This window comes from Filicampus tigris, chromosome 15 (genome assembly GCF_054856515.1).
Source record: "Filicampus tigris isolate MCC_2025a chromosome 15, RoL_Ftig_1.0, whole genome shotgun sequence".
Lineage (NCBI taxonomy): Eukaryota > Metazoa > Chordata > Actinopteri > Syngnathiformes > Syngnathidae > Filicampus > Filicampus tigris.
Window position 1 is genome coordinate 1,646,844 of NC_141231.1, and position 144,179 is coordinate 1,791,022.

General features: G+C 40.0%; 4 protein-coding genes across 6 annotated transcripts in view; 3 read left to right on the forward strand and 1 right to left on the reverse strand.

The window, feature by feature from the left end:
- The first annotated feature begins 12,723 nt into the window (after positions 1–12,723).
- ror2 (receptor tyrosine kinase-like orphan receptor 2) lies at positions 12,724–93,180 on the forward strand. The gene is made up of 9 exons (XM_086053377.1): positions 12,724–13,217; positions 75,015–75,086; positions 82,677–82,964; positions 83,090–83,120; positions 86,269–86,390; positions 86,496–86,810; positions 86,896–87,150; positions 88,323–88,528; positions 90,759–93,180. Exons 1-9 carry the CDS (start codon positions 13,154–13,156, stop codon positions 92,211–92,213), a joined length of 2,808 nt encoding a protein of 935 aa, XP_085909503.1. The 5' UTR covers positions 12,724–13,153; the 3' UTR covers positions 92,214–93,180.
- Positions 93,181–98,366: 5,186 nt separating this feature from the next.
- Positions 98,367–111,664, forward strand: nfil3 (nuclear factor, interleukin 3 regulated). Its single transcript, XM_086053867.1, has 3 exons — positions 98,367–98,560; positions 106,456–106,581; positions 108,264–111,664. The coding sequence occupies exon 3, from the start codon at positions 108,369–108,371 to the stop codon at positions 109,632–109,634; it is 1,266 nt and encodes a 421-aa protein (XP_085909993.1). The 5' UTR covers positions 98,367–98,560; positions 106,456–106,581; positions 108,264–108,368; the 3' UTR covers positions 109,635–111,664.
- Positions 111,665–115,472: 3,808 nt separating this feature from the next.
- auh (AU RNA binding protein/enoyl-CoA hydratase) lies at positions 115,473–133,632 on the forward strand. Its single transcript, XM_086054126.1, has 10 exons — positions 115,473–115,750; positions 121,206–121,273; positions 123,285–123,372; positions 124,377–124,463; positions 125,720–125,812; positions 127,191–127,247; positions 127,869–128,056; positions 128,175–128,225; positions 129,300–129,347; positions 132,554–133,632. The coding sequence occupies exons 1-10, from the start codon at positions 115,525–115,527 to the stop codon at positions 132,629–132,631; spliced, it is 984 nt and encodes a 327-aa protein (XP_085910252.1). The 5' UTR covers positions 115,473–115,524; the 3' UTR covers positions 132,632–133,632.
- A 5,310-nt stretch (positions 133,633–138,942) lies between these two features.
- The window catches only part of syk (spleen tyrosine kinase), a 32,911-nt gene continuing 27,674 nt past the window's right edge, over positions 138,943–144,179 (reverse strand). For all 3 annotated transcript variants that reach the window (XM_086053901.1, XM_086053899.1, XM_086053900.1), the window contains 5 exons: positions 143,522–143,731; positions 142,684–142,873; positions 139,710–139,850; positions 139,366–139,478; positions 138,943–139,165 (listed from right to left, as the gene is read on the reverse strand). In XM_086053901.1, the coding sequence (XP_085910027.1) occupies positions 139,093–139,165; positions 139,366–139,478; positions 139,710–139,850; positions 142,684–142,873; positions 143,522–143,731 (727 nt within the window). In that variant the 3' untranslated portion in view covers positions 138,943–139,092. The remainder of the gene's footprint in view (positions 139,166–139,365; positions 139,479–139,709; positions 139,851–142,683; positions 142,874–143,521; positions 143,732–144,179) is intronic.

Here is a 144,179-nt window from a genome sequence, read left to right on the forward strand (position 1 = left end):
CTTCTACGCAGCCACTTGGCTTACTGACGTTGCTTGACTTTGTGATACTACAGGCTGAATTCTTTGGACTGCATTGCTCATCAATGGGGTGGAAATGAGTGCAAAACTCCTCAACAGCTCCTCAGCCTCTTGGCCGAAAATGTTTTGATGAAGACTGCATCAGAGGTGACGAACAGGTGTGGAGTTTGCATGTTCCCCCCGTGCCTGCGTAGGTTTTTTCCGGGTACTCCGGTTTCCTCCCACATTCCAAAAACATGCATGGTAAGTTGATGGGACTCTCTAAATTGCCCCTAGGTATGATTGTGAGTGCGGATGTTTGTCTCTGTGTGCCCTGCGATTGGCTGGCAACCAATTCAGGGTGTCCCCCGTCTACTGCCCGAAGACAGCTGGGATAGGCTCCAGCACGTCCGCGACCCCTGTGAGGATAAGCGGCATGGATAATGAATGAATGTATATATATATGTATGTATATGTGTGTGTGTGTGTGTGTGTGTGTGTGTATATATATATATATATATATATATATATATATATAGTGTTGGGGGTACTGCATTACAAAAGTTACAAAAGTAACGCAGTACAGTAATATATTACATTTAGGGAGTAACGACGTAATATAACTTGCTACGACGATTTTTTTGTAATATTATTATGTTGACATCTGTGTTTTACATTTAACAAGTAGACCTGTTTTTAACGTCACTTGATCATGAGCTGTGACTTCCAGTAATACTTAAATAAAAAGTTCCTGTCGCACACTACGGCACCACCAATCGGACGAACTACAATAGACGCCATTATTAGAGTCTGATGCGCTCGTTTCTTATTCACCTTTTTTTTTCAAATCACCTCGAAACTTTGTCTCCATGTAGTAAAAGAAAATTAGAACTAACTGAACAATTATCATAAATAGAAAAAATAATAATGAAAAAGGAAAAAACATTTAGTCAGGTCAGTTTTGACAATACATATTTTTGCTTCTATTACACATGCCCTGTCTGTGTGTTTCTATCTATCTATCTATCTATCTATCTATCTATCTTGTTAGACCAATTATCGATTATATGTTATGTATCACTATTATTTGTGTGAAAATGTCAAACTGTCAATTGTATAGCGCTTTTCTACCTTTGGTACTCAAAGCGCTTCACACTGTACCTCATCTACCTCCTGATGACGCAATATCGGGAGCAACTGGGGGTTCAGTATCTTGCTCAAGGATACTTCAACATGGTCACAATGGCCGGGGAATGAACCCACAACCTGCCGTTGGGAAAGGACCACTCTACCACTGAGCCATGCCGCCCCCAGTGTGTAAATTAATTTGAGAATAATGATAATTTCATTTGTGGTTGACAGTCTGTGATTATTTATTTACTGGACAAAATATCAGTTCCAATATTTATATTTAAAAAAATTAATTTATTGATACAAATATTGATCAAAGGTAGTGATAGTCCCACCACACCATAGAGTCGAAACGTTTAATATCATAGACCATACTATATAGTTAAATATGCTCATAAATTAACTTTACCAGCTAGAGTATGGCAGCAAATTTTGCATTTTCCTTTTAAGGTCTTGAAATCATTATTAAACAAATGAATCCCCGATTTTTAAAAAAATAACTTAAAAGTAACTTAAAACGCATTACTCTACAAATAGAGTAATATTGTAAAGAAACGTATTACTTTCACGTGCAAGTAACTAGTAATATGTAATATATTACATTTTGGAAGTATCTTGCCCAACACTGTATATATATGTATACGTATGTATATGTATACAGGTGTGACTTCACACAGGGGTGGCACGGTGATTGACTGGTTAGCACGTCCGCCTCACAGTTCAGAGGTCGTGGGTTCGATCCCGGCTCCGGCCTCCCTGTGTGGAGTTTGCATGTTCTCCCCGTGCCTGCGTGGGTTTTCTCCGGGCACTCCGGTTTCCTCCCACATTCCAAAAACATGCATGGTAAGTTGATTGGATACTCTAAATTGCCCCTAGGTGTGATTGTGAGTGCGGATGTTTGTTTCTGTGTGCCCTGCGATTGGCTGGCAACCAGTTCAGGGTGTCCCCCGCCTACTGCCCAAAGACAGCTGGGATAGGCTCCAGCACGCCCCGCGACCCTTGTGAGGAGAAGCGGTACAGATAATGGATGGATAGATGGACTTCACACAGGAAGTCCCGCCTTAACCACTCCCATTTTATGATGTCATATCCGGGCAAATCCCTCCCGTCTGATGACGTCATTTTGTAGTCCGGAAGTAGAGCCCATCCCCTGGCCACACCCCATTCGGTGACGTCATCGTGTAGTCCATACGCCCCACCCCCTAGCCGCGCGCTTTGATGACGTCATGTTGTAGTACGGACCCACCCCTAAACACGTCCAATACCTCATCTAACCACAACCCTTTGTAGTTCGGAAACGCAATTTTACCCCTCCCTAGCCCCGATACCTCCGTTTCCTGTCCGCCATTTTGGCACTTCCTAGTCCACGCCCTTTTAGCAGTCATTTATGATTAACGCCCCCTTCCAGTATGACCAAATATGGACATTATGCTTCCGCCTCGTTCAAGACATGCCTGGGCATGTTTTGAACAGCAATGTCACTCCGGGCAAGTCCAGGCCTGTCCTGGCTGCTGCCATCTTTTCCGGCATGCCCAAATATGGGCATTTGATGACCTCATACTTCCGCCTCGTTCAAGGCATATACAGACATGTTTTAGGCTGCCGCCATCTTTTCCGGCATGCCCAAATTTGGGCATTTGATGACTTCATACTTCCGCCTCGTTCAAGGCATGTACAGACATGTTTTTAGGCTGCCGCCATCTTTTCCGGCATGCCCAAATATGGACATTTGATGACCTCATACTTCCGCCTCGTTCAAGGCATGTACGGACATGTTTTGAACAGTGACGTCACCCCGGGCAAGTCCAGGTCTGTCCTGGCTGCCGCCATCTTTTCCGGCATGCCCAAATATGGGTTTGGATGAGATCATACTTCCGCCTCGTTCAAAGTAGCAGAGGAACATGCACAGACTTGTTTTTAGACCCTCCCCTCATCTATGGGGCGCTACCATAGACTTGGGTCTAAACAGAAAGTTAAGCAGATCTTCATGAAGGCATCATCGTGTATTTCTATTCAAAAATAGGATCAAACGCTCATCAAAAATCAAGGATTTATTTAGAAAGAAGACAACACCCCGCCCACTGAATCATTGACTCAAACCTGGTCTTTGTCCGCCCCTGCCGCTGGAATATGGGGTTACACATGTGCCTATGAAACAGCAGAACTACACCTGTCAAGTCAAGTCAAGTCAAATTTATTCATTTTGCATGCTTGGTTATGTTTTTTTTCAATTGACTGAGAATTGCAACCTTTATTGTTCTAATGCAACATGTTAGGACGTTTCCCATACAATCGTGAAGTGCCCACCTGATTGAATTCATTTTAGCACAATACCACGTCATCTACACATGTACCTGTGAAACACCTGAACTACACCTGTACACCATTGTGAATGCTTGGTTATGTTTTTTAATGAGAATAGTAACCCTTATTGATCTAATACAGCTTATTAGGACGTTTCCCATACAACCAACAGGTTGGTGTACAATTAAGGCAACATAATTGTGAAAAGTCTAAGCGCAGGCCTCTTCTCATTATCTGGTGTCAGCACAAAATTGTTGCCCCCCACCTGTGCTCGGAGCCTGCATGCCTTCTTAAAATACAGACAGATAGGCCTCACTCAGGTGTCTATGGGCTCCCCAGAAATGTGTGTGCGTATGATAAGTCTTACAATGAGGTGCTTTGTTCATCAGTGGTTATACTTTCGCTTTCACGATGTTAATTAGGAAGTTAGCCTTGGAAAAATGTGGGGGGTGTAGGCCTATACAAATTTTTGTCTCGTCAGGATGGGTGAGAAAACCCAATATTCCAAATAACCCATGACCTTTCAAATCGTAAATTAAGAGTCAAATGCAGAGAGGTATGAACGATATGAACGGAGTGGCACGAGAAGAAGAAAAATCTCAGTGGAGCACCAGCTCAAAGAAACTCAGAGACAAACAGACCATAAAACATGGACAGTAAGTACATACTTTAAAATACTTCTCCTAGTTTCATGACTAACACGAGTTTTTGTAATCTAAATGTGATCTTGTTTTACGTTTAACTGAACGCGCATGAATAACATGTCATTAGCTATTGTTTCAGGATTTTAGCTATCCATGCATTCATGAATAAGACTAGTTTATGTTATTATCTATTTGTTTTAGGGTTTTAGCCGTCCATGCATTCCTGAATAACAATCTGTGAAGTCATTATACCTGTTTCAGATGTAACTATGTCTTTGTGCATATTCATGAAAATGCCAAATAGAACATTAAGTTATGCCATCTATATATCTCTATATTTTTTATATACCATACTTTGATATGATGTATTTGTAAACATGTCCACTGATAGTGTAGTGGTACACAGCTCGAGTTGTGTGCGGGCAGCGTGGGATCGATTCCCGCTCAGTGACAGTGTCTGTGTGTGCCCTGCGACTGGCGGGCGACCAGTTCGGGGTGTAGTCTGCCTTCGCCCGTTGACGGCTGGGATAGGCTCCAGCAACTCCCCGCGACCCTGTATAGGATAAGCGGTTTGGAAGATGACATGACATGACATTTGTAAACATCCAAGTTCTCCAAGTTAGATCATATGTACATAGCACGTATTGTAACTAGATGACGCGTAAATGTTTGACCTGTGTTCTTCAATGGGAGTGATTTGCATCCATGTAGAGTTAGCAAATCCATCCATCCATCCATTATCGATACCGCTTATCCTCACAAGGGTCGCGGGGCGTGCTGGAGCCTATCCCAGCTGTCTTCGGGCAGTAGGCGGGACTGGTCCGGTCTGGTCAGCGACTGGTCCGGGACAGAGCGCACAATCTCCGGATGTGAAGGTGTTGGGGAGGCATGGAGCTCTACAGGAGATGCGGGTGCACACGGGCGAACAAAGCCGCGTTGCGGGCTGCGGCGGCTGTCCCACGGCTGCTTGAGTGGGCTCCACGCGCTGAAACTCTGCAACAGGGATGCGCGCGTTCTTGAAAGCAACGTGCGTGTGCGCGTGTGTGTGGAAGACGGCGAGGGGATGGGGCTTGGGGGGCAGTGAATGTTGCAGCCTATTCACAGCAGGAGGGCTGCAAAAGAAACGGAGTTGTGCAACGCAAACTAATGTCTGTGAAAATGTGTTAAAAGTCAGTCAGTGCTGATAAAACATTTAAAGGAGAAGTCAACCCCCAATAATTATTGACAAAAATATGTTATATGAGCCTCCACCAGTCAAAACGTAGCATTCTGATTAATATTGTGTTTGTGGAATATGACTTGAATGGCAAAATACAACCCTTTTTAGCCATCACAGGGGGCTGCCATTTGTCACTTTGCTGTCGACTGAAAAAACGACATCACAGTTGCTCAGGTGAGTAGCTGTGATGTCATTTTCAGTCGACAGAAAGTGGCAAAATGGCCAAGCCCTGAGATGGAAAAAATGGTGGATTTTACTGCCTAACTCATATTTCACAAAACCAGTATTAGTCAGAATGCCGTGTTGTGACTAGTTGAGGCGCACAGAAAATATTATTGCAAAGAAATGTTTGGGTTGGCTTTCCCTTTAAGACACGCCAGTGGACAACTGACTTCAAAATTACAAGGGCGCACTTGGTCCACACTACAAGTAAAAATTACACGATGTGAATAAAGTCGTTATATTCATAATTAAATCCTAATCTTACAAGAATTAAAGCAGATTTTTAGTAAAACGTCTTATTATTAACTTACTTGGTGCTTCCTTTTAACAAAAACCTGTGGATTTAAATCGACTACTGCCATCTTCTGGGCAAAAATGCTATGGCCGCTGTGCAAATAGTGAAAAATACAAATGCATCAGTTTTATAGAGTCTTGGACAATACAAAATTGGGAGACTACTTAGACGTTTTCTACACGATACAATAGTGTACATACATACATACATACATACACACATATACAAACATATATATATATCCACTGTCTATACCGCTTATCGTCACAGGGGTCGCGGGGGCGGGGGACACCCTGAATTGGTTGCCAGACAATCGCAGGGCACACAGAGACAAACAAACATCTGCACTCACAATCACACCAAGGGGCAATTAAGAGTGTCCAATCAACTTACCATGCATGTTTATGGAATGTGGGAGGAAACCGGAGTACCGGGAGAAAACCCACGCAGGCACGGGGAGAACATGCAAACTCCACACAGGGAGGCCGGAGCTGGGATTGAACCCACGACCTCTGAGGCGGACCATTCGACCATCGTGCCGCCATATATATATATATATATATATATATATATATATATATATATATATATATATATATATATATATATATATATATATATATATATATATATATATATATATATATATATATATATATATATATATATATATATATATATATATATATATATATATATATATATATATATATATATATATATATATATATATATATATATATATATATATATATATATATATATATATATATATATATATATATATATATATATATATATATATATATATATATATATATATATATATATATATATATATATATATACATCATCATCATCATCATCATCATCATCTTCCAAACCGCTTATCCTACACAGGGTCGCGGGGAGGTGCTGGAGCCTATCCCAGCCATCAACGGGCGAAGGCAGACTACACCCCGAACTGGTCGCCAGCCAGTCGCAGGGCACACACAGACACCACCACCGAGCGGGAATCGATCCCACGCTGCCCGCACACAACTCGGGCGTGTGTACCACTACACTATCAGTGACCCATATATATACATATACATATATAAAAAAAGTATAAGATCCCCTTTGCGTCAAACTTTTGACAGATGTGACGTCACACACGAAGTCCCGCCTTAACCACGCCCCTTTTAAGACGTCATATCAGGTTTAAATCCCGCCCATTTGATGACGTCTTTTTGTAGTCCGAAAGTAGAGCCTTTCCCCCTAGCCACACCCCTTTGTAGTCCATAAGCCCCACCTCTAACCCCGCCCCTTTGTAGTCCATAAGCCCCAAACCCTAACCGCGCGCTTCAATTACATCATGTTGTAGTCCATAAACCCTATCCCTAGCCCAGCTTCGTTTCTTGTCCGCCATTTTGGTACTTCTCCGCCTCGTTCAAGGCATGTACAGACATGTTTTTAGGCTGCCGCCATCTTTTCCGGTATGCCCAAATATGGACATACCGTTTCCGCCTCGTCCAAGACATGTACAGACATGTTTTTAGACCCGCCCCTCATTTGCAAAGCGCTACCACACACTAAAACAGAAAGTAAAACAACTTCCTGAAGGCATCATAATTGAGGGCACATGTATTTCTATTCATAAAGGCTGTGGATCAAATGCTCATCAAAAATTAAGGATTTATTTGGAAAGAAGACAACAACCACCCACCGAAACATTGACTCAAACCTGGTCTGAAATAAACCCTAAAAGTTACATTAATATCTTAAAATCAGGTAAAGGTAATCCCAATAATCCCAGATGTAACCAAAATGTGGTCCTAATTAGGTCTGTGCAATGTGAATTTAACATACCTAGATGTAACTAAAATATTTCTTAAAATTATGTAACTATTCTTAAACCTATTGACGTAATTCTTGAAAGTTCCCTTAATATCTTTAAATCCATTAACGGTATAAAGGTAACCCCCAAAACCTAGATACAAACAAAATATGGTGCAATTAGAGTTATGCAATTAATCAAAATTCAATTACAATGACCATGACTACAATCATGATTACAAAAATTAACATAATCGTAATAAATGATTATTAATATTCATTTGTATACAAGGCACTGTGTTTACACATAAGAAAAACAAACTTGAATTTATACATTTGCACCTTTAAAAAAATATATATAATTGCTAATTTTGTACATTTTCATAATCGAGTAGCCCTAGTCCAAGTGTTGAAGGACAATTTATTTAACACTTCTGGATGTACTCAAATAATTCTTGTGAACTCAATGTGAATTTAACATTTCTAGATGTAGCCACCTATTTTCTTAAAAGTTATCTAACTACGCTTATATGTACCGAGATACTTCATGAAAATTTGTAATATGTTTCATCGTTATACTGTAGATTACTACTTAGTGATTGTATAATTGTGTAAAGTATACATTTATGAACACTTTCTTTTTTTAAGTGCAGAATCAATAAATCTTTCTTAAGAATATGAGTTGTTGTTTGTAATCGTTTGACTAAAACTCTGGTTGTTTAGGTTATAAACAATGTCCCAAGTATTTACATGTACAATAATCAACCAAAATCTGTTTATTTCAAACTGATGCTCCTCCTTCTTAATTTATAACCTCCTCTCTTATCTTGAATTCAATTTTTAAAAAAAACACGTTAGCTGAACCGTGTTATTTGACGAGTGGGGTTCCTGATGTCCACCTCCTGTATGTCTCACCAAACGAAAGGTTTGTGGTTGTTCCTAAAGCCAGGATTACAGGAATTTTCAAAAAGTATTTATTGATAGAAATAAAAACATCTAAAAAATGACAAATCAAGGCACTTTGGACAAATGCAAAACACCAGTCTACGGACCCGCCTGGTAATAAAGTCACCCTACTTGGAAATCAAACAATTCTCTGGGAAACCTGACTGATGATGTCGAGAACACTAACGATGCTTATGGAAAACCCAGCAACTCTATACAAGTAGACTGTCAAATGGTTGAGAAGGTGTTACTGTTTGACCTAAGGGACAGGATTGATGAGAACAACATCTGACGAGCGAAACAAGGTAAGCGTTTATTCCAAACATTAAAAAAAAACATAAATTGCGACATTTTCTCTCAACAAAATCACTTTCTCTCATCAGGTTCATCAGTGTTGAAGTCTATGGCTTGTCACTTCTCATTGTAATGGTAATCCTCCAACAACTTTCTAGCCTTGTCAGAGATGTTGACTATCTGGGCCGTGTCTTTAACTTGTTGATACTCGGTGGGCACTTGATACAGGTTCAACATGTAATCAAGGCTAGGGAGAAATTTCTTGTTACAGAGTAACCTTGCCGATTACCTGTGTCAGAGGTTTGCAGGTGGTGGGCGTTTGTTTCGACCTTTTAATCCCAGGACCACTCTCCATCGGCTGACCACTTTGGGGTCCCAATGGCGCCCATACCGTTTCTATGCGTCTGGATGTCGGGTTACTGGCATTATGGATGTTGGGTTTTTTTTTCTCGAGCCACAGGTTGTTATGGGTTGGTTTGGAGATCTGCTGTCTTATGCCTACCGAAAGGGGTTGTGGATGACACGCCTCCTCGCCATAGGCGTGGCTTTCTCGAGAGAGAGAGGGAGAGAGAGAGAGAGAGAGAGAGAGAGAGAGAGAGAATGTTTGAGAGAATGTGAGTGAGAATGTGAGAGATGGATGGGGCGTGGTTAATTGAAGGACATTGACATACCCACCGTTGTTCAGAAATAACCCAATATGACAGAACTGTGGCCCCTTTCACTGAAACAATATATTGTGTAGGTTTTACTTCCTGCTCTGATGAATTAGATGAACTCTCATAACGATTTTTAAAATATCAGGATTCTGTATTCAAACATTTGTGCTGGTAAAAGTATGCGTTTGTCTGCTTAAAATTGTGATAGTCATAAAAAGCATGTAATACCTGAGAGTCACAATTCTACACTCTCAAACGTAACTCTAAAAATACTTTCTTTAATACATCAATGCATGTTAAACATGTGAATCATTGAGATCAGCTTTCAACTTTTATGATTTGAGTTCAAATAACAACATTGATAATGACATTCACTTCATTCCAAACTTTTAACTTTTATGGATTGACTTCAAATAATGTTGATCATGACATTCACTTCATTTAGTCTGCGTCATTCAAGTTCAAGTTGACATGACTTCATAAACCTAGCTTGATACCTTCATTTTTCTCAACATGTGGTTTTCCTTTTTAAGGGCCCAGCTTCATCCTTCCTGCTAAGGTGGATGTGAGGAGGTCATAAAAAAGATAAGCCAGCTTGAACACTACAGTATGTGGGGTCTACTCATACACGTACTGATTCACTGGCGAGGAACTTGTATTTCATGATGTCTGTACATGAATGTACAAATACGACGAGTTTTACGCTGAAACAAGAAACATTATATTGTATAGGTTTTACTTCCTGCTTTGATTAATGAGTTTACATAAATCTCTCACAATGATTTTAAAACCAGGATTCTAAACAAACATTTATGCTAGTAAAAGTATCCATTAAAGTAACAGGTCGATGTTTAAACACTGGAGATGTAAGAAAACATGAAGTTCAACAATAGCAGATGATCAAATACGCATTATAATTAGTCTATACATTAATTGCATTATTAATAAATATAGGGAGTCATCAGGTAAATGTGGATGACTTTAAAGGTTGAAACTGACTCATTTGGGAAAAAAAAACGTGATTAAATATGAGTCTACACAATACTTGCATTATTAATGAAGAAAAGATCAACATTAATAAATGTTAAAGTTTTTAAATGTTGAGACTGACCAATTTGAAAAAAAAAACGTTATGTGATTAAATATTAATCTACACAATAATTGCATTATTGATAAAGATAGGTATTCATCAAGTAAATGTTGATGATTTTAAATGTTGAGACTGACTAATTTGTAAAAACGGTATGTAGGTGTTTGAATATAAGACCACACAATACTTGCATTATTAATAAAGAAAAGGTCAACAATAGCAGATAATGACCAAATACAGAGTCTATATAATTGGTCTACACATTCATTTGCATTAATAATAAAGAAGGTCAACATTAGTCAATGTTAAAGTTTTTAAACATTGAAGCTGACCAACTTGTAAAAAAACTTAAATATGATTAATATGTGATTATATATATAATATATGTGATTAAATATGATTTTAAATAAATGAATGAATTTTTAAATGAAATATTATTTCCACAATAATGGTTTAAACTCTCCCTGACACGTCTGCATTTATGGTTGCTGACGGTTGGAGGTACATAAGCAGACCATTTGGGTATGTTCTTCTTAGGCGCGCAACAGAGGAAGGGGACTTTTTTTAGTTACAAAAAAAACACACCAAGTTACATTGTACGCTCTGTTTACAGACAAGCTAGTGATTAGAGTCCCTTTGTCACTTACCTAATATGTAGGGAACTTGTTGCACCTCAGTACTGTTCTGAAAAGAAAAAGAATACATATTAATCATTCAGATTTTTTTCAAAAGTGAGTTTATTATTATTCTAGACTAGTTGCCCCTCACCCATCCTAAATGGACACGTATTTTGATACACAAAGCCTCTCAAGAAATCGCCGGTAAGCAACCGTTTATCTACATTCCTCTGATTGACTCCCCCCTGCCTTGCTCACACGTGCTCACACAAACGCACGCGCAAACACACCCATACACATGCATATACGACTACGTTCACATGCACACTGCCACACAATCGCACACGCATCCCCTCAAGGCATCCCCTCAAGGGAGGGCTGCATACACACACACACACACACAAGGTCGTGGGTTCGCTCCCGGCTCCAGCCTCCCTGTGTGGAGTTTGCATGTTCTCCCCGTGCTTGCGTGGGTTTTCTCCGGGTACTCCAGTTTCCTCCCACGTTTCAAAAACATGCATGGTAAGTTGATTGGACAATCTAAATTGCCCCTAGGTGTGATTGTGAGTGCGGATGTTTGTCTTTGTGTGCCCTGCGATAGGCTGGCGACCAATTCAGGGTGTCCCCCGCCCCCGCGACCCCTGTGACGATAAGCGGTATAGACAGTGGATATATATATATGTTTGTATATGTGTGTATGTATGTATGTATGTATGTACACTATTGTATCGTGTAGAAAACGTCTAAGTAGTCTCCCAATTTTGTATTGTCCAAGACTCTATAAAACTGATGCATTTGTATTTTTCACTATTTGCACAGCGGCCATAGCATTTTTGCCCAGAAGATGGCAGTAGTCGATTTAAATCCACAGGTTTTTGTTAAAAGGAAGCACTAAGTAAGTTAATAATAAGACGTTTTACTAAAAATCTGCTTTAATTCTTGTAAGATTAGGATTTAATTATTAATATAACGACTTTATTCACATCGTGTAATTTTTACTTGTAGTGTGGACCAAGTGCGCCCTTGTAATTTTGAAGTCAGTTGTCCACTGGCGTGTCTTAAAGGGAAAGCCAACACAAACATTTCTTTGCAATAATATTTTCTGTGCGCCTCAACTAGTCACAACACGGCATTCTGACTAATACTGGTTTTGTGAAATATGAGTTAGGCAGTAAAATCCACCATTTTTTCCATCTCAGGGCTTGGCCATTTTGCCACTTTCTGTCGACTGAAAATGACATCACAGCTACTCACCTGAGCAACTGTGATGCCGTTTTTTTCAGTCGACAGCAAAGTGACAAATGGCAGCCCCGTGTGATGGCTAAAAAGGGTTTTTTGCCGTTCAAGTCATATTCCACAAACACAATATTAATCAGAATGCTACGTTTTGACTGGTGGAGGCTCATATAACATATTTTTGTCAATAAGTATTGGGGGTTGACTTCTCCTTTAAATGTTTTATCAGCACTGACTGACTTTTAACACATTTTCACAGACATTAGTTTGCGTTGCACAACTCCGTTTCTTTTGCAGCCCTCCTGCTGTGAATAGGCTGCAACATTCACTGCCCCCCAAGCCCCATCCCCTCGCCGTCTTCCACACACACGCGCACACGCACGTTGCTTTCAAGAACGCGCGCATCCCTGTTGCAGAGTTTCAGCGCGTGGAGCCCACTCAAGCAGCCGTGGGACAGCCGCCGCAGCCCGCAACGCGGCTTTGTTCGCCCGTGTGCACCCGCATCTCCTGTAGAGCTCCATGCCTCCCCAACACCTTCACATCCGGAGATTGTGCGCTCTGTCCCGGACCAGTCGCTGATTCGAAACGGCAAAAGCGAGGATTGGAGAAGAGGAACACAAGGCTTTTAAAAACGGATAATTGTTCACTCACTTTTTCAAATACATTTTCCTGAGGAACGTCTGACGCTATGACTGACTTCATGAGGAATTTGCTCTGGATGTTGTTTTGGGGTCCAAACCTGAGATGCTACGGTAAGCCCCATTCACAGTTAATTTGAAGGAAAACTGATGCTTTCTGCATCTAGAAACAGAAGAAGAATAAGTCCATCCTGCGAGAGAGTCATGACAATGATAGCCAAAAGTTTCTTAAATGTTATTTCTCCTTACTTGGGTAAGATTAAGAACAGTTCAATATGTTTCGCCTACCATCACATACATTTTAAAATCCAAATCCGGGTGGGGTTTGTTCCCCACAGGGTTCCTTTACCGAGTAAACGCTTATTGTTGACATGTGTTTCTAGCTCTTTTTTAGGAGGTGCTAGTGTCGGCCTGAAAGGGCGACTGTGTCGTTGTCATGTTAATTACACGCATAGCTCCAGGTGATTTCTACTCTTTGTCCTCCCATGTTAATTAATTTATCCTCTGGGGGTGGGGTGGGGGGCCCTGCAGAGATTTCCTGTTTTCAGATCTGGCTTTGAGGACTCCCCATTTGGTATGAAGTGAAAGAAGCATGGGAGCAGGGTTTGGAGGTCTAAACCAATAGCACCCCTCCCCCTTCATCCCTTTTAGTTGTGCAAGTAGCACTTCTTTCAATTACTGTGTATCTCAATGATCTGAGGTTTACTTACTACAAGGTTAGAGGATCAAGTTAAGATCACTTATTGTTGACTTGGTGTTTGTTCACACAGTTGACCATATACTCATCGCTTGTCTTGGAACGTTCAAATCACAACTTTGTAGAATTACAGTGATAGTGTCTTTATTTGGAATTACAGTGGAAAGCAATCTATTCTCTGATGCTGGTTGACCTTTGATTTGTTTGAATTTTGGATTTGCATCAAATCAATCATGGCAACTGAATTAAATCCTACGATAACAGGCTAGCGAGCCCTCTACTGCAGCTAGTGAATAGAAAATATTTTGATATTCAGATATATCTTGAATTTCGAATCGAATAATTGGGCATTCAGATTAAAAGTATTCAGACCCCTTGAAATATATCACTTTCTGTGTCATTGCAGCCATTTGCCAAAATATTAATGTACACTCAGCACCCCATCTTGACAGAAAAAAAACAGAAATCTAGGATATATTATCTATAGCCCTGAGCAATTGTGATGTCATTTTCAGTGAACAGAAGTGACAAAATGGCTGCCCCCAGAGATGGCTAAAAACGGGTGGATTTTGCTGCTAAACTCATATCCCACAAACACAATATTAATCAGAATGCATTGTTTCACGAGCTGCTGATTCGTTTAGGCTGCCTTTGGAAATGAAATGAGAGGAGAGCATGCTCTGCCTCTCCGAACACAAACACTCTCGGAGTGGTGCGAGGGCATCAGAGTAAATGTCTGAACGCAGCCCATTGAACCGTTGAGTTCTGGTTGCAATCAAAACATCTGCTCAGAGCGCTGAGCGCTGTTTGATGCTGTAAATAGTCAGTCCTTAATGTGGCCGCATGCTAGCAGCGGTGGCTAACTTAAATCACACGTTAGTTGCCATGGTGACTACTTCACCTTCACCTTCTATTTCTTTGTCTTCTTCTTCTTCCTCCTCTTCTTCTTCCATTTGTTGTTCTACTTTTCTTTTGGCAGTTAGCATGTACTTTTTGTGCATTACCGCCACCTTCTTCAGCAGAGGTAAGGCATGTTGACTATCTCTTGTTTTTCTTCCTCCATTTCTTCTTCTGCTGTCTGGCAATTGGCAAATGCTTTTGGTACAGGTATGCTCGTGGAAAGAAGGTGGCATATATAATGCATATAAAGTCAACACGATTAGGAAATGTTGATTTTGGGTGCCAGTCCAAGCTCTAATTTTAATATTTCACTGGCGTCAGGCCGAAACCTCCTATTTCACAATTTGGTAAATATAATTTTTTTCCCCACACATCTACTGTATTAGTCACTTCACATGTGTGAGTGTTATTTCTACACAAATTGTTGACCAGTTCAAGTGTTGAAAATGGCTAGGTCTCTTTGATGATGCAATGTCAGTGGTTGAACAAACATACTGTTTTTGGAGTCTCTGGAGGTACGAGGATTCCGCTCGATGCCAGCGATATACTGTACAAGTCGTACCTGAGTATTAGTTACAGGTCAAACTATGAAGAAAAAGTGTGACTTATAGTCCGAAAAATACGGTAATGATGCGCTAGTTTTTAGCACTAGTCGTTTGATGGCTAGCAAGGCTTGTGCTATTAGCCTTAAGTTAGCAGTCATCTCCAGAATCCAGATCCTTGCTTCATCTATTTCACAATGCTCAGTAATCCAAATGGCATCTGTTTTAACATTGCATCATCGCTGTTGCTCATTTCATGTAATTTGTGTTGTCTTTTCCACTTGTTCATCTCTTAACAACAAACAAAAAGCAAACCATGCAAAGTTACCCTGTTGTTGGCAGAACTAACCTCTCCTGAGCTAAATTGAGGCACTGTGATATTTGCTGATATGTTTCATAATCTGAGATCTACATTTTAAGTGTATTTACATTTAGTTGTGCCCGAAATCTAAATCTGTTAGAATGATTTGAATGTCAAGTTCATAAACTGAAAATTAGAGCAGTTGAAATGAGTTCATAGCACACGCTTCAGCTGTGTAAAAAAAGAAAAAGAAGAAGAAGTGGAAGGTAATTGATAAGTAGTCACTACAATATGACTCACCCAGTCGGGTTTCTGAGTCGGGGAGAGCTGCTGGTGGTGGTTTGAAATGAGGCTGGAGGCCCTTCCTTTACTGTGGGGGGTGGTTAAGGAGAGCACTACTATCCCTGTAATCATATGGAACCAAAGCCTTCAGGGAATACTTTAAACCAGCCCCCGGGCACAGTAGTATACATATTAAGAAAAAGCTGCATATTCATTGCTAATTTAACAAAGGGCACATGTCTAGCATGTTACCATACACACATTCTGGCTGTAAAAGAAACAAAAAAAAAATCACAGTCACCTTGTTTAACTGTCTGTGTCTTGTAAAACTGAGTGACGTAACATGCATTCTTTCAAGGAGGGTTGCCTCTCTTTTAACAATTATCATGTCTATAAACACCTGCTCTCTAGTTGCATGCTAAAACTAGTTGGCAAATCCTGATATTAAATGTGTTCTCACAACTGGGCAGGGGAATAGTTTCCTGCAAGGGTCTGAAAGAAGCATAAAACTGATGTTTGAGCAGACTATTCACCTTTTGCACAGAGTTTTTTAAAATGAACATTACATCCAAAGGTATTGTAGAAGTTAAGCCAATTCATTTAGTTTTGTAGACTGTGGACTAAAAATTTGGTTCGAGATCGAAGGATAAATATGAGACAAGAGATCCAAATGTCACCTTTTATTTCCAGTTATTTAAATCTGAATCGGGCACACAACTTTAAAACATCACGTTGTGAGTGTAGACATTCAGTCCTATTCTTGTTTGAAAAGTATCTGCAGTTGGACATCTGGGAAATCAAACATACCAGCCAGTCACATGTTAGAATGCTTTGCAGGCGTGAAAAGTGGGCGAGTCCAAACAAAAGGTGCTATCTTCTAAGTTGTGTGTCGGATCCAGATGTAAATACTGTATCTGGAAATAAAAGCTCATGTTCACCTTTACATGTACAACCCAAATGTCTTCAGTCTCCAGCACGAATAAAGACATCTGCCTCACTGTTAACTTTTGGAGGGGAGTGTATACAGCCAGTCTTGTAGGAACCTTCCTGTTCCCTATGGGGAAAAAAATCCTGAAATTTTGTACAAGATTGTCGAGAAAAATACCTGTCAACATGGGACTTTAAAGGAACAATAGAATCAATTAAAAGCCCGTACCTGGATTCTCTTGGATAATTTTGAGGGTATCTGGAAAAATAAATGCAATTTGGCTTAATAATTTTGAAAACCTTTCATTGTAGTTATGGTCTTGGTCTATCTGAAAGCATTTTTTAAAATTGTGTGAAGGCGAAGGCCTTCACACATATGTTATTCCTACAATTTAAACTTATTCTACTTTATTCCGACCACTTTTTCGGTGTGCGACTCCTTCCACATTTTTCATCCGATAGACTTCATTCAAGTTTCAAAACATTCAGAAAATTCATGCCTTCCGGGGTAGGATTTTTTTTCGTTTCCACAATATTTCCCATTTTTCACCCCAAAAACAACATTCATTTCCAATAGCACTTTAAACATTTTCCATTTCCACCATTCCAATTTCAAATTCACAAGATTCAACTCATTCAACTCACATTGGTAAAGCTTTTCAACACACCCACAATTCCTACTTCCCAAAAATTCAACTTATTCACCCGTAACAAACCCACAAAATTCCACCATTCATTCCCATTGTCATATTCAACAATTCACATTTACATCGTTCCTATTTGAAATTCACAACATTCATCTCATTCAATTCATATTGGTCAAGATTTTGAACACACCCCAAATTCCTATTTCCCACATATTCAACTCATTCACCCTTAAAAAACCCACAAAAATTCAACTATTCTCCATTCATTTACATCGGCATATTGAACTTTTCACATTTACACCATTCCAATTTCCACAAATTCAAGTCATTCAATTCATTCAGCTCACATTCAGCTTTTCATCACCCCCAAAATTCCTCCTTTCCACACGTTCAACCCATTCACCCTTAAAAAACCCACACAAATTCAACTATTAACCCTTCATTTCTATTGGAACATTCAACTTTTTCACCATTCATTTCCAGGGGACCAGTGTTATTGCCCCTTGGTCTCCGCAGTGCGGCCGCCATCTTGGACAGTGATATTAGCTAGATTGGGGATACTCACCCCGAGGTCTCCCCAGTGCGGCGGCCATCTTGGGCAGGGACATTAACTAGACTGAGGATACTCACCGCGAGGTCTCCCCAGTGCGGTGGCCATCTTGGGCAGGGACAATAGCTAGACTCGGGATACTCACCCCGAGGTCTCCCCAGTGCGGCGACCATCTTGGGCAGGGACATTAGCTAGACTTGGGATACTCACCCCAAGGTCTCCCCAGTGCGGCGGCCATCTTGGACACAGACATTAGCTAGACTGGAGATACTAACCCTGATGTCTCCCCAGTGCCATCTTGGGCAGTGACCCCAGTGACCCAGAAGTGACCCAAATGACCCGGAAATGGACCAGTAGGGCTGTGCAATTAATCAAAATGTAATTACGATTTCGATTATTACACTCCACGATTAGAAAATTGGCATAATCGTAAAAACCAACGATTATTAATACTAATTTTGAGTTGTTTTGAGGCATGCGCACACGAGTTACTCCGCCGCGCCGCCCTCTCCAAGCTAGCTAGCTAGCTAGCCAGCCAGCCAGCCAGCCAGCCAGCACCCCGCAAGTCACACTGCACATGCTCCTACTCAACGTTTTAACAGAGTAACAGACCTAAAAATGGGACAAGACCCACCACAGGAACGACTTGTAAACAAACAAGGCAAGTCGAAATCGCTTATTTGGTTACATTTTAGGTTTGCCGTGGAAGATGGCGAGTAAAGACGTATAAAGTGCAACTTGTCTCTGCATCCATCGGCAACACAACGAATCTATTCAACCATCGTTTGGTTTACGATGATGTTATGATACACCAAATCAAGAAAACACAGAGTTAGATTTGGCGTCGTCCGCAACGCAAATCTCAGTCGATGAATCACTGTACGCAGCAAACCCCACCCAACATCAACATCGGAGAGACACAAAAAGATAACAGAATCTATTGCCCAAACAAGGCTTCCAAATGTTTAGGGCACAGACTCCACTTCGCAATCGACACGAGGGATTTATTTTAAATAACACTTCTTATGCAAATATACACTACTTTTACTAGCACAAAAATAGAAACCATGCTAAACATTATTACTGTGATTTAAGTTAAATTTCTTGTGTAGTCTATAATATGAAGTCAAATTTTTTGTGTTCATTTTTGTTTCAAATTGCTTCAAATTCAATTTGCAAACATATTATTGGTCATTATATTGTAATACAGTTTATATATGGCCTACTGTGATTTAGAAGTGTTGTATAGATTACGTACTAGTATGTAACAGTCAACATTTAAATTAGACCCAATCAGCATATTAAATTTATATTTTATCAGAAGCAAATTATTTTAACTTTGTTTACTATGTGTAAATATTACTTTAAAAACAAAACAAAAAAGGCTCCAGACAAAGGTCTAAATGTATAGATGAATAGCGTGTCTGTTATTTTTTCAAAATTGGCATTTTACTCCAAGCAGTTTGCTACTTTGGCAATTTATAAGTGCATAGCAAGTTAACTCGTTTGTTTATACAAGGAAACCATACTTTAATTTATACATCTGCACTTAAATTCATTTTTTAAATAATTTATTTAATAAATGTTATTGGGTCCAAAACGAACTTAGATTTTTATTGCGTTTCAAAGAATTTTGTCTTAATATTTTGACTCAAATTACCCAGAAATGAACTGGAAGTGACGAAAATGACCCGAAAATAAACCGGCAGTGACCCACATGACCTAGAAATGGACCGGAAGTGGCCCAAATGACCCGGAATTGACCCGGAAGTGACCCAAATGACCCGGAAATGAAACGGAAGTGACCCATATGAGCTGGAAGTTACCCACATGACCCGGATGTTACCCCAAATGACCTGGAAGTGACCCCCAAGTACCCGTCACATTCAGTAATGGCGCATTCAACATTTACACCATTCCAATTTCAAATTGACAACATTCAGCTCATTCTACTCACATTCACACATGGGGTGGCATGGCTCAGTGGTAGAGTGGTCGTTTCTCAACCAGAGGTTGTGGGTTCGACCCCCAGCCATTCTATCCTTGTTTGCCTTCTTTTTCTCCTGACTTCCTTCTTTTATTTTTTCCTTACTTCCTCTTTCCTTTCTTCCTCTCTGACTTTTTATGTCCTCCTCATTCCAGGCTATTCTATATCATTTGAGGTCATTCAACTTCATTCAACTACATTCAGTATCATTTCAACGCATTCCAAAGTTTTTCATCGAGGTCATTCAACTTCATTCAGTATCATTCAACTTAATTCAGTATCATTCAACTTAATTCAGTATCATTCAACTTCATTCAACTACATTCAACTTCATTCAACTTCATTCCAACGCATTCCGCAGTTTTCATTCAGCTTCCGTCGCCTTCACACGCAATTTCTCCAGAAATTGCATTCTCTAGTTGATGTATATTTTATGTCTTATTTTGTACTGCAATGATGTGGAAGAGCCCAACTGGGGACCGCAGTTGAGAATTAGCATTAGCCAGAACTGGGCATCGTCCATCCGTCACTAAGTACCCGTCAGTTCTTGTATTGTTCTTATTCAATTTAGTCCGGCCACTTGGTGTATAAATTAAAAAAATTAACCACAGCTTTATACACAAAAAAGATATTGCCTGCCTGTTTCATTTACTTGAATTTCTGCAAATGATTTGTAATCAATAATTTCATGTCTGTAAGATGAACATGATGAAATCAAGTAGGATTTACATAAAATGTGGTTGTGATTCATTCACATTGAAATAACACCAGGCAATCATGTTCCTATGCTAAGACACTTTCATTATGAAAAATCTTTCAATGGGTAATGCATTTCTATCATCATACACATTTGAAAAGCATGCATGGTAGGTTAATTGAATACTATACATTTTCTGTACACTGATAAAAGGGTCTGTTTTTATTTTGTGCAGTATTCATGTTTGATGATTTTAATGCATGCAACCAATGTCCATGCTTTTTTTATGTAAATCCAACATACTTTTTTCAGAGTATGTCTGAATTTTACCTGAGATTGGTTTAATACATAAATAAACTGCTACTCTGAATAAATTAAGTTTAATCCACCCAAGTAAGTTATTAAATTGGACCCAATCCTAGGAATTTAGTTAAATTAACCATAAATATAATATAATAAATGACCCAGCCAAAGTACATTAATATAGACCAATATGTAAATTGTTTCAGGTTTTTTTTATTTCACTGAAAGAGCTTTTTTTTCAGTGTTATGCTTTCGGAGGAGAGTTGAGCTAAATAAGTTACAACTGTCATTGCTTAAGCATCAATGAGTTTATCATTAGTATTAGCAGCTAAAACTCACAGGTTGTAAGTTTAAGTCATGAAAATTATGCTTTCGTCACTGATTAAAACAACTTCAAACAAAAAATAACCCACATTGCGTTATGAAATAACCCATATTGTGTTTTTTGTTGTTGTCCTCATTTGCAGGTTCACATAAGAGGTAGCTAACAAGAAAAAGTTTTTTTTTTAAACTTATTTGCTTGACTCTCCTTGCTTTTAGCTCGGCTCATTTTTACTTCAATTGATTTATATTGAGCATCTCACTGAACATGTGTTAAGAGTTCATTTACAAACCATTTAACTGAAAACCGAGGGGGAAGAAAACCTCATTTAGCATTACGCTTACGGGATAAAGGCGTTTTGGATGACAATAAATGGGGAAGTGACTCATGCTGTTATAATCACCAGCCCGTTTGATGTAGACTAGACTTCTTTTAAGAAATACATCCCCAGTTCTGCGTGTTTCGGCAGTTCAATCCATGGTATGAGCTGACCACATTGTTCAGAGACAGGACAAGATAATTAGACATAATGACTGAAGATGATGATGATGTTTTGCCATCATTTGGCCAAATGGCAGTAAGCTTTCAATGTTATAAAGCAGAGAAACAAATGTAAGTGATTCCATAGTTCTAGTAGAAATAGTCAAGCCTTCAGGTATTTTCTCGTTTTTCATGTGTTGTTTTTTTAACACACATGATGAGTGTGTCCGCTTCACTCTGCAAGTTGGAGCAGCAACTATGTCTCGGGTATTTCCACTTAATGTTCAACATTTTTCAATGTGATGCATGGATGGGTTGTTCAACTGAGTTCCAGACAAAGAAACAAGTCATGGGTGAAAATATAACCTCTTTGGACAGGGCAATAAAATAGATTGATTCTGAACGCAATATAACAAAGAAGCTGTGCTGCTATAATATAGCTGGCATTTGCTGCAGTGTGACACTGACTCAACGTGACTCTACTTGCCTTCTCACTTTTTTAACTGGATCAAATGATGGATGGAATCTAGTACCAGGGCCTCTTTTATGACATTGGTTCCACCATGGTTTCAACTTCGACATGAGCTGAGTTTGTAGGAGGAAAAGAGAGGCAAACCCAACCCTCATCATTTATTTTTCTTTCTTTCTGACTTTGGGGTACTTCTGATATGACCGTTTGCGGCTCCTTTTCAGCTGCAGGCAGGCTGTCTTGCTCACAAGGTTTCATTATCATTAGTGCCAGAGCCGCGTAATTTTGGCTGCAACAGCAAAGGCTTTGTTCTTTGTTGCTCTGATTGCTTGCTGATGACAATCCTGCGAAGGAGTGTGAAAATAGTTGAGGAAGGCCTTGGGGTGCTTTTGTCTTGACATACCCATGGTGCTTGGAGCTTGTGATTGAGAGCAACCCCCCCCCCAAAAAAAAATCCACATTACTGCTATTTAATCCAAATGTGTTTGAAGGCAGGATCCCATCAATTCAAACACACTATCAAGTTTCCATACAGTTCTGGCTTAGGACGACCTAATTTTGGTTATTAAAAAACATACTTGGTGAAAGCCTAGTTGCAGAAGAACTCTACATTCTATTCAATGTTTGTCTCTAATTAAGAAGAAATTGCTTTGTCCAGGTTGCACATTCGTAGCATGGATATTATAATCTTATATAAACATGTAGTGGAAATTTCCAAGAGCACACTGTTGTATGTGTTTAGATTAGAATGTGTTTGTCTTTCGACTTGGCGAAGTGGCATGTGGCCTATCACCCAAGGCCATTCCTGTATACAAAGTTCCCTGTAAATGTAAACAAATGATAAATCATGCTCACGAGTCTTCCTTAAGTGCCCCCGCACTGCTGCTCTGCTCATCAGACGATCCGATGTAGCGCATATTCTCTTTCCAACCCCTCCTCATTCATGTGTAGCATGTTTATAAGTGTTTGTTACCATATATTGTCACAACTGACCATATATCCATTAAGTAATAGCTCTTGTGTGTTCTGGAAAAATGTAGCGGCATGGTGTGATATTGCCGTATGTCTTCTGTTGTAGATCGGGTCATGCTACAGTGCCATGAAAAAGTATTTGCCCTTTTCTCTTTTACATTGTTTGACCACCTAAATATTTATGATCATCAAGCAAATATTAGACAAAGATAACCGAATTGAGCATAAAATGCCAATTTTCAATGTGGGTCTTAGTTATTAAACAGGAAGTCAACCAAAACATTTTTTTCAAGAATATGTTCTATGCAGTTAGCACTAGTCTAAACAAGGAATTCTGATCAATATTGTCTTTGTGGAATATGAGTTAAGCAGTAAAATCCAGCCCACCCAGAGGGCGGCCATTTTGTCACTTTTATCGACTGGAAATGACATCACAGTTGCTCAGGGCTCAGGTAACAACCAATCAAGGCTCAGCTTGAGAAAACAGGTGAGCTGTGATTTGTTACTACTTGAGCCCTGGGCAACTGTAATGTCATTTTCATTTGGCAGAATTGACAAGATGGCCGCCCCTTGACATGGCTAAAAACGGGTGCATTTTGCTTCTCAATTAACTCATATTCCACAAACACAACATTCATCTGAATGCCTTGGTTCAACTAGTGGGCCTGCATAGAACATATTCTTGAAAAAATTGTTTAGATGACTTCCACTTCAAGGGATAAAAAAACCTTTCTAAGATACCTGCCACCTCAACAGCAGAAACCTCAATGAAACGTTTTCTATAACTGGCAATGCATCTTTCACATCTCTTTGGAGGTATTTTGGCCCAGCCTTCCTTCCTGGATGGCTTTAATTCAGCAACGCTGGAAGTTTCAAGCATGAATAACCTTTTTAAGGTCATGCCACTGTGTTTCAATCTGACCTATAGGCCACCCCAAATCCTGCAAAAAATGTTTTTAAGCCATTCAGAAGTTGACTTGCTGGTGTGTTTTGGATTGTTGTCCTGCTGCAGAATCCAAATGCGTTTTGGCTTGAGGTCAGAAACTGATGGCCGAAAATTCTCCCCCTGTGGTAAAGAACAGAATTCATGTTTCCATCAGCAGTCCAGGTCCTCCTGAAGTAGCAAATTGCCTCAGACCATTACACCACCACCACCATGTTTGACTGTTGGTATAATGTTCTTTTTTCTGAATTGCTGTGTTGCGCCAGATGATACAAGACACACCTTACAAAAAGTTCGTCTTTTGGCTCATCAGTCCATAGTTTTGGGTATTATTCCGATGTTGTTTGCTTGTTTTTTTTTTTTTTTGCAAAATTAAGACAAGTGTTCTTTTTGGTCAGCAGTGGTGTTCACCTTGAAACTTTTCCATTGGTGTCATTTACACCCAGTTTCATCCTTAGGAGGTAGAGACGGGTGATTTAAAAACTTGCTTTCGACTTCCCGCGGTCGACTGTTAGGATGAATGCCCCCCCTCAGGTGGATGCATTCCAGAATTTGCATTCCACATGCTAACAATCAAAATGTATGTACATCACGCTATTCAATCTCTTTTTACTGTCTTCTTCTTTTTTTTTCCCGACTCAGAAACCCAACTGGGTCTGTTCGCTCTCATGCAAATGAACCACCACACCCTCAATCTGAATTTTACTTTGGAAGAAAGACCAGGTCCAATTATATAAGCACTAATTGTAATTTCATTAATGAATATGTATATGTAGGAACAGTGTGTGAATGTACATACAATTAGATTTTAGGGATGTCACAATATCCAAATGTCGCAATACGATAATATCACGATGTGAACCTCACGGTATGATAATTATCACGATGTTGTGGGGAGGTTGGTGATATATTAAAAGCTCAGGATACTGTATAAAAGCTCATGATATTGTAAAATAAAAAAGAGATATTAAAAAAAATCACAATATTCAGTTTTTTTACATAATAACAGCATTCACAAAGAAATCGATGACCTACAATGACCGAACACCTAATATTGAGGCACTTACTTGCTAACACATTGTGAATTGGGTCAATTTGTGGAGGAACTTAAATGTGTTTTGTTCCCCCTTCATGTGGCGATTAGCGTGGGTCATAAACATTGATCCATCCATTATAGGTGGCAACAAATTGCATCAAATCAAACTGCACTAATAAACTAACCACAAGAGCGTGCTGCAACTGCACAAGTGGAAAACAACTTGGGCTTTTAAACAGATTTGCTGCTATCAATATTGTGACATGACAACGACGATATATTGTAGCAATTTTAATATCGCAATGTCGCGATATTGCCAATATTGTGACATCCCTGTTAGATTTTGATCAGGCCAAAACCTGAACAGCTTGCATACAAATACTTAAAATAAAGAACACTTTGGAAATGGGTAAAAATATTTACTTGGTTGTATAATTTCACATTTAATTCACGGGCAGCAACCCCCAAACTTTCTCAGTTTTAAAGAACAGAAATATGTTGATGAAATCTAAAATGTGAACATGTCCAAGAAAAACAGGACGCCTGGTCCCAGTATTTTTGCCCTAGTATTTTGATGGACACATATCCTCGCAACATAAACCCCTTGCTGTAACTAAAGCTCCTGGTCATATAAGTACAGGAGTGGAATGAGAACTGTACCACTTTCTTATAGCCTTGACAGACTAGAAAGACCAATGTCTGTATTACCAGAGTACTCCTACAACCAAACCGCAATATAAACAACAATTTTCTCGTGAACTAAGAAATGGGTTCTTGCAGCAGTGTGCAATGAATGAGTCAAAGACAGGTTGAACATGGGCTTTTTGACGGGCCAAACACAGGCATCTTCTCAGAAAAGTAATTTGAGTGGCCCATTTTAAGTAAGGGGGTGCTAACTGTTAAAGTGGTCCGAGAGGTATGAATGAATGAATGAATATAGGCCATTTTCTCCCAAATGACCAGGAACTGCATGATGCTTAAAATGTAGGTAGTGATAGAAAAATACCCAAACTATCCAGAACCAATAATGTCATTAAAGCAACAAGGCAAATAATATGTTAGACTATGAGGGATATAATTTAAGATTTACCTCTCACATTCATTTTGAAGAGTCATTACAACGATACTACTACTACTACTACTACTAAACTACTGCTGCTACTACTACAAAACTCCTTTTTTTCTAGTAACTATAAGATGGAGTGGGGAACCAATGAACGGAATTTGTTTCCGTACAAACATTTTGCTGTCAACTTGGGATTTAGTAATGGCAGGGACGTAGCAAAAGTGGAAGACAGCCAACTCTCCACTCCCCTTTGCGTTGACAGCAACTGTCACTGTTGTGCTGCTGTGTTGCCACACATGTAATTATTCTCATTTCAACAAGTTCTGTGTGAAGGGCACAGGCAGAGCTAGGCACAGGTTAATTCAATCAAAAACAATCAAACAAAATGGCGATTCGCCAAACATTTACAAACAAGTAATATGGCCAGTTAGAAGGAGAGAGAGAGAGAGAGAGAGAGAGGTTCCCTTTCCCTTGTCGTCATCACAAGTCTTGTCTTAAGGAGTTGATCCTCCGATTCCACCAATCAGGGGAGCCGATGTACTTTCACCAATCAACTCTGTACCAAAAATTTGAAACACCTTCAACAATTGACACAAAAACAAAACAACGTACAACCTTCATAGATACAGTGTAAGTAGGTAGATACAACATGCTCCTTTTGAGCCTGCACAAACTGTCAGAAACCGTCTCAGGGAAGCTCATTTTCATGCTTGTTGTTCTCATTGGGGTCTCGACCTGACTCCAGTTCGTCGTCGTAACCGATTTGAGTGTGCAAATGCTCACATTCGAGGGCCTCTGGCACATCGGAGAGGTGTTCTCGTCACAGATGAATCCTGGTTGACCCCCCCCCCCCAATAAAACAAACCTGCACCTTTCAGAGTGGCATTTTATTATGGGAAGTGTAAGGCACACCTGTGCACTAATCATGGTGTCCAATCAGCGTTTTGATATGGCACACCTGTGATGTGGGATGGATTATCTTGGCAAAGGGGGAAGTGCTCACTATCACAAATTTAGACTGGTTTGTCAACAATATTTGAGAGAAATTGTGTTATTGTGTATGTGGAAAAAGATTTAGTCCTTTGCGTTCATTTCATACAAAATTGAGAAAAAACAAAAGTGTTGCGTTTATATTTTTCTTGAGTGTATTAGTGTGTGTGTATGAATGAGAGGCATTAATTCTGTGCATTTTGTAGGTTGTCGCTTTATGAGCTTCAGTCCATTTTCTGGCATTGGCAGAGCTGCCACACATACGCCACATGACTGACGTGTCGCAGACTTGAGCCAATTTAACTCTCTGTCTGTTTTATTTCATATTGTCATCTGTGGAAAAAGTAACAACTTTGTCAAAATTTGACAAAACGTTAAGAGTGAAAAGTACATGTGTTACAGGAAGTAAAAGTAAAAAGCTGTCAGAAAAAAAATACTCAAGTCCAGTACATATGTATGAAAATGTACTTAAAGTGGAAGTCAACACAAACTTTTTTATTTCAAGAATATGTTCTATGCAAGCCCACTAGTTGGAACAGGGTATTCTGATAAATATTACATTTGTGGAATAAGTGTTAATCCACTTGTTTTTAGCCATCTCTGGGGGCGGCCATTTTGTCTTCTTTCAACTGAAAATGACATCGCAACTGCTAACAACGACCAATCATGGCTCAGATTCAGAAAAAAGCTCAGCCGCGATTGTTATGTTTGGGCTTTTTTAGTTTTTCTGTGTCTGAGACAGACACAACGAGACGTCAATGATTGTGTCCACCTGTCTGCATTCCACCCCCTTGTGTTAAGGCCCTGATACACCAAACCGACGTCGGAGGTCGTTAAGCGTCATTGCGTCTTTAAGCGCCGTCTGATTGGTGTAGTGGCCACCGTCCTAGTGTCGTAACCCATATGTAAGCGTCTTGGGGGCGTTTACGCATGTTGAATCGGCGTCGCCAGTTGTGACATTTGGTCACTCTAATTGGCTGTTAGATAGCAAATTAGCGCGCGGAGCACCAACGTGAAATGACAAAGGCGGAAAAACAGTGAGCACGCCTCCGCTGCCTTAATCTTCTTACAAGTACAAGAGCGAGGGTTGCTGTAAGTACCGTATTGGCCCGAATATAAGACGTTGTTTTTTTGCATTGAAATATGACTGAAAAAGTGGGGGTAGTCTTATATTCGGGGTTTAGACATTAGACCCATTCACGACGCTTGATGGCGTCAGATATCATTAAAGCGAATGCTGAACTTGACTGCGCAGGCCAAAGCAACCCCTGTCACATGAGGATGAAGTGCTATGGGAGGAGCCAGAGCATGGGATTAAGGACAGCGACACTGAGCGCAGCGAGGCAGATAATTGTTTGTGAGGAGTAATGTTCTGTCATGATAGATCTCAACTACTCTCAAGTTAAACCAGTTTGCATTATTTGATTGTAATGTTTTTCCTTATTCAGATTTGTTTCAAGACTACAGTTAGTTAGACTTCACTTTGATGGTTAATGCAGTTATTGCAATTTTGTTGTTTGATCACAATAAATTGGTTTATTTATTCATCTATGAATGTGATTGCACTTTAGTTTACATATTTAAATGTTGAGATATTAAGATTTGAATGAGGCAAAATAACATGCCTTTTCCCTCAAATATATTGTTATAATCATTTGTTTCAGATGTACTGTAATTATTTTCTGTATAAAAATAAAGTTGGTGTTCAAAAAAACTTTTTTCAAACTAGAGTCTTCAAAAAGAGGGGGTCGTTTTATAATCAAGGACGTCTTATATTCGGGCCAGTACAGTATTTCACAATACCGTGTCAAGAACGTGATGGTTTACTTCGTGTGGGAGTTCATCGTGAGCAAAGAATAGAGCCGAATGCATTGTTTACGTTGTTATAATCAGCCCACGGCAAACATCTTTCCAATTGGAGTTTTCGAACCATGAGAAATGGTGACTACCGCCGCCGATGGTGTGGAAGGTTATTACATCTTATGCATGCACAGAAGGTACTTTAATGGTCAGCGTCGCTGTCTGTCGTTCCGGTGTGTTTTGCCAGGGTGACGTGCCGACAGCCGGCCGGACGCCACAGGGGGTAAGCGTCTGTCACTGTTGGCCAATGTCGTTTTGGTGTATCAGGGCCTTTAGCCAATCATCTCCCTCCTACCTTGTGTGTCCCGTCCAGGTGTTTCTCGTTGTCTTGTCAGTATGCTTGTATTTAAGTTCCTAGATTTTTTGTTTTGTTTTGTTTTTTTTGTTTTTGTCATGTTTTTTGTTTCTCCCGGTATGTTGTTTTGGTTTTCTAGTGTTTCTTTGCTATTTTGAGTTTTGGACTTTTCAAGATTTGATTGTGCTGGCTTTTGGTTAGTAAATGTTTCCTTCAGTACCCCTTGCTTCTCCTGCCTCCCTGCATTTGGGTCCTCCCTCCCGAAACCATGACAGTGATTGGTCGTTGTGAGCATTTGTGATGTCATTTTCAGTCGACAGAAGACAAAATGGCCACCCCCGGAGATGGCTAAAAACAAGTGCATTTTGCTGCTTAACTTATATTCCACAAATGCAAAATTAATCAGAATGCCGTGTTTCAACTAGTGGGCCTGCTGGGAACATATTTTTGAAAAAAAAAAAAATAGTTTGGGTTGACTTCCGCTTTAAGTACTGTACCCTAGTAATTTATCATGACAGGGTGTTAGCCGTCATTCAAGACTATGAATCAAAAGTATTTAGTCTGAGTTTGTATGGTCTTAGACTTTCAAAGAATTTCCAACTGTTTCAACACTTGGGGGGAACTTCAATATAAAATAGTCCTGTTTCTTTGATACAAGCATGTGACACCAGAACATTGCGTCACAAATTCATGTGGGAAAGAGATGATATAACTAGGAAGAGGGCGACTTTCCAAAATAAACTTGAAGGGTGATTGTAAAAATATTCTGTCTGGCACATTGATTACAAGAACATTTATTGAACCACAACTGCTTTAGAATACAGTGATTCATGCTTCAAAGCAAAGTATGTCTCTTGCCAAACTAATTCCATCAAAATGCTTACAGTGCATTATTTTAATGACGATATATCATCCAGTTATGAAAACATCACTGCTTTGGAGGCTAATCTTTTGACATTGACATTGTTTAGCAACTTGTAGGCCACTAGCTAGTTACAGCTAACTCACACCAAAGCTTGGCTGTCTGTCTTGTCTTGTGCTTTTGGGAGGAGTGCATTGGCATTAATAACCTGTAGCTTTTTCGCCTCTATCATACCATCTGTCACTGCAACGCTCACCTTGATACTGGAGTGTACGTCATCCACCGTACCTTAGGCAGGTTCCCCATTTCAGTCATTTTCAGACACTATTCATACACCCTTTATGACGTATAGAGGACATACCTCATGGGATAGAGGAAGAGAGTCATTCAACACCGATAGTGATAGTTTAATTTCTTGAAGGGTGCCTATAGGTGCTTTCATACAGCACCCTTTGCTTTGTTTTAATTTCTGTAATTGATCGCTAATCTGTCCAAACCTAAAATTGCCTCATACATACATAGTTATTACGCAAGACGGTCCAGTCACTACGATACATTTCTAAATATCATAGTAAATGAACATTAAATATAGATCTACATGTACCTACAAACAAAAATCACCGCGAAGTTTTCATTAGGTTTTTCCTGTTGATACGAGTAGTCAATGTAGTGACACAGGCTACATGACATACTGCTGTATGTTAACGTATCTTGGGTCTGGTACTCATTATAGTCCTGATTCTGGGACTAATTACAGCAAAGCGCGGTGTTCCCATGGACAGGGCTCAGTGTGAATTAACTGGGAGACAGAATAGCTTGTGTGAGCACACTAAAACAACATAACCTGTGTTGGGGATTAGTTTGGGGTTTAAAGAAAAGTCTCCTTATAAGTGTTTTGTTTCAGTAAAAATAGCATAGCACACTGTATCTGTAATGTTGTAGAGACAGTCAGCTTTCACCTCACTGTGCACTGTTAGCAGGACTTCTCTCAATAGAATGTAAAAAAAAAACATAGAGGCCAAATGCAGCTAAATGGTCAGTGGACATCAGGAACAACATCCAGAGGGCAGGAGTGAAGGTACCACAATACTGTATACTGTTCGAAGAAGCCTTCATTAAGAAAAGTACAGAGGATGCAAACCACTCATTTGCAAGAAGAACAGGACGGCCAGACTATAATTTTCCAAAAAGTACAGAGACAAACTTCAAAACTACAGGGCAAACTTTCATGCACTGCTAATTCACATTCAAAATCATTGTATGTACGTATATCGCTAATAATGTCAAAAAACGGCGTCCAATCGATACCAAAAATGATGTGGACATCTTTACTTATGCCCACTTCAAACTCAGAAAATATCACAATATATCCAGCACCGACTCACTTATGAGGAAATGAGCGGTGTAGTGTCTGATTCAGGTGCTTTTAAGTTGTGTTGGAATGTTTTTCAGGTCTCGAGGGCATAAGCCCAATTAGCAATTTTCAAAACAACTACTTACTCTTTCAAGAAGGTATCCAATGTAAATAAAAACTCACACAAGTCGATTGAATTTGCTCGTCAGTTTTCTTTTCCATCTCTGAAGTTCAGGAATCATACAATGATCAGATTTGGGCAGCGTTTCCATCCTTGCGAACGCTCTCACCCGAGACGGGCAAGGGCAGAAAAGGGGCGCGGTCTAACATGCAGCCAACATGGGCAGTTGTGATGTAATTTTCAGTCGATAGAAGTGACAAAATGGCTGCCCGGAGAGATGGCTAAAAACGAGTGGATTAACTCTTATTCCACAAACGCAATACTTATTAGAATGCCTTGTTTCAATTAGTGAGCTTACATGGAACATATTCTTGAAAAACATATGTTTGGGTTGACTTCCTATTTAACTCTTATTCCACAAATGCACTATTAATCAGAATGCTATGATTTGACTCGTGGGGCTGCATAGAACATTTTCTGGTCAAGAAAAGTTTGGGGTTGACTTCCTCTTTAAATGTACCAATAGATAAGATGTACCTAAAGATGCTGACCATATTATGTATACTTGCAGAGGCGCCACAATAACAGGAAATATTTTGTTGTTGTTGTTGTTTTTTCTGCACACAGTGAACACAGTATATTTTAGTAAAACAAAGGGTTCCATGCCATCTAAGAAGAGTGTTGAGCATAAGTTAATTTCTCTACTTTTGTGGTTGTGAAAATACAATTTTTCTGTCTTAAAGTGAAAATCAACGCAAACATATTTTTTCAAGAATACATTCACAGCAGGCCCACTAGTAGAAACACTGCATTCTGATTACTATTGCGTTTATGGAAAATGAGTTAAGCACCAAAATCCATCTCGGGAGGCGGCCATTTTGCCACTTCTGTCGACTGAAAATGACATCACAACTGCTCAGGGCTCCGGTAACGACCAATCACGGCTCTGCTTCAGGAAACAGGTCAGCTGTGATTGGTTGTTACCTGAGCCCTGAGCAGTGGTGATGTCATTTTCAGTCGACAGAAGTGAAAAAATGGCCGCCCCCAAAGATGGCTAAAAACAAGTGGATTAACTCTTATTCCACCAATGCAATATTTATCAGAATGCCTTGTTTCTTGTCAGTATTTCAGGCCCGCCCAGTCGGTCCAAGCCTGCCAAACGGCGTTGAGAACTGACTTACTGGTATCATGTCGCACACCTGACACGCAGCCAAATAAATACAAAATAAATAAAGGAGTGTTTTATACCTTTCCATCCCACAGACCGCAATGACACATGTCCCATATTGTTTTAATTTCACATATCACCACATTGTGCGTGTGTGTCTGTTGTTTCTTAATTGACTTTTTTCCCCTCTATTGCGTGTGACGTGGAAATTATGTTCCTGACACCATTTGGCTGTTGCCGACGAGGGAGGGACCGGGCCCACCCACGTGGCTCGGCCTGAAATACTAACGGACGTGACGGACTGACGATTCCCACCTCTGATAATGCATCAGATTTATATAGCGCTTTACTGGACACTCAAATCTAAGTGTAATTAGATCACATAGAGTACATTCGGTGTTTAGGTCACATGAGCATTTGGACCTACTATGCAACTGTATTTTAATGTTGGTCATTATGGTGGATTGGAGATGGAAGATTGAGAACGACTGTTGTCTCCCATGTGTCCTCATTTGGCTTGAGTTGAAGCCTATGCCAGCTGACTTTGGAGGTGAGGCAAGGTCCACCCTAGACTGGTCACCAGCCAATTGCATGGAGCATATTCAGTAGACAACCATTCATAATCACATTCACACTTATGGACTTAAGAGTCTTTAATTAAATTAATATTTACAAATCTATGCTAGCACGAGGGCAACATGCAAACTGCAAACAGACAGACGTGCTAGCCACTTAGTCTTAGTCCGGCCATTTCATTACTTTCATATTCGCGCTTGTCCAATGTTTAAATGCTGTTTGATTTATAAATTGCCAGGATTATCTCTCAAGCTGCGTTACATAAATTGTATAGTCTATGAGGTGAAGGATGCCCATTCCTCTGAGCCTCCGCTAAGTACACTTTGAAGGTCAAAGTTCAGCTAAAGCTCATGTAAAAATACCACAGTTTAGGCATAAATGTCAGAGTAGTTATTGATCAAGGCCATTTGGTTGTGTTTGTTTCTCAGAGGAACAAGAGAGTCTCGCATTTGGCTGAGCTCCAACATGCGGCTGGCCATCGTCTGTTTGCATCAGAAGATATTTGGAGCCACAGGCAATGTTGTTGAGTCTGTTCATGATTATCCCGGTTAAGTGTCCCAGGATGTGTGCTCATGTTTTACAGCGCATACTTACCTATCTGTGTAAGAGAGCTCAGAAGTGCTTAATATTTTGTAGATTTGATTGTCAACCCCCTCACACATTCCTTTTGAACTTAAATAATATAAGGGGGTTTAGAGGGGGGTTACTTCCACAAATGTGTAGCTTGGCTCAGTTTGTCTTTGATCCTGCATTTCTCAGGTGTTGTAGCCACAAATGAAAACAGAATCTTCATCTTGAAAATGCAGTTTTCAGTTCTTCTGAGTACTCAAGTGCTGTGAGGGCATGAAACCTACCATAAAAGGAAACCTCTTACGGTATTACTATTCCCAGAAAGAGACACCCATCCCCCCTTAAAACTTGCATATCTCGAAACACTTTCTTCTTTTGTTTATTTAGGACCATATTTAAAAGCATATTCCTAACTTAAGAACAAACACATATGCTTTGAATTGTTGACTAAAGCACTCATCCAACAGGCTCCATCAGTTCTGTATAGCAGTGGAAAAATAATGACCTCACGTCCTTCATGCTGAAATATCAATACCACACAGTGGAAAGTTGTTGAGCAGCAAACTCTGTATGACTTCTGCTCAATTTTGACTAATCCGCCCTGCCTCTCAGCCAAAGGGAATTCTTAGTAGGAAGGAGTATTATAATGGGAAGATGTTTGTTACTGACAAGTTGAAGTGTTCATGTAAATCAGTAAGGAAGTGGCACCCTGAATTACCAGTTTAATTTGTTCAGTGATGTGAATAGTGGGGGACAGGGACATGACAGCATTCATTCACATTCACACTGCTTATAATTACCATAAAAAAAAATCCCCCCAAAAATAAGAATTAGCGCAGATCAGGTTAAAAAAAAGAGCGTCTGTAATTCGTCATCCGTCTGCAGCGTGGGTAGAGATTTTGTTCAATAATATGTTCTATGCGTCTTCACTAGTCTAAACATGGCATTCCATTTAATGAATTAATACTGCATTTGTGTAATATAAATTAAAGGGGAAGTCAACCCAAAATTTTTTTTCAAGAATATGTTCTATGCAACCACACTAGTTGAAAGAAAGCATTCTGATAAATATTGCGTTTGTGGTTAATCCACTCGTTTTTAAGCCATCTCTGGGGACGGGCATTTTGTCTTCCGTCGCCTGAAAATGACATCACAACTGCTCACAATGACCAATCGCGGCCCAGATTCAGAAACAAGTCAGCCGGGATTGGTCGTTGTGAGCATTTTTGTTGTCATTTTCAGTCGACAGAAGATAAAATGGCCGCCCCCAGAGATGGCTAAAAACGGGTGGATTTTACTGCTTAATTTATATTCGACGAACGCAAAATTAATCAGAATGCTGTGTTTCAACTAGTGGGCCAGCTGGGAACACATTCTTGAAAAAAATATGTTTGGGTTGACTTCCGCTTTAAGCAGCGAAATCCATCCATTTTTAGCCATCTCAAGGGGTGGCCATTTTCAGGTAACAACCAATCATGGCTCACCTGTTTTTTGAAGCTGAGCCATGATTGGTCGTTATCGGAGCCCTGAGCAACTTTGATGTCATTTTCAGTCGACAGCAAGTGGCAAAATGGCCACCCACTGAGATGGACAAAAACGGGTGGATTTTACTGTTTAACTCATATTCCACAAACACAATGTTTATCAGAATGCTGTTTTGTGCATACAACATATTCTTGTAAAGAAAATGCTTGAGTTGTAAGTAGGTACGGTAAGGTCAAATTTTAACCACTTGATTTACTAATGGTGAATGCATACATCTGTCATTGTTTATTCAAAACACATTAGATGTACCGTATTCGATATTTTGCACAACTCTCATTCTTAATTGTTTTATTTGACTTGCAAATACACAGCACATAATTTTTTACATTTACTGGCTCGTTAATATTACATTTTAAGCAAGTCAAATGAATGGAAATTGTATATGCAATTGAAAGTTCACCACATTAGGGTGTCTGAAAATGTACCACAGAGAGTGTATAATATTTGAGACAAATGTCTTGTGACCTTGTGTTTAGCAAAGTGGGCCAAACCATTTGGCTATCAGCTCGAGTTGCAGGCCTGCTTAACTGCGCTCTTGAGTCTTAAGAGGAAAATAAATGGTTCTGGAAAGCATAGAAAAGCAGGTCATGCTTCTGTAGTACAGTGTTGTGTGGCACTTGGAAGGGCTAATCATTCTGTCATGGTAATGTTGGTAAGAAAGGCAGAAAGCCTTTAGTAAGTGCGGGTCTTGAGTCTGTGAAAAGAAAATGTATTAACAGCAGGCTTGTCAAACTAATATCCTCTCTCTTGTTAAGTTGCAGTTGCTAAGTTAATCATAGCTCTATAATAGAAGAGGAAAGGAAGACATGTTGAGAGCAAAACTTTGTTTTTTCTTGCAGATTCACATCTTACTATCATGCGAACAGGTTGTTGCATGCTTTCATATTACCTTTCAGCAAAACTACATTGAAGGGAATGACCAAAATATTTGGGGTGAATGCGAATGGCGCAAGACCATGTTTACTTCACAGCTCACCTTTGGTATTTAGTGTTTGGTATGTACAGCCTTATCAGGAAGGCAATAAAATGCAAATGTCCCAGCTCATCACAACCCTCCCCGTCTCGTTTATTGTCTTGTCTTTGAGACTCCAAATGGCCAAATATTTAAAGGGAAGTGGCTGCTTTTTATGGGATGGGTATTGTTGTTTTAACTCAGTCATGGAGATGGAGTTACCCCTGTGTAAGCTGCCTGTAGATTAAAACTCACAGAGTGGGAAGATAGCATCAGACCAGTAAAGGGGAAATTCCAGTGCTTGCAAGTGAAACCATCTGACAAGCCAGAAAGTGCCATGATACAGACGGTATGTCAGAAAGACTGCTTTACATGAGTGTTTGTGTCTAGATGATAAGAAGCGATGGAGCCTGTGAGAGAAAAGTGTCCCATGTGGACACCATTTGTCTAGAAGAGGAACTTCATAAGAATCGTGTCTGAATGGACCTTGGCTTTGAAGTTTCTAAGTGTGAGGACATAATTGAAGCTGACCTTTTTGTTCTTTTTTGCTCAACATTTGTGTTGCGGTAACTGTTTTGGGGATTTTGGACCCCATACGCAGATATGACAAGGAAGTTGAAGAGTAAAAAGTCTTTATCAACAAAAATACGAAGTAACAACAGAGATCAGGACTGGAAGAGAGTTTGCATCCTCACTCCAAGAAGATTTGACGTACAATGTTTCAGTGTGTAACTCAAACTTTTATACTGTAAGACTTCAGGCCTATATGACATCATAAAGGACAAAGAATAAAAGGACCATAACATCTGCAGAGCAACTGATACAACACGTAAACAACCAGTCATAACAATTTGGACAATCAAGAAGGCTTCGAATCTCTACCATGCATGACGTTACTACCAATGTATGGAGTGAGACCACAAAGGATTACAGTTTCAACATTTATTCCAAAACAATGACCAGCCTCAATAAAAGCGAAGAAGAACAAACGTGAGCGAAGAACACCAGTTACAAACTCAGTGTGCACGTTAGGAAAATAAGTTGTGTCTTGTGTACATAGTCAGGTTAAAACTGAAAGAATGACATTTGACATTTAATACGCCATTGTAACAGTCTGGCGTTAAAAGTAAGAGGAGGAGACACTAATTCACAATGCTTTTCTTGAACAAATGTTAAAAACAAATAGCACAGGTCAACAGCAACATTTTAATCAGACTTTTTAATCAGGTTTTAAAAAATCAGTAAAGAAAAATGTTGATTAGTGTAGTTCTTCACTGTAGCTCTTCACCTCATCCTTCCGTCCTTATTCATGAAAATTATCGTCTTCCGACCCCGTCCGTCTTTGTCTTTTTAAAGCGGTTCTTACGTTCGCCTCCACCCACCAAAAAAAAAAAAAAAGCGTCTGTGCATGACGCCGCGCGATATATGCTAACGGAGCGGCAGAGGTTTATTTAAAGCTCATTAGGTGGCTTAATTTACTATTCAAATCTGCTTACCTTATAGGCACTAATTTCTGGGTTAACGGTTTAACGAACCGTTTGCCACCACACATATCTGTGTAAGGAGACAAACTGAGCGAGTTGGGAGTTGTAATGTAACTGCTTTATTTAACAGTGGCCATTGTTTACAGGTCAAGCGACATGCTGGCGTCACTCGCCGGTGTGCTGGCTCTGACGCTGCTCACGCTACTGTGTCTCATCACTTGTCATACTAGTAGAACTCGCGTTGTATCTCCTGTTGAAAAATCTCCTGTTGAAAAATCTCCTGCATGTTTGAACTGTTAAAGAGGCAATTTTTTGTCGTTTGCCCATTTCGGCAAATAGGTTGAGATGAATTTTGGCGACCTTGCGACCACATCACACGCACGGAGGACGATTAGTGGACCGTTACGCCCTTGTGACGGACTGCCCAGCTCTTTATATAAGAAACTAAAGCTGCAAGCAGCTACAAAGGGTCTTCGCAGCCCGGGCTGGTTGGGTGTACTGGCGCATCTAAACCTTTTTGGGCATGCCTGATGTGTGTGCAATGTTTCATGAGTTTTAGTGCATGTTGAGACCCTTAAAATCAGCATTATTTTCTTGGCGAAGAGTGTTGTCTCATTGTGTTTAAACATAATCAAAGCCTAAACACTTTTCCGAGCAAATATGAAGTAGATCTTGTCAACCTGGTAGAATATAAACGTGTAAGATATAACAATAAAACATATCTCATTTTGCCAATAGATGCCGCTAAAGCTATGATGAAGTTCATAGATGTCTTCAGGCCTGGGGTCCATTTCACAAAGCAGGTTTAGTGAAAAGTCAAGAGTCTACTAAACCTGAAATGACTTTTCCGCTTCAAAAGGGGAGCTAACTCAAACCACAGAAAGAGGGGTAACTCTAGCCGGTTTCAGAGAGAGAAAGAACTTAAGCTCCTGGTCAGTTACTGCAGTAACAGACTCTCTGAAACTAACCTGGTCGGGAGCAGGTTTATCTCAGTGAACATAGAGTTTCGCTCCAGATGATTTTATTTTGTTCAACCACCTGATTAAATATAATCGAGTAAATTGAACCATCATTTTTTTCATGTACCCCCACGAGTTTTAAATGTTTGAACAATGTTTTTATATTTCATCAACTATTAAGTGCACTCCCCCCTGCGAGATTGCACCTAAATGAAATAAATTAATAGGCGGAAGCAAGCAGTTTTCCTCTCTTATATTATTGTGAAACTTCGGCATATATTGACCTGAACAGCAATGTTCCCAAAGCCCCTCTCCCATTGCCATGGTAACTCTGTAAATCTGGGTTCCATTCATGCTGTCTTTTCATAGTTGTGGTGCATGCGCTTAACTCCAGGCGAAGGTACGCCGAGTTGAGAAAACCGATTCAAATCAGCTATTCTGGAACCGGAAACTCTTTGAGTTTCCTATCTCAGAGTAGATCAACTCAGACCTCAAGGATTAGACTCAGAGTTTGATTAACCTGCTTTGTGAAATAGAGCCCTGGACTCTCATCAAGTGTGTTAAATTATTTCAAGACAGGATCATCTGGGTCAAGTTAAAGCAGCTGTTGTTGTGACAGCGAATCATCAGAATTACGGTGCCGCAATGGCCACGCCCTCTGCCGAAAAGTCATAATATTCATTATACAGCATGATCAACATCTTGAGGCTTTACTGACAAATTTTCAATCGGATCCGTTCAACTGCTTGGTTCAGTACATTAAAATGTAAAAGATGCCATTTCTTGTCACCACTTGGTGGTGCTACAGTATATATATAACCAGAGGTGGGCATTTCGTCTGACTGACGGACCGGTCCGTCTGTCCGTCACTGACGAACGACCGTCTTGCTGACGTTAAACAATAGGTGAGAAACTTAAAACAAAAAGACGGACCAAGCATAAACAGAATTGGATTAGGGTGTAATCGGAATAGGGTGTAACCATTACTAACCTGGTCAAATCTTGATGGACCTCACAGTCCATCATTGACAGACGCCCATTTTGTTGACAAGAGAGGGAAATGACTGAGGCTGTGAGGACAAACACCTAATTAACGAGCTACGAGGTAATAAAGTAGCTTTGAATACAGAGACAGTTTTACCGAGAGGTTCTTGTGAGTTAAGTTTTACATTTCTATTTTGGGAAAGAGTGGGCTTAGGAGGTTGTGAAATGGTATTTTGCTGCCAGCCCCACACTCCATTTCAGAAGGTGGCAGTAATGCACCAAAGGTTGTTTTGCCAACCGTTAAAAGAAGAAGCAGCAGAAGAAGAAGCAGCAGCAGAAGAAGAAGCAGCAGCAGAAGAAGCAGCAGCAGAAGAAGCAGCAGCAGAAGAAGAAGCAGAAGAAGAAGATGAAGCAGCAGCAGAAGAAGAAGCAGAAGAAGAAGAAGTAGAAGCAGAAGAAGAAAAAGAAGTTGACTATGAAGAAGACGAGACAAGTCAAAGAAACATCAGCAGTTGCACATTTTTTGAATGATGAGGGTAATATTCTACTACATGCTGATTTTCGTGAGAAATTTCAAATCCATTGTGCTACGAAGAAGTACAATCAAACTGTAAAAGCTATTCCATTATCTCTTTTTTCTATGGTGCAACATCCTGTATACTATTCAGATGTTACACCTCATTTGAAACAACTCTGGATTGGTGGCATGGACTTTTGTAATCCCAACTGTAATTACAAATTTCTAAGACATTATTAACAAAATTGTAGTTTCCCAAACTCTGTAAAAAGGTATTACATCTTAAAAGAGTTTAAAAAAAAGAAGAAATGAAGAAGAGCAGATGTAATTACCTGTCTTTTCCGATCTCATTTAAAATTAAGGAAAAACCAATTCAAAATCATAAACAAAATTTACCCAACGACTGAATATCTAAAATATAAATTCAAAATGGAAACTGGGAAATGTGTTTTCTGTGAAACTGAAAGTGAAAACCTGGTGCATCGTGTCTTCTCTTGTGATATACAGTGGTACCTCTACTTACGAACGTCTCTTCATACGAAATTTTCAAGTTACGAAACGCCTCAACAGGAAAATATTGGCTCTATCCACGAAAGAAATTTCAGGATACGAAAGGTAAAAGTATGGTCTGATACTCGCAGTATGGGCTGCGACTCGCAGCTCCGGAGTTTCCTGAACGCAACATACTCATAACTGCTCTGCCATTGGCTAGCCTAGCATCTTCCTGGCATCCCATTGGCTAAGAGGGACCTCTACCGTATGTGTCTATGTGTAGATAGACAGGTAGATAGATATATATGTGATAGATGTGTATGCAGTGTCCTCGTCATTCGCCCCTCGGGCCACGGGGTGTTCCGATAGTTTTACGTGAATTAGAAACGAGAAAAAGAAAAAAAGGACAAAAATCGTTTTTATGGTCCATACAAACAAAGCAAGAGATTATAGAAAAGTATGAAAAAGGGATGCGTTTGGTTGATCTCGCTAAAGTTCTTTACAAAACGTCAGGCAAAAACCACTTCTGAGAGAGCATGAACCAAAGAGGGCAAAAAGCGATGAGGACAGCAATTAAAAGGTAAACGACCATCATTTTTATTCCTTACTCTATTCTTTGTTTTTTTATATTATGCACAACTCTCATTTATTGTGCAATAATTTAATTGCACATTTACATGGAAAACGTGTCTCTACTTACAAAATGTTCTACTTAAGAAATTTCTTCCAGAACCAATTAATTTCATAAGTAGAGGTACCACTGTAATACAGAAATTTTGGAGGGATTTTCATGACTGGCTACAACACAATGGGATTCAATTAACTATGTTAACAATGAAAGAGATCCAATTTGGTATAAATATTAAGAATAATAAAATAGACTTTGGAATCAATAATTTGCTAGTAATGTGTAAACATTTTATTCATAAATGTCGTTTTTTTAAGACGAAACCTACTATATCTCACTTGAAGAATGAGATCAGTCTCTTTGTAAAATCTTTGAAGCTAATAGAACAGAAAAATGCCAGTGCTTTTGAAGCATTCTTGTGTGATTTTGAGTTAAGGTAATATTTTGTTGTCACTGTTTAACAAACTTTTGTTTTTCCTTTTTTGATGACTTCTGACAATGCCCCTTATTCTGTGTGGTTTTATTTTTTATTTTATTTTTTTGTTTTGTTTTGTTTTTTGATTGTTTTTTGTATTTGTACCTGTCATTTGATTGTAACACTGCGGATCTTTATTTGTTTGTATTTGAGATTTGTTGAAACATGATAATAAAAAAAAAGTCTAAGAAACATCATTCATTTATTGCCATGGCAACTTTATTTCATTTGCACAAGGTCTAGGAAGCATTTTAATTCACCACGATTGAACTTTGGCAACAATGTGACATGGTATTCTAGTTAAGGTAAGCAAACGTTTTAGTAAGAATTAAAGCATCAGCAGGCTCCCACTTAACAGTTCAATAGATCTGCAAATAAGTGTAGGCTATGAAAAGTATGTGAGTGTATGTGTGTTTAAAGCTCTATTAGAAGAAACTGTATGTAGTGCACTCCATTTACCATTTTAATCAGAACAGTTTATATAATGTATGCATGGATGAATTTTTCATGTGTTGGACCTTCCCCCCCCCCCCCACCCCCCCACCCCACCCCCCCGGATTGGCAATTGGCGGACTGGCGTTTACTGACGGAGGCACGGTTAAAATAAAGGCCTAGATACACCAGTCTGACGTCAGAGGCCGTGAAGCGTTGTGGTGTCTGATTGGTGTAGTGACCATCGCCGTAGCGTCTAGGTCCTAACATGACGAACTGACTGACAGACGATTACAGTTTGGTTCGGACTGTCAGATGACGGACGAGTGCCCAGGCCACTGACGGATGACAAATGACGGACCGGCAAACTTTAGTAAAATACCTATCTCTTTGTAGAACAAAATATTGTCATATAAATGTCTTTAGGCCCCAACTATAAATATACATGGGATGGGTTAGGACCATGGGAGCATTCGTGAGTTATTAAGTATTTCCTCTTTTGGGGTGAAGGCAAGGCAAAATGCAAAATTTGAAGTCAATCAAGCGTCTTGGCCTGTTTCCTAACCTAGTGTCATGCCGAACGTTTTTGTCATACCATGAGTATCCTCTAACTCATACATGTTGACAATTCTCCAATAGTAGAACATAACGCATCTGATTATCACCCATGATTAAATTATTTCGGACCAAAATAACAAGACCTTCAGTAGAAGTGGATGGCTTCTCCACGTTGGACTGATGAAACAGCAGCCTCAGACTCTGATTCAAAAGTCTGGGAACAAGATTGGAGGACTTAGGACATTAGGAATGATATGCTTCAGCCTAAGTTTCTGGAAATATGTTGCTGTTTGATTAACGTAAACATTCCCATAGAGGGAGTAAAGGACTCCTCTGACATTGGTCAATGACATCTATCCAGCAACTTTGCGCACTTGTTCATGGGACGAATATCAAGATCAGAAATGTACAGTACTTTTCAGTATAATTCAAATATTTCTCAAGATGGTTCTGAAAATATTCAAGACCAATGTTGACCTGTTGCAGTTATGACCATGAAATTCCATTTTTGATTTGGATTCTGGGTTGACCAAAACAGTACGGTCATACAGTACTCTTCACACTGCTTTTTTATCTTAGAAAGATCTTCACCAATGGAGCTGGACCCTGATTCTAAGAGCTCTTGCAAATGCTGGAGAACACTGAGGGCTGATGGAGGATTTACAGCATTAGATTGTCAGACAAGCCCAACTCCACTAATTGACTCCAACAGTTTGGAGAAGAGGAGGACACGCAGTACAAATTTATAAGAAAGCAACTGTTTCAAGATGCATTTTGCCTTGCCTTTATCTCGGGCAGAATCAGATGTCTGTGCCTCCTGGCTAATGACACTGGAGACTGTGTGTGTCTTGTTTTGCTGACATCTGACTGCAGCTTTCAATACAGTTGACCACAATATTGTGTTGGCTCGTTTGCAGCACTAGGTGGGTATTAGTGTAGTGCTCGAGAGTGGTTTGGATCCTATTTGGCAGACAGAATTTTTTGTTTCAGCCTTGGTTGCTTTGAGTCCTGCTCTGACCCACTGTTGTATGGTGTTCCACAGAGATCAAGCTTGGGGCCCTTGCTGTTTTCATTGTATTTGCTGCCACTGGGTTCCATCTTAAGAGAGTATGGTATTTCCTTTCACTACTATGCGGATGACATTCAGATCTATGTCCCGCTGGGCAAAAAGGACACTCTCTCATCAAGGCCACATTTGCCCTGTCTTGAGGATATCAAGGCCTGGATGGCACTCAAGTTCTTGAATTTCAATAGAAGTTATAGTGTTTCATCCCAGTGGCCCTTGTACATCCTGCCCTGCTGACTTGGGCCCCCTGGTGCCTTATCTAAAGGTAACAAATGATCTTGAGATCATATATATATATATATATATATATATATATATATATACACACACACACACACCCCCACCCACGCACACACACACACACACACACACACACACACACACACACCGTATTTTCCGGGCTATAAGCCGCACCGTTCTGTAATCCGCACCCACTCTATTTTTAGAACAATGTGGAATAAATTTAAATAAGCCGCACCTTTATATAAGCCGCACCTATCTATGTTGAAAACTTTTATATTTACTGCATTTACAGAACGATGATGAACTGTAAATGTACATGTATGTACCTGAGCAGATTCTTTCCTAACAGTGCCTTTTAACACTGCAGCAACGTTGCTGATTAAAACAGAACAGAACCAAGAGAAAATAAACAGTACTTATCTTCATTTCACTGCCGACTGCCGCTCCAGTTTGTCAGCTAATGTCCACCAGACTCCACCATCTTTTGTTCTACTACATTCTACATATGCACCTGTCTTGTTTTATGTTAATAAAGTCAGCCAATCTAACACACGACGTGCTAAATTAACAATGGAATTTCACATCGAAACAACAGAACAGACGTTACATCAGCTTATCGCATTCATGTGCACTTCAGGCACCTCTAGGGAAACAAAATCAAAGCATTACAGCACTTAATGCAATAACCTAGTCTATGGCGCCCTCGCCTGTTGAACTCCTCCACCTGCAGTCACGTCCAGTTAATGGGAAATGCGCCCCGAGCGGTGGAAGAAAAATCCACAGAATAGCCGCATCGGACTATAAATCGCATGGCTCAAAATCTAGGAAAAAAGTCGCGGCTTATAGTCTGGAAAATACGGTGTGTAATATATATAATTTTTTAAAACAATGAAGTGTTTAGACCTTGCATATTTAGTAATATCTTGTTATGATCTATTTTATCAACAAGATGTTAATTAAGATATACTATTAAACTGAATACATGAAAAGTCATCTTTTATATGTCACATCCTATTGGGAGGTGGCTATCCCAATCTCTAACTCCTAAATTTCAATTCATGAAGTTAAAATGTAGAAGATTTTTGCCAATTTAAAAAAATATTTTACTGTTATAGAACATTTTGGTTGCTTTTAAATGCATGGTGAAAGATTTACATTGATTTTGTGGTGAGTAATTAGTTTACAGCATTATTAAGTATGTGCCCTCCAAAGTCTGAAAATCAGCATGTGGTTTTAAGGACCGTCACTACCAAACACCTAATTTCTGCAATAAAATTAGCACTTTTGATATTAATGCTAAATGTTGTGTTTCTCTATCTCTGTACACATGCTCACATGTGCGTGGTAGCCACATTGTGTCTAGCATTGTTGACCATTGTTCACAACTATCATAAAACGTCACTACCGAAACACTCACTACCGAAACATACAGAAAGGTTTCGGTAATGACAATATGACATGTTTATTTGTGAATAAAGTACGTTTTAAATAATATAATACATAGATACATATTTCAGATCTTTGTGATTTTAACAATATTCTATTTCATATTTTATCTTAATTTGAAGGGAAAAACACCAAATTGCCAAAAAGCCTAGCAGAGACAGTGTACAGACAATGGGTTAGAATGACCCAGTGAAATCCGAAGAATATTTGATAAAGGAAAGAGAAAGAAATTAGATGGATGGAAGAAGGAACGCTGAAGTCTACCAATCAATTATCTAGCAGAGAGCAAAAGAAAGTCAGAAGAGCATGGAGGAGGAAAAGAAAAGACCACCGGATGTCTCTAAAACAACAGAGAGATGGAGATATTTTGCCGGGCTTCCTCGCCACATAGCACCTCTAGTGAAGGTGGTCAGATACCAGCGCCAAGGTCTAATCGAGCCTCCCAAAAAAGTGACAGAGGCATGTTCAAATCTGCCCTGCTTGCTGCACCGTGCGAGAAACTAAATCTTTGAATAGTTTTTTTTTTTTTTTCAATAATCTTTGAACCTATCATTTAAAATGAAAAAAAAAAAGATTATTTTTTTTGTTTGTATTGTTTTTTTTATACTTTTAAAGCAGAGTCTACCTTAAGAGATGCATTTTCCTGTATAGGTCACAACATTTCATGTTTTTGTACTTTGTAAATGTTAATTGCAAAAAATATAATTGCAATGTCAGGCGAGGAGCCGGATTTGGACCCAATAGCAGACGTGACACGGACGTTGAAAAGTAAAAGTGTTTCTCAACGAAAACACAAAGTAACTACTGAGAGCAGGACTGGAGGAATTCTGACTGGAAGAAAGTTTGACGTACTAACAAGGTGTCACTGAATAACTCGAGCTAATAAACATAAGACACCAGGCATATGACATAATAAAGGACAAAGCATAAAAGGATCATAGCAACTGCATAGGAACTGTTACATCAAGGAACAACCAGTCACAACATGCAATGCTAAAAGTAATTTGTTCTTTGCAATCAAGGAAGCCATCTATTGAGATAAGCTTTCCTTCCCTTCCATTACGTTACGTTCTTTTATACATGTTTAGCAGAATCTGCTTGGGGAAGGTTTTTTGTGGGGTGGGGTAGGGGCTGGGCGTCGAGGGGGTGGATGTATGTTACAAAAATGTTTGTCATTCCAATTAAATTTTCATTTGGAAGGTGAAACCACAGTTTTTCAATGACAAAGTGCACTGTGATGGACAGGTGACCGGTCCAGCGTGTACCCTGCTTTTGCCCTAAGTCGGCTGTGATAAACTCCAACCCCCCATGACCCTGAGTACAGCACAAAGCAGTAGAAAATGGAAAAAAATAATGTTTCATTAGTTATATACACGTTAAAAGTTAAAATATAGCAAAACTAGGTAAGTGATTACAATGCTACCCTCACACAAAGTATTACTGCAACAGCAGCAACAGTATGGTCACTACCGAAACTTTGCAGTCACTACCAAAAAAATTTTGTTTTAACAAAAATAAAAATGTAGTGAATTATCAACCAACAATTTATGATAATGATTGTTTAAGGATATGTTTGTTTTAATTAATGATGACTTTTGAAGTCAATCAACTCTACATTTTACAATGAAAAATAGCATATACATTTTGATTTATTTTGGGAAAAGTAATATTAAATTTTGTTTAAAATTATTTAGATTGATGTTGATGTCAAAACCATATATATTAATATATAAAAATATAAAAAAATACATAGGGGAATGGAAAAAAATATGAATCGGCTAGTAGAATTATTTTTATTTTTCTGTTATTGTGTGTTTCGGTAGTGACAAATTTTAGGACAGGCAAGATATTAGGGAAAAGCTAGAAAATACTACAGTGGTACCTCTACTTACAAACGTCTCTTCATACGAAATTTTCAAGTTACGAAACGTCTCAACAGGAAAATATTGCCTCTTGTTACGGAAGAAATTTCAGGATACGAAAGGCAAACATATAGTATGGGCGGCTACTTGCAGCTCCGTTAAGAGGGAGTATGTGTATAGATAGACAGGTAGATCGATATATATGTGTTAAATATGTCTATGCAGCGTCCTCATCCTCGTCATTCGCCCCTCGGGCCATGAGGTGTTCTGATAGTTTTACGTGAATTAGAAAAGAAAAAAAGGAGAAAATCGTTCTTTACAAAACACCAGGCAAAAACCACTTCTGAGAGAGAACATGAACCAAAGAGGGCAAAAAGCGATGAGGACAGCAATTAAAAGGTAAATTACCATCATTTTTATTCTTTACTCAATTCTTTGTTTTTTAAATGATGCACAACTCTCATTTATTGTGCAATAATCTAATCGTAACATGTATTTGTTACATGTTTTGATGCATTTTTATGCTTTATAAAACATTTATGTCTGAATATTGGGGGGCTTGGAACGGATTAGGTCATTTACATGGAAAACGCATTTCTACTTACAAAATGTTCTACTTAAGAAATTTCTTCCAGTACCAATTAATTTCGTAAGTAGAGGTACCACTGTATTTTAAAATGGACTGCACTTTTTACTATATACTGCCCCTTAGATATGGTGCAACATGAATACAGTAAAAGATTTTCGGAAATAATATACAAATTTCACACATTTTCCAACTCTGAATTTGAACCAATTCAGTAGAATGGCCCATATAAGATTATTTTTCTGTGAAATACAACTGTTGAACGATACACCAAAGATGTGCAACTAATATGGTATTTGAAATTGGATTTGCATTAGTGTGCAAATTATTTGGTATTTCTCCAATGACCTGTCAAGCAACTTTTTAAAGTAAAACTATGTAAAAGTCCATCTTTGCGCCTTTGACTCTCCTCTGAGTTTGGTTTCAAAGTGAGGAGAGGTCAGCTGCCACAGGAAGTACATACAACTGAGTACATTTTTTTTAGTGTGTTATACAATTTAAATTAATCTCCATAATAGTGCTTTAACTTTTGGCAGCCCTAATATATATATATATATATATATATATATATATATATATATATATATATATATATAAATATATATATATATATATATATATATATATATATATATATATATATATATATATATATGTATATCACAGTTTTTAACCTGAATTTAAAAGTATTTGCACTTGGGGCTGACTTAAAAAATGAACAGATGGTGCTTGTGGCTTTTAAATGGCTGCTGCATGACAAATGTTGGAAGGGAAATCTGTTGGGAGAGAGTTCCAGATGTGTTGGGCTGCAACACTGAAGACTCTGTCACCAAACATCCGGAGTTCGGTGTTTGGAATGGAGAGCAAGTCAGCATAAGATGAGCACAGGTTCTGGACTGAGGCGTAGGGATGGAGGAGGATGCTAATACATGGTGGGGCTGCTTCGTAGGCCGCGGTTACATAGAATGGTTTTGGCTTTGGTGTTTATTGACCCGAAACCGCTGGATCCACGCAGTAAAAACACAAGTTGGCGCTCATAGATAGGTTTAGCAATGTTCCACTAAGCTGTTCTTACAGATTCCACTCATTTTGATGTGGTTGTGTCTATAGTCCTTGTTTGGCAAAACTATCCTGAAACAAAGCAGTAGCAGCACACATGGGTGCCACCATCTTATTTATCCACTCCTGCTGACTGTCAATCACAAATCTAACATGGCTGCTGTGAGATTTGTGATAGGATGAGTTGAGTCTGAGGTAGAGTTATAATGGGTTTAGATTTTGTATTATAGTTAGTTTTTATTTCGTTTTTTTACTTATTTTTTAAATACAGTTAGTTTTGTTTTTTTATAGCAGGTTTGTTAGATTTGACTACCGTAGTTTCTATTTTTTGAAGAATGCTTCATTTTCGTTCAGTTTTTATTAGTTTTCGTATTAGTTTTTATTAGATATTGAGTGCTTGTCAAGTGCAAGATTTTAGATTTTAGTTATTTTGTTACTTTTTATTGAGCGTGAGCGTCCTTATTGTCATTGCATTGTGTGCAACGAGTTACACACAATTCCAGTTTAATATATTTTACAAAATGGCCCTTACACCATGAGTGCAAACCATGGTGAATTTTATTTAAATTGCATAAAATGATATAAAGTACTGTAACATTTCCCTGTGATATTCTATATTGATATCAAAATATTATTACTAAACTTGATGCACAGTTGATACGGAGGTAGTCTCATAAACGCGTCTATACATTTTTATCGAGTTAAACATGCGAACAGACATGGCTGCCACTGACCAAAATGTGTTTGCAGTGATGGAGCTTACAACAAATTGTCCATAATTCATTGACCTTTTATCCAATCTCTCCATAGGATGTCTTCAGGACAACCGTATTGGGTCAACTCATTGGGGGTGCAATTTACATTCAAACCATTTATCCCTAAAGAAGTTATTTTTAAAGATACACACTTCTCCCCACTTAGCATGTCATTAGCAGTAAAAAAAACAACAACAACAATTCAAAATTGTGAATTTGATCCAATTTGCATAAGCTGTTACACAGACAGTATTTCTTTGTGGTACTTTCTAAATGTCATTAGTAACTTTTGGACACAGGTCCAAGGGAGTGACATACATCTGTCTAGGTTTATGCGGAATAATTTCAAAACCAGGACCTGGGCGTACAGCAAATTAGCCGTAACTTGGACCGTTCATTCCAATCATTGTAATTCGCCCGCCTGACTAAACTGAACAGAACGATTTTGGAGGCCCCGTTGAGAGTGTATGCATGGTATGTGGCCTCAGGGCAGTTTACCGTAGAGTCTTTTCACCTTGAGGTCATCAGAAACACTGGCCCTTAGGTTTTATGATGGGGGTCATAATTGCACACAGACACAGAGATGTCTTTCACACAGGAAGTGTACTTGGAAAGTATATGTGATTTCTTGGAACACAAATAACACATACAGTACAATATGCAGTCTTTTCAATTGAAATCTTAACTTTGTCGACTAATAATTTAGTATTTCCCTTAAAATTGTCCATGCTACGCCCTTTCCCTGGTAGTTCGCTCAAATTGGTATAAATCAGTTCTCCACCAAATTTGCATGTCATTTCGTTTATGTTGGCAATGTTGTTTCCTCACATTTTCCTTCTGCTGTCCTTCAGCCCAAATTACTTTACATGGCTCACACTCATTCAAATAGGCCACCATGCCTTATTTTTTTGTGAGCACTTACCTTTGCTCGTAATACATCTGGATCACTTTGGAGCACTATTTTAAGAATATCTTTACTAAAAGACTTGTTCCTAACTCATAACAGTACATTATTTTACAATTACAGCACACTTTTCTTTTCTTTACAAACATACAATTCCTAAGACTTAAAAAGTTAACTGTCTAAACATACACACATTCAAGACAAAAACTAAAATCATTGAAAAAAAAACCCACAATACACTGTCGTAAAGCGAAGTCAAAAAAGGAAAATGTATTGCAGCTCAACTCCTTTTGCATCTGTGATACTATTTTATGTGTGTTTTTTTTATAATCAAAAGCCTTTACCATTTTTTTTCCTGCTGGTTCAATGAGTTGTCAATGCAAGACAAAAAACGAACTGAAAAGCCACAAAAACAACCAACCAAAAATTGCATGGGTCTTCCCACAGAATTTGCTCTAATGCCCTCTGGCTGGTGTTACTGTTCCACTTATGAGGACAAACAAATAGTCCAAGTGTTTAAAGTCTCTTGCACTCCCCAAAATAATTCATTAGATGAACATAATGTTATCTTAATACCCAAATTCCATTTGAACAAATCATGTATTTTCAGTCTGTTTTCATCAAGTTATGTGAATTAAGACCTTGGACAGAAATAGGTGATTTTTACTGTTTTTAGAGAGTCATAACTTTCTTAGTTTTTCTCACTCGCCTTGGTGGATTTCTAAAATCAGAATTGGAATTTGCAAAACAGTAAGAGTATTTCTCACAACAATTCTATCAGAGTTTGTGGAGGTGAGAAGAGGACCCAAGTGCAGAAATGGGAAAAGACATGTTAGTGTTCAAATTGTTTATTTGAATGCCCAGTATGACTGGGGGTGTGGAGTCCAGGGGGGCGGCAAGCTGTCCACAGGTAGGCAGCTAATGAGGGTTGACGAAATCAATGGTGACGATGAGTGATCTGTAGACGGAGAGTGAGAAAACTACGTTTATATTCAAGGTAGGTCTCAGCGATACAAAAGGCCCTATATTTACAAACTTCACTTAGAACATAGCGTATTAAAGTGGAACTCAACCCAGAAATGTTCTTGACAATAATATGTCCTATGTACCTTCGCTAGTCTAAACACGCCATTCTGATTAATATTGTGTTTGTGGAATATGAGTCAAGGTCACCTGTTTTCTGAAGCTGAGCCATGATTGGTTGTTACCTGAGCCCTGAGCAACAGCGATGTCATTTTCAGTCGACAGCAAATGACAAAATGGCCGCCCCCCGAAATGGACAAAAATGGGTGGATTTTGCTGCTTAACTCATATTCCACAAACCTAATATTAATCGGAATAACATGTTTAGACTAGTGGGACTACATAAAATGTAGTAATTATTGTATTGCTTTTGTTACAGCCCTAGCTGTTATGAAATGTGCTATATAAATAAAATTGTATTGTATTGTATTGTATTGTATTGTAATATTGTAAAGAACATTTTTGGGTTGACTATCTGAGAAATGTACCAAGCAACTGAGAAAAACTGTTACTAGTTACTACTTCTCAGAGCTTGGCATTTTACTAAAAAATTCTGGTCCATTTATCAACTTCTGCCTACAGCCAGGGTACCCTTTCGCCGTCAGTCTAGCCGCCATTTTGTCAGGCCGGACCAAATAGTAATCAGCGAAATCGCCTATAAGCCGGTCCTCCTACCCTCCTATCTTCCGTTAGCGTTTTCTGACTACCAACTTTGAAAAACTACGACTAGCCACTACCACTACAAAAATGGGCTTCCGACTATTTTTTTTAGTTTCCTGTCTATCGTTTATCGCCTACAAAATGGGCGTCCGTCGTAGGCAACAAAGACAACAATCAAAAAGGCCGCCGCCGCCGCCGCCGCTTCCTCTTTGGCATGCCCACGACATAGATTTGCTTCTTTATGTGAAATGCTGAATAAAGGTATGTCCATAAAACTTCAATGATTTACCAGCGTTATTAGACAGATGATATAAGCACTTCAGTGATATAAGCAGGGTTGGGAAGTAACAGAATACATGTACAGGCACTTTCAGGTTACAGACTTTTCTATAACTGTATTCGGTTACAGTTACGTAAAAAAAAAAAAAAATGAAATGACGTTACAATCCTCCATCACGGTAATAGAACAGTTTAAAAGTCATATGGAAGAAATGAGTGAGTGGTGACTGATATTCACTGTTTATAAACATCCTCACTGCAGAACTGATTTATCATAAATCACGTTTACAAATAAAAGTTTGAGCTGTTGTCCGGACTGCTATGGCAGAGCTAGCTGGTGGACCGCTGTACCACAAACATAAGTAAGTGTTATCTTCCCGTCAGAAAGCACACACAGATTTACTATTTACAGTAAATACCACATTGACAATAAAAACGACTAAACTTGCCAGCGGGAATAAAAGTCTTTTTTCGCGTCACATACTTTTATCACCCTCATATCATAATCATGGTGTGTATTTGTGCACGTGTGTGTGTAGGTACGTGTTTGTCACACATTATAGCAACGACAACAACTTTGTTATGGAAAGCTAATCTAATTTCCCTCATGGGATGAATAAAGTGTCCATCCATCCGTCCATCTATCCATAGCATGGCAAGTTTAAACAATAAATATCAAACTCCAAATACCATGTCTGTCTGAATGACTACAAGAGTATGCATTTTAACGCTTAGCATGCCTTTACTGTAAACCTTTAACAAATGCAAAATGTCACAAATGACTTCTAGTATTCCATCAAGTGACAACGTAAGTGCATTGCATTTGTTACACATGCTGTAGTCATGATGTTGAGTAACTACGTTTGCTAAGTTTGTCTCCTTCGGTACTAGCAGAAAGATGGCGGCGAAACATGGCAGCCTGCTCTAGGTAATATGTAATATAATTAGCAACTACAATTACATAGAAAAATGACATTGATGTGGAACTTTTTTTGAGCATATTATTGAAATTTAGTGTTTTTTTAAATGAATGAACTTGAAGAATCAAAACATTCTACATTAGGGGTGCCCACACTTTTTCAGCCTGAGAGGTACTTATGACATGACCGAGTCAAAATGATCTACCACCTACTAAAAATGCAAAACCCATTATTTATAAATATATTGAGAATTATTTTTATATATACCGTATATGCTGGTGTACCTTGCATGACTGCATCAACCTATATAGCACAATACAACAAAAAAGTGTTTTGTAATTACCTTACTCTGATGACTTGCACTGAATAGAATCAACCAGGGATGCATAGTCCATACAGTAGCTGCTGACAGCCAGCCTCAAGCACATTTGCAGCAACAACAATCCGCCCATTCGCTCCATTCGGTGCGTATAAAGCAAGTCAACTTTTTTGCACACTATGCTAATGCTAACAATATTGATGGCCGCCGAGTGAACAGGACGCTGTGTGCCTGTGTGTGACTTACCATACCCGATGCTGATTGGCTGCTGCGAGGTGAAATTGCAAAAAGTTGACTTGTTTTACACGAGGCGAATGGGCGGATTTCCGGTGCTTTGCTCCGCGTCCCACCGTTCCAAACGCATCATTCGCGCCGCCCCGCACACAACCGTGCCCGCCCGCGCGCCGCCAGAAATGCTCCAAGCGCAGTTAGTGTGAACGTAGCATGAACGTAGCAATAGGCTACGTAGTAGTGAGGACGGATGATAGGCTGGCGATCTACCCACATTGCCTTTACGATTGACCAGTCAATCGCGATCGACGTAATGGGCACCCCTGTTCTACACACTGTCAGGGTTCCAGGCTACCCCTAATGGTAGCATTTTGCCCCTAAAATTTGAGCCAGTGCAACAACATTTTTCATCTACTCGTGACCAATATATTTGCTGTTTTTTTTTTCTTGAATATGTTTTGTTGCTGACAAACGTCTGCTCCACACTTCCGCCCAATTATCAGTCATATAGTGAAAGCCAATGGAAATGTGAATATGTACTCCGCAAGTCGATTTGTGATTCATGTGTGCCCTTAAAATTTCAGGTTAGGGGATTCTGTGGTTACTAGTAAAAGTAAAATTTGTTTGGAGCCCTGAAACAAAGTCTTCCAATAATGTGAAGTCTTTTGCTATTGTGTCTGCATTTCTCTCATGCAGCATAAATGGTGGTTACAGTTAAGAGCCAACTAACCACTAACGATCATAAGCTAGCTAACTGGCGCACCTGGTAAATGCATGGCTTTGTTTGATCAACTTTCCATGTTTTATGAAACAATGACATGTAAACATGTGGACTGCATTTCTTAAGCATTGACTTTATCTAGACACCATTTAAGTAAATAAAATACACGTGCACACACACACACACACACACACACGCAGCCTACCAACTGATCAAAATGAAATAGGTTGTTTTTTTTGTTCTTCAAAATTGCAGTCTTTGCGATTTGAAAAGACTCTGCTGGGTTTTGTTAGTGCCAATGGGATCAAAGAAAATGATTTTTTCCCCCCTGACTGTTGTTAATTAAACGTGGTCCATTTTTTTTTGCAATACAGCAGTATAATAAACAAAGGCGAACTAAATAGTTGACTGGTAGATGCAATTTCATTTTTCAAATGAAAACATTTGTTGCTCGTTCAGATGCACCCAAAAAACTTGTTAGATCTCCTTTTAAGAGCAGACTTTAAGTGTGTAACTGAGTGGCTCTGAATAAACCCCATGATAGAAAACTTGAGAGTCTGAGCTCAGTAAAAAGACAAAGAGAGGGTCAATTTGGTCTCAACCGGAGAACCCAGTTTACCAGAATTTGATGTAGACATGGGAGATAATGTCGGCTTTTCTTGACAGTGAGACAGCTGTTATGTGTACAGGCTGTTCACATTTGTCTCTTGAGAGGGCCAACAAATCAAAATCTATCATTAAAAAAAGGTCAATACATTCTTCTGCTTTTTAAAGTAGTGACACCAACAACTTTTTGTTTCCTGAACAAATGTCACAGTTGCTGCCATTTTTAAATCAATATTTCAGTGTAAAGAAATGTTATCGGGTGATTTTAATTCATTTAAATATCTCAGTTTTTTTTAGTAAAAGGTGATCCAAAGATTATTGTTGTAATCATTTAAAGACCTCCAAGACAAAAAGGCAAGTTTATGAAGGAATTTGAAGAAACGCTGTTAGTCATCTGTACTGATTATGACTGTCTGATCATAACTGGTGACTTCAACATTCATGTTGACAACAAGTTGGATAAAAATACCAAAGAACTTCATACTATACTTGATACCTTTGGTCCCTCACAACATGTAAAAAGTCAAACACATGCTCAAGGCCACGTTCTTAATCTCATTATCTCTAAAGGTGTTGACATCTCATCTGTCCTTCTGACCTTAAAGATCTGGCTATTTCAGATCATTTCTGTGTGTTCTTTGAATCAATCAATCAATCAATCAATCACATTTTATTTATATAGCACTTTTCATACATAAAAATGCAACTCAAAGTGCTTTAAAACATTCAAAGCAAAACATAGAATTATCTTCAATCAAAAGAAAAGATAAATTATTTAAAAGTTGTTGAAAGCCAAACTAAAAAGGTGTGTCTTGAGCTTCCTCTTAAAAATATCAACAGTCTCTGCAGACCTGACGTCCTCTGGCAGGCTATTCCAAAGGTGAGGACCAAAACGGCTGAATGCAGCCTCGCCATGCATTTTGGTCCTCACCCTTGGAATAAATAAAAGGCCGGCGCCAGAGGACCTCAGGATCCGCGAGGGCTGGTATGATAAAAGCAAATCAGATAAATAAGATGGCCCAAGACCATTAACACATTTATAAACTAATAAAAGTACTTTAAAATCGATCCTGAAACACACAGGGAGCCAATGCAGCAATTTCAAAACTGGCGTAATGTGCTCCCGCCCTCTGGTTCTCGTCAGCACCCGAGCGGCTGAATTCTGCAGTAGTTGCAGTGGTGAAATGCTCTTTTTCGGGAGGCCAGAGAGCAGGGCATTACAGTAATCTAAACGACAGGAAATAAAGGCATGCATCAGCACTTCCGTGTTAGCCTGAGAGAGAAACGGGCGGACTCTGGCAATATTCTTAAGGTGATAAAAACCAATCTTGGTTACATTTTTAATATGAGGAATAAAACTGAGCTCAGAGTCAAAAATGACGCCAAGGTTCTTCACACAATGTGAGGTATTAAAAATGTGTAGTTTTGGTAAAAGCTTCTCTCTCTGACCTTCGGGGCCGATAACTAAAACCTCAGTCTTGTCCTGATTGAGCTGTAGGAAATTATCTGCCATCCATGACTTGATATCTAAAATGCAATTTAAAAGGGTATCAATGGGTCCTGTGTCATCAGGAGACACGGCAATATACAGCTGCGTGTCATCAGCATAGCTGTGAAAGCTGATGCCGTGTCCCCTGATGACATCCCCGAGGGGAAGCATATAAAGATTAAAAAGTAGGGGGCCTAAAATCGAACCTTGAGGAACCCCACATTTAATTTCATGAGTTTTAGAGGAACAAGTATCCATACTTACAAAGAAATATCGGTCTGTGAGATAGGAATAAAACCAGTCAAAAACAGTACCAGAGATGCCCACTAGATTTTTAAGTCTATTTAATAAAATTTGGTGATCTACTGTATCAAAAGTAGCACTTAGATCCAGTAGCACCAAGACTGTGAGTTTTCTCACGTCTGCAGTGCACCTAATATCATTTAAAATCCTTAAAAGAGCAGTCTCCGTACTGTGGTTCATCCTAAAACCAGATTGATATTTCTCCAAAATATTATTTGTATTTAAAAAATGATTCAACTGGATGAAAACCAGTTTTTCTAAAATCTTACTTAAAAACGGTAAGTTGGATACGGGTCTGTAATTATTAAAAACGCTCGGGTCAGAACCGCTCTTCTTCAGAAGGGGCTTCACCACCGCCGTTTTAAAGGCAGCGGGGAAGACGCCTGTCTGAAGAGAGCAATTGACTATATTTAAAATTTGTTCTTCAAAAAATCCATAAAATGTCTTAAAAAGAAATGTGGGAATTGGATCCAAAAGGCAGGTTGTTGGGTTTACCTGGGAGAAAACTCGAACAAGTGTCCGTGCATCAACCAGGGCAAAACTTTCCAGTGTTTCCTCATGTAAATATGATTGTCCGGGTTTATTAAAACTTGTGTTTTGACGGGCTAAAAGACTGGATCTTATGTCATCGATTTTACTTCTGAAGTGGTCTGCAAAGTTTGAACTACAAACAATCCCAAAAGTTCAGTCAACCATTGTGTCTACGAATAAAAAATGTATAAAGCAATATGTTTATGGAAATTATGGATGCCTCATCATCTGTGAATGCAGAGACTGTTGATGAACTTCTGGATAAATTTACCTGGAAAATCTCAAATGTCCTGTTGCTGACCTGTTTTCTGAAGCTGAGCCGTGATTGGTCCTTACCTGAGCAGTTGTGGTGTAATTTTCAGTCGACAGAATGACAAAATGGCCGCCCCCTGAGATGGCTAAAAAGGGGGTAATTTGCTGCTTAACTCATATTCCACAAACGCAAAATTAATCAGAATGCCATGTTTCAACTAGTTGGTTGGCCTGCTGGGAACATATTCTTGTATGGGTTGATTTCCACTTAAAAAAATAAAAAGTTCTTATTCTTTTATCAAAATTTCTAACACAACATTGTAAAGTCTCTTTCTGTATTCTTTTCAGCCAGAAAATGTGTTTTGTTGAAAATAAAAATATAACTGTGTATAACAGCTCCCGCTAGTACTTACTGACATCTTAGCAGGTTGATGACTTTGTTTTTAATTTTAGCTTTATCTTCAGATAAGTGGTCACATTTCTGCTATTATATTTGTATGGTTTTCCAAAGTGACTCCTTTTTTGTACCATTCAGCATTTGGCTATCTGTCTGTCTGTCCGCCTATGATGGACTCCCATTTTGTACGCAATAAGATGATAGACGTGAAACTTAAAAAAAATAGATGGGTTACGCATAGGCGAAAGCAGATTTTTCTATGTACGGTAATCGTCTATAGTCTATGGCCGCAGTAAGGCTTCCATTTCCCGTTGGCTGTGGTGAGGCTTTTTGGCAGCTTCTGGGTCCGAAAAGGAGACCAATTTGGTCCGGCCGCGGTGAGGCTTCCATGCCACGCGAGTCTTTCGTTTCAGATTTCACTCAGCGCGGGGGAAGTATTCAAGTTGGTCGACGGAAATGGTAATTAAAGCCCGTTTAAAATGATAGATGGACCGATTTGGTCCTGCTTGACAAATAGGCGGATAGACGGACGGTGGAAGGGTACCCAGGCTGCGGACGGATGGCGAGAAACAAATTATAGTAAAATGCCCACCTCTGGTATTTGGCTGGTGATGATGATGTTATCAAGGATTGTAAAAAGTCAAGTTAGAGACTCTTTTGTCGTTTACAAATTATTTTACTGGCTCTAGGAGGATAAAGTATTGTCATATCATGTTTTCCTACAAGCGGCACGGTGGTCGACTGGTTAGCACGTCCGCCTCACAGTTCAGAGGTCGTGGGTTCGATCCCGGCGCCGGCCTCCCTGTGTGGAGTTTGCATGTTCTCCCCGTGCCTGCGTGGGTTTTCTCCGGGCACTCCGGTTTCCTCCCACATTCCAAAAACATGCATGGTAAGTTGATTGGATACTCTAAATTGCCCCTAGGTGTGATTGTGAGTGCGGATGTTTGTCTCTGTGTGCCCTGCGATTGGCTGGCAACCAGTTCAGGGTGTCCCCCGCCTACTGCCCAAAGACAGCTGGGATAGGCTCCAGCACGCCCCGCGACCCTTGTGAGGATAAGCGGTACAGATAATGGATGGATGTTTTCCTACTGGTTATTTTTCAGTTCAGTGTCCAGATATGTTTGCATGCGACAAATCACTTATAAATGCAGAGCTATATTGTTCTTGATGAGACGATTGTAGTAGTCTTTTGTAGGACAGCTGAAATCACTCTTTTTTACAGATAAAAATGCAGGAACTCTGTTAAAGGACTCTTTTAATAGGCCTAGATCATAGGTGTGAAACTCATGTCCTCAAGGGGCGCTTTCCTGAAAGAAATTTCAGGATACGAAAGGTAAAAATACAGTATGGGCTGCTACTCGCAGCTCCGGAGTTTCCTAAACGCAACATATTCATAATATGATAAAAATTAATAAAAATTATTTAGATTGATGTCAAAACCAGATATAAAAATACCCTGTAGAGGGGAATGGAAAAAAATATGAATCGGCTAGTTTCTAATTATTTTTATTCTTCTGTAATTGTGTGTTTCGGTAGTGACAAATTTTAGGACAGGCAAGATATTAGGGAAAAGCTAGAAAATACTACAGTGGTACCTCTACTTACGAACGTCTCTTCATACGAAATTTTCAAGTTACGAAACGCCTCAACAGGAAAATATTGCCTCTTGTTACGAAAGAAATTTCAGGATACGAAAGGTAAAAATACAGTATGGGCTGCTACTCGCAGCTCCGGAGTTTCCTGAATGCAACATTCTCAAAGCTGCTCTGCCATTGGCTATTACCTAGCATCTTCCTGGCATCCCATTGGCTAAGAGGGACCTCACCGTATGTGTCTATGTGTGTAGATAGACAGGTTGATATATATGTATGTGATAGATATGTCTATGCAGCGTCTTTGTCATTCGCCCCTCGGGCCATGAGGTGTCCCGATAGTTTTATGTAAATTAGAAACGAGAAAAAGAAAAAAAAGGAGAAAATCGTTTTTTTTTTGTTCATACAAACAAAGCAAGAGATAATAGAAAAGTATGAAAAAGGGATGCGTTTGGTTGATCTCGCCAAAGAATATGAGCGTAATGTATCGATAGTCGCCACATTATTAAATCAGTTCTTGACAAAACACCAGGCAAAAAACACTTCTGAGAGAGAACATGAACCAAAGAGGGCAAAAAGTGGTGAGGACAGCAATTAAAAGGTAAACAACCATAATTTTTATTCTTTACTCTATTCTTTGTTTTTCACATTATGCACAACTCTCATTTATTGTGCAATAATCTAATTGTAACATGTATTTGTTACATGTTTTGATGCATTTTTATCCTTTATAAAACATTTATGTCTGAATATTGGGGGGCTTGGAACGGATTAGGGCATTTACATGGAAAACGTGACTCTACTTTTTAAAAAATGTTCTACTTAAGGAATTTCTTACCGGAACCAATTAATTTCGTAAGTAGAGGTACCACTTTACCTGATTCAAATGATCAGCTCTTTAGCAACCTCTGAAGGAGCCTGATGCTACCCTGATCATTGGAAACAGGTGTGTTGCAGCAGGGAGAATTGAAAAACATGCAGGAAAGCGGCCCTCCAAGACCGGAGCTTGACAACTGTGGCCTAGATAGACCAATCCAACGTTGGCCAGCTGTGACCGCCGTTTACCCCCTGTGGCGTCCGGGCAGACTGTCAGAACGTCAAGCTGGAAAAATCCACCGAAACGACAGACAGCGACGCTGACCATTATAGTTCCTTCTGCGAATGCGTGAGATGTAATAAGAATAAGAATAAGAAGGACTTTATTGATCCCACAATGGGGAAATTTTACACTATATTTACTGTTACAGCAGCAAAGATATAGGTCACACAGAGACGGCGGGATAATGTAGCCGTTTATGTACAACATTAGAAGCAAACATTCGGAAACAAACCTATGTATATATACGCAGTATCTTTATACATACACTTATACCCATGTATATACATACTTACATACATTTACATATATGGTATGAAGAAACACTCCTATAGCCTCTGCATAGTACAGAGGAAAAAAATACCCTTCCATACCATCGGCGGCGGTATTAACTATTCCTCATGGTTAAAAAAATCCAATCGGAAAGCAATTGGCCTGGGGCGGATTATAAAAATGGAAACAATGCATTCAGCTATATTTCTCGCTCACGATGAACTCCCACGAGAAGTAAACCCTGACGTTCTTGTCACAGTATTGTGAAATACTTGCATTGTTAACCCTCGCTCTTGTACTTGTAAGAAGATTAAGGCCGCAAAGGCGTGCTCACTAACTAGCTAGCTAACAGCCAACCAGAGTGACCAAATGTCACGACTCGCGACGCCGATTCAAAATGCCCACAAGACGCTTCCTGACGACATCTGATGTTACGACGGTGTTCGCTACATCAATCAGACGACGTAATCAGACGCCCCAACGTTTAGCGACGTCCGACGTCTAATTGGTCGGATTATCTAGGATCACATGCAACACAGCTCACATGTAAACTACGTGTCCACCTCTTAATCATCCCCGGGCCCGGTTCCCAAGATATGACCAATTGACCCACGCTTAATTCAACTGCTACGCCAGCAGTGAATAGACAGACAGACACAATTTTTTAATGCCGAAAATCAACAAGAGATGTCATTATGTTATGATTATGGCCTGTTACTGCCATAGTAATTACTGTAATAGTCATTCTGTATGTGTTCATCTTACTGGTTGTGCATCATTTTGTTGTACCCATTTTAAGTTCTTTTTAGTGTTTGTTTCATTAAATGAGCTCATTGCAAGTTTGTCAATGGATGTTGGCTTGCTGATTCCACAAGTAAAGCTGAAAATCTGCCGTTACAATATGATTACTTTTAACACTCTGTTAGTAAGTAGACCTTTGTCTACATTAGATATAGACCACTCTACATAATGGGCTGGTCTCTTTGAAAAGGCCAGCAAAAATACAATAATATCCGCTGGCCTTTAGATCAGTGTTTGCCAACCTTTATTTAGCCAAGGCACATATTTCACATCGGAAAAACTCTCACGGCACATCACTTATAAAATGATTCACAAAAAGTGGCTGTGTCATTATGTACCTTCTGTCATCTAGTGGAAGAACATTTGATTGTTTTGCCTGTTACTATACGTGGTTGGCATAAATAAATTAACAAAACATTTTTTAATGAGAAAATACATATTTTTCTGTCAATTGACATTGGATAATTTCCTGCGGCACACCTGATGATCTCTCACGGTACACCGGTTGATAATCACTGCCTTAGAGGACTGCTGGCCCACTGGGCAGTTTCCCGGGACACTCGAGTGCCAGTCCAGCCTTGCTGGTTCTGTGGTTTTGTCCAGGCCCGACTCCTGAGCCCAATCAAGGAAAAAAAGGAAAACTTGAACATGTGCTGTTTGTACGTTCAAACAATAGAAATTTGCATCTTAACATTGCCCATCTTACATTGTAGTTGTCATTTGAACTTGAATTTATAAAATATGAAATGGTGCAATGATTCCGAGCTCTGTAATGGAAGTGAGTCATCAACACTGCCTCGCCATTGTGGATGTCCACTTTGCATCTCTGTAGTGCAGTTATTACCCCTAAAGCTGGTTTATTGGCCTTTCAACCTCTGTGACATTAATACTGTATACTGAGGTGTAACAGCTATGGTGCTCCCTGAAAATTTTATGTACACAAGGACAAAATTGTTGATAGCTTTCCATTAAGGCCTTCCCTAGATAGACCAATCCGGCGATGGAGGTCGTGAAGCGTCGTGGCGTCTGATTGCGCCGTCTGATTGGTGTAGTGACCACCGTCGTAGTGTCGTAACCTGTCAGGAAGCGTCTGGGGGCGTTTGAGTATGTTGAATCGGTGTCGTGAGTCGTGACATTTAGTCACACTGATTGGCTGATAGCTAGCTAATAACAGGAAGTGACAAATGCGGATAAACAGTGAAGCACGTCTTTGCTGCCTTAATCTTCTTACAAGTACAAAAGCGAGGGTTGACAATGTAAGTATTTCACGATGTGTCAAGAACATAAGGGTTTACTTCGCATGGGAGTTCATCCTGAGTGAAAAATAAAGCTCAATGCATTGTTTAACGTTTTTATAATCCGCCCCTGGCCAATAGCTTTCCGGATGGCTTTTTCTAACCATGAGGAATAGTGACTACCGCCGCCGATGGTATGGAGGGGTATTACATCTCACCAGAGCTGGGCACTTGACCCTTTTTGCTGGTCCAGTCGCAACCCTCAACCCTTGACCTGGGTACCCTTCCGGCTGCGACCCCCTGCCCTTATTTATAACCCCGCTGCACATACCCGTTGACGTTAGTTTTATACTGTTTGAATGAAACAGCAGTTCACTCATAAAAACATGATTTCAGGAGTTGGGTCTACCTGCATGGTGTGTTAAATGACGAGTCTGATGACCTTTCAAATTTTATAGCCTTGAAATTATATGACAGAAGTAGGAAACATCCGGTAAAAATACTTTTTACTTTTACTCACGAAGTACATTTCAGAGCGTGTACTTTTAAAATATTTTACTTAAAGAGGAAGTCAAGAAAAATATATTTTTTTCAAGAATATGTTCCCAGCAGGTTCACTAGTTGAAACATGGCATTCTGATTAATTTTGCGTTTGTGGAATATAAGTTAAGCAGAAAAATGAACTGGTTTTTAGCCATCTGGGGGGCGGCCATTTTGTCTTGTGTCGACTGAAGATTACATCACAACTGCTCACAACGACCAATCACGGCTAACCTGTTTACTGAATCTGAGCCGTGATTGGTCGTTGTGAGCACTTGTGATGTCATTTTCAGTCGACAGAGGACAAAATGGCCGCCCCCACAGATGGCTAAAAATTAGTGGATTAACACTTATTCCACAAACGCAAAATTAATCAGAATGCCCTGTTTCAACTAGTGGGCTTGCATAGAACATATTCCTGAAAAAAAAAAAATGTTTGCGTTGACTTCCGCTTTAAGTATTTGAATGGGTACTTTTACTTTTACCAATGTCAAGTTTTATTCAAGTAATTGTACTTCAATTCAAGTACAGAATGTCATTACTTTTCCCAACTCTGCGTGCAACTCATTCAATCGTCAACATCATATATCCAGTATTCATGAGTTATTGCAGTATATTTATTTTACTTGTGCGAAATCTCTCTCTCTCCCTGTACATATATATATATATATATGCATGCATAATGTACTCAAGACATCTCTAGTGATCAGTTGGACACAGTAAGCATTGTATTAATAACTGAGTAAGGCTTCTTGTGCCTCATGATGATGCATTCTCATGGTACTTGTATCAGAATAGCAGTTTAACATTTTCAAATGTAGAACTAGAACTAAGGTCAACATGCATTAAAACCAAGCTGAACCTAATGTGATAGTGATAGTTTGTAGAAGTTGGTAGTCGGAAACGCTAACGGAAGCCCGTTTAAAATGACAGGCAGAACGGCCTATAGGCGATTCCTATTTGGTCCGGCCGGAGAAAACGGCGTCCAGACGGATGACGGAAAGGTACCCTGGCTGTAGGTGGAAGGTGATACCGCGAGGACCGCAAATTTTTACTAAAATGCCCAAGCTCTGCTGTTGCAGATATGAGTTTATACTGTGTATTCTCGTGAGCAAAGAAGGCTAGTGTTGTTTGAGAATGACTGGAATATATTACATATAAAAGAAGTAAATAGATATGTCCTGAAGACAAAGAGAAAAAAAAAGCAGATGGGAATCTGTCTTCGATTAAATGCTTGATTAAAAAAAAAAAAGTTGACACTCTGTAGCTGGTTTAAGGATGTAGAGCAGAAACAAATGTTTTGAGGTTTTAGTGGCAGCCGGAGATATACACACACACAAACCATTTAAACTGGAGAAGGAAAGTGTTGAAGTGTGCCAGAAGGCCCTCCGTAAAAACCCCAATAGATGGACTCATGTCCTGGCCTCTCAGCTCTCAAAGGGCCCTTTCATGGCAGAGGCAGCAGGCTGTTGGAATGCAACAGCAGAGCTCATATACAGCCCTGGAAGAAAGATCCGAGAGGTCTAATCACTATTTTCCAAAACTTTGGATACAAGTAATCAATCACCGTTGCTGACTGTTTTGACCCCTGCAACCACGTTTATAGAAAGTCAGGTCTGTCCAAAAAATCCAATTCTGTGAGCTTCATTGTATACAGTACAGTTGAGCTAGAGGACATCTGGGAGAAGACACTTAAACTCAAGCATCCGTATCACAAAAAGGTCGTTGTGTTTATTTTGTCTTGAATGTATATGTATTCATGTTATTGTTTGTGTGCACGATAAATCAGTGGGCACCAACCTTTTTTGTGCTACGGACCGGCTTCATGTGAAACAATTGTGACTAGCATATAGAAACAGCTGAACATGTTTCGTTTACATTAATCAATTTGTGTTAATATGAAATGCAACTTGATAACTTACTGCCACTTGTAGCAAGTTGATCTAAAAATCGTTTCTTGTATTGATTTTATTGCAGCGTTTCCAACCGTTTGGCAGAGTGTGAACACACATTATCCAACACCATATTTGTTTGTTTTTTCTTGTAATTGGACATATTCAAAACAAGGTCAAAGTGGATGTACCGGCAACCCTAAAAATATTATGGTACGCTTGCACAATATAAGCCAAAGTAAAAATGCTTTAATTTTTACAAAAAGATCTAGGGGGAAAGAATATAGACGTGTTAGATAAAATACAAAAATATTACATATATGATACAAAAATGTTAGATCAAAAGAAATTGTGAAAAATACACAATAAGAAATATTTAAACACAAAAATACAAGACTAATAATTCAAAAATATATCAAAATATTACCCAAAAATATAAATTTGTGAAGATTACAAACATGTTAGACAAAAAAAATTACACAAAAATATGAAAAACAAATACTATAACAGACAAAAATATACAATATTATAAACTGCAAAAATATTTTCCGAAATACTAAAATATTACATAAAATCAATACAAAAATCTGACATAACAGAAACAATCAAAATATAAATATTACATATTAGAAATAACAATGAATCACTGTCAACATCAGCTCAGCCCAGTGGCCTTTCTCAGGAATATATTCACTGTACATACTTGGGATGTAACAATATCCATTGTCACAATATTTTGGGGAGGTTGGCGATATTAAAAAAAAAAAAAAAAGAAAAAAAAATCATGATAATGTGTAAAAAAAAAAAAAAAGAAAAAGTCATGATATTAAAAAATGCACAATATTGCACAGCAGTGACAACGAAATAGGCTTGTCCAGTCATTTTATCGTAATGTGTTCCTATTTGCTGAGCGGTGCAAAGTATAATGGTATATTATGTGACGTATTTTCCGGACTATAAATCGCTCCGGATTACAAGTCGCACCAGCCATAAAATGCATAATAAAGAGGAAAAAAACATATATGTCGCACTGGAGTATAAGTCGCATTATGGGGAGGAAATTGTGCGCTTAGTACACATCATTTCCACCAAGCTACGATGCTACATGTAGCATACAAGAAAGTTATGGGAAGATAACTTTAAACTCACCAAAACGGTTGTAGATTGATTAAATAAGTCTTTTATTTATCCCCGACCATGTAGAATGTTTCCAAGTCTCCAAAAGTATTTATGTATTCGGTCGTAATTATATCTTAGTCTCCTCTGTGCTGAGTGTGCTCCTCCTTAGTGTGTGGCTGCATGATGCAATACCCCAGCCAGAGGCAGGCAACTGCCTGTTTGTGGTTCATTCTTGTTCAACCATCACCTGTAAGTAACTTAGACAATTGTGTGTAATGAGCATGCATAGCAGGTTATATAGGAGCTGAATTGTGGCTGATTGTACTGTGTTGTTGACTGAACATACTAATCGCTATCACTAATGATAATCGCGGTTGCTAATCGTTAGCATGTCTGCCTATTTGTGGTTTATTCTTGTTCAACCATCGTCTGAAACTAACTTAGACAATTGTGTGTAATGACATTTATTTACGAGCTGAATTGTAGATGATTGTAGGTCGTTGACTCAACATACTAATCGCTATCGCTAATCGCGATCGCTAATCGTTAGCTTGCTCATGTCTATGAAAATACATGTGTATGTAATGCATAGCTTGATAGGATTTTCTGTTTCTTGTGCAGTTTCACCATATAAACAGGCAACTTCGCTGCACACCTAGAGTATGTGGAGTTTGTTTGTGAATGTTTAGCTGTTTGGATAAGATGGTTTCCTCGACTAGCAAGGCCTGTTAGTTTAACAAAACATTACACTATAACCGTTTAAATTATTCATGCATTTTAATGGCTTTTAGGATGTATCTTATGTTTCTTTATGTTTGTTACAATAACATGTGAAATGATATAGAAGTAATTGTCATGGCTTGTTAGTGCTGACTTGTATTCATGATGTTTTGTCTCCCTCTTCAGGCGCTTTAGCGCTAAAGCGTCTGCAGAGGGAGGCAAAACACAAGTCAGCACTAACAATCCATGACAGTAATGTGTTAATAATTTCACACATTAGTCGCTCTAGAATATAAGTCGTACCCCTGCCAAACTATGAAAAAAAACTGTGACTTAGTCCGGAATACTGTACTTCACAATGCTGAAATGGGCGAAAAGTCATCTTTAATGACAGAGATCTGCTGCTTTTAATATCGTAACATGACGATGATGATATCATCACAGATTTAATATTGCATTATCACATTATCGCCATTATTTATCACATACCTAGTCCTAGTGTCACTTAACATAAGAATCAACAGTTTATCACTTTGTCAACAACATTCACGCCTCTTGGCTTTTATCAAAAATATATTCATAAATACTTGTACTGCATCTTCACATTTCACTATAACTTTATAGTGTTTGTGAGCGAAACATTAAGAAAAGAAGAATGATTCGTTTTGTCAACATTGGCAACGTTTCCGAGTCATCCAAGTTGAACAGATTTCTGTAATCTGATCATCAACATGAGGACCAAAAAGTTGGTGGACAATAGCCCTATGCTAGGCTCCTTTGCGATTTTATTATTTGCCCCTTTTCCTTGTTGGAAGAAGCTCTCCATGTTTGCTATTCACCCATTTTTGCAAGCTTGTGGTCTTCGTTTTTCCTTGTATCATGTGACAGAGATGAACGTTTTGACAGAAGCACAGGCGGATGCACCGGATTTGTAGAACAAAACTTCTTTCAAACTCAATCACTCGGAGGGCCCCGACGACTTCTTAGCGCAAGTGTTTCAGCCTGCGGGTTCATTTCTGCTGCCAAGGAGAACGTGGGCAAGAGACTGAGACGTCCCATCTAACCCAGCCGTCCTTCCATGGGGCCTGTGGTGGGCAGTCTGGCAAGCACTGAGTTTCTTGAGCCCCATCTCATAAAAAAGAAGAAGAAAACATGTTTTATGTTTGTTCAGTTTCTCGTTGAACTGGTGCCAAATGGCTTGTGGTCAAGTACCGGTCCCTCCACCCATCAATTTTCTATCACTTAGTCTGTTGAGGGTCCCAGGTGAGCTGACATCTCTGCTGATTTTGGGCAAGAGGTGGGTTACACTCTGGATTAGTCACCAGTAGTGATGGATCAGGATAGGACATATGTTTTGATGAATTATCCTGATCACCAACGGTATTACTCCTTTGAAAAAGTAAAATGTTATTTTGTTTAATTAATTCATATTTAATTGAATTCATATTTATGTTGTGTACTCATTAATAACATTACTCTTGTTTCTTTGTTTTGAATGTAATGGTGGCTAGTCTGTTTCAAGTAAAATTCAAGAGTGCCTTTGGAAGTTTACTCTTTTATATATCCTTCATAAAAATGAAGTAATGTATTTTGTTGTCACTAATATGTTATGTTAAAAAAGAAAAAAAATCATACAATATTGGGATTGCTATTGACAAAAAAACTGCCCAAAAACAGGCGGACGATATATAGGTGGCCAGGGATATACCCGATCTGTGAAGTGGCCAATTCCACCCCGAGGGCTCCTGTCCGTGTGTGAACTGTGTGTTTTAGCATTGTTCAGTATACAGTAGCTTTTATATTTATTCTATTCTATTTTATTTTACTAAGATGTATGAAAGCATGGAACTGCCAATGTAGAGTAAATGTTTTTGACTGGCAAATACGTTCTAATGTATCATAAAAATTTCAAATAAACAATGTTTACTAACTAACTAATTTATGAACGTATTGGTATGATGTAGGCCAAATGCTAAAAAAATAGTGCAACAGTCGATAGCCCATGCGCAAGTCAATACCCCGTGGCTTCATGGCAAACATTTTTTTCTTGAAACACAAATTTGTAGTTGCACCCCAATTCTGCACTAGAGAGTGACACAGGAGTGGATTTTCGCCCAGTGAAGGAAAAAGGATGTCTGTTTCTATTTCTACATTAAATATTTTTGATTCACTATCGAGTTCTCTGATTCAAGTGTCATTTTAGGTTTTGACACACTAATGTTTTATTTAGCTAACAATGCGCCAAAGATGTTCTGTAGATGAGTCAACATTCTTGATAGTGAATTTGATTTATTTTACAATGAAAAAGTGAAATTTTGAAATTTAGCTGAGTGAACCCTATGAGGGAAAAGGCATGGAGACAACACCAGTAATAGATCTTGAGTGTTTTATCTTTCTCCATGACGATGGTCAGATAAACCAGATAAAAGAAAAACAGTCCATGCTGCAAAAGTAATCTACCAGGAATGTGTGTTTCCATGCAGGCTAGTGTCCAACTCAGTTTCAGCACACTCGACTACAGCGGTGGCAAATCCAGGTCCAGAAAGGAGTAGTGACTAGAAGCAACTGTGGCAAGGTATTTATTTTCTGGACCTGGATTTGCCACCTCTGGTCAAATACATGAATAAACAGCCTGGAACTTTGCCATGCCAAGTGTCTCCATACTGTTTGTACTTTACATTACCACAACAGGGGCTGAATTTATATTTTACTTTAATTTAATCCCGCTTGAAACATGAAGCATAAAGTAGACATTTATAGCGATCGTAGTAATTCAGCCACGGCAATCGATTCATTTTTTACGCACGGCTATGACGTGACGTCGTTAGTGATGTCTCCATAAAATGAGACATTAAAGCCTCACCTCATAATTTCCCCCAAACACTTTATTTATTTCTGCCTCTAACCTAATCACTTCACTCTATAAATGCCCCGACGCGCTGGACCACATTTACTTCCGCAAACCCAACGTCGGGTGTGACGTGTCTCTTCTTCTGCACATGTGGGCCACTGTGACGATGCACGTGTTCATACAGCAGACAAGACCGAGGTCGCATTTATAATGTAATGAATGAACGCTTACACAAAAAAAATCCGATTTTTTTCAAAAAATCCAAAATTGAGCATTAAGACCTGTAAATCTAGCCTTATACACCAATGGTTTGGCACCAGTAGATGTTCAGCAAAAGTTGTGTTCCTGTTTCTTTAAAAAAAAAATTCTTCCACATACAAATCAGTTGGGAGATTCTAACAAACAACTCTAATAGCACAACAACAACACTATAACATGGAGGTGTGCGTGTTATTGTGCAAGGAAGCTGGATTCATGGGAAAAGATGGTAATTATATAAATCCAAATCGCCAAGCTTCAATCTGATACAGTTATGGCTGTTGAAAAATGTTTATTCATTGAATTGCATATTCATAGAATCAATTATGTTTACCGATTATCCCATCGACTAACCAATTAATCGAGTAAGATTGCTTTCAATTATTAATCAACAATTCTAATAGAAAATATCCATGTGAGGTTCAGGTATTATGTTGTCCATTTGGGGTCACCTACACTGTAGTTACTACAGTGTAGTATGTGTGACTTTGAATGAGTGTGGTTTGAAAAGGCGGGTCCTGGGCAGTTGGGAGATGTGTGCGTCAGAGAATGAGAGTGTAACTGGTTATTGTTAGCTCAGAACTAGCCTGTCTGCACATTCGGACCCTGGGCGTCAGTTGTGGTTTATTGCAGCTGGTTCAATAAAGTGATTCAAAATGCACCGGCGGCTGTGTCTATCCTTGACCAGTTGCGGAGAAGTTGCGGTACGTTCTAGTGTTCTTCAGTTCTAGTGGTACTAGGCTATGCTAAATTAGTTCGCAATGTTTATAATACCAAGGTGGTCGGCTGGTTAGCACATCCGCCTCACAGTTCAGAGGTCGTGGGTTCGATCCCGGCTCCGGCCTGCATGTTCTCCCTGTACCTGCGTGGGTTTTCTCTGGGTATTCCGGTTTCCTCCCACATTCTTAAAACGTTCACATTCCTCTAAATTGCCCCTAGGTGTGATTGTCTCTGTGTGCCCTGCGATTGGCTGGCAACCAGTTCAGGGTGTCCGCCGCCTACTGCCCGTTGACAGCTGGGATAGGCTTTAGCACCCGTGACCCTTGTGAGGATAAGCGGTGTAGATGATGGATGGATGTTTACGATACCTTCTGTCGGCAATTGTAGTTGTGTGTAAACCTGTTCTGCTATGAAATAGGCACACCCCACGTTGGTATAAAATTTTAATTTTAAAACGTTTTAAGTGTGAAATTATCTCAAACTTTGGCTCATTTTTTCCACTCTTTCCCCCTGGCTCGGCGACACCAAGCCAACTTTTTTTTTTTTTTAGAGTTTATGGCAATATTAGTCTGTGTAGAAACATGAATCATCAACATGAAGCTTCAAGGCAGAAATGTTGCTTTGACTTTTTAAATCAAATTACAGTATTCTTATTTTTTCAAGCCCTAAGAACTACAGTCCTGGCATGAATAGCAAAAATCTGCTTATAATTGACAGCAATTGAAATGCATTGGGGATATATTAGGGCCATCTACTGTATTTCAACTCGGACTGTCACAATGTTTTGTTTGTTTTCTTGGGCTCTCATGCAAGTACGCAGTAAATTGTACAGTATATATTGACATGAGCTGGACGTGATCTAGACCAATCACACGCCTGACTGGTGCTTCAAGCTAATTAATTCCAGTCATTTAAGGTAGGGTCCACAATGGGTCCCCAACCACTGTGGCCACACAGAGAGATGGTAACAAAGCATATTTTAGCGCTATGATATTTATTGGCAGATTACTGTATATTGGTGCTTGCGGACTTTTTCTACCATTTGTTAAATTGTTACAATGCTCTCTTACATTCACTGTTCCCGGCCGGGATTAAAAGGGAAGACTTTGGAGTTTTTTGTTTTTTTTTAAAGAAAAGAAGAATACATACGATGGAAAGAGACACAAGCACATTGATCCAAGTACCACTACTTACTACATTGCTCAACTGATTCAAACTATTACTACTTCAAATGGTTCAGTTTATTCAGAACATTACTTTTTATCACATTCTTCAATTCCCACATTTTCACAACAGAATTCTCAAACCTTCCTCCTTTACGCCCTCCCACATTTGTTGACCGATTCAAACCACTCCAAATTCAAACCATTCAACTCAATCAGGACTTCGACTGGGCTATTTACAACATTCTCAAGATTCACACGTTTTCACAATAAATCATATTTCAATCACCACTCATTTCCTCAACCAGCTGCATCTGTTAAGCACATGGCGTGTATCACAAGGAAGTCTGGAGCCAAAGCCAAGTCAAGTCAACGTACAAAGTAATAACCATACCATACAGGGTGTCAATACACATGCGTATGGTCCTGATTAGCCCCGTGGGAGAACCACAGGGCCGTCAAGGAAGTCCACTTGACATACTGGATGCCATACACATACCCTCATTAAAAACAAAATGAATGTCAGGGTGCATATCAGAGCAAAAACCTTCGTTAGCAGAAATAGCTAATAACCAAACAATTGCATCATGCGTCATCACATCACAATTGTAGAAAGCCAGAAAACACCAAAGGGCAAGCGCGCACTGGTTCACTCCGACTGTTTGGCAACTCATAGCGTTTCTCAAATTCGACGTTCGGTTATTCAGAGTACACCAAAAATGGAGTGCCGGTGCGCGCATTAGGTTCTCCAACTGGGAGACAGGGCGCACCGGTGCTGGCTGTGTTCAGAAATAAATGGGAGCGGAGCGCTCTCTGCTGACTCTCCAAACACACATACTCTCAAGAGTAGTGCACGGGCGTCAGAGTGAATTTTCCGAAGGCGCTCATAATAACCTGGACTGCCAGTGGCCTCTCATGGTTGAAGCCAGAGGATAGCCATCTTGCATTGCCACTGTTACAGGCAACTCCTGTCATTTTTTTCACAGAAAACACTGTTAGCAGTGCATATTTTACGTGCGGATCACTGTATGGCATAACGAGAGCCTCGTAAAGAACGAACTTCACTGTTTGCATCGACCATTCAGAGTATATTATCTTAGTATCATGAATCGTGACTTGTTAGGTTTACATTTCACAGTGAATTCATTCTTGATGGGCGAATCCGGGCCCCGGCCTTCGTGTGTATAGTTTTCATGCTTTCCCGTGCCTGTGTGGGTTTTCTCCAGGTACTCCGGTTTCCTCCCACATGCCAAAAACGTGCTTGGTAGGTTGATTGAACACTCCATATTGGCTCTGAGTGTGATTGTGAGTATGAATGGTTGTTCGTCTTTGTGTACCTTGCGATTGGCTGGCAACCAGTTCAGGGTGTAACCCGCCAACAGCCCAAAGACAGCTGGGATAGGCTCCAGCACGCTTGCGACCCTCGTGAGGATAAGCGGTTCAGATAATCATTTTGCAGTAGAGACACAAAATAACGTGAAAACGCCATGCTGAAATCAATTCATTCGAGTGAGGCTCGCTAAGAAAGTGACAACGCAAGATGGCTGCCAGTGGCTTCACTTCTCACTACGTCAAGTTTGTGACATTAGCAGTCCAGGTTATTATATACGACCGTGGTCTTTGATGGGACTGTCAGCCCTGCTAACTTGGCCGCCAGCTATGTCCATGTCCATGTATTGCCTTTGATGAGAACACCCTGCCAACATGGTCGCCATGTCTGTTAGCCTGCTCTAGTTGTACTGTTACCCGTGACAACAACGGCACAACCCAGAAATATGTGTACCAGTCTCTGTCTGTTGATTGGGCCACATTTTCTGTCAGTTAAATCCGAGATACATTCAATTCAGCTCAGTTAAATCAAGGTCCAATTGTAATCATGTTATTGCTGTGTATATAAGTATAGCCACTATATTCACACAAAGAGCTGTCCATTCATAAAAATGAGCAAAGACACATGTAAATGACAAACAATCAATCAAAGCACCGAGTGACTGACTGAATAGATTTGTTTTAAAAACTCACTAGCTCTAACTAGTGTCTATGACTATTTGTGCAGGTGACCCCGGGCTCTCAATGGATGCAGAGGTTCTGGCAGAAGCTCAGAGTGGAGCTGCACCCACGCTTGAAGGTAAAATGTGCAATCTACTCTTTGTTGCCTTTCATTAATACCATCTGAGGGTCAAATTACTCTCGCATAGCAAAGATCTTTGCAAATTTATCCAACCCGAGATGATGAAGATTGTTGTCATCTTTCCGCCAGTCACAGTTGTATAACCTTCTGGCGAGTTGCAAGAATTATTTCTGTTCATAGGAGGAAGAGTTAGGTTGAATGCAGCACAGCGTGGCCAAGGTAGTTGAGGCCATAGGTCATAAGGTCATATCTGTGCCATCCACTCAGATTTAATCCCTCCACAAGTCCACTATTTTGACTGTTGTTGGAAACCTTCCTTGTCTGAACACCACCTGAAAAGCTCACAGAGAAAGAGCCTGAAAAAACCTGTACACTATCAACATATTGTCACGCTCCACTTTAAAACAGTGGGTTCTATATTTGTAGACAGCACAGCCTATCCTGATTTTGCCTACTGGCAGCGTTTCCTTTGACAATTTGGTGGCTGAAAGTAGATTCTAACCGACAGATTCTGAGCTCGGCGGACGTGTGGTTATTTAATTGTATTTCATTCATAAGTATGACAACAGCATGCGTTGAATCCTCGGATTCATTGCCGAAATAAATTCATTGAACGCATTATTATTATTTTCATCTTTCATATGCATTTTTTAAATCATCCAACTGGCTGCGGCACAGCTGTAGAGGGCTGGAGGGGCGCGTGGGGGTCAGACAAGTGCCCACTTCACAGATCTCCCTATAGCCAACTTTACAGTATATCATCCGCTCGTGGAGGTGTGCTTGCTTGCAGTTCCTTACAAACGTACTTTGCACACCTCGGTCTGCCACAGGACTCAAGCAAACCAGCAGAGCTGGGCATTCTGCCTATGTGACGGACCAGTCCGTCCATCCGCCTATGACGGACGCACATTTTGTTGGAGATAAACGATAAATGGGAAAAAAAAGAGAGAATAAGCATAGTTGGAAGCCCATTTTTTCTGTCTGTATAATCGTCTATTTTTAGGTGAGGTTTCTGTAACAATAGTTATTAGATTGAATTGTTGTTGTTTGGGGGACAGATTTGAGTGAGGGAACACAGCAAGAGGAAGTGACGTTTTCCCTATGTTACGAGATTAAGGGCCGGACTAAATGCGTCTCCTTTAAATGCGGCGAGGCGCGAGGTGCTAGCTTGTTGAAGTTGGTAGTTGGAAACGCTAACGGAAGCCCATTCAAAATCATTGGCGGACCGGCCTATAGTGATTACTATTTTTTCCATCCGAACAAAAAAGCGGATAGACGGACGGCGGAAGGGTACCTCGGCTGTAGGCGGTAGGCGATAAACTGAAATTTTTAGTAAAATGCCCAGCTCTGCAAACCAGTGTCTACTTCTGCAATGTCAAGGACTGCCAGTGCGCTTTTTGCATGCAGAATTTAAAGGGAATCAAAGGAGACACTCTAATTGGCGGCCAAACAACGCTGCCTCATTCACTGCCACATCGAAGCAAAACGTTCTTTTTAAAATACGCCTCGCTGCACCAGCTTATCCACCTGTATGAAAATACCAAAACATAGTCTAGCCTGTCCCGCACCTGCGCAGATTTACACCACGCCTCACACCTGAGTTGCATTGGGCACAAAAATAGAACTCATACTGTGCATTCTGACTTGATTTGTAGAAGAAGTTATTGTATTAAGCAAGCAAGAGCTAATGTCGACCTCGCAATGGGCTTACCACATGATGAAACAAAGAGGATGAATTACTAAACATAACACTAAATTTAGAGTACAACAAAATAGTTCAAAACAAATAAGGAAAACAACTACGATTAAACTTCAAGGAAACACAAACATCAACATTAAATGGAAAGTCAAGTCAAAAATGTTCTTGACAATAAAGAAAAATGTCAAGAAAAATGTTGACATGACTTTCTCTTTAAGGATAAAACATCATTTTATTGATTGGTCATAGCTGGAGAGTGGGGCGCAGGGATGACATGACAGAGTTTGTTTTGATGATCACATGTAAGTTGTGTTGATTGAACAGAGTCCAAGCATCCACCCCAAAAGAGTTCCTGTGTTTTTGTCTATAAAAAGGGTGACTTTAGACGCTATAATCGTCTCATTCAAAGTGTTATAGCTGTGCTTTCGTCTGACGTTATTCGTCACATGCAAGCGGAGGCCGGGAGCTAAAAGTTAGGAATGCGACACATTTTTTATTAAGTGGATATCTGGACACATTTTGCATTTGACCCGCCCCAGCAATGCAGCCCTGTTTTACTGCGATTGACAGGACCAGCTGCTGCTTCACTTGTCACTTTCTTCATCAAAATAATTATCGGATAGTATTGATCTTTGTGCAGAAGAAGACAAGGAAATAAAAACAGCATGAGAAGGGTTTTTCCACCACTAACTCTCAGACCAGAACATCCCTGGAAATGTAATGTTGCAAGTGAATATTGCATGTTCTAGAAGCATTGTATCAACCTTACCAAAGTAGTGTTGGTCCAAGCGGTTGAGAAAACTTGCCAAATCTCCCAAAGCTGCTTTTCATTACTTCTGCCTCCCGAGGATAAGAGTAATCAAGCAAGCACTTAAGCCTTGATACTTGAGACTCAACAAAAAAGTCAAAAACTAGTCAAAAAAGAGAGAATAGGACAGATGATGCTTTACTCTCCAAGTCATTTTTTTACTTGTAAGCTAAGGTCCTTCTATTCATCCATCCATCTGCCGACAGTATCTTCACTACAATGATGTTTCCAAACGGTGGGTCGATTGGGGGCAAAAGGGCCAACTGATGTGCGCGGCTCAACATTCTAGTTGCAAACTGTCGTATTTTGTATTAAGGGGTCAAAGGGTGGCAAAGTGTATTTCACAATGCAAGTTTTTATGAACAGCCCAAGGCAACAATGACCCTTCAAGTCCGTTGTGTGATATACGGGCTTCATCTGCATAACACATCCTTTAGTCGGTCAGATCTCTGGTCAAGAAATTTTGTTAGCTAACTTGATAATAGCAGCCTGCCAGACCAGGCGTTAATATCAGCTTGGGCTGATTGCATGCTTCTCGCCAACATTAGTTAACCCATTAAGGCCTAAGCGCCTAGCTAATCATTTCCCTAAAACCTATGGCCGACTAGAATCACCCTCTAAAAACCTGAAGTTTTCCCGGAAATTCAACACCTACAAAATAATTTATATCTCAGCCTGTGTAGCAGATAGAAACATAATTCCAAAAGAATTTGAAAGCTTATACGTGTGGCTTTCAAACAGGCCTGAGCTTATTCATCTTTACTGTTTCAATCGAATATGGAAAAATATCGGGGTTTTTTTTATCAGTGCAAGAGAAGCACTATTTTTAATAAATCAAAAAAATCGTGTGGTAATTACCATCCTCTATTCCAGGGGTGTCAAACTCATTTTTGTCGGGTGCCACATTAATGTTATGGTGTCCCTCGAGGGCCGTTAGGACTGTGAACCATATAAATATATGATGGCCTTATCACATATACACACCAAATTGATGGATAACTTTTGAAATCAGAATCCAGTAAATAGTTTTTCAACTATTTTTCAATGTATTTCAAAGGAGGGATTGGTAATAAATGCAATATCTCATATCGTTGCTGTCATGTGAAAAACACTTATGTCAATTTTTTCATTTTTCCTCATCTCAATATTTTCATTTTTCCTCTTATCTCAAATTTTCATTTTTCCTGTTTTTACATAAATGGTGTTTCCGCGTTACAGACATCGCAATACTGTAACGTGAAAATAAAAAAACAATTTCCAAAATTGGACATAAGTGTTTTTCACAGGACAGTGACGATATGTTGTGTTGTCAATGAAGACAAAGAAACATGTCAAGTCAACACACATGATTTGTCTTCGCGGGCCATATAAAGTGATGTTGCGGGCCGGAAGTGGCCCCCGGGCCTTGAGTTTGGCACCTATGCTCTATTCTGTTACAAAGACATCGATATCTTTATTGTCGACAAACATACCTTAACCATATATCACGGTTCAAAGTCCACAAGCGCGTCGTCTTTTTCACTGCCATCACTTATTTCAGAGCTCCCTCGATTGACTGCGGTCCGCCATTACTGCCCCAAAAATTCTGCGACATCCTCCGACGGCTCACGACACTGTCACGTGTATATTCGGATGCATTTCACTGGCTAAGAGACCGACAATTGGATTAAAAAAAAAAAGAATATGATACGCCCGGCTTTTGTGGTAGAAAGGCGGTTATGCTCTCCCGACCTTAATGGGTTAACCTCACCACAACACAAAACCAAGCAAGCTCGCAAAAGTAACCTGTAACAATAAATGCTTTTTACATGAATGAAATGCTGTATATTCCCCTCCATGGCTTTTTGTCTGTAGTTAAAAATGAAAAGACAAACATACAATGTTGTCTTAACTGAGTCACTCTATTTACTTATTCATGCTTTTATTAATTGTCCATCCATCCATCCGTTATCTGCCGGTTATCCGAGGTCGGGTCGTGGAGGCAGCAGCTTTAGCAGGGAAGCCCAGACTTCCCTCTCCCCAGCCACGTCTTCCAGCTCTTCCGGAGGGATCCCAAGGCGTTCCCAGGCAAGAGATATAGTCTCTCCAGCATGTCCTGGCTTGTCCTCGGGGCCTCCTGCCGGTGGGAGATTTGCCCAGAACACCTCACCGGGGAGGCGTACAGGTGGAATCCTAATCAGATGCCCGAGCCACCTCAACTGGCTCCTCTCAAGGTGGAGGAGCAGCAGCTCTGAGTCCCTCCCGGATGGCCGAACGTCTCTCAAGGAGAGATAGTGTGGCCACGCTGCGGAGGAAACCCATTTCGGCTGCTTGTATCTGAGATCTTGTTCTTTCGGTCATGACCCACAGCTCATGGCCATAGGTGAGGGTAGGAACGTAGATCGACCGGTAAACTGAAAGCTTCGCTTTTCGGCTCAGCTCCTTCTTCACCACGACAGACCGATACAGAGTCCGCATCACAGCAGACGCTGCACCAATCCGCCTGTCGATCTTTCGTTCCATCCTACCCTCACTCGCGAACAAGACCCCAAGATACTTGAACTCCTCCACTTGGGGCAGGACCTCATCCCCAACCTGGAGAGAGCACGCCACCCTTTTCTGACTTAGGGCCATGGTCTCAGATTTGGAGGTGCTGATTTTCATTCCAACCGCTTCACACTCGGCTGTGGACCGCTCCAGTGAGAGTTGGAGATCGCGGCTTGAAGAAGCGAACAGCACCACACCATCTGCAAAAAGCAGAGAGGCAATACTGAGGCCACCAAACCGGACCCCCTCGACACCTCGGCTGCGCCTAGAAATTCCGTCCATAAACGTTATGATCAGAATCGGTGACAAAAGGCAGCCTTGGCAGAGTCCAACCCTGACTGGAAATGAATCCAACTTAGTGCCGGCAATGCGCACCAAGCTCTCACATTGGTGGTAAAGGGACCGAACAGCCCTTATAAGGGTCTAGGTACCCTATACTCCCGAAGCACCCCCCACAGGACTCCCAGAGGGACATGGTTGAACGCCTTCTCCAAGTCCACAAAACACACGCAGACTGGTTGGGCGAACTCCCATGCACCCTCGAGGACCCTGCTGAGGGTGTAGGGCTAGTCCACTGTTCGAAGGCCGGGACGGAAACCACATTGGTACTCCTGAATCCGAGATTCGAACTCCTGACGGACCCTCCTCTCCAGCACCCCTGAATAGACCTTACCAGGGAGGCTGAGGAGTGTGAGTCCTCTGTGATTTATTAATTGTATTAAGTGTATTTTTCTTGTGCTCAGTACATTCTGTCATGGTACGCTGAAAGTCTGACCAGGGATTAAGCTAGCAATTCATCTTAAAATAATAGACATCACATTTGCATCACATTTTCCCACTTTTTAAGATAAAGTTGTATTCATCATCCCTGTCAAATATACATTTAAGGTGTCTATTTCCTTGTACAGCGCAAGTCTAGCGGAAAGCTCGGAACCCCCCAACCTCTCATTTATTCTAATAGGCTACTTTTGTGGGTTTGATTAGTTCTGTGTTGCAGGGTAAAGTTAACTAAACTAGAAACGGGTTGACTGCGCCCCTCTGACATAACCCCAGGCCCTGGCCAGGCTTCCTGAGTAGAATTGGTCTAGAACAGCCACTGCCTCACTATGTGAATTGCTTTATGATTGGCGATTGTATGAGGGATTTGCGCCCCCTTGTGGAGTGATTCTCTTCTGGAGAATTAAATGCTGACTCACTGTCTCTCAGTGAATGCAGAGTGAATCTCTGGCCTGCCACTGCGTCAGAAACTAATATTTTAAACAAATTTGTAAACTAATGATGATTACACTTTAACCTATATATTATAACCATAATTTTTGTCCGAAAAGCACAATGGGAACACAACATGGTAGTGTCTGAACAGAAAACTAACCTCACCCACAGTGCAGAAAAAAACAATAGCACATCATAAACCAATTAGGTACAACATACTCAAAACTATCACTACAAAACAAAAGCTGTATCAGTGTGTATTTCAGTGATAACGGCTAGATGAGCAGCTACGTTGTGAATCAAACTTAGCCATGAAGCGCCACTATATAAGATACAACTTAAATAGGTAACGAAACCCACACTATGTGAATTATATACACGTAATGTGCATAAAATCCCTAATTTACCTTTCCAAGAGGATAAAGTCTCCCAGTGGTCATTTGTGTCCTTACAGAGCCTGGGCTGCCCAGGTGTGGAGATTTAAGTTGATTGGGTGAATGAAGTTTGTCAATGTGATGACATTCGAAGCAAAACAACCTATCTACTGGGACAAATAAGATATAAATAACCCAGGTGGACGAGTCAGTAAATTTTGCCGGTCCGCCATTCGTCATTCACCAGCGGCCGGGCCACCTGTCCATCATCGTCAGTCCGTCATTATTTCAAGCTGACCAAGTCTGTCACCGTCACTCTGTCATCGCTAAATTCCAGTTCTTTTTTTAAATGCATTATTAAACAAAATATTACAGTTCCTCACCACTACGTTAGGACTGTGAGATCTTCTTTTTCTTCTTCGGCGGCACGCGTCGGCGATGGGATTGTACTCAAATATATATTCCCCAAGAGCCAATCTTTTATTTTGTAAATTATGATTTGTGTTACTTAGCTAGGCTTGTTTAGATTGGCATACCTGTATGCTGCATTCGTATTTCCAGATGCTATGTCGAACCAGGAGTTCACTCGCTTTTAGCAGAACATAGTAGGCCCTGTTGCATTTTTGTGTAGCTTCAAGACTATTCATTTCCATCTTCAGCCTCATTTTTGCTGATTGCAGAAACAGCCGCTCACCACAGTGAGGTTGGGAGGGGGTAGGTAGGGTGGGTGGGGGTTTGTGGGCATTGGGGGTGGGGGGAGTCAGAGTTTCACTTTTTTCCTCTATTCTGTCTATCCTTCTACCTTGAGTGCTTTTCTATCTATGTCATAGAGATACAACATTTTCCTCTGAGCTAATTGAGACTGTGTAAGGAAAATGGTTTTCGGGGGGAAAAAAACGGACGTCATCCTCAAAGATTCCTCTCTGCATTATTTTGACAAATATTCTGTTGCATTTCGCTTTGCCAAGGTTCCTTCCTTGAGTTCCTGGAGCCCGTCAACAATATCACACACTTCCAGGGCCAGACAGCCACGCTGCACTGCAAGGTGGCCGGTAACCCACGGCCGACGATACGCTGGTACAAAAATGATGCCCCCGTTGTCCAGGAGCAGGGACGTATCACTGTCCGCAAAACTGAGGCCGGATCCAAACTTCGGATCACGGACCTTGATACTACAGACACAGGCTATTACCAGTGTGTTGCCTCCAATGAATATAAAGTGATCTATGCCACAGGCGTTCTTTATGTCAAACTAGGTAAGTGAATCAGTATCTCCATTTGTCTTTGTGACAACTTTTTAAGTAGCTTGCACAATTGTGTCAATAATCTATGCATTTTTTTTGTCAAATGTGAATTAATCTTTTATCATGTTGATCAACAGGGCAGATGCCTACACATGGGCCAGATCATACGTAAGTAAACACTTTCTTCTTTTTTGTGAATCAGATTGATAACCAGAAAAAGTTACATTAGTCAAGAAATATTGTAGGAAATTTCACACTTTAATGTATCTTTTTACAGATCTGTAATGATAGAAATCTGTATTCTTGTTTGACTGCTCTATTACTTCTTTGACTTCTATTACACATTTTCTACTGCATTTATTCATTCAACAAACATTTACCGTCAATATTTTTTTCTTGTCCACATTAGTGGGTTTTAAAAAAGACTTTCATCTTGTACATGTCAACAGTCATGTTGGTCAATAATTACTGCAGCTGTGCAGTGTGGTGTAAAAAATGAACATTTTGACGGCAAAGCATTGCACTTAGATTAAGGTTGTGAGATCTGAGCATGAAGCTATGTGTTATGCAGGGAATGAAAAAAAACAAGCAGGGATGAAGAATATAGTACATTAAGTGCATGAAGTATAGTCTTGTTGCAACGACTGCTTGTTCAAAAGCTGCAATTAGAAATTCATTGGGCTTTAATGGCAACTAATGGCTCTAATGTCAACAAGCAGTGCTCATTGTCAAACTAAACCAAATTTGTCACCAAGTTTAAAAGGGATCAGTGCACTTATGAAGCATTCTCATTCTGCCCAAAACTCAAAGCACTAAAATTCCAACACTGATTATGCGCATACTGTATATGGTAAAAGACATTTTTTTTCTCAACTCCTTTATATTAGCCCAATGTCATTAAAGTCAAGGTGATACAGACTAGTATAAATTGAAAAATCCCTTTGAGACTCTTTTGTGATTATGGGCTCTATAAATACATTTGACTTGATTTTACTTCACAAATAAAAAAAAAAAACTTGAGCTTCTTCCCGTGTTCCAAAACATGCACGAGGAGTAGTTTAAGCCTCGAAATGTGTGCATACTGCACAGGCGTAAAATGAGTAATTACGGTTGTTATTCTATAGTGTACTGTATGTGCCTGGAGATTGGCTGGCAACCAGTCCAGTTCCCCGCCACTTGACCAAAGCCAATAAGGATAAGCTCCAGGTCACCTGCAAGCCTAATGAGGACAAGTGGTATAGAAAGTGGATGGATGGATGTTTCAAGTCAATGTCTGTCCAAGCCCGGGATCACCAACCTTTTTAAGTTGAGAGCTACGTCTTGGTAGCTGATTAATGCAAAGGGCTACCAGTGTGATACGCACTTCGGAAATCATAAATGTGTTCAAGTTACCTTTAACTCATTCACTGCCATTGCCGTATATATTTGTCTTTTCGCAGTCCAGCCATTCAATTCCAGTAATCTATTTATATTTTTTTTCAAACGTTAGGGTAAAAGAGGGTCTGAAAATGTCTGGCAGTGAATGAGTTAAAAATAACTCATATTAGGGCCTGACCTATTTAATCGGCTGATATTCACTCTTAAAATGGTTAAAAATCTACGAGAAAAATCAGACGATTATTCTTATTTATTTTTGTACTTGTTAAAGTCAAGGATAATGACGTTCATACATCCAGCCATCCATTATCCAAACCTCATGTTCTCCTCCAAAATTGGCGGAAAATCAGCCAATTTTTGCAAATTTTCCTCTCTGTTGTGAATTTAGACAAATATTAAAGGACTAAGTATCGTAAAACAGTCAAATGTTCTGCCTGTACTTCAAATATTTATAGTTATAAGTGCAAAAAAAGCAAAAAGAAGTTGTTCTATTCGTTTCTTTTTTTTTTTTTTTTACTAATTGGCTGATGAATCAGTTATTGGTTGGACTGTATGTTATTAAGAGCAATTAATGATATGAAGACACTAAACACAGTACGATTTCTCATAAATGTGGTGAACTAATACTTAAAATTAGAGGTGGGTAAACCTTCAGGATTCTGCTAGAAAGCCAAAGATGAAGAGGAACTTCATCTTTCAGCTTGATAATGACGAAGGAACACATCCAAATCAACAAAAGATTAGTTTCACCAGAAGATTAAGGTTGAGTTTTGTGGACTTGGAAATTGTGTTTTTTCCACGCCCCTCGGGGATTGCTGTGGGTGGTGCTTCAGAAATATTGGGTAACAAACAGCCCGTATCAGGGCATGCAAGTATCTTGGGGTCTTGTTCATGAGTGAGTGGGAGATTGGACTGGAGGATCGGTGATGTCTCTGCAGGAACGCTTCAAACGGAAATGAGTATTGCTCATCCGTACTTCTTGTAACACGCTCCCTTTTTCGTCACATTTGCCGAGTTTTCAACTTGTGATTGGCTCCCAAAAGGACACAAACACTCGATTGTCTGACACTTATCCTGACAGTATTCGATTATGAGCTAGGACTGATTAAAGCGAAAATCAACCCAACCATATATTTTTTAAGAATATGTTCCCAGCAGGGCCCACTAGTTGAAACACAGCATTCTGATTAATATTGCGCTTGTGGAATATGAGTTAAGCAGCAAAGTCCACCCCTTTTTATCCATCTTAAGGGGACAGCCATTTTGTCACTTCTGTCGACTGATAATGACATCACAACAGCTCAGGGCTCAGGCTCACCAATCACGGCTGACCTGTTTTCTGAAGCTCCATTTTCAGTGAACAGAAGTGACAAAATGGCCGCCCCCTGAGATGGCTAAAAACAGGTGGATTAACTCTTATTCCACAAACGCAATATTTATCAGAATGCTGTGTTTCAGCTAGTGGTCTTGCATAGAACATATTCTTGAAAAAAATATGTTTGGTTTGTTTTCCACTTTAATGTGACCGGACAGCCGCAATAATGTGACCACACAGCCGCAATCCAGTGACCTTGAATTTTTACGTTCATCACAGCAGATTCGTCATGAAATAACACTGCAACATAAAAAAATGAGTTTTGTTCTTAAGCACAAGCTGAGTTGCAAAACTACCAGAATGGCTTATTTTATTATCTGAGACTTTGATCACATCTTTGAGTTTTTTTTATTTAGATTTTAGTGACCTGGGTTACACATGACAAAGCAAATATAAAGGTATTTGATAATGATTTCAAATAAGGGAACACTATACCATCATTGTAATGAATTCTTTTGAAATGTAGCTTTTTGTCAGGTTTGTTTTGAATCAGACCCACTGTCCTAAATATAAAAAAATGGATTGGTCTGTCACTAACTAATTTTTTGTGCTGTGTTTTTGAAGGTCACATGAAAAAGGGTTTTGCCAACCATACCGTGGCATTGCCTGTGCTCGCTTCATTGGCAACCAGAGCATTTATGTGGAGTCTCTACAGATGCAAGGAGAGAGTGAAAATCGCATCACCGGTAGGAAAATCGTTTTTGTTTTTTACATCCAGACACCCCATTGTTGTGTTTTTGGCGATTGGTTAGTGCAACAATGTAACCACATCTCTGGTTCTTTCTTCAAAGCTGCCTTCACAATGATTGGCACCTCTACCCATCTGTCAGATCAGTGCTCCAAATTTGCCATCCCCTCCTTCTGCTACTACGTCTTCCCTCTGTGTGACGAGAGCTCCCGGGGTCCTCGGCGACGTCAGCTCTGTCGAGACGAGTGCGAGGCCCTGGAGAGCGACCTGTGCCATGCCGAATACACTATTGCCCGATCCAATCCCATGATCCTCATGCAGTTAGAGCTTCCCAGGTGTCACCTCCTACCCCGTCCAGGAACGCACGATGCTGCTTCCTGTATGAGAATAGGAGTGCCGCCAGAAAAACTTGGACCATGTAAGTGGTTAACCCTGAAAGCAGGCAGACAAGAAGATGCGCAAAAAAGGGTCATACCAATAGTGAGTTACAATATGTTTTACAGATTCCCCCGCGGACCAAAGCTGCTACAATGGAAGTGGGGCTGACTACAGGGGGACTGTTAGCATCACTAAATCCGGTCATCGCTGCCAGCCATGGAGCACTCAGTACCCTCATAGTCACCATCTGTCTCAAGACTACCCTGAACTATTGGGGAGCCACAACTACTGCCGGAACCCAGGAGGCCAGATGCAGGCTCCCTGGTGCTTCACCTTGGACCCTCGAGTCAGAGTGGACCTTTGTTATATTCAACCCTGCAGTAAGTACCAGGCTGTCTGTATTTATCGAAGGCAGTGCTTCTCAAACATTTTACACCAAATAACCACCCAAAAAGACAGTTCTCCAAGTACCACCATCATGACCAATGTTGAAATAATGGAGTGTTCATAAAAGCATGAGGCAGAGGTTTTATTCATAAGGAATATTATTAGCGATGCAAGATACTGTAACATTGGGATATTTGCATTCCACTAATACAGTGGTTCTCCAACTTTTCCCAAGGATATAAAATACTTGAAAATTAAATCAAAATATTTTGCACAAAAAAGTGAGTTCATAAACTAGACTTAATTGTGGACTTGGATTGTTTCAGTTCATCACGTTTTCCTAAAACAAAAATCATTTTTGTCCATAACTAATATGGGTTTTGTTACCAGATTGCATTTGAGATACGTTCCATTTAGTCATTGCTCAGCACTGGATCGCAAGCTGCAGTGCGTATTGAGCTCTTTCACTCTCTCGCTCAAAATGAAACCAAATTTTATAGAGATTAAATCATTTTTCCTCCCACAGGAGAGACTGTCAGCACCTGCTTGCTCGCTCTCCTCCTCTTCGCGCTGCCTTAGCTTGGACAAAAGGAACCAGGACGAGCATTGCGCTTTCAACAAATTGTTGTTTTCCAAATGATTACTGTCGGCCGTAATCACATCACAACATAAAACTAATACTGCATTCCCCGCGACCGTCAGCCCACATCTCTCCAAAGTACACTGTAAAGCTGTGTCCAAATTCTTAGACTGTGTCCTCGAGGACCTTTCGCAGGCTGGATCCTTGGACTTCATTTTACGATATACTAAAAAACAATAATGAGCAAAAACATGCTTCAAATCGTCCAGAAAAAAAAAGTTGACTTCTCATTGCATTTATGTGATGTACATCACATACATGAAAACTGAAGCAACAAAGTTAGTGAAACGATTTTTGAATCACTGACTTTTCACTTTTTTCTGCCAATATATTTCTTTTTTTGCTAGGTCACATACTTTGTGCAGGAGGTTGCGTACGCATAAATTATTTACTACTGACTTTTTATGACGCTTGCTAAACATGTATTTTGACATTTTTATGTTAATTTAATAATTGTAGATGGTGATTAAGAGGTCAGCTATAATGTTGGCATAACATACCTTCCTACCATCTTTCTATTCACAGAGCCTCCAGAGAACGTCAGAAAGGAGATTCTGCTCATTTTAATCCCTGCAATTGCCATCCCCTTGGTCATTGCTTGCCTGTTCTTTTTGGTTTGCATGTGTCGAAATAAGCAAAAAGCACCAACAGACACGCCTCCTCGCTGCCAGCTCAGCAGCTCACCCAACCAAGACATGGAGATGTCGCTCCTAAACCAGCACAAACACCAGGTAGGACACTCGTAGTACAGAGAAATACAACATTTCCAATTCAGTGGACCTTGAAGGTTGTACAAATTCTGGTTAGGGTTGTAAACGTAACCCATTCCCCCAAAATTGCCATAGCAGTTAGGGTACGGATGAGAAACACTCAGTCATAGCATAACAGGGTGAATGGAACTAAACCTGACAGGAGGGCGTATCAAAACTTGGAGGGATTCCGCATCTTCCACCCGCTGCCTACAACTCTTCTAAAGCTAAGCCATGTGTTTAATTTACTTTCATGGTTCACCGTGGCATACGTGTTTATAATGCTCGACTGTGAGGCGACGGGAGGAAATGTACTGGCATCCGTGGCAAACTGCGGGCAGAACCGTAGTGTGACTTTGAGCCTCCAGGACTCAGCAGACCCGTCCCGCCACAGCTTGTCACGGATGCCATAATAGATGAGAGAAAATAAAGCAAGATTTGAATAAGGACCAAGAAAAGTCGCAAATCCCACAGCGCACGGCATTTGAGGCAAACATGTTGAAAATCAGGGTCCTCAAGAGCCCCTATCCAGCCTGTTTTAGGTGTATTCCAACACACCTGATTTAAATAATCAGCTCATCAGCAAGGTTTGCAAAAGTCTGATAATGATCCTAATGATTTGAACCAGGTGTGTTGCAGTAGGGATACATCTAAAGCAGGCTGGATAGGGGTTCTCGAGGACCGGACTTGGGCATGCCTGTTGTAAATGTAGCCTAACAAAGCAAGCCTGCTGTAACACTGCAAATTTCCCCACTGTGGGACCAATAAAGGCCTTCTTATTCTTTCTGTATTTTGCCAAATTGTGACATCACAAGAATGGGATTTACCGCCCAACACAGTGATTATGTAAAAACCAGAAGGTGCAGTGTTAGCACCTGGGCTGTGCATGAATTGATACTGACTCGAATTGAGATGCGACTTGGCCGTTAAAAACGAAAATTGAATCATAATTTTCTGATCCAAATCAGAACGAATCATAGCATGTTATCATGTTGTGTACTGTCAGAGAGGAACGTTTGGACGTCCACACGCCAGGGATGAGAGATGCCAGTGATTTTGGATTCCATCCGATGCCAAGTAAAACTGGAACAAATATTGCGATACCGATCCGATATCGATACCGGAAGTGCCGTTTTGTTTTTTCTTTGTTTTTTTTTGCACAAAGCTGCGAACAAAACCGCGTGTGCGCTCACACGAGTCAGAGCGCACAGTATGTGTGAGCTCAGTCATGTCACACATACTGAGCTCAGTACAATATGAGCTCAGTATGTGTGACGTTTCTAGTATGTGGGGAGTGTGCATGCATCGTCTGAAAGCGGGCTGCGTTCGAGTGGGACACCTGGAAAAAAAAGTTTAAAATATCGTATGAATTTCGTTTCACTTCACGATTGCGTCTCACTTGGTGTTGATTCTTCCCCCCCCCAAAAAATCAAATCTGATGTATTTTTGTTTGAAGCCTGAAATGTTACAAAATACCAAAAAGTTCAAGGGGGCTGAATACTTTCGCAAGCCACTGCATAGATGAGACGGTATGAGTAACATAACTGCCGTTAGAGGAACCAAATAATTTTTACTAGAGTAGATTAAGTATATATTTAGTCCTTATCCTTTGTGTATTTTGATCAAAGAATGTCAGAGACCATTTATTTAGACACCATGGAACTGTTTTAAAGCGTAAGTCGACGCAAACATTTTTTTTTCAAGAATATGTTCTATGCAAGCCCACTAGTTGACACGGCATTCTGATAAATATTGCGTTGTGTAATAAGTGTTAATCCACTCGTTTCTAGCCATCTCTGGAGGCGGCCATTCTGTCTTCTGTTGACTGAAAATGACATCACAACTGCTCACAACGACCAATCACTGCTCAGATTCAGAAAACAGGTGAGCTGTGATTGGTCGCTGCGAGCAGTTGTGATGTCATTTTCAGTCGACAGAAGACAAAATGACCGCCCCCAGAGATGGCTAAAAACGAGTGCATTCTGCTGCTTAACTAATATTCCACATAGGCAAAATTAATCAGAATGCCGTGTTTCAACTAGTGGGCCTGCTGGGAACATATTCTTGAAAAAAATATGTTTGGGTTAACTTCCGCTTTTAAGTTCAGAAGAAATACTTAATACGTCTGCTTTAACGTTTTCTGACTTATTTTATTGTTGGCCATACTATTCAAGGACCTGAATTTGATTTGATTTTTGTTTTGTGGCTGCAGGCAAAGCTGAGGGAGATCAATATATCAGCTGTAAGATTTATGGAGGAACTTGGTGAGGATCGGTTCGGCAAAGTTTACAAAGGGCATCTGTATGGCACTGTCCCTGGTGAGCAGACCCAAGTGGTGGCCATCAAGACACTGAAGGACAAGGTTGATCCCGCTCTCAGTGAGGAATTTCGCCATGAGGCCATGCTCCGCTCTCACCTTCAGCATCAAAATATTGTTTGTCTTCTGGGCACCATCACCAAAGAGCAGCCACAAAGCATTCTGTTCGCTTATTCAAGCATTGGCGATTTGCACGAGTACCTTGTGGTGCGCTCTCCGAACTCAGATGTTGGCAGCTCAGATGATGACAGGACAGTAAAATCCACATTGGAGCAGGCTGATTTCCTTCATATGATTACCCAAATCGCTGCCGGAATGGAGTATCTTTCTAGCCACCAGGTTGTTCATAAAGATCTTGCAGCCCGGAACATTCTGGTTTTCGACAAGCTAAGCGTCAAGATCCTCGATCTTGGCCTCTTCAGAGATGTCTACTCAGCTGATTACTACAATCTGATGGGGACAAGCCCTTTCCCGATTAGGTGGATGTCCCCTGAGGCGCTAATGTACGGGAAGTTCTCCACGGACTCTGACATCTGGTCTTATGGCGTTTTGCTTTGGGAGACCTTCAGTTATGGTCTACAGCCTTATTGTGGCTACTCCAACCACGACGTGATCGAGATGGTGCGCAGCCACCAGGTTTTGCAGTGTCCTGATGACTGCCCAGTTTGGATATACACCCTGATGCTGGAGTGTTGGAGTGAATTCCAAGCGAGGCGGCCTCGCTTCAAGGACATCCACACACGTCTGCGCTCCTGGGAAAGTCTTTCAAATTATAATAACTCTGCTCAAACATCAGGCACCAGCAACACTACCCAGACTAGCTCCCTCAGCACCAGCCCTGTCAGCAATATCAGCATGAGCACAGCCAACGCGTCGCGCTACACGAGCCCAAAAAAGACCACCCCCTTCCATCCGCCTCAGTTTATGCCAATGAAGAGTCAAATGCATCGGCCGATGGTCCCCCCGCAGCTCTACATCCCTGTCAATGGCTATCACCCAATGCCGGCCTACCAATACATGCAGAATTTTTACCCCATGCAAATACCCATGCCCATGCCCCACCAGCAGGTCCACCACCCAGCACAGATGGTTCCAAAAGCTGGTTCTCACCACAGCGGCAGTGGCTCCACATCAACAGGCTATGTCACCACAGCTCCTTCCAACAATTCTATGGCAGAGCATGCAGCCTTACTCAATGAGGACTCCAAGACCCACCAGGAGGATTTGGTTGACAGGGCATCCCAGATGGAGCTAGAGCCAAATGAGCACATGCCGGTGCCTGAGACAGAATTACTGGGTGATCACGAGCAACAGACTGATGAGCTGGTGATCGACTTGTCCGACACATAGGTGGGCTTCTGTGTGAAATATTCCGTCAACTATGTTTGCCTGCTTTCAGTAAGCAGCATGAAGTGAAAGGAGCAATTTCCAGTGACAGTGACTGAATGTTGAAAAAGACTTTGTCATTAGATTAGTGTGACTCACATTTGTGCATCCCAATCTCATTTTTTGAAACCTGAGTACGCTACAGTCCCAGTTTCCATTCAGACGTTTTTCCAATGTTGCTGTGCAACATACACAAACAATTGTTCACCCTCAAGTACTTTGTCTGTGAAGGTTTTACTTAAGAAGTCACATTTCCTTTAACGAACAAACATGGGATTCCGCAAGCAAGGATAGTTATTTTTGGCGAATGTTCGGGCAGGGTTCATATCCTAAACAAATAACCTTCCCAACTAAGATGTTGTTTCTCTCGTTAAGAGCCTAACCCAATCTAAAGGGTAATGCGCCAGTCTCAGAAATAACAGAACTGAAACTAGGTTTAATAGGGAGAGACTTTGAAGAATTTGCTTGTGCATTCCTTTGTGTCTCTTGAAGTTCATTTTATATTTTTATGGATGTTATTATCAAGTGGTGTATGTACATTGGCCACAGCCATAGAAACAAAGAATGTATGATGAATAGAAATGTGTACATGGAAAAGAAGTATGGTTTTCAAATTAACAAATTGTGTTTTAACTCTGTGATAGGCTATATTTTACAATTTACAATATTGGTAATCAGGCTGGTGGGATTTTTTTTCTCCACACATCGTCTTGTTCTTCACTTGGCTCATTTTTGTAACATTGTTTTTCATACAACATTGCACAGATTTGTAATTTATATTCATTAGTTCGATTTTTTTTCCTTCATTGAATATTGCTAAACCTGGTGTTTTGTCCCCCACCAGATGCATGATTTTTATAAGCAGTTTTTCATTTACTTTACCATTGTGTACATCAAACTATGGAATGTTCAATAAATTTTTCTTAAATGAGTCACTTGTTGATGAAATAAGACTCTGACACAACAGCAACAGTTATGTTACATTAAAATAAATAATTATCCCAACTAGGGCTGAACAATTAATCAAAGTCAACTGCAATGTAGTAGAATGCAATTTTGTAATTGTAAAGACGACATTCACAAAAACCTGATTCATTTTGGGTGGTCGGTAGGCCTTACACACACACACACACACATCGATATATATATATCCATCCATCCATTATCGATACCGCTTATCCTCACAAGGGTCGTGGGGCGTGCTGGAGCCTATCCCAGCTGTCTTCGGGCAGTAGGCGGGGGACACCCCGAATTGGTTGCCAGCCGATCGCAGGGCAGACAGAGACAAACATCCGCACTCACAATCACACCTAAGGGCAATTTAGAGAGTCAACTTACCATGCATGTTTTTGGAATGTGGGAGGAAACCGGAGTACCCGGAGAAAACCCACGCAGGCACGAAGAGAACATGCAAACTCCACACAGGGAGGCCGGGATCGAACCCACGACCTCTGAACTGTGAGGCGGACGTGCTAACCAGTCGACCACCGTGTCACCATATATATATATATATATATATATATATATATATATATGTTTATTTATTTATTTATTTATTCTTTTAAATATATCAATCACATTTATTTATATAGCACTTTTCATACACAAAAATGCAAATCAAAGTGCTGTGCAATAAAAACGTCCATAACACAGCATAAAAGGAAGTCCCGCTGCTGCCCCCCCTCCAAACAAACCCAAAGACATATTTCCGCCAGTACTTCAGCACTCACACAAAAACGCACACACTAAGCACACAACCTGATAAACGGTGTAAGAAAAGACATGACAGGGTACAGAGAAATCATATGAGGAAAGGGTACCTAAGGGGGGGCTCATTCACGCTGAGGGGAATGACGGCCCATGGCCACAGGGAGTGCCACCATCACTGAGACCCCGTCCAGATCAGCCGGGGAGAACCCGCACCTAGTGTAGAGGCCCCCAGTCACCTGGACCTAAGGAGCCCCCGCGGTGACGCCCTCCGGGCAAGGACCCCCCATCGAAGGCGGTGGGTCGGCCTGCTTTTATGCATTCAAACTGCCATAATTCAGTGCCAGTAGCACTTAAAACGATTCTGACAGTTGAGGAAAAAAACGACCAATCACGGCTCAGATTCAGAAAACAAGTCAGGCGTGATTGGTCGTTGTGAGCAGTTGTGATGTCATTTTCAGTCGACAGTAGACAAAATGGCCGCCCCCCAGAGATTGCTAAAACCGAGTGCATTTTTTGCTGCTTAACTTATATTCCACAAACACAAAATTAATCAGAATGCCATGTTTCAACTAGTGAGCCTGCTGGGACCATATTCTTGAAAAAAACATGTTTTGAGTTGACTTAAGAAGGGCGGGCCACATGTTTACATGTCATTGTTTCATGAATCATGCAAAATTGAAGGGATAAAGCCACAGATTTGTTTGTGTTATTATTGTAATCTGATTTATGATTTACTAACTTAGTATGTTAATGCCACACTTGTTTGGTTGAATTTTGTGAAGCTGTCGTAATAAACACTTAAAAGGCTGCAAGTGATTAGTCAGTTCACTACTCTAATTGAATTAGATAAAGAAACTGTCGTTCATATTATTTCATGGTTCATTTGCCTTTATTTCTATTGAAGACTAACCGCTAAGGCCCAATCATCCATCCATCCATCCATCCATTATCTGTACCGCTTCTCCTCACAAGGGTCGCGGGGCGTGCTGGAGCCTATCCCAGCTGTCTTCGGGCAGTAGGCGGGGGACACCCTGAACTGGTTGCCAGCCAATCGCAGGGCACACAGAGACAAACATCCGCACTCACAATCACACCTAGGGGCAATTTAGAGTATCCAATCAACTTACCATGCATGTTTTTTGGAATGTGGGAGGAAACCGGAGTGCCCGGAGAAAACCCACGCAGGCACGGGGAGAACATGCAAACTCCACACAGGGAGGCCGGAGCCGGGATCGAACCCACGACCTCTGAACTGTGAGGCGGACGTGCTAACCAGTCGACCACCGCCAAGGCCAAATCATTTATGTATAATTTTTTTTGTTTACTTTTTTGTTTATTGTAGTACATATTACTTTTTTTTTTTTTTTTAATATACAGGGGATGAGGACCTTGAAGAAAATAATGACATATTAAATCAAAATCGCAATATTGAGGAAATAAAAAATAGGAAATAACTGTAAATCATATTTCAAAATCGTTCAGCCCTAATCAAAAAACAGTCAACCCTCTCATTGCATTTCACTGGTTTTCATCACTTTTGACAGGGAAGTTTGAATATTTATGGTGCTTTTTATGTGTTTTTTTTGTTTTGTTTTTTGATACAAGTTCCATGCTAAAATAATTCAATAAGAATGTGTGGAAATGTGATCCTTTATCTGTTGATGGACATAATTTACTGTATATCCCGACAGAAGTTGTCTCCTACACTCTCCATCCTCAACTGGCCTGGCCTGTGTGAAAAATGACAAAAAGGTAACTGCAGAGTATTGGTGATTTTCCTCTTCATTCTCTAATTCCCTAATTAACCATCTGCAGCAACGGCTCATCTGTCAAGAGAGATGCTTTGAAACAGGAGTGTTCCGCTGCAGACAAAACGAATGCTGGGTCATTCTATGAAAGCATGCCATTTTCCATTGTAAAAAAAAAAATCCGATTTTCAAATCACATTTTTTATTTTGTTTAAAGACGTGGCTGGCGACCTGCCTCTACTGCCTGAAGACAGCTGGAATAGGCTCCAGCACGCCAGCGACCCTTGTGAAGATGCGAGGTTCTGATAATGGATGGTTTAAGGATGTTTTTGGTTGCACATTGACACTATGCAATGATAAAGATACAAATTCTAAAGAGTAGACTTTTACGGAGCCCCTCTGGTGCCAGGGTATGGGAAAAAATATTTTTTTGCTAATCTGTACCCACAGTTTACCAATGCGTTTGCATTCCGCCACCCTATAATGACAATAGGATGATTGCTTGTGGCGAGCGAAAAAGGTTGAAAATGAATTTGACGCACGAAAAATTAAAATAAACACATTGGCTAATTGTAGCCGTTCGCAGCTGCTAAAACTGCTTAAGCAACACCATAGAACTCAAGCAATAGTATTTCCATTTGATATAGAGGGATGAAAGTGAAAATAAACCATGCCATAACTGCTCTAAATATGATTCACAAAGCATTGCACTACGCTCTAGAAACAATATACTTCCTAATTGAATTTACATTGACAGATATACGGCTGTGTGTACGACGGAACGCAAGCGGTTTGCTAAACTGTGGGTACAGATTACTAAACTGTGGGTACAGATTAGTACACTGTGGGTACAGATTAGTAAACTGTGGGAACAGATTACTAAACTGTGGGTACAGTTTATTAATCTGTGGGTACAGATTACTGATTACAGTTTATTAATCTGTGGGTACAGATTACTAAACTGTGGGTACAGATTAGCAAAAAAATATTTTTTCTCATACCCTGGCACCAGAGGGGCTCCATAGACTTTTACCTGTCAGAAAATTGATTGATTTATTGATTGATTTGTTTGTTTTCTTAAAATAATCAACATGCGCGTGTGTTTTGCCAAACAAGTTTTCAGGTTCAAGGAGCAAAAAGTTCCGGACCATCCATTTAAACTCAACAAGACACACCTCCAGAATACAGCAGTGGGTTAGTTTGTTCTGAAGGCACAATTGTCATCTGAAGCATAATAATACAAAAAACATTTAAATTCTTTTTCCTTTTTTTACTTTTATTTATTTATTTATTTATTTATTTATTTTAAACAATCTGTTGTGTGCTGCTGTAACACCTGATTTCCCCTCTCAGTATCATTGAAAGAGTTATCTTTATAAATTGTGGCTGTTGGATTTTTTTTTTTTAAGAACCAAGTTTAAATGATTACAAATCCAATTAAATGGGAAGGGGAAAATACCATTTGGGTATGAATACATTTTAGGAGGTGATAGCTATAAAATATCGTCCATTGCTACTTGCAGAAAATGCAGAGTTGTACTGTATGTCAACATACTATCTTGTCACAAAGGCTGTGTCCTGGAGTAAAGATAACCAAAATGTGATACTTCTTTTTTGTTGTTTTGATTATTTTGGGTACTCTTGTATTTGAAAAATGCAAAACATCCTAAAACTAACTGGAGAAAGGGACAGAGTGGAGTGGCATGAAATTCCTAATTATTTTGTTTGTTTTATATTTTGTACATTTTACAAAAGCGAAACTTCTAATAGAATGATATAGTTTTAGTATTATTGATATTTATTAATATTATAGCGTGTATTACTGTTTGATGTCATTAAACCAATCTTAAATCTTAACAAAGTTCATAGACCACGTCAACACGCAATTTGCTTGTTTTGTTTTTTCTGTGTGAGACTGCAAACAACGGATTACTTTCCCGAATGTTGTTCCAGCTTGTTAAAAAGTATCTTCACCTCTCTGACACATATTTGAACAGAGACACTGGTGTTTAAGCAGCACTTATGATTATCCATGAATTCTCTGAAACGCTTATCCCCTGAATAGGCTCCAGCACGCCCCGCGACCCTTGTGAGGAGAAGCGGTATCGATAATGGATGAATGGATGGGTTTATCCCCTGAATATGCAAGCGGTGTCCAAATACTGGACACTAGTACAGTAGCGACCTCTACGTGCCAATACAAGTAAAGATTTTTTAAAAAAAAAGGAAAAAAAGGAAAGAAAATAAACTTCCAAATACATTACAGTCATGTGTATATGTGTGGACGGTATTGTCCTAATATTTGTTTAAAGATAGGATACTTAAATATTCATCAACTTATCACTTGGAATTCTCAACACAAGGATCATGTATGACTTTACCTTACATTGTACTGGTGTTCTGTAGATGTAACGTTTATCTTATTTTTTTAGTTTACAACAACCATATCTAATGAGGTTTTGAATTTTCATGAAGCTATGAATTTATTTCCTCATGATCGCTCCACACTTTCTCCACTGCTGGCAATGTGACATCATATCCTATTTGAGCCCTCAACTCTTCGCGAAAGTCATTGGCTACAATTCTAAAATCTAGCCACATGATTGGCTGAAGTGGCTGTCAATCTACCGCACACCGCCAATGCATTTAACTCCTGACCTACTAACACAGATCCATGAGTCAGAAGGCACGTTGGTGAGAGGGGAAAAAATAGGAAAATGTGCTTCCTTTCCCTTTGTAATATGTAGTCGACCCAGATATTTCCTCACGTTTGGGAGGATGACTGACTTCAGTCAGGGCAACGGCTCTAATATTGCCATCAAATTTTAACTAGCGACAAGGTACGAAGAAAATGTGAGTATCGAATTTAAACTGTCCCTACCAAGTATTATGCGGATTATTTGGTTTCGTTTAAGTGCCTCGATGTATGCCAAAAGGGTGCTGTTTAGTGTATGATCCAATTTCTGTCGTAACACGTTTTAAACGGAACGTAACCTAATTGTTATCGAAAATAAAGGTAAAGCATTAGCCAGTGACTAGAGTAATGTCATACAAGTAAGTACTGTAGCATCTGCCTGCCATCAGCAAGTTTTATGAACACAGAATGGACCCTGACTAGTGCTGGTAATTATACAGCGCTTTGAAATGGGTGTGAATTGACAGTGTTTGGGTCATGTATTCGCTCTGTAAAGTCACGTAGGCCTCGCTACCAGTGACAAGAGTTTACGGATTGCGACACAGCGTTGCAACCCAAAACTGTTTTGGGTTCACTGTGTCACAACGATGGACTGTCGGTATGTTTTACTGTATTCTAACCAGACAGGAAGTTCTTTATTAACGGTATTGTTTTATTTACTGTTGTGTCTCATACTACTCAAAGGTGGACTTTTTAGGGCGTCGATCAAGCCTCATCCGCCAGTGTCTGAGTAAGCGAGGCAATGATGTCATGTACCAGAATCAATGCTCACATTGTCTTCATCCAGCCTGTTACGTCGATTAGCTCGCTTTTATCCCGAGCCACCGTTTAACCAGTGATATATTTACTTACAAACAAAGCAGAACAAACGTGTCTGTTTCGGTTTTGCCACACCGGGGAACATTGCATAATGTCTGCAGCAACAGAAATTTCTGGCAGTCACGGGCTGGGGGAAGCGAGGGTTGGTTATTGTGTAATTCGTACACAATGAAGGAATTCTTGGGCGATAAGGCGTGTTGACGGCTCGCTTGAAGCCGTGCCAGTCCTGGTCAGGCTCAGGTCGATTCCTTGCCTCCATCATTAAAGGTCCCGACAGAACCGACGGCAACTCTTCTATCAACACTGGGGTTTTTTTGTGTTTAATTGGTATTTTTTGGTTGAAAATGATACAGTACTTCGCTAAAAGACTAATTATGTATTGCTATTAAATAAAAACAAATTCATAGATTTTTATGGTTTCCCAGATCTTATCAGACAATTGTGGATCCGGCCCGTGACATCATTTTATGTGGCCCGAGAAGGAAATTGACTTCACTGTTAACACACAACATATGAGATATTGCAAGCATTTGTTACCAAACCCTCATTTAAAATACATTAGAAAAGTAGTTGAACAAACTATTTACTGGCTCCTGGTTTCAAAACTAGTTATCCATCAATTTGTTGTATATATGTGATAATATAAGGTGATCATACATTTATATGGGGTCACAGTCAAAAATGAGTTTGAGACCCATGTTCTAAAGGAAACTAGTATAATCAAAATTTACAGCACAGATTGTCTGTGATGCGAGAGTGAGTATGAATAATTTTGAACTTTTTAATGTTTTTTAAAAAAAGAAAAATACATTATTGTTTTAATTACTATTATTATTTTAATAATTATTTTTTTTTTGTAATTTCCAATACCCATTCAACCCCCCCCAAAAATGCACATTTGAAAGCAACATTTGGCAAGGCCAGGGGTGTCAAACTGATTTTGATTCAGGCCCACATCAGTGCCATTTGCAACTCTAAAACAGTATTACTAGTAGTCAGTATAAATGTAACAAAATGTAATGTCAAACAAATAGTGGCTTTTCCACTGCAGGAACATTTAAAATAACTTTTTAATTAATGATGGGATGGTGAGTTGGCCCTCTGATTTAAATGCAGTCAATAACCCTTTTAAACCCCAAATATTGGCAGTATCTGGGTTTTTAAATATGTGCACATGTATACGCCGATTGGAATACCCCAATTGCACGGGACACTAAGGAAGGAATATTGGGCTTGTAGTACAGGAAGTGCTTCTATGCACGCTGTTTGGCACCGGAAATACACAATTAGTGATAAACAAAACATGGCGAAAAATAAAGTATGATACCACACTTTTGGAGCGGGCCGTTAATTTTTATCCACCTTCCATGTGCTGCTGCTACTGTTGTTATTTATTTCGGATGCAGGAAGAAAGAAGGAAGCGGAAGAGCAAGCGACGATTACATATAATTGCGTCATGATGTTGTCTGTGCGTCGCAGTTTTTAACCGGGTTATTTAAATGTGGGCCAAGCCATGTTAACGAGTTATTCCATATGAATCAGAAATCTGAATTTTGATCTGAATATTGACTACATGTAAACTTAGGCATTGTTTCCACCAAAAATAATTACAGAGGTCCAGAGTTCCCCCGGGGGCGCTTCTTAGTACCTCAGAGCCAGTACAGGGACTAACTTTTTGCACTGGTGCGACCAACTTTTTCTTGGTTGTCTTTTTCGACCACATCACATTCAACACCACAGTTTTACAGGTTTAATCCTAAAAAAAAAAAAAAAAAACGGCCTGTATTTTACACAATATTGACTGGTAAATGATTAACAACCTGGTCAGGTCCACAAGATGGGTAACTTAATGAAAAAACTTTGGGCCTCATGTACAAATAGTGTACACACAAACATGGAGTTCAGTACTCACCTTTCCAGGCTCACGTTCAGATGTATGAAGCGTAGGGGGGGGCGATATGGGCTTAAAAAAAAAAAAAAAAAAAATCAATTTTTTTCAAAAAACTAATGATAATTTAACGATATTCTACAAAAATATTTTAGAGCTGTACTTGCTTCACAGAGCAATCATGGATAGATGACGTTTGTGAACAATAGTTCTTGTTTATATTGCTTGCTTAATACAGCTTCTGCAAAACACCGATTTTCTACAGCAATATTTAACAATTTAAAATACATTTTTGTCAAGTCACATTTATTTATATAACCCTTAATCACCAGAAAGTCTCAAAGGGCTTCACATGCCCATAGTTGACGAAATATTGACATCCCCTCATCTTAATCCCCAGGAGGGCAAGGAAAAACTAAAAAAAAAAAAAAAATCATCCGGGGAAAAACGGAAACCTTGAGAAGGGACATCTAGACTTACATAGATTTTTGGGAATGTTTCTGTCATTTAAATGTCTCCATAATGATATGACATATATAATGACATTTTGGACTGCAGAAACTACTGGTGTACCACTGCCGATTACTGGTGCAGTCAGAATGAGAAAAGGTGTCTACTACAGCAATTAGAATGAAACAAAAAATCTTAACTTTCTACATAAAGTCATAATGATGTATTTTGATCATGACAACACCCATTCTCATACACTGGCCACCGTTGTTCAGAATAAAGTTGAATAACAAAACTACTTTTTACCGAAAAGTGCATTTTCCCACTCATTCATCACTGTGATATGTAGACTTGTGGCTTGATGTTTGGGTCTATCTTGGTGTCACAACCGAGCTATGTGACTTGTTGACTTCATGCTGCCATGGACGTGTCCTACTTCAGGCCTTGTCAACTAGCGCGATGACGACTTTAAATCTCGTTATGTTGCGATTTTAAAGTCAGTTCATGTTCAGTTTCATGATGACTTTAAATCTCATCTTGTCTTTTTTTTCTCGCTGAGTGACACTAATACGCCGTCGTAAATTTGTACCACATGCGTCACTTTGGAATACAGACATGTAATTTGTGGACTGCCACTGATATTTCACATGCAATTTCAATGACAACGAATTCAGACGTGATCTTTTGACAAGACATTTTCCGAAATTGCCCTGCTCATGATATAGTCACAAATGTAGTTGTGATGCGGACTACAAGCGTGTAAACTGAATGTTAAGTAGGGATGTAACGATTCACTCAAGCTTTGATTCGATTCAATTTTCGATTTTCAGTTCCCGATTTTCGATTAGATTAGATTTTTGGATTTTTTTTCCCCCATCGCTACCATGCTTGTCTCTGTGCGCTAGTGTGGTGCTGCAGCCATCCACAAACGCAATATGCAATGATATTGGGTGCAAGCATGCCAAATAGTGCTGCCACAAAGCTATTATTTTGCTAGTAGGCATGGGAATTTCGACTAATTTGCCCGCTGACTAGTCCCAAATTTTATTTGCGACTAGTTGACTGCTCTATAAGCAAGAAAACTTGAAATTTAATACATATTGAATTCAAAGTTTAAAATGCAAATGTTTTGTGTATTTACAGTAGGGGCTATTTCAGCCCAAACATTCAGGACAGTTTGTTAATTTCAATTATATTGATGTACCAACAACTGACTGAATAAAAGTGAACAATTGAAAGAGAAATACATTTCTGATACATTTGCCAATGCAGTGCATGGCATTTATTATGAATAATGTAATGAGTAATGGTACCGACTCCCAGTCCAGCAGGGTCTCATTCGCCAGCACCATGTTAGCGGCATTATCATGCACACAGGCAACGGCTTTATTTTCAAGTGCCCACGTACCCATCACACTCCGCAGGAGAGCAGCCAAGTTTTCAGCCGTGTCTTTCCTCCGAGGCGCATGAAGCACACAGCTGCGGAGATGTCCTTCGTCCACATACGTTATACACGTTATAGTCATGTAAGATTCGGTGGCTATGGACGTCCATCCGTGTGTAGTTAAGGCATTTGCCACATAGCTGACCCGCTCAAACGCTCGTAGTATCTACTCTTTCATTTAGTTATGGCTACTCTCGAGTTGGGGCGTTATTGTTTTGCGACTTGGCACTACGTAGCCTACTCAGGCTCGATAAACAGCATTATTTTTTTCGAACCGTTTGCCCTCAACAAAAGAAAGCGGCAGCATATCGCGTCATTTGACAAATTAGTTGGGTAATCTTTGCTGTGTGGTGAGCATCGCAGCGCTTGGCTGGAACAAACGCTCTCATGCTCGTCTGATTGGCCCCGCCGCCATCGACCTGCAGGTTCACATCGAAATTTATTTTGGATGTGGTTTCTCATCGCCCCGAGAGAGTGGTTGTTAGCGTGTTTATGCTTACAAAGCCTACAGACGACTTTGTTGTCATCTGCTGCATCAAAATACTGCCAAACGGTGCCGGTGTTTTTTGTGGTAGCTTCGACGTCTTAAGTTCAGAATTTACTTTTCTTCCCCAAACTTGGTGTCCCCGCCCCCTACTATGTGTGGGTGTGGGCGGGGGGAAGGGGAGCAATTCTCTCTCTTGGTGCTCAGCTTGTTCACAGAGGCCGAGGCGTGAGGAACAAGATGCGTGATTCTTAATGCAGCGTTTAACCGACTAGTAATATACTAAACGTTTAATAAATTGTAGACGGTTAAACGACTAGTCTCGCACATCCCTATTTGCTAGTCGACTAATCACCAACAGTGGTCGCAATTAGTCAACTAATCGGATCATAAGTAAATAGCGGCATAATTGCACCAGGCGCCTCTATGACCATCGGTAACGTTCAGCTTCAATTCTTTAAGCTATGTACAAAAGAAAAATAAAGGCAATTATGATGATAGTACCCATGTATGTTGTGTATTTTATTGTTAGGTGTTGCCATTAAGGGTTTGTGGAAAATGGGTCATGTTGTGTTAAAGCGTAAGTCAACGCAAACATTTTTTTGTTCAAGAATATGTTCTATCCAAGCCCACTAGTTGAAACAGGGAATTCTGATAAATATTGCGTTTGTGGAATAAGTGTTAATCCACTAATTTTTAGCCATCTCCGGGGGCAGCCATTTTGTCTTCTGTCGACTGAAAATGACATCACACCTGCTCACAATGACTAATCACGGATCAGATTAAGAAAACAGGTCTGCCGTGATTGGTCGTTGTGAGCAGTTGTGATGTCATTTTCAGTCGACAGAAGACAAAATGGACGCCCCCAGAGATGGCTAAAATCGAGTGCATTTGCTGCGTAGTATATATTCCACAAACGCAAAATTAATCAGAATGTAATATTTCAACTAGTGGGCCTGCTGGGAACATATTCTTGAAAAAAAAGTTTGGGTTGACTTCCGCTTTAACTTAAGAGTGGTGTAATTTCCGAGTTCCTAAATGGTCCATGCTCTCAGTAACCGTGTGAGGCACTCGCAATCAGAAAGAGAGGCTCTCTTGCTGTTTGATGGGTATACTACAACTGTGTTTTGGTTTTTAAAAAAAAGGTTAGTTTGCTGACTAATTTCTCCATAATCGCTAATAGACACTGTCAGCATACCACAACAGGACATGCGTCCAGCGTTCCATCAGAAGCCGGCACAGAGAACACAGATGTGTGTTTACTTAGCTTTTGTTTAGCGTGCTTGGGCGGTCGCAAAGTTTTCCTCGTGATCACTATGGCACGTGGTGGAACAGAATTGCTCTTCACGATGACCGTTTTGCAGAGCTGGGCAGTCCGTCTCGGGGGCGGAACAGTCCGTCCCGCATGTGTATATTTTTGGGACAGAGGACAGCTTTAGTTTTAGTTGTGCTAAAGCTAATGCAAACAAATATTGACGTCTTGGTAAAGTTCAACAGCTGTAAAAAAAAAAAAAAAAATACCTCGCTCACGGTTCTCCAAGCCAATCTGAAACGAAGATACGCAGTTGACATGGGCATATACGTATTGTGGTACTATACTGGTACCGGTATACCGAGCAACCCTACACTTGTCCCACTTGCATTCCAGCTGTTTGGAGCGGTGGGACGTGGTGCAAAGCACCGAAAACTTTTTTCCCTCTTCGCCTCGTGGCAGCCAGTCAGCATCGGAGAGAACTACGTCACACACAGCGTCCTGTACGCTTGGCGGGTCATGTGCGGAGAGCGCAAAATGGAGGAGCTATTTGACACGGCCAGCTACAAGTACCGGGACAAGAAAAAAAAGAGACCAGGCTTGGAGAACCGTGAGCAAGGATCTAGTTTTTCCTGGTATGTTTTGACTTTCTTTAGTTATTTACAGCTGTTGAATTTTCCAAGACGGCAAAGCTACGTACTCCTCCAGCAGCGGACAGTCAAGCGACACGCTGGCGTCACTCGCCAGTGTGCTGGCTCTGACGCTGCTCGCGCTACTGGGTCTCATCACTTGTCGTACTAGTAGAACTCGTGCTGTATCTCCTTGTTGAAAAATCTCCTGCGCAGTTGCGGAACTAGTGGTGTGTTTGAAGTGTTTGGAGGCAATTTTTGTCGTTTGCCCATTTCGCTGACAAGATTGAGATGAACTTTGGCTGCCTCGCGACCACGTCACACGAATGAGGGACGATTAGAGGGCCAGACTAAAATCCACCTCCACCCTTGCTTAGTCCGTCCTTTTTTTAAAACTTGTCGCCCCCCGTCATCCGTCCCAAAAATGGACATCCTTCCGAGACGGAGGGACGGACTGCCCAGCTCTGTTGATACCGCTTTAACAGTTTTTTTAGGAATGTCGTCATTTACCAGCGTCTCCTACTCAAGTTTTGTGAAGTTCCTCTTTTTTCATTAGGGACTCTTGGCTTGATAATCTGGTCATGAAGGGTGTCTTTTCCCACCGACAGACCCTGTTTATACTAATTTGCATATTTATATAGGGAGTGGAGAGTGAGGGTACTCCAACTTTTCTGCATTGACTAAGTTTACAGTAAATAACACTTTCAAAACCCAAATATTGCTAATATTTGGGTTTTGAAATTCCATGTAAACGCACGCAAAAACCTGAATATACTTTTTTTTTTTTATAACCCAAATAAGACCCCTGGTATACCCCTCTTCTAAACAGAATATTTGGTCCTAAAAACACGATCGAAATACTTCCAATTTAAAGGGACATTGCTTTTTATTCTGCACACAACTTGGTCTTTTGAGTACAAGAAGTACTTTTATGTGCAGTGATGCTGCTTACACGGCATAGCGAGAAGTGAAGCTACCAGCAGGCATCTTACGTTGTCAATTGCTATGCAAGCATAATTGAATATATTTTCTCTACTGCGGAAATGACACAGTGTGTATATAAACACATACTATGTGTGTATTTTAGTCTGTGTGTCTGGTGCCCAACTTGCTGGGAATACACAAGCAGAGATAAACAAACATGGCGAAACTGAGACTCAGCACAGAACCATACTTTTGGAGCAAGGAGGAACTCGACTGCGTTATTCCTGTGGTGAGTGACATGAATATGTTGGCCTAATTTCACAATGGTGCAACTGAAAAAAAATCTAAGGTTGTACAGCACACATGCAACCAGCCGATGGAAGTCTCCTCGTTTCAAAAAGTCTCTCTCAACCTACACACATATCATCATCTCAGCCAATCAGAGATAGTGAAGAGCGGGACCCTCCTTTGATTGGCCGCTGTCCAGATATACAGATTTTTATTTTTATTTTTTTTTTTACAACTGTCAAGGCTCGAATAACTCTGTGTTACTTACGCTAGCAAGCTAGCTTCGGCTGGCTACTTGCACAGCTAAACACATGGAATGCTCCTAAAACCGTAATCTTTGCCTTAGTGGTGACCAATACGCAAAAGCCATGCTAATTGCTAGATTAACCTTAGATTGACACAGCTACAGCGTTTAACGCCACAATTAAGTACTTGGGTGATGAGTTCTCTTCAAAGATGTCTGGCTGAAACCGCGTTAACTCATTCACTGCCAAAGTATGTCTTTTCACAGTCCAGAATTCAATCCCAGGAATTTCTTTGTATTTTTTTTCACATTTTTTCAAATGTAAGGATAAAAGAGGATCTGACAATGTCTGGCAGTGAAATCAAATAGGAGCATATCGTCGCTGTCCTGTGAAAAACACTTATGTTCATTTTTTTCCAATTTTCTTTTTTTATTTTATTTTTTTATACGTGAATGGTGTTTCCGCGGAACAGACATCGCATTAACGTGAACATTTTTAAAAATTCCAAAATTGGACGGAAGTGTTTTTCACAGGACAGTGACGATAATGTATGTTCGGTTTGACTTCCTCTTTAAATCCTGAACGACCACATTAAGACATTTTTTAATGGGCAAAACCGTTTTTGTAAAATAAATGAAGACAGTTTTATTGATTTTTTTTATTCATTTTATTTTAATGCATAACTTCTTTCTTTTCATATTTTTGAATGAGGTTTGGACCCATCTACTGTAAGTACTAACAGTTGGAATGAGAAATTTGAATTATCTTCTGCAGTGCAGAGAAATCTGACGAAAATGTGAAGTCTGGGTTGCACAGTACACCGTGACAAAATGACGCACCAAAAATATGGTCCCTTAGGCATTATTTTCCTTAGGGGCTCCAAAGGATCTGGGCCGCATAAAAAATGTTATGGTCAGAGGAGACAAAAATTCAACGTTTTGCTCACAATGACCAGAAATATGCGTCAACGTGTCTAAGAACTGACACCAATTGGTGGTGATAATACCATACTCCGGGGACGACAGCAGTACTAGTGCATTACACAAAAGGGATAGAATAATGATCAAGAACTGCTAAATTACTTAAATTTGAATTTACCTCAAGTCACAAGACAGCTGAAACTTGGATGCAGTTGTGGTCCAAGCACACATCAAAATTCATTCACATCCACATTCCAAATCTGGAGCATGCAGTATATGGTGATGAACAGCCTTTATTGTGCAATATGCACAAACCAAAATTTTCTCCATGCTTCCATCTGGCAAGTTAATAAATAAATAAATCTGACTGAATCTTGTGCGTCAGTATTTAACGTGCCAGGATTAGAGCCCTGCGAAAGGTTCTTTGTGCAAAAATAGAAACGGTTTTTCAAACATGTTTTACCCCTCTAATTAGTTAATGGAAATTAATGTATAACTGTCTTTCTGTAATCCCACAGATTTTGTCATGAGCAGTGGATTGTCCCTCGTGGAAGACATCATTATTACATGAAAGTATTATGAGGAAGAGTTAAATACTTGAGAGGATACTAACTGTCACAAATATGCAGTCAGTCAAGCAAGAAATTGACTCCAGTGAGCCCTATAGTGGAGATGATGCCCTGCTACTGGCTGTGGCTTTACAAGGGGCTAACCGGGACCTGATAGGTAACGTCTCTGCTTTACCATTCATAACTAAAACTACCTGTCGCAGGAAAAGGGAGTTTATCCCAGAGGAGAAGAAAGACACTGTTTATTGGGAGCGACGCCGCAAAAACAATGAGGCGGCTAAACGCTCAAGGGAGAAACGGCGTATAAATGACATGGTGCTAGAGAACAAGCTGATGGCCCTGGGAGAGGAAAATGCCTCCCTCAAAGCTGAACTGTTGTCGCTTAAACTGAAGTTTGGCCTTTTGAGCTCAGCAGCATATACGCAAGAAGTTGACAAGTTGTCTCGCCACAAGAGTGCCCATCTATGTCAGCAATTTGTCACAGCCAGTGCTGAGCAAGGTTCCTCCAGCAAGGAAACCGAGCCTCATCACCTGCGCAGTAGCTGCATTTCAGTCATCAAACATTCACCAAATATATCCAAGGCATGTGCTTCAACTCAGGGTAGTTTCAATATGTCCGGAACCACCGAGGTCAAACGGGAACCAGCAGAGAATGGCACCTTTCCACATGATACAAGTAGTCCCTATGAACTCTTTAGGAACTACATGGCCAGCCCTTTGTCAAGAGTCTACACCCAATCTGCTCCATTCTTACAGATCACCAGGTCATCCAGTAACTCTCCCAGGAGCTCAGATGACGGTGCTGTGAGCAAATCATCAGATGGTGAAGATGAGCAGCAGGTCCCCAAAGGGTTGATGCCATCCGCGGCTGACCCAAGAAGCGTTATTGTATCCACACACAAAGTGCCCGAGGCCAGTTCTTCAGCTCTGCCTCATAAACTGCGAATCAAAGCCAAGAGCATCCAAATCAAAGTAGAAGCCATCGACCCAGAGTACGAATCATCGGGAAAGTTCTCCCTACCTGTCAACGGATGCTTCCAGGCATCCTGGGACACTTCCGAGTGCTCGCAGTCCTTGCTTTGCCCTTTGTCAGAACAAGTTACCACCATGCAGGACTGGACCCAGCCGCCGGAGCAGTGGCATAAAAGCAGCACGAAAACCCTTCAGAAGAGCTGCATGAGTAGCAGGCAAAACAATAGATTGTCAGACACACCGACTGTGGCTATAAAACAGCCATCCTATACGCACTTAGATGGAGAGGAGTGCAAAAGTGGCCTCTCTGAAAAAAGCACATCACGTCACAACAAGGGGCTGGAATGACGTCTACTGAAACATCCACTCGTCACAATGAGTCCCCACTGAGAGCTTGCCTGCCTGAATAACCTTCCTATTATTTGCATCTTATTTGGTATTACACTGTGTGGTTGATATTTGGCTTAGAGCATCTTTTGGGTGACTACATTTTCAAATAAAAGATGTTGATATAATAGTATACAGTGGTAATTTGGTAAGCACAAAACAAAGCCTAAGGAGGATTACCTTTACTTCAAATGGAAATGGAAGTATAATGGACAATTTCATGTTGCTTATTGAACCTGTAAACTTAATTACTTTTAAGTTTTGATTTAGTATACCAACTGTGTCTCTGTTTTCAACAATTGCTATTACAGTACTTCTTCACCTAAAACTACAGTACTGACAATTATGAAAGATTGTCCCTTTTAACTCATTCACTGCCATTGATGTATTTGTCTTTTCATAGTCCAGCCATTCAATCCCAGGAACGTAATTATATTTCTTTCAAAAAATTTCAAATGTAAGTAGGGTAAAAGAGGTTCTGAGAATGTCTGGCAGTGAATGAGTTAAAGGGGGAAGCCAACCCAAAAATGTTCTTTACAATATGTTCTATGCAGGCCCAGTAGTCTAAACATGGCGTTCTGATTAATATTGCGTTTGTGGAATAGAAGTTAAGCAGTCAAATCCACCTGTTTTTGTCCATCTCAGCGGGTGGCCAATTTGTCGACTTGCTGTCGACTGAAAATGACATCACAGTTGCTCTGGGCTCAGATAACGACCAATCATGGCTCAGCTTCAGAAAACAGGTGAGCTGTTATATTTTCTACACTGCTTGGCAGTAATTGGGATTTTATTGAACAAACAACCATGGTAAAAACAGTATTTTCATGGTAAAAGTACTCAAAATCATGTTCCAAATTACTATGCAATTACAACAAATCAAATGGGTTGGAAAGAATCCTGCAAAAAACTTTGACTCAATAATTTGACTCATTCAACCATGTTACTCCCAGCTTAAACTTCACTCCGCCACGTCCTTGCAGACGTAAACATGTTTGGATATGGTGACCAATGACCATTCAGAACTCCGTTCATTTGGACCATACTAAGTAGCACAGAATTCATCAGTCAAAACTGTGTGAAAATTTGTCTCCGTATACAGTATGTCTTTGAATATTGTCATTTATCAAGGTCATTTCATTGTCATGCCATTGAATCAATAACCAATGGCGACAGAATCAATGCTCTGAGAAATAGTCTCCTGTTTGTCATAGACAAATTAACAGTATGGTGATGTTTTTGAAATCTCCAGTATGTTCATTCCTTTTGGAAGGCATTGGATTTACTGCATATTTATTCAGCAGAAAAGCCTTCTTTTCCCCCATTTTGCATAAAAACTGCAACTTAAGCGTCAACGACATTATGTAGTTTTTTTTTTACTTGGTTTTAGTTGGGAAACAAATGATCTAACTTGTCTGATGTTGATATCAGTAATTAACAAAGATTTAGTATGCTTCAGCAGAAAAACTCTTGAACATATCTTGTATGCATAATTTGAAATGTACAGTGTGTGTGTGGCGCTTTTATTTTCCTTGTAGTATATAACCTGTTGTTCCTGTCATTGTCACAGTCCTTTCAACCATTCTGCTTGGATTTTAAGGAGCAGGTCAAAGTTTACAGACATTGTATTCCTGCTACCACAATCGATGGCAGTTTGGCAAATGTTGCCCAACTTTTGAACTGGCCGTTTTGCCTTAAAGCTCGAATTCATAAAGGTTATGATTAATGTGATATGACCATTGTATGTCCAAAAACATTTGGGTAGATTTGTATTGTTTGGAGACACTCATAACTGTATGTATACCTCTGCTTGGAATGTTTATCAGGTAATGTAATATTTTGGACAATACAGTACAATATTTAGCACTTTAATAAATTGGTAGCCAGATTTGATAGATTTGTGACATTTTCTACAGATTGTGTACAGCACTTCAGCTCAAAGCACCGAAATGTGATTTAAAAAAATGAATGAGGAATAAATTCAATGCACTGAATTTGGATTCGATCTTGTCTTTTAAGAATATTTCAGTATTTCTGTGCTCTGTGTGTCTTAGTAGCACCTTCTGCCATAAATTAATTCAACAGTATTGTTTGAATGATTTTCCTTTATAACTGGTTTTGCGTTTTACCTTTGCTGAGGATAAAGAATATATGCCCAAAGTATCCTACACTTATATAACACTGGGGTAAAAAAATTGTTAATTTTTATGCTGATTAAAAGTAAAATTGGTATCCTGATTCCAAAATTGCAGTCAGTTTTTTTCGAGCACGTCAAGTTTTTTTTCTTGCCCCCCAGATGAGCAAAATTGCACTGATTAGCTGTTGTATGACTAGTAAGAAGAGCTGATTATTATCGGACTCATCGCCAGCTAAATGGCAAGTTGTTTGAGCAGTCACAATTGAGACAGTGTGGTGAGAGCTGTGTACAGCTCCAAGTAGGTCAGTACTATCAATATTATAATTTATTTATATAGCCTTTAATCGCCCAAAAAGTCTGAAAGGGCTTCACATGCTCACAGTTGACTAATATTAATGACATCCCCTGATCTTAACCCCAGGAGGGCAAGGAAAAACTTAAAAATAAATCAATCAAAAAGATCTGGCAAAAACTGAGAAACCTTAAAAAGGGGCCGCAGATGGGGGACTCACATGACCAGGCTGCAATGGATGCAGAGTCTGCAACATTTAATACATTCGATTGTATTATATTATTTTTTAAATTTTTTTGTTATATTCAAGAAGCACCTCATGGATGCAATGAGACTCATCATGCGTGCTGTATCCTGGGGTCATCAGGTGTTTCGGGTCTCGCAAAACAGACGCTCTCGCCCAGGCAACCCAGCCAGGGGTGGCCCGACTTGCGTCCCAATAGCATCACACCGATCTGCCCTCTTCATCCAAAGCCACTGGGTGGCCTGTTCGGCGGCTTTGTTTGCGGACTTGATGGCCCTCTCTGCCACTCCTACGATGCTCCGGACCTTGCACAGAGACAGTCCAGCAAATCCCCTGCCGCCTACCTCTATGGGCTCCTAAGGTCCCCCCCCCCCCCCCCTGCACTCGTCCACCATCTCCCGGTTCTTAGCCCTCTTCCTCTCATTTGCTTCTTCAATGTGTTCTTCCCAGGACAATGTCAACTCCAGTATAATTACCTATTTTGAAAACTGAGAGGTCATGATCATATCTGGATGGAGGGTTGTTGGTTAGGGGGTGTTTGGTGCGAACTTTGCTCGTGAAAGTCGGCCGAAGTTTGCAGTCGGAATCGCTAACGGACACTCCGGATTAGAGCCGAAATGGGCAAATCCAGATCGGTCTACCAAAAAACGAGTTAAATTTTTTTTTTTTTTTTTCCATACAAAAATTGTTATACAGCATACACAATTTGAAATGATCAAAAAACGTATAAAATACGGGGAAAACGTACAAGTTGACAGGTATGTCGTAGATGGCTTGGACAAGGAATCTGACCCGTTGGAAATCTGGCTGCAAGATGTTTGACCAGGTGAACCTGTGCTGTTGTGCACTCTCCCATCTACGCTTATGTAGCGAGCCATTGCCAAGCTCTTCGCCAAACTAAACTCGAGAACAACCCGCGCATGAGCAAGTGTGCGACCGACAGGCTGACAAATGTTCTTGCCGAGTGAATAACGATGAACTGCAGGCCAATCAACATAGTTGAAGACAAGGGATTCATTGAGGTGTTTTAAACAGCGTTCGGTGACCCACCAGACTAACCACCGTGCAGGACTGCAGTGATGACTAAAATCAGCAAGATGTATGATGAGGAAAAAGCAAGCTTGATGTTTTGGTGGGGGGAGATTCAGACAAATTTGCTATAACCGCAGATCACTGGACCTCAGCTCGTAACCACAGTTATTTGGGGCGACTGGACACTTTATTGATGGTGAGTGGAACTTCAAATCATTTTGCACTGAGCGTAGTGAAAAGAGGGACTTGGCTGATAAATCCGCCAAACAGTTCCTTCAAGGTCGCAAATGACTTGGTACTTGAAAAAAATATATCCACCATAAATACAGTTGCATACATACAGACAATGGGCTGCTTTTCACAGCAATTTTTGAATTAGATTGAAAATACATTCATTAGATCAATTAATTACAGATCATATTAATCTCTTGACAGCCCTAATATTTGCACAACCAGATACTTTGTGCAGCAGTTTGTAACTGTATTGTTTGTGCTTTCATAAATAAATTGGATTGGATTGGATAATATAATGCTATAGTTGGAATTGTGAAAATGTGCATTCGATCAGATGAAGTGCTGCAGGAAGACACCTTTGGTGAAGTGGGTCCCGGTTGGTCAATGCAGAAATCTCCATAGCAGTGCCTCAGAGGAGGTGGTCAACCTCTGATTTTGTCCTGGACAGTCGGTGCAGCATCCAGAATCCTGCGGACTTCTTTCTGTCTTTGTGGCTCACTAAAAGACCGGCGTGTAACTTGTGAACGAAGGTTTCAGGACGGTGCCACTAAGTAAATTTACTGCAGGACAACAGACACACCTTGGACAAGGAAGACACAAAGAAATCAAGGCCATAATGCATAGCAAAAATTTGCAATGGGCTGTACAGAAATGGCAGACAAGGTTGCACACTACAATGTTATTCCACAATTTTTAGAAAAATTGTACTGTAAATTTTGTTGAGCCCCGTGTGCACAAGAACAGGCAGGCACTCGCGTGTGTGCAATAAACATTCAGGGACAAGGAGTGATTTATAGTTGGAAAGAGACACGCCACCAGGTGACATTAAAAACAAAAGCCGTGAGGAGTATTTTTAACAACAAAGAAATGTGAGATAAGATTAACTGCCCGAGGGAGGATCTGCTTTCTCTCAACCCATCTGCCATTCTCTGCGCAGGCAACGTTGTTGCTGTTATGTCCATAATGCGAGTGGAGTCCAGACTCATAAATTAAGCCGTTGAAACATCGTACCAAAGCAGCACTCTGAAATTCATACGCATATAGGTGGACATATAATTACAGCATTGTCCATGTCTGTCTAGCAAGCAAACATAGCACTTCCTGGTCTCACTCGTTCTCCATTGTATTTTGCGCCATCAAAAGACCGTCCGGCAATGCATCTTTCACATCAAAAGTGGAATCCCCCTTGTTATTTATTTCATAGCATTGGCTGGGAACAATATCATTGTGCAGTCTAGTTCAAAGCGTCACACATGTGACTGTTAACTAGACGCGTTTAATGATCATGGCGGCCAGCTATTTTATTATTAATTTTAAAGTTGTTTTAAAGTTAGTAAATATACAATAATGAAATCATCAAATTAATTATAGACAACATACTTTTACTGCCGCAAACGGCGTACATATGTAACCCTTTTGGGCCTGTTTATTCAAGGAGTTTTGTGCTTCCATGTTTTTTGTTGTCTAAAATCTCCATACTTGCGCAACAGCCTTTTGTTGAATATTTTGATTCATATTTATTGGTGTTTTCATTTACAATAAACGTAATATAATGTACAGTTATTAAATTGTGTAATCTTTTCAGTGATTTTGTCTTTCTGCTCCATTTCATTCTAGATTTTTTAAAATTTTCGAAATGAATGAAATGCATGAAGGAAATGTAAATTAAATCACTGTCTGGCTTGTTGTCTGTGCTGGGGCCTGCGTTACTCTAATATCTTGTTTTTTTTACATTTAAAACTCCATCCATCGACAATATCATTTCTGAGCTGGTGGGCAGTGTCACGTATCTTGTTGTTTTTTTTACATTTAAAACTCCATCCATCGACAATATCATTTCTGAGCTGGTGGGAAGTGTCACGTGATGTCACGTGACTAAGGTCAGAGTTCAAAGTCATACGGCACGCATCGAAGTATGGCGGCCCTGGTTGGACGCAGGGCGCTTTTGCAAGCCTGTCGCTTGCATTTTACAGAGAGTGATAGTGCGTGCAGGCTAGGCTCGTCGTACTTCGCGACGAAACGCTATGTCGGCTCCGCTAAATCCGTTTTTCCTTCGGTTGGTTTTGGCGCATTGGCAAGACAGTACAGTTCAGAGGCAAAGGACGACTTGGTCGTGAGGTATCTTGACGGAGAGGACTACGGTATGTTTTCTTTTTTGTTTTTTCAGTTTGTCAGTTGTCTCCGTGAAAGGCTCGATTAGAAGCTATGTATAATCCGGTACGCGATGTTTGCACAGTTGTCGCATAAACGCCAGCAAATGTGGAGTTCCGTCCATCGTTAAACTACATTGGCTGGATCCTGCACCAACTTAGTCAAAACATGCGTTCTCCCCACTCTGAAAGCGATGCTTCAGTGAAAGTACAGTGGTACCTCTACTTGCGAAATTAATGGGTTCTGGAAGAAGTTTCTTAAGTAGAAAATTTGTAAATAGAGACGCGTTTTCCATGTAAATGCCATAATCCATTCCAAGCCCCCCAATATTGAGACATAAATGTTTTATAAAGTATAAAAATGTAACAAATACCTGTTACAATTAGATTATTGCACAATATATGAGAGTTGTATATAATGTAAAAAACATAGAACAGAGTAAATAATAAAAATGATGGTCGTTTACCTTTTAATTGATGTCCTCATCGCTTTTTGCCCTCTTTGCTTCATGTTGTCTCTCAGAAGTGTTTTTTGCCTGTCGTTTTGTAAAGAGCTGATCTAATAACGTGGCGACTGTCGATACATTACGGTTATATTCTTTGGCGAGATCAACCAAACGCATCCCCCTTTCATATTTTCTATTATCCCTTACTTTGTTTGTATGGACAAAAAATGATTTTCTCCCTTTTTCTCCCCACATAGACACAAACGGTAGAGGTCCCTCTTAGCCAATGGGATGGCAGGAAGATGCTAGGCTAGCCAATGGCAGAGCAGCTATGAGTATGTTGCGTTCAGGAAACTCTGGCACTGCGAGTTGCAGCGCATACTGCTAGTAGCAGCCCATACTGCGAGTATCAGCCCATACTTTTACCTTGCGTATCCTTAAATTTCTTTCGTAACTAGAGGCAATATTTTCCTTTTGAGGCGTTTTGTAACTTAAAAATTTCGTATGTAGAGGTACCACTTTACTGGTAACTTATTGGAAAAAGATTTTGCTAGAAGTTAGTCATTTCGTTGAATGTTACTAAATACTGGAGTTGTAAATCGTCTGTGACTGAATGTACGTAAACTACATTTATTTAAAAATTTAGTTACTAAAGTTTGGATTGTTTTTATCGATTTTTCATTTTGCCTTTATGCATTTAGTTTACTAAAGTGGTGCAGTTAAAGTCACAGAAAAGTGAATATCAAATAGTGATTATCAAATAATGTATCTATTGTTAATTTGGTACACCACAGATAAAAGTGTTGTTAACAACCCTGCCAAATCACCATGTGGAGAAAAGAGGCTTAAAAATCCTGAAAATCGTACTGTTTTCTCCGCTGCTCTCGAACACTGTTGTCATGTCCACTGAAACTACGCCCCACGCAACTCAAGTCTTAATGAAATTGTGATGTTATCGATCGTGAAAGACCGGGTTCAGTGCTTGGGTGACTGAGGACACTTCACTGAAGTCTTGCTTAAACCGCGTGAAAGCAAAACATATTCCTCTCTGAACAGCTAAATAGTAGGCATTTATTTGAATAATTGTCTGGAGAGAAAATAATACAACATGATGCTACACACACCGCCAAACAGGAAATGATTGTAATGGTTGTTACCAGAGCTGGGCAGTCCGTCCCTCCGTCGCGGACGGATGCCCATTTTTGGGGCGGGGGATGGGGGTGACACATTTGGGGGAAAAAAAGGAGTGGAATAAGCAAGGGCGGAGGTGGATTTTAGTCCTGCCTACTAATTGGTCCTCATGTGTGGGACGTGTTCGCGAGGTGGCCAAATTTCATCTCGGCCTACTCAGTGAAAGGCTTCTTTTTAGGCTTCTTTCTACTCCCGCATCGGCAACTGCCGCATTGATTCATAAGACCTACGCATTGTGCTGTTGGCGACAGGTCTGCGACACATGCCACGCACAGATCAGGAATTGTTGCTGCTCTGATCGGTCCATTATGTCACATGTTGTGATGACGTACAGTTTCCCACACGGAGGAGAGGATGCACCAGGCAGCTCGTTGCTGCTGCAAAGCAAACTAGTTTGGCAGCTGCGTGGGTGTTATGTCACGTATGTGTGTGGATAGAAGCTACTCACCAACGTTCTCCCTTAGCTCCCCCTCACCTTCCAGATCGTTTTCGCAATAAAATTAAATGTATCGTCTAGTCATCTCAGTCCCTTTATGGTTGTAGCAGGCACGATATCCATTGTTGGCGCTGTCTTTTTGAAGCGATGCCCCCCAACTTGGAACGCAACTGTTTCAAAAAAACTTGTCTCCACGTATAGTCAAGCGGCGCGCAGCACTCAAGTATGACGCTGGCACATCAAGGTGGAGTTCATGCGCTTCTTCTGGCGTCTTCCCAACTTCCGGAAATATGCCGTAGCAAACATGCTGTGTAGTGGTTTGCTGGTATGCTTTTATTCTGTAGGCCGGGAAGGAGGGGAAGTGTGGAAAATAACAGTTCAAAGTAACTTGTTGAATGCTTGCAGACTTGTCGTCTGTTGGACCCAATAATTATACAATACGACAAAACCAACCCCAGGGCTCGCAATGGAAGTAAGCACACGCAGCAGGGTAGGTACTAGTGGCGCCTTCGAAGCATGTTTGAAGCGTGTCCACAGCGGGTTTGAATAGTAAATTAGCCAGCTAATGGTCTTTAAATAAACCTCTTCCATTAGCATCTCTCCCACGGCGGCTTCATGCACATTTTTTTTGGGGGGGGGGGGAGAACGGGGCGGGGGGTGATAATTTTTATAAATAAGGGTGGGGGGTCGAGGCCAGAAGGGTACCCAGGTCAATGGTTGAGGGTCGAGGCCGGAAGGGTACCCAGGTCAAGGGTTGAGGGTCGCGGCTGGACCGGCATATAAGGGGTCAAGTGCCCAGCTCTGAAATTAGATCTTTTCCTACGGCACACCTGACAATATCTTGTGGCACACCGCACACAGTTTGAAAAACGCTGATATAGATGACACGCTTGCGGACTTTAAAGCCATGAAACCAGCCAAACGTGATGTATGCTTAAGATATTTGTTGGTAGACAATGACGATTTCAAAATCTTTGTAAGAGAATACAGCATGGTAATTACTACTCTATTATTTTTGTATTAAAAGTAGTGCTTCACTTGCATCTTCGATTGAAAGAGTAAAGATTAATAAACTGAGGCCTGTGTGAAACGCATGTCTATGCTCTCAAATTCTGTTGGAATTATGTTTCCATCTGCTACAGATGAGACTGCTGAGATATTATTTGTAGGTGTTGAATTTTCGCAAAATAATGACAGTTCTCATAGTGTCAAAATCCTGTAGTGTTAATTTATTTCTGTCAGAAGCATTATTTTTATGCCTCTTATCTAGATTGATATCTCAATTTGATAATTTTATATAGGAGCACTGCAGAATGCATTTCTCATATCATATAGGTCTGTTTACTGTCACTTCAAAATAGGGTTGCCAACTGTCCTTTGAGAAACGTAATCGTAGTGTATTTAGAAATTTAAGTACGCTTAAAGCAAAAGTTAACCCAAACGGCATTCTCATTAATATTGCGTTTGTGGAATATGAGTTAATCAGCAAAATTCACCCCTTTTTAGCCATCTCTGGCGGTGGCCATTTTGTCTCTTCTGTCGACTGAAAATGACATCACAACAGCTCAGGGCTCATGTAACGACCAATCATGGCTCAGCTTCAGAAAAAAGGTGAGCTGTGATTGGTCGTTGTCTGATCCCTGAGAAACTGTGATGCAATTTTCAGTCGACAGAAGTGACTAAATGGCCGCCCCCTGAGATAGCGAAAAATGGGTGGATTAAGTCTTATTCCACAAACGCAATGTTTATCAGAATCCCTTGTTTCAACTAGTGGGCTTGCATAGAATGTATTCCTGAAAAAAAGGTATCGGTTGACTTCCGCTTTAATGATTGAATTTAATAGGAAGTTGTCCTTTGTGGTGGCAAGTTTGTCGTGAATATGTTTGTATGTAACTAGGGGTGAGCGATATGACGATATTAGATCGTTAAGCGGTTTAACGTGTTCACAATCTCATAAAGACGAAAGATCGTTTGAGCGTCTACATGGCACATTCTAAACAGCTCCATATGAAAAACAAGCAAGCAGTGTAAAGAAGTAACTGAGGCAGTGACTTATTACCTTGCTGAAGACATGATTCCCATTAAAACAGTGGAAAACGAGGGGTTTAATAGAACCTTCAAAGTACTAGGCCTGCGTTACAAGCTGTGTTTTTATGTTTATATTGTTACCTTTTTACCGTTTACATTCACTGCACATTTTGATAAAAATTGTCACTATTCAACTTAAAACCTGTTCAGAAAGCGTCGCTGACTTAACATGTAATTTTTTTTCTTTTAGAGTTTTATACACATTTTAAATGTTTTATGTTTAACATAGGGCTGTTCGATTTTGCCTAACAAGAAAATCCCAATTTTCTCTCAAACCCGATTTTACGATTACGATTTCTTTGTAAAATAAAAAAATAATGAAAAATGAAGTATTTTGAATGTATTTTATTTAAACTTAATTTTTCTTTTTTTGAACTCAAAATGTCAATTTAACTTAACACACAGAACAATCCATTGGGATTAACAGCATTTTACTTACACAAGAGATTTCAGATCTGTTCTTAATTAAACCAATAATGAAAGAAGAAAGTGCATATACCATCTGAAACGAAATCATCAACATGAGAGAAGGTCGACAGTCAAGTCTGTAAACCAAACAGTCTGTCAGCAAGTCATTTTGCCAACCAGCTAGTGACTAGCCCTACACCTTTCTCCCTGGTCTTATTTAAACATAAATCAATGATTAGTGCAAAACTGTCACTCAATAATACAACGCACTGTCAATCTTAAAAGTACGGATGCACCGGCTGCCCAGAGGTCCGTTGTAGAGGAGAGAAAAAAAGGGCTGCCTTTCAGACGTTGAGTTACTTGCTCGCGGGTTGTATTATACATGCGGGGCACACTACAGATCTATATTTGCCCGATTTGTTAACTAAACGCTCACTTGGCTGAGAAAATAGTAGAATCGCCGGTAGCGCCGGTGTTCTTGTAGTTTTTCCGGACTGTCGCTCGTGGGAGGAAGCGGAAATGCAGAGGAAACGACGGTGGCTTAGATACACCAAAAAAAAAAAAAAAATCAAAAGAACGTTTTTAACATCATTTTACCCAGAAAATTCGGTTTCGGTTCAAAATCGCTTAATCGAGCAGCCCTAGTTTAACATAAGGAAAATGGTCAGAAATGTGCAAATTAGTCTTAAAAAAAACTATGTAAAAAAGAATCCTGGTAAAATCATGATCGTGATTTTATTTTTAAAAAATCATAATATGATATTTCTGCCAGATCGCCCACCCCTATATGTAACTCATTTTCTGTTTTTGATTTGTGAAGTTTGTATGTTCTTATGGTTGTTAACACATTTGATTATGATTTAACTTTGTGTTTCAGGTATAGTGGTTGTTGGGATAAACCGACCAAAAGCCAAAAATGCTATAAGCAAAAATCTGGTAAAAATGGTATGTAATGTTTATTTGCCACTTGTATTTATCAAATGTCTGTAAATTCATGCATGTGCTTGATCAAGTTGACAGCATTTTGCAAAAAATGCGTATCCAATACTTTACAATGAATACTATTGCTATTGTAAATTTAAAACATCAATAAGAAATTAGTTTGAACAGAGTACATTTGTTTTTTGTTTTTTAAAATAAATTAGTATTTGTTTACATCGTCTGCACGCTACTAAGCCTAACCATCTACTGGTAGTTGCAAAGAAGGGAACAATTAGTGCCTCGTCTAACTCATCATATACTGGCAGAAACCGATAATAAAAAGACACTATCAATGCGAGACATTCTATCTTGTTTTAAAACAAAGTAACAATGCACCATTGGCCATCGTGTGTGGAGCTTCTCCCTTTCGCTAGCATTTTACTGATAGACAGCTGTGTCCAATAGATCCCTGGTAATTGAGAAAATAAAATCACCTGCTCACTCTTGGAGGAAATTCGGTAATTAGATACTGGATGTTTGACAAACATTTACAGACAGACATCTATTAAAAAATGAAAATTAAAAAAATATATAGTTTGGAATTTTTGTCAACTGTGTAATCATATCGAACTTTACGTTTTATTTCATGTATGTACTGTAAACTGTATATGCAAGTACTGTATGTGTGGAGAGAGAGAGAGATTTGTCCTCTCCTCGAATTCTTGTTTTTTAGCATAGTTTCCCCACGTTAATGTTTAAGATCATCACAGATTAGTATCAGACAAAGATAACTCAAGTAAACATAAAATGTAGTTTTTAAATGGTAATTTGGTTTATTAAGGAAAAAAAGAGACATTCAAAGCCACCTACCCCTGTGTGGGGAAAAAATAGATCCGTCACATTTATTTTTGAAAAGCTGAGTTCATTTTCACTGACCACACCCAAACCTAAGTACCTCCAGACCTGTTCAATCAAGAAATCACATGAATAGAACTTATCTGACAAAATTAATTTAGCCAAAAAAAATCTCAAAAAGCTGCTACAAAATGTCACAATCCCCCCAAATTTCCAGAACAGAAATAAGGTATTTGACATGTATCAGTATGGAAATAGTTACAAAGCCATTTCTAAAGCTGTAGGACTCCAGCGATCAGAGATATTATTCGCCATGATGCACAAATGGAGAAAACAGTGGTGAACCTTCCCAGGAGTTGCCAGCCAACATAAATTACCGCAAGCGCACAGCGACGGCTTATCCAGGAGCCCAGGACAACATCTAATGAAATACAGGAATCCCTTGCCTCAGTGGTCAGTGTTCATGATTCAGCAATGAGAAAGAGACTGGGCAAAAATAGCATCAATGGCAGAGTTCCAGTGCGGAAACTACTGCTGACCCAAAAACCCCATAAAGGCTGATCTTAGTTTGGGAGGGGGAGGGGGAGGAGGAGGGGGATGGAGCGGGTGAGATCATTCAAATGTTTCCCATGTATTTTTGGAGAAGTATTTAAAAATATGGACTTAGGAGACAAAAGTTGAACTTCTTGGATGATGCGCGACTCATTACATCTGGCATAAATATAACACAGCATTTCAGAAAAAGAATTTCCTGGGAGTCAGTCCAGACACGAATACGATTGAAATGACGTAGCATGGCCTTAAAAAGGCCGTTCATGCTCGAACCAGTGTTGCTGAATTAAAGCAACACTGTACTGCAAGATAGAGTGACCCAAAATATCTCCACAGCCACGTGAAAGACTCATTGTTGGTTTAAAGTACTTTTTCACACAGCGCTAGGTAACTTTGAATAGTGGTTATCTCCCTGAGTAAATTAAATCTCCATATAAGGACTGCATTTTATGTTTACTTAGGTTATCTTTATCCGACAGACACTTGTCTGTTATCTTGAACAATAAAGTGATCAAACTTTGCAAAAATAAAAATTCTGAGGAGGACAAGTACTTTTTCATGGCCATGAATAGTTCATTGAATGTGTCATTGAATGTGCTGCAATCAAATTTTCCAAACTTTCTTTCAGATGTCTGAGGCTGTGGGGGATATCAAAAAGAATAACAAAGTCCGCAGTGTAATTGTTTGCAGTTTAGTTCCAGGGATCTTCTGTGCAGGTAAGTCTCGGTGCCGGTGTCAATTTCCTTTTGTCCATTTGTCAAATGAATGAATGAGAGGTTTAAGAATTCTCTGTTGTGCTGGAGTCGGACGCCTTTCTCTTCATTTTTTTTTGCGTTCATCATGTGGAAGCTAGCGGATACACACCAAACGCAGCGGTACAAGCTGGGAACAGTAGGGAGAGAATTTCAAAGCCAATCATTTCCTTTACAATGTCAACGGTGAATTATTAAGTTATGTCTTTGTTGGCCGTTCGTGCTTGTTATAGCAGACACGAGTGCCAGTTTCCTCTTGGAAATGAGCTTTGTTTTCACGTAGGACAGATCTACACGAATTCTCCTCACTCTCGCAAGACTCCCACTCTCTCCCACTTGCTCTTGTGGAGTCTGCCACTGCACAATAACCTCACTGACCACCACTGTCTCCTAGGCTGCTTTTTCCTTCTTAATGAGTATTTAAACCGATACTATTTTTTGGTAAAAACCAACCAATTTGGGGTGGCGCCCTCTGGCTGAACGTTCATTGTAATGCCGTTTTGTTTTTTTGGGGGTTTTTTTGCAGCTTGCAAGTGTAGAAGAAGTCCTTGCTTCTGCAATGTTATCCTAGGCACCATGTATTTATTGCCATCCGGGAAACGGTGGAAATGATTCTCCTTAAGCTCTCATATTCTTAGCATGAATAAAATCGCAAGTTGCTTTTTGAAGAAATAATCGCTCGGGATTGGAAAAGTTGTTGGTAGAGCTCCTCTCACTGTTCACAGCCATGTTGTGGGTGCAAGCTGTGCACATAGGTGAAGATGCGCTGAAGTTGAAGTACACAAGCTACTAATCCTTTAATTGCCTCGCCAAACATAAGGGAAAGCATGTTCGGATTTCAAAATGTGCAGATGTACTTTTTTAAGTGTGAACACAAGCATTTAATGTTACTACAGCTCCTGCAATAAAACAGACAAAATGTTTCAAAAAGCCTCTAGCCTGATGAGACTGCTTTGTCCTCTGTGCAGGAGCAGACCTCAAAGAGAGGGCCAAGATGCATCAAAGTGAAGTGGGTCCATTTGTGTCCAAAGCAAGAGCGCTCATCACTGAGCTGGGTGAATATTTGGACGTTTTTTTTTTTTCTTGGCTATGGGTGTTATATTGTCACTTTTTTGCGTGTGTTTTTTTTTTTTTTTTTTCTCACAAATCAGTACTATTGGTCAGTCCCCATGTGGGTCTTTGGTACAAATTACCAAATATAAACTGGCATGCTCTCTTTGACAATACAATGTCAACGGCTCAACAGTGGTGTCCTTATCAGCGGTAGTTTTGGAGATGGGAGGATTCCGCCCGACGACAGCGATGCTCATTTGCTTTGGGTTCAATTTTAGGGTTTAATTGAGTGACTGATAACCTGTTCAAATGATGCTTTCTCAATTTGAGGAGTCTAAAATTCATCATTTTACAGAGTTAAATTATATCGTACCTAGAATGGAGTATACCGTATTCTTAGGCAAATCCTGAGGTGGGTTGCAGGGGGCAGTTGAACCAGGGAAGCATGGACTTCCTCTCGCCAGCCACTTCGTTCAGCTCTTTCAGGGGAATTCCGGCCGAGAGACAGTCTCTCCATCATGTCCTAGATCTTCCCTGGCGCCCCCTCCCAGTGGGATCTGCCTGGAACACTTCACCCGGGAGGCATCCTAACCAGATGCCCGAGCTACCTCATCTGGCTCCTCTTGTGCAGGAGCCGCGAAAGGCATTTCGACCACTTGGATGTATGACCTTGTTCTTTGTTCTCATGACCCGTAGCTCATGAGCATAAGCGAAGGTTGGAACATAGACTGGGAAATCCTCGACGCCGAGAGTGTACTCCAACCTATTCTGACTGAGGACCATGACCTCAAATTTCGAGGTGCTGATTCTTATCCCAACCGCTTCACACTCTGTAGCAAACCACTCCAGTGAGAGTTGAAGATTGCAGAGCCATCAGAGACGCAATTTCTGTCAATCGAGGTTCTGAAACCAAATGGTTGACCAAGGTCGCAGCTCAGCCCTCATCATGAAATGAACGCGACCTACTGCCGGCAATGAGGACCAAACTCTCACAACGGTTTCACAGGGACCGAACGGCCTGTATCAGAGGACCCGGTTCGCCATACTTCCAGAACTCTAGGGGAAATGACAGTGACGAGAATCATTAATGTGGACAAAGAGAATAATGTTTCAGTTGCAGCACCAAATTGAAATGCTCGTTGAATGTTTTCGTTGACCGACTTGTGTTTTGTTAAATCAATTGAGTTGCACAATTAGGGAATCATTTCGTACAATGCCAAATAGTTGTGCTTCTGCTGAATTGTATTTCCACTAATAGGTAACCTGCCAATGCCAACAATAGCTGCACTGGATGGAGCTGCTTTAGGAGGAGGCCTGGAAATGGCACTGGCATGTGACATCAGAGTTGCCTGTAAGATTCTTTTCACTTTTGGTTTGGAATAATAGCAAGAGGTTGTTTTTGTATTTTTATTGCTGTTGGATGCACACAATTTTGATGTTTCACCACAATTTTTTTTAAAAATTAAATGCTGTGATAGCTTCTAGCTCTATTTCCATCTATTTTGTGTACCACTTCACCCTGAACTAATAGGCACTTGATCTTAATCACTCACCTGTTTTCTGAAGCTGAGCCATGATTGGTTGTTATCTGAGTCCTGAGCATGTGTGATGTCATATTCAGTCCACAGAAGTGACAAAATGGACTGAATCCATGGCTAAAAATGCGTGGATTTTACTGCTTAACTCATATTCACAAAAGCAATATTAATTAGAAGGCCATGTTTAGACTAATGGGGCTACATAGAACATATTCTTGTTTAGTTGACTTCTCTTTTAATGCTTAATAAAACCCAACTGTCATCTCTCCCACACGCCATTTTGAACATTATGAGTATGGCCCTCCGCCGCCGAAGAGCGACGTTTCTCACGAAGGCTACGTCAAAGCAAGTAAAAGAATTTGATTGCGCATTTCATTTTGAACCAATGTCCAACCCTGGTGAAGGTCTCCAGACCTACTTTCTTAGTGGTTGTGGCTTGCCAGACTAGTTAATCTCAGGGCTGCCTCTATAAGCTATATCAATTGTATGTTCTTTTAATGTCTTGTCATCAATAACCTTCTTTTACACTTTGTAATTCCAAACTCAAAACATCTTTTCAGAATAACTTCAGTTAATCTGTTTTTTGGATATATTCTTTACTTTCATTTGTTTACCCATCGTTTTTTGTTTTCATGCAGTTTCTTCTGGTAGGTATGCTTTGCAGGTGTCTTTGAGCACCCAAAAATGAGGCTATAAACACATACGCTGGGAAACATTGGATTTAGCCCTGTCTGCAAACAGAGGTGTTGTTTTTTTTGGTGTGTATGTGCAGAATACACATCACAATTACTGTATTTATTTTCACTTGAAAAATGGACCCCCCCCCCCTCCTTTTTTTCGGGAAGGGGTCCATTTTTCGGGGTTGGTGTTAACACTAATTAGTTTAAAATGATTTTAAAGTGGAATACATGAGGAAAAGCCCAATGTCTGGTGGTAAACATTTCAGTTGTGTGCATCTTTAGTTGTCTTTGCAATTTCTGTGAAATGTTTTAAATTGGAACCAAAACAAATCCTTTCCTTGGATTGGAAAATCAGCACCTCCATATTCAAGATAATGGACTGATTGAAAATCTTTAATCAGTACATGTGCCGGTCTACTAATGTAATTAATTGTGTTCCTGTACTTATTTGTTCTGTATTAATGTGAGACCTTAAAAGTTTCAATGATTTCAATGCTATCTTTTCCTCCAGCAAATTCTGCAAAAATGGGATTGGTTGAGACGAAACTTGCTATTATTCCTGGGGCAGGTAAGAATGTTTTCCATTTGAACGATGAATGTAACATACTTTGTGGTTTGTAATTTGCAGAGCTGGGCATTCCATCTATGTGATAGACCGGTCCATCTATCTGTCACTGACGGACGGCCATTTTGCTGACTGTTTATGAATGATCGGAAAAATTTTAAAATAGTTCAAATGTATAGACTGAAACCCCTTGATTTAGTCCGCCATTCGTCTGCATTCCCTTATTAGTCTATTTTCCCGCGGCGAGGCTTCGATGGCTCCGGCGAGCGCGGGGAGGAAAATAGTGGGTTGTTGCTTGGGGGTACAGATTCGAGTGAGGGACCAGGCTAGGAAGAGGCTTGAAAGGCGCAGTGAGTCACCATTTCTGTTCAGACATCGTCCAGCGGGGGGTTTGGGGTTGTCCTAGTGAAGGTTTCGTCGGACTTGCCAATGGACCGCCGTTTAAAATTAGAGGCGCACCGGCCTATAGACGGGTTCTCCCCCCCCTTATTCTTGATGATAGTGAATTTGCATTCATTATTTTATTTTCTCTTAAATAATGCTATAAAAAAAGTCATCTCTTGAATGGTTTTGTACATTTGATTTCATGTACGGGGCATCATATGTTGCTGTTTTCCTATACAGGTGGTACTCAGCGTCTCCCCAGGGTAATTGGTGTGTCCCATGCGAAAGAGTTGATGTACACGGCCCGCGTGGTGGATGGAGCAGAGGCCTGTCGCCTGGGGCTGGTCAGTCATTCTGTGGAGCAGAATAAGAGTGGAGATGCTGCCTATCTGCGAGCTTTGGAGCTTGCGCGCGAGATTAACCCTCAGGTGGGAGGGCGCTAGTCGCAACAAGCTTTCAAGGAAAGCATTTGGGGTCATTTTGTTTTTTTCTTTTAATGCTGTCCTATATTTGGAGCCCTGTTTGACCTTGTTTTTGTTTCCACAGGGTCCCATTGCAGTCAGAATGGCAAAACTGGCCATCAATCAGGGTATAGAGGTAAGACAGCAATGCACAGCAATCTGCTATATGCGCTACCAACTTCTGCATTCTGCAATAAGTGAATTTCCGCGAAGTAGAGATTGACTTTTTTACGGCTGACCTGTTTTCTGAATCTGAGCCGTGATTGGTCGTTGTGAGCGGTTGTGATGTCATTTTCTAGTTGAAACAGGGAATTCTGATAAATATTGCGTTTGTTGAATAAGTGTTATTCCACTCATTTTTAGCCATCTCCGGGGGCAGCTATTTTGTCTTCTGTCGACTGAAAATGACATCACACCTGCTCACAACGACCAATCACGGCTCAGATTAAGTAAACAGGTCTGCCGTAATTGGTCGTTGTGAGCAGTTGTGATGTCATTTTCAGTCGATAGAAGACAAAATGGCCGCCCCCAGAGATGGCTAAAAACGAGTGCATTTTGCTGCTTAACTTATATTCCACAAACGCAAAATTCATCAGAATGCCGTGTTTCAGCTAGTGGGCCTGCTGGGAACATATTCTTGAAAAAAGTATGTTTGGATTGACGCTTAAAAGAAAAAAAAGTCAGTCAAAAAGTCAATCTCTACGTTGACTTTATCCAGTCAAGCGTTAACCGGTTTCTGTGATAAGTCTTTACGACTAAATTTGAAATGACAATTTTGGGTCATTTTCGGCGGCCTTAAATCTTCGGTGGGTTAGTGGCTCGATCAGGCTAGTGTCTGAAGGTAGGTATTGGCCCGACACAGCGGCGCACTGGCCCCGGGCCACCGAGCCCCCACTAATATCGGACACCGACAGACGATGCTTGTGATTTTCGCCATGGACCCACCTTTGTTTTTCGTGCATGCGCGCATAGCTAAACTTTAGCTTGTCTGGCTCCATCACCTTCACAGTAAAGCATGTTGCACTAAATACAGTAGTAAAAATTGTTCAAATTGAAACCATTTAAAATGTTCGCACTTTTAATGGGTAAACTGTCTCATTCCTGATATTTGGTAAATAAAGCAGTGTGAGAATAAAAAATAAGTTCATTTCAGGAAGCTTGATTAAAATCACACTTGTGAGATTGCAAGAGTTGCTACGATGTCTTTCAGGTGGATCTGTCTACAGGCTTGGCTATTGAAGAAGCATGCTATGCCCAAGTGAGTACAATTCTTTCATGTTGAAATGTTGCAAAAATTGGCACATACCAAGGAAAGAATAGTAAGTCTTGATTTTTACATGTCAACATTCTAATTCAACCACAGGTCAGTCTAATTATAATATAAGTTTTTATTGACGTTTGAAGTCATGCTAAAGCAAACTTCCAGGGTCCATTTCACAAAGCAGGTTTAGTGAAAACTCAAATTCTGTTAACCCTGAAATTAGGGAAACTCTTTGAGTTTTCCATTTCAAAAAGGGAAGTAACTCAAACCAGAGAAAGAGGCGTAACTCTACACGGGTTCAGAGTGAGGTAATTTAAGCTCTCGGTCAGTTACCGCAGTAACAGACTCTCTGAACCTAACCTGGTCCGCACCAGGTTTAACTCAATAAACCTCGGGTTTCTCTTTGTCTCCGCCCTCTTTCTGAGCCACACACTCCTTTTCATTTCCTCAGTCCTTCACTTCGTACAGGCGAGTTTTGGCATAGCATTCTGTTGTCTGTCATTAAAAAAAAAAAAAAAAAAATTGGAGTCTGTATATGAGAAGTCCATTAAGCACAGTAACTGATAAAAGGTTTCTGTTGAATTTACTCAGTTGTTTCTTCAAGTGGTTGCACGAAATATAATCATCTACCAAATAAATGTCTGGTTCCAGATTTTATTTTGTGCAAAAATTTGACAAAATAAGAGTAAATTCAACACACCATTTTTTCAGTGGATGGAGACAAACGTGACGTCCTTTTAATAATGATCCCGTGGATGAAGGTGCAGCCTTACTATGCAGAGACAGGCCATCGTCTACATACACTGAAAGAAAGTGTCCGTTAAATTTACTCAATTTTATTTCTTCAAGTGGTGCATGAAATATAATTATCTGAATCTAGATAATTTTTTTAAAGCAGACTATACATCTACTGAAAAAATATATCTGGCTCCAGATGATTTTATTTTGTGCAACCACCAGACGAAAAACAATTGAGCAAATTCAACAATTTTTTTCAGTGCACCCCCATGCCGAGGTCTTAACTGTTTGGACAATGTTTTTATATTTCGTCAGCTGTTAAATGCGCTTCTCTCCCACAAGATTGCACCTAAATGAATAGGCGGAAGCAAGCAGTTTTCCTCTGTTATATTATTGTGAAACTTTCACATATATTGACCCCTCCCTTGTTGCCAGGTGACTCGGCGAATTGAGGCTCCATTCATGCTGTCTTTGCATAGTTGTAGTGCACGAGCTTAACTCCAGGTGAAGATATGCCGAGTTGAGAAAACTGATTCAAATCAGCTATTCTGGAATCAGAAACTCAGCGTTTCCTATCTCAGAGTAGATCAACTCAGACTTCAGGATTACACTCAGAGTTTGATGGACCTGATTTGTGAAATGGACCCCTGATATGTACCAACAAAAAACATTTTAAATGCTGTGAAATTAATATAAAAAAATTTGGGGGAAAAAGGCCCTGTCTTTGAAAATATTCCAATTTCAGTTGTCTCAAAAAGAATTATTTAGTTTGAAGATTCTTATAAACCCGGATAATTCCTTTGGCCTTTCGCATTGTTAAATAGCTGAGAAAAGAAATCATTCAAATTAATCTGTGTGGGAATACAAAGGAGGCGATTTTTAAGGGATAAATCACAAGAAAGTTGAACTATGCAAACCAGGGAGAGAATCATTTGCGTTACCGTAGTTAACAAGAGCAATTGCTGTTGACTTGAATATTTCTTTTGTACCAAATGTGGATTTGTTAATGTGTCTATGGACTTTTTTTTTTTTTTAACAAATATGGAATTACCCATGTACGTTGAATATAAAGGCTATACATCCCTGTTCAAAAGCCATATTTTTGTGATATTTAAAGAGGCCATATCATGCTAAATATTTTTTTTTAAGCTTTTAGCCACGTTAACACAATAGTATGTAAATGGTAATTAACGTACAGAAACACAATATAGAGTGCCGGATGCTGGCATCATGCATCCCACAATGCCCTGCGCCAAATACAAACAAGATCCCTTTGGCAGGGTAGAAAACTTGCCACTAATTTAAGGAAACACCACACTTTCACAATGGTAGACGGGGAGCAAAGGAAGGGGCGGGCATTCTGCAGGATCCCAAAAGAAGAACCAATGAAGTCGTCGTGCCGGCGTTCGGATTGACAGCTCCTCCGGCCCGTGGGTCGCTCTCTCTCTCCGCATTTCTTGCGCCCCCTCGTAGCGAGGCCGGCCAGACCCAGCCGGCATCCGCTCCGCTCCGGTAGCAGCCACCATGGCGGAGGCCGCGGGCGAGCGTGTGCCTAGCCTGCCGGTCCAGCCCCCGCCATAGCCGCCCGTCCGCCAGCCCAGCCCTGGCTCCGAGGCAGCCTGGTTGATCCTGCTAGTATGCCTGTCTAAAATTCTGCACTTCTAAGTCCACAAGGCCCATAGCCCAAACTTTGTAACCTTCCGAGACAACTTTGCAAGGACTGACCAGTACATCTGCCGTTGTTGAAAAAGCACTCCTGGTGCATCTGTGATATTCCAACCTATCCACTCATGATGTCCTTTTTGTCAAAGTGAGATGTGTGTTCACTTGGACAGAATATTGACTGATTAGGTGCCGCCAGCTACCGGACTGTCAGCTTGGATGCGTAAACAAATACGCGCGGGGATCAGTCACGGGAACTTCCTCTCCATGAGGATTGGCTGAGAATGTTCATACTAGTATGTGATTGGTCCGCGGATGACATGATTAACTGACAAATAAACAAATAACAGAATAATATGGAATGGAATGCCTTCCGATAAGCTCCCTAGAGCGAGCTTCTTTTTTTTTTTTAATCTGATAGGCTCCTGGGCTCGAGGCCAGGTAAGCCTGTTGGTAAGGGCGTCCCTCTGCGCAGCAACCAGTTTTAGGACGACGCCATGAAAGGGGTGTGGCAGCCGCACGAGGAGAGGCAGAATTTGAGTTAACCGGGCATCTTACTTGCGGGTTACAAATATAGCCACCAAAATAACTAATATTTCATAAGAAATTAGATGTGGAAAACTTAAAATAGCAAGGTATGGCCTCTTTAAAAAAAAATGCAAATGGGATGCAAATTGCTACATTGGTCTAAAGTCCCATGTCGTGTACTAAGTACTCTATCTTGTCTCATCACTGTGTTAAATACAAAATAAGGCACTTGATAACAATTGGTAAGGAGTATTGATTACATATTTGTTTCAAAGGTAATACCAACCAAAGATCGACTGGAGGGTTTGGCTGCATTCAAGGAAAAGAGACCTCCTCAGTACAAGGGGGAGTGAGTCGTCGTGCTCCCAAGTATTCAAGAGTTCTGCCTTAAGTTCTTGTACCATTGCTTCCCACAAGCTTAGAGGTGAAATTGGACACTTGAGTGCATTAGCCTGCACAGTACCTGAAGGGCAGGATGATGTTTGCGCAGTGCTTTACTGTACATCAGAATAGCTACTGTATAATGTACATGACCATACCATATTGTGCGGGCAATTTTAAGTGATATCTTTTTAATTCTCCAATCCCAAAAGCCATAACTTTGTATGATTTTGTTATTGCTTCTTGAATGATGTCTCTTTTTTTTTTTTTTAACTTGGGTTTCTGTTTGCAAAAAACACACTGTGACCTGGGAATTGCCATGGCCATTTTGCAAACCAAAGCCTACAGCCTATGTCACAATGATTGATAAGTGACTGTGGTGTCATTAGTTTTCACTTGACTGCTTATTTAAATCACTCATTCAACATTCGCTCACATTGGAGTAAAATGAACAGGCTGGGATGCATTGGAACCTGCGTATGCTCATACCACACACCTTAAGGTTTGCATGGATTTGTGGAAGAGAAAGCCTTCTTGTCTGTTGTCACAAAGTCGACGGTGCTCACTGATAACATATTCCTGGCGTCTGGTGGAATCCTTGCGCCTCCAAAATAATCACTTTTCAGGATCCCTCCCCCCAAAATTGCATGTTGGTTTAACCATTAATAATGCACCGTCAAAGACAGCAAGTCATTTTCAACACTTTAGATTGATCAATTTGGAAAAAAATAACGTCGGTCATGATGTCTGTCACATCTGTGACACGTGACAGCACATGATGACTGTAACAATTTGTTGTCATATCTGTGACAGACGTCATGACTGACCAATTGTGAGGATTTGTCCAAAAATATGTAATTCACCAAATTGTGACATGGGAGGTTTCGACCCAACGCCTGTGATAAATTTAATTCATTTCTGTAGGTAGCAGTGTTTTTGTTACTACTGTACATAAACCTCAAACTCATCTGGACTGATGATGCTTGTAATCCTTCTGTACTGTGGCACATCCCAGATGGCTAAATATAAGGTCTGACACATGCAGTTGTAATGAAATCGACCACTTATGTAATGTGAAACATCCTCCTTTTGATCATTACTAACATGCAACAGGGCCGTTACTAGGTTTAATGGACTTGAGAGCAGAGATGGGAAAAGTACTGACAGTCTGTACTTGAGTGCTATTACTTGAATAAAACATGACTTTGGTCTCAGTCAAAGTAAAAAAGTACAGGCTCTGAAATGTTCTTCGTGGGTAAAAGTAAAAAGTATTTTACCTCCTTATGTCATAATTTAAAGGCTATAAAATTTGAAAGGTCATCATTTAACACACCATGCAGGTAGACCCACCTCTTGAAATCACGTTTTTGTGAATGAACTGCTATTTCATTCAAACAGTATAAAACTAATGTCATTAACCAGGCCATGCTAACGAAAGGGTCATCATTTAGCTTTACCTCAATATGTTTTCTCTAATAAGGCCGTGGATGGGCGTCAGCCAGCTGCTGACTCGCTGGCGCTGGCTCGAGTCGAGCTCAAATTGTTGACAGTTTCAACGTCGACACACTCCACGTCGTCCGTCGTTTTACTTCTTCTGACCTTCCAATTAAATTATCTTCTCGGGTGATGTCATAGCTTGAGATGGGGCTAGGAGCTGGGAAGTCCGGGGCCGCCTTCATATGATTGGCGGAGCCACGTACATTGGTCTAATTTAGTTTTTAAATCATCATGCATTATGTAAACCAAAAGTAACGGCTCCGTTTTGAAAATGTATTGAGTAAAAAGTAAAAGAAAATCACTCTTTTCAATATAGAAAAAAAATGTGTCTGGACAAAACAGCACATGATGACTGTAACAATTCGTTGTTCCCTTACTGTTTCAATAAAAAATTTAAAAATAAAGTGTCAGTGCAAGAGAAGCACTGTTTAAGCGTCAATACAATCGCAGCATTCGATATCCCCCCCCAAAACAATGCACAATGCTGCGAGGGTCAACCGCTCAAGTTGAGCAGCTTTATGAAGAAGAGAAAAAACGTGCTGACAATTTGGAACCCAGAATTGTTGACACGGAAAGATATTCGGCGCTGGAATTTACGACTCAACGGCATATCGGAATCAATTGAGAATCAACAGTTGCGTATGGAAGTGATCAAAATTTGCCAGGCTGTCTCACCAGAAGATAAAAAGCGTGAGGTGATCAACACCGTCCACCGCCTTGGCTTGAAGAATGCGACGAGGCCCAGAAGCGTGATCATCCAGTTTTCATACCGGGTTCATAGGGTGGCGGTTTGGAAGGCTGCTAAGAACTCATGATACCTACGCGACAATGGTCTGCATTTGCTGATGACCTTTGCAAGATTGACAGAGAAAATCGCAAGAATCTTTGGCCAAAGATTGAAGCTGCTCGCAAGGAGGGAAAAGCGGCGTATTTTGTTGGGGATCGTGGCTTTGTTGAAAATAGGGAAATTTTTCCTTCACCTTGAATAGGGCAATTTTTCCTTCACCTTGACATTTGTTGAACGTTGGGACTCGATTTTGTTTTCTAAGGAGGACATGGTCACTTTATGACTATTACATACACTTTGCCCAGCCGGCCTTTTGTTCACTGCTCTATAGTTGTCTCCGTTTTTTGTTTTGTTTTTTTGATTAAAAGGTGCTTAAAGGCTTTTTTTTTTTTTTTCCACTTTGAAATTCACGCAATTTCTTATTGTATTTGGTACAGTTCTTGGTGCTACTCTAATACTTAGTGGTAAGTTACTTGCGACTTAATTGTCTATTGTCTAGTTGTCTTTTATGTCCAAGTTGTAAATTAATTTTTTTATTTTTTATTTTTTAAATAAAAAAATTAAAAAAAAACCTATGTAATCTATGCGAATGGCAGGTACTATTTTTTTAAGGCCGGACAAAACGGCGGATAAATGGATGGCTTATGGGTATTTTGAGTGACAAAAATCTCAAACTGAAAAGGTTTATTTTAATGCAATAACAGTAACAAAACCTCTTTAACTGTATGAGTAGATTTTAAAAATGAAATAATTTAAATTGAATACTCATTTATTTTCCAGTCACAGAGCGGCCCTGGAGCTGAGGGTGGCAGACCCGTGGCTATGGTGGCCCTGACGTGCAAAACAAAACAAAGACATAGGCGAAATAAACACAAAAAAATAAAACAAAAAACAGCAGAAAACTAAACAACCAATCAGCGACGAGTCTCATCTCTCCCACATACTGACCTCTTAATGTGGTTTTTCATTTGCAGTTGAGATTGTTTTGGGGGATTTATGTATTTTATTTATGGGTTTTCTCCGGGTACTCCGGTTTCCTCCCACATTCCAAAAACATGCATGGTATGTTGATTGGACACTCTAGATTGCCCCTAGGTGTGAGTGTTAATGTTTGTTTGTCTCTGTGTGCCCTGCGATTGGCTGGCAACCAATTCAGGGTGTCCCCCGCCTACTGCCCGCAGACAGCTGGGATGGGCTCCAGCACGCCCGCGAACCCCTTGTGAGGATAAGCGGTATCGATAATGGATGGATGGATGTATTTTATTTGCTGTTGCAGTTAGCTTTGTTTAGGTTGTGTTATGTACTTCAGGGCCACCGTACTTGATTGAGTGAAATGATGCAACTGGCGAGACGCAAACTTGGTCTTCATCTTCACTCAGTGCTGATTGTTTTCTAACATCCTAAATAGATGGACCCAAATGCCCAACGGCAGTCACAGAAGATTAGTCCTTTTACAAAACCAGCTGTGCATCTATCATGCAACAACATTGGAATGAAATAGATGTAGCAACATAGCAATATAAAACGAGCAACAGCTCATTGTACATTGCTAACCGAATTGATGCTTATGCTCAGTCATGAACATCGCTAAAAGTGATAGTATAATACTGAGTATTACACTAGTACTGTATTCTTTTTGTAGACGTCTTTGACACAATAGGAAACACTCCCATCTGGTGTTGACCAGAAGTATTTTCTGAAGGGCGGCACGGTAGTCGACCGGTTAGCACGTCCACCTCAGAGGTCGTGAGTTCGATCCCGGCTCCGGCCTACCTGTGTGGAATTTGCATGTTCTCCCCGTGCCTGCGTGGGTTTTCTCCGGGAACTCCGGTTTCCTCCCACATTGCAAAAACATGCATGTTATGTTTATTGGACACTCTAAATTGCCCCTAGGTGTGATTGTGAGTGCGGATGTTTGTCTCTGTGTGCCCTGCGATTGGCTGGCAACCAGTTCAAGGTGTCCCCCGCCTACTGCCCAAAGACAGCTGGGATAGGCTCCAGCACGCCCGCGACCCTTATGAGGGTAAGCGGTATAGATAATGGATGGATGTATTTTCTGAAACAGCCTCTTGTCATGATTCTTTATTTTGTACACACTTATGCAATGTGCATATTTTACTGTAATCAGCAGGGTTTACAATAATTTCAAGCAAACAGAAAAGAATATGTAGAAAGGAACCTGAGCTTGAAAATTATAATTTAGCACAGCACAAGAAACGTCTTGTTCCAACAAGAATATTTTAAGCTTTGAGCGCTATTTTTTAAGGATGCACGATAACTACAATTATCTGACCGGTATTGGCGGAAAATGTATTAGTCCAATACCATCAAGTCAGGCCAATACTGAAAACCGCGTCAAATACCCTAACATTAGGCAGGAGTGTCCAAACTTTTTGCAAAGAGGGCCAGATTTAGTGAGGTGAAAATGCGGGGGGGCCAACCATTTAGACTGACATCCTTTTTTACATGGAACACCAATAAATCCAAGCACATTATACCAAACCAGTCTGCCTTTCGTTTTTTACTTTTTTTAATTTAAATTTCAAGATTCTTAATGTCTTTTGGTCCATTTGAAACATGACACATCACTGGCAATTAAATGCTCACTCAACCTTTAGATTTAAAAACAGGGAAATAACAGTATTCATCAGTGCAAATTGCATTTCAACATGAATAACAACTGGCCATAAAATGTTCTCTGTACTTTTTCATTCAATAACATTGACACTTGGAAATTGACACTTGGAAATCGCAGTTTTCGTTTTTAAAGAATATATATATATATATATATATATATATATATATATATATATATATATGTATATATATATATGTATATATATATATGTATATATATATATGTATATATATATATGTATATATATATATGTGTATATATATATATGTATATATATATATGTATATATGTATATGTGTATATATATATATGTATATATGTATGTATATATGTATATATATATATGTGTATATATATATATGTATATATATATATGTATATATATATATGTATATATGTATATGTGTATATATATATATGTATATATGTATATATGTATGTATATATGTATATATGTATGTATATATGTATATATGTATATGTATATATATATATATATATATATATATATATGTATATTAGGGTTGTAACGGTTCACAAAAGTCACGGTTCGGTACGTACCTCGGTATGGGGGTCACGGTTTGGTACAGCAATAAATGCATAAGACTCTTTAATAATAATTGATTTAATAATCACAGCTGGGCACATGACCCTTTTTTGCCGGTTCGGCCGCAACCCTTGACCTGGGGTACCCTTCCGGCCGTGACCCCCCCGCCGCCCTTATTCATAAAAATGATCACCCCCCCCGTCCCGTTCCGCCCCCCGGCCCAAAAAAAAAAAAAAAGTCCGTGATTGACGCCGCCGCGGGAGAGTTGCTAACGGCAGAGGCTTCTTAAGGATCATTAGCTGGCTAATTTACTATTCGAACCCGCTGTGGACACGTTTCAAATGTGCCAGTAGTATTATACTATATATATATACAGTTCACTATACAAATGGCTGATTTGTATAGTGCAGACGGCTCCTCTAGCTCCATGCTTTCTCCCTCACTCACCATTTTTCCTCTACATCTGCGTCAAAATATGCGGCTGACCTGTTTTCTGAATCTGAGAGTGATTGGTCCTTGTGAGCAGTTGTGATGTCATTTTCAGTCGACAGAAGACAAAATGGCCGCCTCCAGAGATGGCTAAAAACAAGTGCATTTTGTTGCTTAACTTATATTCCACAAACGCAAAATGAATCAGAATGCTGTGTTTCAACTAGTGGGCCTGCTGGGAACATATTCTTGAAAAAAATATGTTTGGGTTGACTTCCGCTTTAAGGGATTTTTTTAAATTATACCTACCAGTCTGCATTTAAACAAAACAAGCTGAAAGTGCATGGTAGTATTTTGGCTGTCAATAATTAAAAATGAGGTGTACTGTGGTTTTTGTTTTGATTTTATTGTAGAAGCAGAACACGTATCCCTTACTAATTTTAATGTACAATAGTTCAGTATGAAATTAACAGATCCCCAATTTAAGTCAATGATTGATCTATTTTCTATATTTGCGCAATATTTATATGGCTATTCATTGTGCAATGTCGTAATAATACTGCCGTAGTCTTTGCTCAATAACAGCAAATGCAGGTCTTTCCACCACCCTGTAAAACAAACAATGCTCTTTTTAATTCTTGAACATGTTAAGACAGTGTTTCTCAGTTGCACGTGATGCACACAAATTGCCTGGAAAAATGAATGAGGGCCTAGTGTACGGTAATTCGTATTTTTCTTTCGCACTCAGTGTACCCAATTTTACTCCAACCACCAAAATTACCGGACAAATGACTATTTTGTCACTTACTCATAGGTCCAGCAAGTCTTCATGAGGTTGTACATTTCTTCTGGACAGATGGGTGGGGCATCCATCCGCATTCCACTCTCAATCAATTGCAAAACATTATTTCCTCTCATTCCCTGTGAAAAAAACGCCATTCAGATTATATGGGGCACAATCAAGTCAACTAACCATTACCTGGGGCAGAATGCTTGTGCAACATAGCTGATGTTAATGAATTAATTAAATGTTTTTTTTTTTGTTCTTCAGAATCACAAGTGAATTCATTTCAGGGTTGCTGTGAGCGGGGAAAAATACATCTTTCTAGCTGCTTTTATGCTGTACCATTTATGAGATACGTTAGTTCATACCTTGTATGGCTTCTCTCCGTATGAGTACGCTTCCCACATGAGCACCCCAAAGCTCCACACGTCACTTTTGGTTGAGAATTTGAAGTAATTTATACACTCGGGAGCGTACCATTTCAGCGGCCACTTCCCGTGTCCTTTTGCCTGTAGAAACATTCACATCACATTGTCAACCCAAAGAGGTGAGTCCATTCAGCCGCCAATATCAACCAGCTTTCTTATAGTGTCTTACTTGAGTGCCATATTTTTCTCGTGTAAGAACCTAATCTACACACATTCAGTAAGAACCACAACACAGCATTTTGACGACCAATCTTTTTTTTTAACTGACTGCATCTAAGGTATTTTTTGTTCAATGGGAAATGAGTATTAAACTCAAGAATTTGATCTTGCCAGTGTCATCTTGTGCGAAATCTCCACTGTGACCTACAACAGGTCTCTTTGAAGGATCAATCTTAAAATATACTGTATACTAAGGGCCCATGACTAATAAGGACCCTAAAAAATAGTATTTTCAGTGTGTACTCTTAACACGGGGGTGGTATTTCAAATTCCTGACAGATTCAAATTCAAATTCTGCCCAAGAATAGTCCACAGCACTCCCAGGAATCAGAAAACGTAAAGAAGGTAAGCTTGCTAAACCACAAGCAAGAATAAAATGAAAACCTCACCCATTATTGGTGTAATTCTTCTACATCCAATTCCAGAGCTGTATTAGGATTTTTGATTTACATTGTCAGAGAGTTATTCCTTTAAAAGTGTTTATTACCATAATTTATTACTGTTATTTTGTACATTTTATCTTTATTGTCTGACACTAGTCTCATCTGGTACTTTAATGGTCTTTATGGATGTATATGCATACAATATCTGAATACAGTAGAGATGGGTGACTCGAGTGACAGATTGGCAAAATTTATGAAAACTTGACTGACTCGGTATTCAAGAGACTCGACTTTACTTTGACTTGAATTCCATGATAAGTCATCTGATTTATAGCTGAAAATCAGTATTTTCAACACAGGGTTTTTGTTCCATTCACGCAAATCTGAAAAAAATCTATGTAGGTATAATCGACACTTGTGCAGTGGAGAGGCTACCAAAACACAAACAGTACTAGAAGTAGCTCTGAAGATTCTTGAATTTGGCTTCAGGGATTATGCTTTCAATGTAATTGACAGAAGAAGAACAGCAACATGCAAGGTTTGAAAAGACAAAAACGTCTTACTTCATTAGTCACTACCAAATCCACAAAAACAAGTAAGACAATGTTACAATTTATCTAAGATAAGTTAGCTGCTGGTCAAACATGGTCTCATGTCTGTTTTGCCTTAAATTATAGACAAAAGAAAGACTGGTTTGTGACCACTAAAAACAATGTGATTGTAAACGCATAAATTCCTAAATAAATTCCTGGGATTAAAAACGATATAGACAACTGTCGATGGCTCTGTAATAAAGATGTCTACATGTGCAGTGCGTGTTTCTAACATGATGTTCACAGCCATCAAGACAAAGAGGGCAATTATTTATTTCACTATAATATGAGTTACAGCTTTTGAATATACAACATGACCGAGAGGTTAAATTAAAGTAAAGAAAGAGGATGCAGATGTTGTTTGCTTAATTTTTGTCCCATAACAAGGGAAGCTCAATTTTTGTCATGTACAGTATGTTTGCTATTTCATCTATGAATCAGTTTAATTTTCAAGTTGCCCAATTAGTTACACATCCAATTATATATTGACATAATCCCCTGAAAAACATTTTCCCTCTTTTCATTTTTTTCTTTAGTATCCCAACTTTAAGATCATCAAATAGATGTAAATATCAGGCAAAGATAACCCAAGTAAAGATAAAATGCAGTTTTTAAATAGTGAATTTATTTATTCAAGAATAACTATTCAAAGCTATCTGGCCCATTGTGAAAAAGTGCCTCCTTGTTAAATCATGACTTAACCGTGGCTAATCACATGTTGGGGCAATATATGTTCATTATTTGTTTAATGATGTTAACCATTAAAGTGAGGAAAAACTATGCTATACACGAGAAGGAGGCATAATACTTTTTCACAGCCCTGTATTTGCGTGCTAACAGGAAGTGGGAGTAAGTCACTCGTGCAAATCCTAATTACAACTCAAATTTAATCAACTGTTGGTGAGCTAAATTTTGAAGTTAGCCTAGTTTACGTGTCTTTGTTGGTTTTATAGTGATGGATGAAGGTAAGAAGTTGGAGTTGCATCTTGTCATTCTCTTTTATCCAGTTTTATCCATCCATTATCTATAACGCTTCACCTCACAAGGGTCGCGGGGCGTGCTGGAGCTTATCCCAGCTGTTTTCGGGCAGTAGGCGGGGGACACCCTGAATTGGTTGCCAGCCAATCGCAGAAACAGAGACAAACATCCGCACTCACAATCACACCTAAGGGCAATTTAGAGAGTCCAATCAACTTACCATGCATGTTGTTGGAATGTGGGAGGAAACCGGAGTACTCGGAGAAAACCCACGCAGGCACGGGGAGAACATGCAAACTCCACACAGGGAGGCCAGAGCCGGGATTGAACCCACGACCTCTGAACTGTGAGGCGGATGTGCTAACCAGTCGACCACATTACCGCCCTATCCAGTTTTATTAAATACATAATCCTTGAATAATTAATAATTCACCATACTGGTGGGTTGCCAGGTTCGCATACCCGATACTATCGTGATTTTATAATTGTTGTTGCTATTAATAGTTATAACTTCAAATGTCGGAACAATGCATAAAGAATATAGTAAAACAAAAACAGCGCATTTTTAAACATTGTTTTGTTAATGGATGCATGGAGTATCTTGAGGTTGTTTTTTTTCGCATCTCCCCCAAAGCTCACCTACCTGATCATTTAAAAGCTCTTTTTGAATTTAAAGACTAGTTGTACTGTGCAGTCAAGTCAACATCAGAGAGGCTATTCTTTGTCTTTTCATCCAGTTACCTTGTAGTAGTTCTGGTCCTCGGCAACTACTTTGGAGAGACCAAAGTCACTGATTTTGGCATAGTGCTGTGTTACCAGCAGCACGTTCCTAGCAGCAAGGTCCCTATGGACAAAGTTATGCTCCTCAAGGTACTTCATCCCCATGGACACTTGGTGCACCAGCTCTGTGATGTTGGCGATGGTTGTTTGCCTGTGTAAGAACAATCAACACTTATCCTAACAACAGTAAACGTTTTTTGACTGGTAAATTCTTGCATTCATGAGATTTGAATTGATTGGAGGTGGGGTGGACAGTAGGGAGGAACAGTGGTGATAGTATGTCGGCCTCACAGTCAGGAGCGCCGTATTTGGGGTTACCGACTCAGTCACATTGTGGTGAACAATGAAAAGAATTAACTTGACCATTTTACTATTTACCATAACATATACATTGCCATGAAAAAGTATGTGCCCCCTCCTAAAAGTATTTTTGGGGGTGTAGTTTCCCCACATTAAGATCATTAAACAAATGTAAAGATCAGACAAGATAACCTAAGTAAACATAAAATACCATTTCTAATTTTTTTTCATTTACTAGGAGAAAAAAAGTGTTCGAAGCTACCTGTGTGAAAAAGTACTTGCCCTCCTTGTTAGATATGAATTTACTGTGGCTAATAACGTTTTTCAGTTCCCTTTCCATCGACCACGCCCAAGCCACCTGTTCAGTCAAGAAACGGTCTGAATCAGGTTCAAGAGTGCCCAACCAGTCGATCGCGGTTGACCGGTAGGCCGCGAGAGGCACAAATGTGAACAAACACTGTTGAACGTAATCTTTAAGAATCCAGATGAGAAAACATACTTGTTTTTCTGCAGGAACTTGTGAAGTGGCCCCAGCTCAGCCAGCTCCATAACTAGCATGAGGCTCTCTGCGTCACAGATACCGATCATCCTCACAATATAAGGATTGTCCAGCTGCTGCATGACATTTGCTTCTCGCAGCATTTCTTCCCGAAGTGAAGTGCTGTTGTCATCGTTCTTCAGGATCTTGACGGCAACTGGCTGCTTTGTCCTAATGCACAAGAAGGATTAGTCAGTGGCGGACCATCAGAGCCAGCAAGGTTTTCTGTGATGGTCTTAACACTAAGTGACCTATATTTGTGACCTAAATTCTAGTCATTCCATGAAATTAATTCAACACCAAACATTCTATTCATTTTTGTGGATTTTCTAGGCTGCACTGCTTTCACTACTGTATTATATGACAATTATACATTTTTTGTCCAACCAGATTTCAGCTTCTGTCTTGCCCAGGACCTTCAGAAACAGCTGACGGACTGCTCTATAAGTAAAGTTGAGTTGAGTTAAGTTTCTATACTTGAATGTGAGAGTGGCTGTATTAAGAAGTGGATTAAGTCGAGTAAATCCCAAAGGTATTGGTACTAAATGTATTGCCCGCCACTGGGCTTAGTTGACTGTGCTGCAGTTTGAATTGATCGAACTTTTTGGATAAGTTTTCC

Coding starts and splice junctions, on each gene's coding strand:
- auh (XM_086054126.1), top strand. CDS start 115,525: ATGGCGGCCCTGGTTGGACGCAGGGCGCTTTTGCAAGCCTGTCGCTTG. Junction 128,057..128,174: donor CGCGCGAGATTAACCCTCAG/GTGGGAGGGCGC, acceptor TTGTTTCCACAG/GGTCCCATTGCAGTCAGAAT. Junction 128,226..129,299: donor CCATCAATCAGGGTATAGAG/GTAAGACAGCAA, acceptor GATGTCTTTCAG/GTGGATCTGTCTACAGGCTT.
- nfil3 (XM_086053867.1), top strand. CDS start 108,369: ATGCAGTCAGTCAAGCAAGAAATTGACTCCAGTGAGCCCTATAGTGGA.
- ror2 (XM_086053377.1), top strand. CDS start 13,154: ATGACTGACTTCATGAGGAATTTGCTCTGGATGTTGTTTTGGGGTCCA. Junction 83,121..86,268: donor ACACATGGGCCAGATCATAC/GTAAGTAAACAC, acceptor GTGTTTTTGAAG/GTCACATGAAAAAGGGTTTT. Junction 86,391..86,495: donor GAGTGAAAATCGCATCACCG/GTAGGAAAATCG, acceptor CTTTCTTCAAAG/CTGCCTTCACAATGATTGGC.